The sequence below is a fragment of the Myotis myotis genome, unplaced genomic scaffold, assembly GCF_014108235.1.
Source record: "Myotis myotis isolate mMyoMyo1 unplaced genomic scaffold, mMyoMyo1.p scaffold_m19_p_20, whole genome shotgun sequence".
NCBI lineage: Eukaryota > Metazoa > Chordata > Mammalia > Chiroptera > Vespertilionidae > Myotis > Myotis myotis.
The window spans coordinates 21,969,026-22,092,595 of NW_023416325.1; the positions used below are offsets into that span (position 1 = coordinate 21,969,026).

General features: G+C 44.6%; 1 protein-coding gene and 1 non-coding gene across 13 annotated transcripts; one reads left to right on the forward strand and one right to left on the reverse strand.

Annotated features, from left to right (window-relative positions):
• Nucleotides 1-12,879: 12,879 nt before the first annotated feature.
• On the reverse strand, nucleotides 12,880-121,384 carry SPPL3 (signal peptide peptidase like 3). 12 transcript variants are annotated; one of them, XM_036354190.1, is made up of 14 exons: nucleotides 77,435-77,503; nucleotides 56,777-56,920; nucleotides 55,745-55,861; nucleotides 53,087-53,164; nucleotides 50,389-50,466; nucleotides 42,080-42,168; nucleotides 34,552-34,671; nucleotides 33,750-33,828; nucleotides 32,386-32,498; nucleotides 25,497-25,603; nucleotides 24,761-24,924; nucleotides 23,854-24,053; nucleotides 22,824-22,933; nucleotides 12,880-14,077 (listed from the first exon to the last, which is right to left on the reverse strand). In XM_036354190.1, exons 3-14 carry the CDS (start codon nucleotides 55,753-55,755, stop codon nucleotides 14,006-14,008), a joined length of 1,221 nt encoding a protein of 406 aa, XP_036210083.1. In that variant the 5' UTR covers nucleotides 55,756-55,861; nucleotides 56,777-56,920; nucleotides 77,435-77,503; the 3' UTR covers nucleotides 12,880-14,005. The 12 variants fall into 12 exon arrangements, with proteins under 12 accessions (XP_036210083.1, XP_036210089.1, XP_036210087.1 ...); XM_036354196.1 differs by having other exon boundaries at nucleotides 55,782-55,861; nucleotides 77,435-77,500; XM_036354194.1 differs by having other exon boundaries at nucleotides 50,389-50,532; nucleotides 55,782-55,861; nucleotides 77,435-77,500.
• On the forward strand, nucleotides 21,718-21,821 carry LOC118678670. Its single transcript, XR_004974964.1, has one exon. It is a non-coding gene; the product is annotated as a U6 spliceosomal RNA (small nuclear RNA).
• Nucleotides 121,385-123,570: the final 2,186 nt, after the last annotated feature.

Genomic DNA, 123,570 nt, shown 5'->3' on the forward strand with positions numbered 1-123,570 from the left:
CCTGTTTTCAAACCTGGGTGCGACCAGCTACTGACAGCCTGGCTGTAAGCTTGGGGCAGAGGCAGGAAGACGAGGGTGGGGTGGGGGAGGTTGGGGGAGTAGCGGGGGGGGGGGGGGGGGGGGGGGGGGGGGACAAAAGGCAACCAGGAGACTGTCCTATGAAATGGGTAATAAGACCTGCCCCAGATCAGGAGGTTTTGCTAAGAATCTGAGATGACTGACCCTTTGGCCCACAACAGGAATATACGCTGGATGTGGGAGGACCAGGGCAGAGGCTGTTGCAACCTTTGCTGTTTGCTATGGGCAGAGGGTGCCTTCAAAATGTTTTGGAGCCAATAGGCCAGTAAGCCATCCTGCAGTGAGCAGTGACTTGTCTGTGTTCCCAGGGGGAGGTCTGTGGGTGACTCTGTGATGAGGAGGGAGTGCAGGGGGAGGTGTGTGGGTGACTGTGAGGAGGAGGGAGTGCAGGGGAAGGTCTGTGGGTGACTGTGAGGAGGAGGGAGTGCAGGGGGAAGGTCTTTGGGTGACTGTGATGAGGAGGGGAGTGCAGGGGGAAGGTCTGTGGGTGACTGTGATGAGGAGGGAGTGCAGGGGGAGGTCTGTGGGTGACTGTGAGGAGGAGGGAGTGCAGGGGGAAGGTCTGTGGGTGACTGTGAGGAGGAGGGAGTGCAGGGGGGAGGTCTGTGGGTGACTGTGATGAGGAGGGGAGTGCAGGGGGAAGGTCTGTGGGTGACTGTGAGGAGGAGGGAGTGCAGGGGGAGGTCTGTGGGTGACTGTGAGGAGGAGGGAGTGCAGGGGGAAGGCGTGTGGGTGACTGTGAGGAGGAGGGGAGTGCAGGGGGAAGGTCTGTGGGTGACTGTGAGGAGGAGGGGAGTGCAGGGGGAAGGTCTGTGGGTGACTGTGAGGAGGAGGGGAGTGCAGGGGGAAGGTCTGTGGGTGACTGTGAGGAGGAGGGGAGTGCAGGGGGGAGGTCTGTGGGTGACTGTGAGGAGGAGGGGAGTGCAGGGGGAAGGTCTGTGGGTGACTGTGAGGAGGAGGGGAGTGCAGGGGGAAGGTCTGTGGGTGACTGTGAGGAGGAGGGAGTGCAGGGGGAGGTGTGTGGGTGACTGTGAGGAGGAGGGAGTGCAGGGGGAAGGTGTGTGGGTGACTGTGAGGAGGAGGGAGTGCAGGGGGAGGTCTGTGGGTGACTGTGAGGAGGAGGGAGTGCAGGGGGAAGGCGTGTGGGTGACTGTGAGGAGGGAGTGCAGGGGGAGGTCTGTGGGTGACTGTGAGGAGGAGGGAGTGCAGGGGGAAGGCGTGTGGGTGACTGTGAGGAGGAGGGAGTGCAGGGGGAAGGTGTGTGGGTGACTGTGAGGAGGAGGGAGTGCAGGGGGAGGTCTGTGGGTGACTGTGAGGAGGAGGGAGTGCAGGGGGAAGGCGTGTGGGTGACTGTGATGAGGAGGGAGTGCAGGGGGAAGGCGTGTGGGTGACTGTGAGGAGGAGGGAGTGCAGGGGGAAGGTGTGTGGGTGACTGTGAGGAGGAGGGGAGTGCAGGGGGAAGGTCTGTGGGTGACTCTGTGATGAGGAGGGAGTGCAGGGGGAGGTCTGTGGGTGACTCTGTGATGAGGAGGGAGTGCAGGGGGAGGTCTGTGGGTGACTGTGAGGAGGGAGTGCAGGGGGAGGTCTGTGGGTGACTGTGAGGAGGAGGGAGTACAGGGGGAGGTGTGTGGGTGACTGTGATGAGGAGGGAGTGCAGGGGGAGGTCTGTGGGTGACTGTGAGGAGGAGGGAGTGCAGGGGGAAGGTCTGTGGGTGACTGTGAGGAGGAGGGAGTGCAGGGGGAAGGCGTGTGGGTGACTGTGAGGAGGAGGGAGTGCAGGGGGAAGGCGTGTGGGTGACTGTGAGGAGGAGGGAGTGCAGGGGGAGGTCTGTGGGTGACTGTGAGGAGGAGGGAGTGCAGGGGGAAGGCGTGTGGGTGACTGTGAGGAGGAGGGAGTGCAGGGGGAAGGCGTGTGGGTGACTGTGAGGAGGAGGGAGTGCAGGGGGAAGGTCTGTGGGTGACTGTGAGGAGGAGGGAGTGCAGGGGGAGGTCTGTGGGTGACTGTGAGGAGGAGGGAGTGCAGGGGGAGGTCTGTGGGTGACTGTGAGGAGGAGGGAGGGCAGGGGGAAGGCGTGTGGGTGACTGTGAGGAGGAGGGAGTGCAGGGGGAAGGTCTGTGGGTGACTGTGAGGAGGAGGGAGTGCAGGGGGAGGTCTGTGGGTGACTGTGAGGAGGAGGGAGTACAGGGGGAGGTGTGTGGGTGACTGTGAGGAGGAGGGAGGGCAGGGGGAAGGCGTGTGGGTGACTGTGAGGAGGAGGGAGTGCAGGGGGAAGGTCTGTGGGTGACTGTGAGGAGGAGGGAGTGCAGGGGGAGGTCTGTGGGTGACTGTGAGGAGGAGGGAGTGCAGGGGGGAGATGTGTGGGTGACTGTGAGGAGGCGGGAGTGCGGGCGGGAGGTCTATGGGTGACTGTGAGGAGGAGGGAGTGCAGGGGGAGGTCTGTGGGTGACTGTGAGGAGGAGGGAGTGCAGGGGGAGGTCTGTGGGTGACTGTGAGGAGGGAGTGCAGGGGGAAGGCGTGTGGGTGACTGTGAGGAGGAGGGAGTGCAGGGGGAAGGTCACAGGCCAGTGTTCAGAATCTATTCTGCCGCCTCCCAGTTGATGTCGGGCCTGGGGAGTTGCAGCACCTCCGTGAGGCGTTCTCATGTCTGTCTCTCTCGCTGGGGCTCCCCATCCCTGTCCCCGTTTGAGGTGACCTCCTGGGCCGGTCTGTAGGGTCCTGGCTGCGTGCCTGCTCCTGGCTTCACATTCTCCTCACATTTGCCAAGCCTGACGGTCATGTCCGCAGCCAGATTATCCATTGAAGGTTCGGCAGGGCTGGGCTGCAGACTGAGGAGGCCTCGGACAAGCTGCCCAGTTTCCTTCAGGCCCTTCCTCTGCTCATGGGGTGAGGGGCCACCCGGCAGTGAGGAACCTACTTCCGCAGGGCCCAGGTGCTGTTCCCGCTGGCCCAGGCTCAGAGGAGCTCCGGAGGCTCCAGCCGCTCTTGCCCTTGCTTGCTCAGCCTCTGTCCCTCCCCGTCTTATGGACTGACCTGAGCCCAGGGGCTGGGAAGGACACTGCTCTTTATTTTAAAATAGGCTGGGAGGCTGGCCCACGAGTCCTTTGACCCAAGGGTGTTGGAGAAAAACCTGCAGGCGGAGAACCCGGCAGCTCCACGGTGCAGCATCACCTTTCCCCCAAACAGGCAGCGGCCTCGGAAGGACCGAAGGAAAAGAGGGCAGAGGTGGCGCTTATCATGGGAAACCCAGGAGTATAGGAGAATGCCAGCGTTTATAGAATCAGGTTAGAGGTGATATTGGTGTTAAGCAACCAAACTGTTAAGGACCCATTAGGCGGAACCTCTGCCAACTGGGTCATGACAGGGCGGCAAGGCTTCTGCACCTGCCCTGGGCTCACTCATGCCCAGGAGCCCACGTTGCAAAACAGCTTCCCTTAGCCCCGTGGACCTGTAACACAACAGCCTCCCTTGGCCCCGTGGACCTGTAACACAACAGCGTTCCTGGCCTCACAGACCTGTAACACAACAGCCTCCCTTGGCCCCGTGGACCTGTAACACAGCAGCCTCCCTTGGCCTGATGGACCTGTAACACAACAGCCTCCCTTGGCCTCACGGACCTGTAACACAACAGCCTTCCTGGCCTCACAGACCTGTAACACGACAGCCTCCCTTGGCCCCGTGGACCTGTAACACAACAGCCTCCCTTGGCCCCGTGGACCTGTAACACAACAGCGTTCCTGGCCTCACAGACCTGTAACACAACAGCCTCCCTTGGCCCCGTGGACCTGTAACACAACAGCCTCCCTTGGCCCCGAGGACCTGTAACACAACAGCCTCCCTTGGCCCCGTGGACCTGTAACACAGCAGCCTCCCTTGGCCCCGTGGACCTGTAAAACAACAGCCTCCCTTGGCCTGATGGACCTGTAACACAACAGCCTCCCTTGGCCTCGTGGACCTGTAACACAACAGCCTCCCTTGGCCCCGTGTACCTGTAACACAACAGCCTCCCTTGGCCCCGTGGACCTGTAACACAACAGCCTCCCTTGGCCCCGTGGACCTGTAACACAGCAGCCTCCCTTGGCCTGGCTGACCTGTAACACAACAGCCTCCCTTGGCCCCGTGGACCTGTAACACAGCAGCCTCCCTTGGCCTGATGGACCTGTAACACAACAGCCTCCCTTGGCCTCATGGACCTGAAACACAACAGCCTTCCTGGCCTCACAGACCTGTAACACTACAGCCTCCCTTGGCCTCACAGACCTGTAACACGACAGCCTCCCTTGGCCCCGTGGACCTGTAACACAACAGCCTCCCTTGGCCCCGTGGACCTGTAACACAACAGCGTTCCTGGCCTCACAGACCTGTAACACAACAGCCTCCCTTGGCCCCGTGGACCTGTAACACAACAGCCTCCCTTGGCCCCGAGGACCTGTAACACAACAGCCTCCCTTGGCCCCGTGGACCTGTAACACAGCAGCCTCCCTTGGCCTGGCTGACCTGTAACACAACAGCCTCCCTTGGCCTGATGGACCTGTAACATAACAGCCTCCCTTGGCCTCGGGGACCTGTAACACAACAGCCTCCCTTGGCCCCGTGGACCTGTAACACAACAGCCTCCCTTGGCCCCGTGGACCTGTAACACAACAGCCTCCCTTGGCCCCGTGGACCTGTAACACAGCAGCCTCCCTTGGCCTGGCTGACCTGTAACACAACAGCCTCCCTTGGCCCCCGTGGACCTGTAACACAACAGCCTCCCTTGGCCTCGTGGACCTGTAACACAACAGCCTCCCTTGGCCCCGTGGACCTGTAACACAACAGCCTCCCTTGGCCCCGTGGACCTGTAACACAGCAGCCTCCCTTGGCCTGGCTGACCTGTAACACAACAGCCTCCCTTGGCCCCGTGGACCTGTAACACAGCAGCCTCCCTTGGCCTGATGGACCTGTAACACAACAGCCTCCCTTGGCCTCATGGACCTGTAACACAGCAGCCTCCCTTGGCCTGGCTGACCTGTAACACAACAGCCTCCCTTGGCCCCGTGGACCTGTAACACAGCAGCCTCCCTTGGCCTGATGGACCTGTAACACAACAGCCTCCCTTGGCCTCATGGACCTGTAACACAACAGCCTTCCTGGCCTCACAGACCTGTAACACGACAGCCTCCCTTGGCCTCACAGACCTGTAACACGACAGCCTCCCTTGGCCCCGTGGACCTGTAACACAACAGCCTCCCTTGGCCTGATGGACCTGTAACACAACAGCCTCCCTTGGCCTCACAGACCTGTAACACAACAGCCTCCCTTGGCCCCGTGGACCTGTAACACAACAGCCTCCCTTGGCCCCGAGGACCTGTAACACAACAGCCTCCCTTGGCCCCGTGGACCTGTAACACAGCAGCCTCCCTTGGCCTGGCTGACCTGTAACACATCAGCCTCCCTTGGCCTGATGGACCTGTAACACAACAGCCTCCCTTGGCCTCGGGGACCTGTAACACAACAGCCTCCCTTGGCCCCGTGGACCTGTAACACAACAGCCTCCCTTGGCCCCGTGGACCTGTAACACAACAGCCTCCCTTGGCCCCGTGGACCTGTAACACAGCAGCCTCCCTTGGCCTGGCTGACCTGTAACACAACAGCCTCCCTTGGCCCCCGTGGACCTGTAACACAACAGCCTCCCTTGGCCTCGTGGACCTGTAACACAACAGCCTCCCTTGGCCCCGTGGACCTGTAACACAACAGCCTCCCTTGGCCCCGTGGACCTGTAACACAGCAGCCTCCCTTGGCCTGGCTGACCTGTAACACAACAGCCTCCCTTGGCCCCGTGGACCTGTAACACAACAGCCTCCCTTGGCCCCGTGGACCTGTAACACAGCAGCCTCCCTTGGCCTGGTTGACCTGTAACACAACAGCCTCCCTTGGCCCTGTGGACCTGTAACACAGCAGCCTCCCTTGGCCTGGCTGACCTGTAACACAACAGCCTCCCTTGGCCCCCGTGGACCTGTAACACAACAGCCTCCCTTGGCCTCGTGGACCTGTAACACAACAGCCTCCCTTGGCCCCGTGGACCTGTAACACAACAGCCTCCCTTGGCCCCGTGGACCTGTAACACAGCAGCCTCCCTTGGCCTGGCTGACCTGTAACACAACAGCCTCCCTTGGCCCCGTGGACCTGTAACACAGCAGCCTCCCTTGGCCTGGCTGACCTGTAACACAACAGCCTCCCTTGGCCCCGTGGACCTGTAACACAGCAGCCTCCCTTGGCCTGGCTGACCTGTAACACAACAGCCTCCCTTGGCCCCGAGGACCTGTAACACAACAGCCTCCCTTGGCCTCATGGACCTGTAACACAACAGCCTTCCTGGCCTGGCCAACCTGTAACAGTGGCTCAAGGAAGGCCCTGGGGCTCTGGGAGGTGCTCCCCCACCCCACCCCATGAGGCCCTGGCTGGGTCCTCCCCAAGGGCCGTGGCTCCCAGACGTCATAGGACCCACGGACGTGGGAAACCTTCACAGACTGGCATCGGCCACTTGGCACCCAGGGCCTCAGTGTTTAGGAAAAGGTGAGACCCCGGCTGGGTCTGGCTCTCCCGCCCCCTGGACCGGCCCAGCTCATGGAAAAGCTCCTGCTGTCTCTTTAGATCCACTTGTTTGCAAGCCTGGACGGGTGCAGGGGCCAGCCCCCCTCACCCGAAGCCATGGGGAGCCGTGTCCGCAGCGAGGCCTGGGTCTGGCAGGGCGCGGGACTGTGTCAGGCTGGCTGTGTCACTGCCGCCGCCACGAAGCTGGTGAACGGTGTGTGGAGCCCGGACAGCAGTGCCCGATATGCAGCCAGCAGCCCTCACGTTCGGTGAAGACTTGAAAAGAGGCACCTCATCCCCCTCCTGTGACGTGGCTCCGCGGGGCTGCCACTCGCCGAGGCTGAGCGGCCGCATGAGGGACGGCCGTCCTGAGTCCCACTGGGCCCCCCAAGGCCTCATGCCAGTCCCGGCTGAGGACTCCGTGCTGTGCTGTGTTTTTAGTTTTAGCTGCTCTGCTGGCTCACACAGCCCTTCTCAGCCTTTATCTGTTTGGGCGACTCATGGTTCCGGTTAAAGCCCTGGTGCCGTCTTCATCCCCACCCTCTGCCTCCGGGGACCAGGTCCTGTCACCCTCACCTCCTGGCCCAGGCCTCTCACCTGCAGGGCCCCTCTCACCTACAGGTCCCTTCTCACCTCCTGGCCCCCTCTCACCTCCTGGCCCAGGCCTCTCACCTCCTGGCCCCTCTCACCTCCTGGCCCCTCTCACCTCCTGGCCCCCTCTCACCTCCTGGCCCCCTCTCACCTCCTGGCCCCCCTCACCTCCTGGCCCCCTCTCACCTCCTGGCCCAGGCCTCTCACCTCCTGGCCCCTCTCACCTCCTGGCCCCTCTCACCTCCTGGCCCCCTCTCACCTCCTGGCCCCCCTCACCTCCTGGCCCCCTCTCACCTCCTGGCCCCTCTCACCTCCTGGCCCAGGCCTCTCACCTCCTGGCCCCTCTCACCTCCTGGCCCCTCTCACCTCCTGGCCCCCTCTCACCTCCTGGCCCCCCTCACCTCCTGGCCCCCTCTCACCTCCTGGCCCCTCTCACCTCCTGGACCAGGCCTCTCACCTCCTGGCCCCTCTCACCTCCTGGCCCCCTCTCACCTCCTGGCCCCTCTCACCTCCTGGCCCCCTCTCACCTCCTGGCCCCTCTCACCTTCTGGCCCAGGCCTCTCACCTCCTGGCCCCTCTCACCTCCTGGCCCCTCTCACCTCCTGGCCCCCTCTCACCTCCTGGCCCCCTCTCACCTGCAGGTCCCCTCTCACCTCCTGGCCCCTCTCACCTGCAGGGCCCCTCTCACCTCCTGGCCCCTCTCACCTGCAGGGTCCCCTTTCACCTCCTGGCCCCCTCTCACCTGCAGGGCCCCTCTCACCTCCTGGCCCCTCTCACCTCCTGGCCCCCTCTCACCTCCTGGCCCCCTCTCACCTGCAGGTCCCCTCTCACCTCCTGGCCCCTCTCACCTGCAGGGCCCCTCTCACCTCCTGGCCCCTCTCACCTGCAGGGTCCCCTCTCACCTGCAGGGTCCCCTCTCACCTCCTGGCCCAGGCCCCTCACCTGCAGGTGCTGGCGAGGCCGGGCCTGCTGGGTAAACAGTTGAGGTGGCAGCAGGAGTGTGTGAGTGAGTGTGTGTGAGCGGCCGGGGGGGGGGGGGGGGAAGGAGGGTGAGGGTGTTTCTCCATCCAGAGTCCACCCCCTGTTGGCCACCGCGGGAGGGCAGCACCTCCCCCCTGCAGGGCCAGGACCTGCCCATGGGGCGGGCAGCGGAGCTGGCACCCATCCCGAGGCTGGAATGCTGGCAAGTGGCCACGGTGCTGCCCTCTCTCCGTCTTTGTCCTCCGGACACCCACCTCCTGCCTGCATTCCTCTCCAGGGAAGCCCAGGCCCACGCGCGGCCATTCCCGACCCCCAGGCTCCCGTCCAGTTCCCTCTGCCTGACTCCCTCCTTCGCCTCGGGCCACCCCAGGACCTGGGGCCGGAGCCCGCTCTCCGCTCCTCCGTGTCAGGCCTCTGTCCCCTGCACACAGGCCAGGCTCAGGTTCCCCGACGACGGGAACAGGCCAGGCTCAGGTTCCCCGACGGGAACAGGGCAGGCTCAGGTTCCCCGACGGGAACAGGCCAGGCTCAGGTTCCCCGACGGGAACAGGCCAGGCTCAGGTTCCCCGACGGGAACAGGCCAGGCTCAGGTTCCCCGACGGGAACAGGGCAGGCTCAGGTTCCCCGACGGGAACAGGGCAGGCTCAGGTTCCCCGACGGAACAGCTGGGCTCAGGTTCCCCGACGGGAACAGGCCAGGCTCAGGTTCCCCGACGGAACAGGGCAGGCTCAGGTTCCCCGACGGGAACAGGGCAGGCTCAGGTTCCCCGACGGAACAGCTGGGCTCAGGTTCCCCGACGGAACAGGGCAGGCTCAGGTTCCCCGACGGGAACAGGGCAGGCTCAGGTTCCCCGACGGGAACAGGGCAGGCTCAGGTTCCCCGACGGAACAGGGCAGGCTCAGGTTCCCCGACGACGGGAACAGGCCAGGCTCAGGTTCCCCGACGGAACAGGGCAGGCTCAGGTTCCCCGACGGAACAGGGCAGGCTCAGGTTCCCCGACGGGAACAGGGCAGGCTCAGGTTCCCCGACGGGAACAGGCCAGGCTCAGGTTCCCCGACGGGAACAGGGCATGCTCAGGTTCCCCGACGGGAACAGGGCAGGCTCAGGTTCCCCGACGGAACAGCTGGGCTCAGGTTCCCCGACGGGAACAGGCCAGGCTCAGGTACCCCGACGGAACAGGGCAGGCTCAGGTTCCCCGACGGAACAGGGCAGGCTCAGGTTCCCCGACGGAACAGCTGGGCTCAGGTTCCCCGACGGAACAGGGCAGGCTCAGGTTCCCCGACGGGAACAGGGCAGGCTCAGGTTCCCCGACGGGAACAGGGCAGGCTCAGGTTCCCCGACGGAACAGGGCAGGCTCAGGTTCCCCGACGACGGGAACAGGCCAGGCTCAGGTTCCCCGACGGAACAGGGCAGGCTCAGGTTCCCCGACGGAACAGGGCAGGCTCAGGTTCCCCGACGGGAACAGGGCAGGCTCAGGTTCCCCGACGGGAACAGGCCAGGCTCAGGTTCCCCGACGGGAACAGGGCAGGCTCAGGTTCCCCGACGGGAACAGGGCAGGCTCAGGTTCCCCGACGGGAACAGGGCAGGCTCAGGTTCCCCGACGGGAACAGGGCAGGCTCAGATTCCCCGACGGGAACAGGGCAGGCTCAGGTTCCCCGACGGGAACAGGGCAGGCTCAGGTTCCCCGACGGGAACAGGGCAGGCTCAGGTTCCCCGACGGGAACAGGCTCATTGGAACTGAGAACGGACAGGAAACCCACGTTAAAGGAGCCCTGCGCTAGGCTGAGTCTGCCGCGTGGTGAGACTGGGGCCGTGTTACGTGGAGCAGTGTGCTGGGTCACCTGCCGGCGGCGTCCTTCAGGGCCGGCTCCTCCTGCCCGGTGGCCCCGGACAAGGAGCTCTCCCGCTTCTGTTCTCGGCTCCGGGTCCTGAGAAACGGCATCCCCAGCGCCGCTCTGTGCCCAGGGCCGGACGTGCGATCGAAGCTCTGGGTAGGTCTGTGTTGCGTCGCCCGGCGACCCGGTGTGTGGGGAAGCTGCCACCTCTCCCCGCACGGCCAGCCCTGCAGCCCCGCGTGGGGTCAGGATGGGTGGTTCCGTGGACGAGCACGCGGCGCCCACACAGCTCAGCTGGAACGGCAGGGACTGGCCTCACGTGGGTGGGAAGGGCTTTGAGCTCCAGGGAAAGGTGCGAGGAGGCACGTTATGGCTGTAAAAGCGGGAGAGGTGGTGCTCTGGGAGAGGCCCCCACCCGTGAGCAGTCAAGAGATTAGAGTCTTGCCCGCCAGTGTGGCTCAGTGGTCAAGCGTCAACCTATGAACCAGGAGGTCACGGTTCGATTCCCGGTCGGGGCACATGCCTGGGTTGCAGGTTCGATTCACAGTGGGGGCGTGGAGGGGGCAGCTGATCCATGACTCTCTCATCATTGGTGTTTCTTTCTCCCTCTCTGAAATCAATACAAAAAAATTTAGAGTCTTGCAAATAGAAGACAGCCTATGAGTTACGCAGAAATAAAGATCATGTTAGATTGAGAAGCTCTTAGGAGGCGTGGCCCTCCCGGATGAGGGAGTCACTGCGGACACCGCCAGGGAACCGCCGGGGAACCGCCGGGGAACCGCCGGGGAACCGCCGGGGAACCGCCGGGGAACCGCCGGGGAACCGCCGGGGAACCGCCGGGGAACCGCCCGGGAACCGCCGGGGAACCGCCCGGGAACCGCCGGGGAACCGCCGGGGAACCGCCGGGGAACCGCCCGGAGGCCCGGGCTGCCCCCTCCGCTGCTCGGCTGCCCTCGCACGCCCTGCCCGGTGCGCGCCGTGGACGCACAAACGCTCCGCCCGAGGCTCCGACGCCGTTAGACTCCACAAAACACGTCCACACACCGCCTGGGCCTGGCGGGCAGTCCTGCGAGAGCTGCTATGCAGACACGGCAGATTCTATTTTTCACACTTTTTTGTGAAAACAGACTCTTCCCTCCACCCTTACGGAGCTCGGTCTGTTCTGTGTGGCCCATGTCCTCACCTGTCTGACCTGCGGCCCTCCCCGCGGGCGCGGCTCCCACAGGGCGCTGTGGGCTGTCTTCTCCAGAAGAGGCCCGAGCTTGGTGCCGGCGATGAACACGATGAACACGTGGCTTTGGATCAACTTTGCTGTCTCATCTTCATTCGCGATGAGCTCCCACGGCGGTCACGTGGGAGAACTCGGCGCGGCGAGGAAGGAAGGGGCAGGTGGCGCGGGAACCTTGTGCACACGCCTGCCTCATGCAAGACTTCTTGGATCACCCAGACCCAGAGCATCTGAGAAGCAGGAGACGAGGCCACAGCACCTCAGGCGGGGGAGGGGGCCGACGCACGGAGATGAAAAGCATGTGGCTCCCCCTCCCCCGGGCAAAGGGCGCCGCGTGCAGGACGCGGGGGACTCCAGTGTCCGCTGTGGTCCCTGTGAAACCACAGGAGCCCTGCAGTTCCTCGGCCGTTTTAAGCCCTTGTTCGCCATGAGCGTCTGGGGCCTTCCCCACACGCCACGCGCGTCTATAAAAAAAGTTTCCCTAAGAAGCAGCCCTGACTGACCAACTTTAAAATCATTTTTTAAAATCATTTTTCGTGAGAATTTTCAGCTGAAAATATTCAAGAACGTCCGAATTGTAATATATTTATTTTTATAATATTCATTGCAAGTTGATTTTTTAAATTCAAAATATCGTGGGGTGGGGATGGTTTGTTTGCAGGCGTGGCAGTGTAAGGACTCTGAACTAGCAAATGGAATCCAAATCACATTCAGGGGCCCCGTGTATCCCCGCCCTGAACCTGCACAGAATTTCTTGAGAATAACGAGAAATCACGGGCCATTGCTTGTCTGGAATTTAGTTTTTGTATGAGAAGTTAGAAGTAAAATGACCGGCTGCCAGGATGACATTTCTAACTACTGGCCTTGCCTTCACCTGGAGCCATTCCGGAAGCCACCCCGCCCGCGCTGCTGAGCCACCAGCCTCCTGGAGTCGGGAGAGGAGCGGGCACCTCGCCCGGCTGGCAGCTCCTGGGCAAGAGGCTGCTTCTCAGTCCCGCCTGGAGAGGCCTCCCGTTCGCATTCCGGTGCCGACAGAGCAGGGAGGCGAGGGAGCCTGGTACCAACAACCAAAGTGAAGATGAGGTGGAAAAGTCTAGAAAGGAGTCATTTATTTTTAAAAAACAAACGAAACAGAACACAAGGCGGCCCTCAGCAGGATTTGAAGACACAGAGGGACGCACCGCCCTGATGGCTTCCCGTTCCCAAGGCCACAGGCCCACGGCGCTGTCCACTGGGCCTCCAGGCACAGGACCCACAGCCCGCAGCTCATCACGCAGGTCAGGGGGGGCCAGGAGGGTCCTGCTCGCGGGAGACCAGGACTCCTGCCGCTCCAGCCTCCGCTGTCAGAAACGCAGGCCAGTTCCAGGCTCCTCTCTGCCTCTGGGCACTGGGCACTTCCTTACCAGGCATGGCTGCTAGACGAAGGCGGGCGCACGTCACTCACACTAGTTACCATGGGAACGCTGCTGCCGGCAAACAGGGCCGCTGGCTCAGACCACAATTCCTGGAATGTGGGGGGAGGGGGGCACGTGACATTTGTCCCCAATACCCAGTTGTCACCACAGGTAAACCAAGACTATAATCACAACAGCAAGGAGAGGATTGTGTTGTTTTTTTTCTTTTTTTTTCCTTAAAGGAGTGAGGGCATGGAAAATACAGCACACCAATGAAACAAAATGCCAAAAAAAAAATACAAAAAAATAGAAAATAGAAAAATGTATTTACAAGTTGTCCATTACTATGATCAGAAAGCACAAAGACGCCTGCTGCTACAATACATGCATCAGTCCAGGAAGGAAGGACTAAAACCCTGCAAGGGAGGAGCCTGCAAAAACGAAAAGGGCCAAAAAGGTTTATCTTTTCATCCCTAATTTGCTATACTGACCACAACCAAATGAGACCCCTAACGCCCATGAGTATATCAGTACAAATACTATACTGGTTTTTAACTGCACGCTCAGTCGTGGAGGGAAAGACAGCAGCTTATCCATGTACAAGAAAGCCAGAGAAAACGGCTCTACATGCTAACAATCACAGCGAGCCCATCTGCTACACAGCATGATCTTAGCAGGTTTTAGGTTTTGTTTATTCATACATATCTATGTGCGTGTGTATGTATAAAAACCGTGCCCCCATTCACTGCCGACACATCTGGGTGGACATGAACGCTTTACAACAATCCATATGTGTATGTTGCAAGAAGTCACTCAATGTCTGTGGATTTAATAAGTCATTTCACACCACAGAAAATATTTAATAAATCCAAAAAAGGAAAGAATATAAGGACAGAAGAGCTCTGTCTCAGTTCTCTGAAACTGAGTCCCCACTGGAAGCTGATCCCAACGTTCTTGAGGGTTCACTGAGGAAACTTCACTCTGCTCATGTGTTCATCCTTTTAGTGTTCCAAAGGTACAGAGCGACTCCATGCCGCCGTCAGTTTTAGTCCCACCTCCATCTCCCACGGTGAGTCTATGCAGGTCCATGAAACCGGGAGGAGGAGCGCTGGGGGGGCTGTCACTGCCGAAAGGACTCCACTTCCACCGGCGGGAAGAGGATCCGGCAGCGCCCCAGCACCTCGCTCCTGCAGACAAGCTCCCCGCAAACGCAAAATCCAGCCCACGTCAGGTCCTTAAACAGGTACGTCTCCGAGGACCAGGCCAACTCCAAGAGGAAATGCGTCGACAGAAAAGGCGAGGATGGCCAGCTGGTCACTGCGATCCATCATACTTCCAGGAATCGGGAGCTGCTGGCCTTGGAGTGGAAGGGCTCAGACCACATCCGCCGCAGGTCACCCTGGGAAAAGGAACTTGGCTAAGTTACAGGTTTACATGGGAGGCACACATATCTACAAGTCTTTTCTGACTCTCAGTCTGCTTCCCTGGAGACTCACGGAACAGTAACCCACCATTCTTTGAAGAACTCACTGGAAGAGCTTAGGCCCCTGGGGCAGGGAGGGGCTTTTACCAACTCGATCCTGGTACAAATTCTATCACTTATGAGTCAGATGACCTGAACAAGTTAATTTACCTCTGCCTGTTTCCTCATCTGTACAAGAGTGAAAAACAGAAATCCTGGGAATAAGATAATGCTCTTAGTTGCCGTTTTCTATTTCTAAATGTCATTCAGTTTTAGATTCCACATAAAAGTGACATTATATGGTATTTGTTTTATTTCACTTAACACCCTCTAGGTTTATCTATGTTGTGGCAAATGGCAAGATTTCATTATTACTGCTTAGTAATATTCCATTATTATGCAGATTTATGAATATTGATATACATTTCTTTATCATTCATCTATTGATGGACCTGTAGGTTGCTCCCCCACTTTGGTTACAATTAACAAAGCAGTGCACATCTCTTTCTGAATGAGGGCTTTTGTTTGCAGATAAATGTGTAGAAGTGGAATTGTTAGGCCGTATGGCAGGTCTGTTTGATTTTTTGAGAAATCTGCAGACTGTTTTGCACAGTGGCTGCGCTAACTCACATTCCTACAGACAGTGTCAAGGCTCCTCCTTCTACATCCTCGCCGGCACTTGGTACTGACTGGTGACAGCCATTCTGACAAGTGTGAGGGGCTATGCATTGCGGTTTTGTGTTTCCCTGACGATTAGTGATACTGAGCATCTTTTCAGTATCTGCTGACCATCTATCTGTATGTCCTTTTGGAAGAAATGTGCATTCAAGTCCTCTGTCCATTTTTAAAATCGAATTGTTTTTTGGTGTTAAGTTGTCTGAGTTCTTTATATACTTTGGATATTAACCCCATAATTGAGTATATCATTGAATATCTTCTCCTATTCAGTAGGTTGTTCTTGCGTTTTGTTGGTTTCGTCAAAAACATTTTAGTTTGATGTAGTCCCACTTGTTTTTCTTTTGTTGCCCCTTGTTCAAGGAGCTGCATCAAAAAAGATACTAAGACTAACGTTAAAGGGTTCACTGCCCATGTTTCTTCTAGGTGTTTCATGGTTTCAGATCTAACATTAAGTCTTTAATCCACTTTGGGTTTATTTTTATGTATGGTCTAAGAAAGTGGTCCAATTTCATTTTGTTGCATTTATCTGCCCAGTTTGCCACATACTGAAGAGGCTGTCTTTACCGAGTTATGTATCCTTGCCTCCTTTGTCGCAGATTAATTGGCCATGTAAGTGGGGATTTCTGGGATCTTTATTCTATTCCATTGATCTGTTTTTTAAATGCCAGTACTATACTGCTTTGATTATTGTACCTTTGTGATATAATTTGATATCAGGATGTGTTCTTCTCAATATTTTTTTGGCTATTTGGGGTCTTTTGTGGTTCCATATACATTTTAGGATTAGTTGTTCTAATTCTGAGAAGAATGTCTTTGGTATTTTAATAGGGCTTGCACTGAATCTGTATGCTACATTTTAACACTATTAATTCTTCTAATCTATGAGCAAGGTATATCCTTCCATTTATTTGTGTCCTGTTCAATTTTTTCTTCAGTGTCTTACAGTTTTCAGTCTTCAGGTCTTTTACCTCTTCGGTTAAATTTATTCCTAGGTGTTTTTACACTTTTTGATGCAATTGTAAATTTGCAATTTTACAATTTCTGTCTTCATTTCTTCCGATTGTTCATTACTGACGTATAGAAATGCAACTATTTCTGTACAGTGACTCCGTCCTGCAACTCCATGAAGTCACTAGTTAGTTCAAGTAGTTCACTGGTGAGGTCTTGAGGGTTTTCTATAATAGTATCATGCCATCTGCAAACTGAGAGTTCTGTTTCCGCCTTTCTCATTTGGGTGCCTTTTGTTTTTTGTCTGACTGCTGTGGCGAGGGCTCGTACTACTATGCTGAACAGAAGGAACAATGGGCACCCCTGCCTGTTCCTGATCTTAGAGGAAAGGCTTTCGGCTTCTCACCACTGAGTATATTACCTGCAGGTTCTATGGCCTTCAATGTATTGAGAGAGAGATATACCTTCTCTACCCGCTTTGTTGAGGGTTTTTATCATTTATTTTGTTAATGTGATGCGATGCATTGATTGGTTTATGGATGGTCAACCATCCTTGGGATGAATCCCACTTGGTCATGATGTATAATCCTTTTAATGTACTGCTAAATCTGGCTTGACAATTTTTCTAGGTTTACAGAGAGTACTGACCTGCCATTTTCTTTTTTAGTAATGTCTTTATCTGGTTTTGGTATCAGAGTAATCTGGCCTGTAAAATGAGTTTGTAAGCATCCCTAACTCTTCAATTTTTTTGAAATAGTTTAACAAGGGTAAGTATTTTTTTTTTAATATAATTTATTGATTTTTTTACAGAGAGGAAGGGAGAGGGATAGAGAGTTAGAAACATCAATGAGAGAGAAACATCAATTAGCTGCCCCTTGTACACTCCCCACCGGGGTTGTGTCCGCAACCAAGGTACATGCCCTTGACCGGAATCGAACCTGGGACCCTTGAGTCCGCAGGCCGATGCTCTATCCACTGAGCCAAACCGGTTAGGGCAACAAGGGTAAGTATTAATTTTCTTCTTTGAACACTTGGTAGAATTCACCTGCTCCTGAACTTTTATTTGTTGGGAGTTTTATTATTGCTTCAATTTCATTGCTAGTACTTCACAGCTTGTTTACATTTTGTTCAGTCTTAGAAAGTTACATGCTTCTGGAAATTGACCCATTTCCTTTAGATTATCGTATTTGCTGGCATATTGTTGTTCCTAGTATTCTTTAACGATTCTTTGTGTTTCTGTGGTATCAGTTATAACTTTCTTCATTCATGCGGGCTCTTTTGGCTGATAAGCAGAAACTTAGTTCTGTGAGTTCTGGAGGCTGGAAGTCCGAGGCCTAGGGTGACAGGAGAGTCAAGTTCTGCTGAGAGCCCACATCCCGGCTCTCTTTGCTGTACTGATCTTTTCTACTGTTTTTGTTTCCTTTCACTCTCATCTTAACTATTTCCTTCCTCCTACTTACTTGGGGTTTTGTTTCTTTTTCTGGTTTAAGTGTAGAGTTTAGATGGTTTGAGAGTTCTCTTGTTCCTTGAGGGAGGCCTGTACAGCTATGAACTTCCCTCCTGGAACTACTTTCGGTGCATACCACAAATTTTGAAAAGTTGTGATAAAATATTCTATTAAATCAATCTCATCTAATAATGACATTGAGGTCATTATTTCATTTATTTTCTGTCTGGATAATTATCCATTGATGTGAATGGGGTATTAAAATCCCTACTATTGTTATATTAATTTCTCCCTTTATGTCCATTAATAATTGCTTTATATAGGGTGTCTCAAAATTCATGCAAGATTTGAATTCTGTGTGAGCATTAACAACAACAAAAAATAAAAGCCTAATTTTACTTGGTTTATTGAATCAGATTCTAATATCTGTTGCCCTCTGATTTCAATCCCTTCAATTTGATAAGCATTACCAAGTACCAATTATGGCCCAGGAGCAGGGACAATGAAGACCAATGAAGACCACGGCTTTGTGTATGTTCCAGCAAAGCTGTGGAGGCCATTTACCCGATGTGCTATTCCATACATAACCCTATACTATATACTTTATGAATCAATAAAAAATTTACAATTTTTAATTATAAACCTGTGTTTTCTATCAAAATTACTTCTTGCGTGAATTTTGGGACACCCTACATTCTTTAGATGCACAGATATTTACAATTATTATATCCTCTCCTTGGATTACTCCTTTACAATTATGTAATGTCCTTCTTTCTCTTTTTTTTAATCTATTTAATCTGACATATTGTTTTTTTTTGTTTTGTTTTTTTGAAGAATTTTTTTTTTAATATATTTTTTATTGATTAAGATATTACATATGTGTCCTTGTCCCCACGTTACCCTCTACCCCCCACCCCCCCCACCCCCGCTCATGCCCTCCCCCCCCCGTTGTCCATGTCCATTGGTTAGGCCTATATGCTTGCATATAAGTCCTTTGGTTGATCTTTCCCCCTTACCCCCACCCTCCCCTACCTTCCCTCCAAGTCCCGACAGTCCAATCAATGCCTCTCCGTCTCTGGATCAGTCCTTGTTCATCAGCTTATGTTGTTCATTATATTCCACAAATGAGTGAGATCCTGTGGTATTTATCCGCTCTCAAGTTCCATCCATGCTGTGGCAAATGGTAAGAGTTCCTTTTTCTTCTTCCTCTTCTTAAAGAATACCTTTCAGCATTTCATATAAAGCTGGTTTGGTGGTGATGAACTCCTTTAGCTTTTTCTTATCCGTGAAGCTCTTTATCTGACCTTCTATTCTGAATGATAGCTTTGCTGGATAAAGTAATCTTGGTTGCAGGTTCTTGCTATTCATCACTTTGAATATTTCTTGCCAGTCTCTTCTGGCCTGCATGGTTTCTGTTGAGAAATCAGCTGACAGTCGTATGGGTACTCCCTTGTAGGTAACTGACTGTCTTTCTCTTGCTGCTTTTAAGATTCTCTCTTTATCTTTTGCTCTTGGCATTTTAATTATGATGTGTCTTGGTGTGGTCCTCCTTGGATTCCTTTTGTTTGGGGTTCTCTGCGCTTCCTGGACTTGTAAGTCCATTTCTTTCACCAGGTAGGGGAAGTTTTCTGTCATTATTTCTTCAAAAAGGTTTTCAATATCTTGCCCTCTCTCTCCTTCTGGTACCCCTATAATTCTGATGTTGGTACGCTTGAAGTTGTCCCAGAGGTTCCTTACACTATCTTCATATTTTTGGAATCTCTTTTCTTTTTTCTTTTTCGGTTGGGTATTTTTTGTTTCTTTGTATTTCAAATCTTTGACTTGATTCTTGGGATCCTCTTTTCTGCTGCTGGATCTCTGTAAATTATTCTTTATTTCAGTCAGTGTATGCTTAATTTCTAGTTGGTCCTTTTTCATGTCCTCCATGGTCTCCCTATACTTATTGAGGGATTCATTAAATTTATCGGCGGTTTCCATAAAATTCTTGAAAAACCTTATAACCGTGGCCTTAAACTCTATATCCAATCGTTTGCTTTCCTCCATTTCTGCCATTTGTGACCTGTTTCTTTGTCTCCACATTTTGGCAGCTTCCCTGTGTTGATAGAGTGGCCCTGTGCGCCAGGTGTCCTGTAGGGCCCAGTAGCTCAGCCTCCCCAGTTACCTGGGGTGGACACTCTTGCTGCACTCTTGGTGCCTTGGTTGTTGTAGAATCACTGGGAGGAATTGACCTCCAGGCCAATTGGCTGTGAGAATCAGCTGTGTCTAAAGTGGGAGAACTTCTGTGCTGAAGACACCCTTCTGGGGCAAGACTTGCTTCAGTGGGGCTTTGGTGCTCACTGAGTCTGCTCCCTGAGTGCGTCCCTTATGGATCTGAGGAGTTGCAGTCTGGATGGACCCCCTCTGACCACTGGGTACAGTGGCTCCTGGATCTAAGGAGGTGCTAATTCAGCCTCTGCCTGAGGCCACACAGCAGGAGCCACGAAGAGGCTCAGCTGTGAAGCAATGCAAGCCGCTGCGGGGCCTTGGGCCTTCTCTTGGAAGTTCCAGGTCTGCCTGGTTCGGCTGCAGTTAGGTACATTCACATGCAAAAGCCTCTGCCGCAGCCTGGGTGGGACGGGGTCTCAGGGAGTCAGAGGGCGGAGTCGCGCGTCTCAGTGTTCCGGTCTCAGTGTTCCGGTAACGGCTGCAAGCACCTCTGAGGGAAAGCCGCCCTCAAGTTCGCTCGCTGCCGGACAGACCAGCTTCTCCCCGTATGAGACCTGGGTCCCCAGAGACTTCCCGGAACCGGAGTTCAGAGCCGTCGGGAGTTTGTGATTCAAAAAGACAGCCGCGTCCTCAGGCGCCACCCCCTTTCCTCGCGCGCGCGAGCCGCCGTACCTCTGCACTTCACCTCCGCAGCGCCTCTGGCTCTCAGCGTGCTTTTCTTTCCTTCTAGTTGTGGAATTTACACTCAGCCAGCCTTCCTGTTGTTCTGGATGATGTTTGCTCAGTCCTTTGCGGTAATTTTCAATTGTTGTGTGAGGCGACAATTTCCCGGTGTTTACCTATGCCGCCATCTTAGTTGCTCTCAATCTGACATATTGTTACTTCAGCTTTCTTTTCATTTTTGTTTACATGGGATATCTTTTTCCATCCCTTTACATTCAGTCTATGTCTTTGAAATTGAAGTAAGCAGCATTCAGCCACCCTATGTCTTTTTATTGGAGCATTTAGTCCATTTACATCCTATATAATAAAGAGCTAATATGCTAATTAGACCGGACGGCGGAACGACCTTTCGGAATGACCAGTGGGCAGGGCTGTGGGGCTGAGAGGCAGCCGGGGCCGCGAGGGCCGAGCCCCTTGCACGAATTTTGTGCATCGGGCCTGTAGTTTAAAATAACTACTGATAAGCATGTACTTAGGCCATTTTGTCCAGTTTTGTACTTGTCCTCTATTCCTTTCTTCTCTTGATCTCTTTCCTTGTGCTTTACTGGTTTGTTTAGTTTAGGTTTCTTTCTTTCTTTCTTTTTTAAATTTATTTTATTGATTTTTTACAGAGAGGAGGGGAGAGGGATAGAGAGTTAGAAACATCGATGAGAGAGAAACAGCGATCAGCTGCCTCTTGCACGCCCCCTACTGGGGATGTGCCTGCAACCAAGGTACATGCCCTTGACCGGAATCGAACCGGGACCCTTGAGTCTGCAGGCCGACGCTCTATCCACTGAGCCAAACCGGTTAGGGCTAGGTTTCTTTTTGTATGTATCTTTTGTAGGTTTTCATTAACCATGACATTATGTATAGCAGTCTATTTTAAACTGATAGGTGTTAAAGTACAGAGGGTGAGGCAAAAGTAGGTTTACAATTGTGGGTATGTGAAAGAGTTTATTCTTGTATTATTATGTATTAAAATAGAGGCCTGGTGCACAAAATTCATGCATGGGAGGGGGAGAGGGTGTCCCTCAGCCCAGCCTGCACCCTCTCCAATCTGGGACCCCTCAGGGGATGTCCGACTGCCAGTATAGGCCTGATCGTGCAGGGACTCCTGGCTTCTAACCACTTGCCTGCCTGCCTGATTACCCCTAACCACTCTGCCTACTCACCTGATTGACATCTGCTCCCCTGCCAGCATGATCATCCCCAACTATCCCCAACTGACTTCCCCTGTGGGGCTGAGGGGACTGGGTGAGGTGGGACTGAGGCTGGATGAGGCAGGGCTGAGGGGACTGGGTGCTGCCATCTTGTGAGGGTGTGGCAATCAATTCGCATATTCCCTCTTTATCAGATAGGATATTTTATTTTTATACTAGAGGCCCGGTGCACAGATTCATGTACCGGTGGGGTCCCTCGGCCTGGCCTGTGGGGATCGGGCTGAAACTGGCTCTTTGACATCCCCTAAGGAGTCCCAGATTGTGAGAGGGTGCAGGCTGGGCTTAATTAATTGTATGCGTCTTTTGGGCTCATCTTGTTTGGAACTCTCTGTGCTTCCTAAGCCTGGATATCCGTTTCCTTTCCCAGGTTAGAAAAGTTTTCAGCCACTGCTTTTTAAAATTTGGAACGATACAGAGAAGATTAGCATGGCCCCTGTGCAAGGATGACACGCAAATATGTGACGCATTCCATATTAAAATAAAGTTTCTGTTCCTTTCTCTCTCTAGAATTCCTATAATGCAAACACTTGAGCACCTGATGTTTTCAGAGGTTCCTTAAACTATCCTTGTTTAGTTAATTATCTCCTTTGTTGTCTTGACTTTCTATGTTGGCTTCTATGTTAGAGAAAACTGCCACCTCCTGCAGCCTTCGGGAAGGGCTCTGTGCAGCAGTGTGCTGAGTGTGGACTGTGCCTGCAGGGTGGTTTCAGCAGGTGGGCAGGAGCTGAGTGGCTGCTTAAGGTCTGGGGCAGTGGCCTGCTGAGCTGAGCACCGCCAGAGGGGGAGGCCAGGTGTGTGCAATAATGGCCTGTTGATCCTCCCTGCTCCTTTGTTCAGGCAGAAATAGCTCCAGCCATGTGTCCAGGAACACAGTGCAGAGACCTTGCAGGCAGGACAGAGCCCTACCCACCGTACGGAGGTGGAGAGAGGAAACGTCAGTGATGGTGCTCACCGGCCCTCTGACCCCGGGGAACTCCTCGGCTCCCTACTCTTTATCTGGTTTGCTGTACTGAGTGGTCCCCTGTAGGAGAGGCCTCTGTGCAGGCGTTAAGTGCCTGGTAGTTTTGGAAAGCCATGTGTAGCCAAGCAGGCCCTACAGCACCTGGGGCACTAGGCCTGCCTGCAGAGCAGCTCGCTGGAGAAGGGCCAGGTGGGTGTGTTGGCCCTGCTGCTTGCTCCTACTTCAAACCTGAATGCAGAGCATTAAAAGAGCTGCTGGTGGCAACAGGGCGCTGCTTTTAAGAGAAGTCTCTGAAGCTGTAGGACGCCCGTTAATAACCCAGGAGCAGGGGGCGCAGTGGTCTGACTCAGTGCTGCCAGAATCTGGAAGATGCTAATATCAGGTTAATAAATGAAAGAACAAGACCCCACTGTCAAGATCAGGGGCTTATGAAGAACCACCTCCAGCAAGGAGCATACATACCCAAATCCAGGACCAATGCCAAGCTATTGCTCTCACAGGTTTGTAACTGCTTCTCACCTTTAAGTAGGCCATTGTGAGGAGTGGCAATAAGGTAAATGGCACCAAATAGAGGAGGGCAGGCTGCGCTGCTCGGTGAATGCGAGATGCCACGGTGGCAGTGAGCAGACCTATGAGGAGAGAGAAGCATTCGAGAGTAAGGGCAAGGGCCAGCCCCGAGAGGACACTCACATTAGATATATACAACCTCTAGTGCCAAGACACATCCAGGTAGCAGGCATATCCATCCAATGGGGAGGTTATAAAATGTCTAGTTCGAGCAGTTTAAAGAAACATGGACAGCACAGTTTAAGAAGAAATCCTTCAATTCCAAGGACCTGTGACCAACTCCCACTGCAGCCCTCAGTGTGCCTGGCCTCCCTTTGTCTGCTGTGGTATGTGATGTCAGACTTGGAGGCAAAAGACTTGGAAGGAGCAGAGTTCAAGTTTCAACTCTGCTACTTCCAAACCTTTGTAACCTTGGTTAAGACCTTTCACCTCATGGAGCCTCCCCCAATTTGTCTGATGGGGTAACCCCTCTGCTCTGTCCCCCTTAGAGTTTGAGACGGAAATGAACCATGTATATGAAAGTGCAGTGGAATTAGTGAAGTCCTGCTGTAGGAGGTACTGCAGTGGCAGACGGGTTACCACTATTCCTACCTGCCGGTAGGTGAGCTGCTGGAGAAAAGCTAGCCAGGGAGAGTCTGATGTGACAGAACAAATGAAGGGAAATAGACACGACTTCAATAAACTTGAGGTTTTTAATGAACCATGTAGACTGACCCATGATCATTGTGTGGTAGGTGTTCTTGGCTTTGAGGCCAAACCGTACTCTTACTACGATGTTCTTCAGACAGCGAACTGGGCTGGCCAGTAGTCAGCACCTATCATCTCATGGGCTTGAGGGGTATTTTCCTGGGTGGTTAGCTATTAACAGCAAGCAGTTGCTGCTCTCCTTCTATCCCGGGTCTGCAGCTAGAAGACCTGGTTTAATTACGGGGGGAGGACAGCCAGAGAGGGGATCCAAATGCAGTGTCTGATTCTCTCTTACCTACAAAGTATCCGATGAGGGTGCAGTGAAAGTAGGAGACCTTCTGCATGCGTCCAGAGATGTTGGCGGGTCCAGAGGCACCGCAGGAGTCACCGTTGGCTTGTTTTTTGTAGTTGTCATAACGAAGGACAAAGCACAGCAGGAGTCCGGGCATCACAATGTCTCCAATGCCCAACATGGAGAAGTGGCTGCCAGTGGAGCTGGAAGGCAGAGTCACAGGTCAGGGATGCCACGCTGTAAAACCCCCCTCTCCTCCTCGGGGCAGTGTCAGCTTTTTAAGAAGTCAGAGAACTTATCTGAATGGCAGATGGGAATCTCTACTGGTTGCATGCAAGGTTTTAAGAGTTTAGAGATTAAAAGCCACAAGAGCACTAGCAATAGAAGTCTTCCCCCCGCCCCTCAGTGCTTCGGGGAGCACCTTGTAGATGACGGCATAAGCACTGCCAACTCTAGAAATGCCAAGCAATTCACTCTTTGTCACACCTTCACTGCTGAGACATCAAATAAGCACCCAACTACTACCAGACACAGGAGATTAAAGCAACACATTAATTTTTTCAGGATTCTATTACCAGGAACTGTGTAATTTAAGCATTAGGCCATATTTTTACAAATGTCTTAGAAGTAAAAAGATCCAGAATCTCCTGTTAATATATTTTGAAGTTGGCTGGAGAGAATTAATAGTAGTAACCTATGGTTACTTGACAACATTAATCAATAATAAAAAGCAGCACCTGTATCCCTTAGTGATAAACCTTTGCAAGTCAACATTCTCTTCCTTTTGTAAGATGGAGATGCTGACTCACCCTTTCTAGTCTAGGATTAGACTGTGGATGACAAAGACCGACTAATCAAGGCACCGGAAGGCCGTGTGCTGGCTGTCTTGAGCCTGGCGTGTCAGTCCTACCTCGGGAAAACCAGTTTTCCAGGCAGAGACAGGCGAGGAACGTCACGCCCAACATTGGGCCCCAAGTGCAGCTTCCGGGAAAGCACATCGAGGGGATTGTCAGCCGGCTGGGTGGCCACCTTCACCATGACGTTGCTATTGAAGATGTAGGCGGAGAAAAACACCTGGCAAGGAGAGAGTCTCCTTTAAGAGAGGGAGCTAGAGCAACCTGTCCTTTTTGTTCGTAAGAGCAGAGCTGCACAAAACTGTGACAGCAAGCCTTTGTTTTTGTTAATCCTCACCCGGGGATATTTTTCCAATGATTTTTAGGAAGAGACAGAGAGAGAGAGAAACAATGATGTGAGAGAGACATTGACTGGTTGCCTCCTGCACATCCCCAACATCAGGGCTGGCGATGGAGCCTGCAACCAAGGTGCCTGCCCTTGACCGGAATTGAACCGGGACTCTTCACTTCTCGGGCTGATGCTCTATCCACTGAGCCGAATCGGCGAGGGCCATCAAGCTTTTGTGACTGCATGCTTTGAGGCAGAGAACTCTGCCTACTCTTTCTTCCACCATAACTATCATGTATTGTCTTCTGTAACACATGTCAATCAGCTGCCGGCTCACCTTGTAACACAGACAGCTCAGGACTGGAGGGAGTGGCTGTAGACAGGAAGTACCCTGGCCAGCCAGACTTTAGATGCTTGACCCCAATTAAACAAAAAGGAGAGCAGTGGCTTCAATAGACACTTACCCAAAAGACATCATAGATTAGGAGCCCTGAGAGAAGCAGGCAGGAGACCTTGAGGCTGGGCAGGCGGACGAAGGCGATCATGGCGACACAGAGACCCATGGCCAGGGCTGGGGAGGAGACAGCAGTCAGAGTGCAGCACGGCCCAGCCCCTTCCCACACGCTATTCGCTTGTAAACCCAATGAAGTTGTAAGTCCCCTCAAAAACCAGGCAGCCTTCAGCTCTGGTCTAAGAATGTACACCCTACAGTGCAGAAGTGCCCACATCAGCCCGTTGTGACCTGCTGGTATTCGGGGAAATCCCTTCTCTCACACTATAGGACCCAGGAGGTTCTGTTTTGATGAAGCTCCAAGACAGGCTCAGCCTGCGCTTTCTGGCCTCTGCCTCCCCCATCGCTGCAGATTCATCATCCTTGCTCCTTGCTTTCAAGTTAACTCACCCTCTATGGCATCCCCTTTCATTTACTCAGGGACACTGTTCCAGCAGTTCATTCCTCTATCCTTGCACCTCTCAAAATCTGGTACATGATGTATCTTTTTAAAATTCTCTCTCCTCACAACTAAAATGTAAGGTCCTCGAGGGCAAGGCTCCCATCCGATCCCTGGAGTCTAGGACGGCCTGACAGATGAATGGTCTCTCCTTGCCTCCAGTTCTCTCCCTCCGGTCTTCTGAGAACCCAGGCCTGATTCCTACAGAGTCCTGTGGGCTCTCCCCGAAGCAGATGCCAGGAGAACTGCTTGGCCAGGCCCTGCAGCAAGGAACGGGAGGGCACTCTCCACTGAGCAGCCCTTGCCCTCAGTGTGCACTTCCTGCTGCTCTGAGGCCACTCGAATGTGATGCACTGTTCAACTCACACCATGTTCCTTCATGCTCTGCCCACAGGGCCCTGACCTGGGCTTTTTCCCTAGAAAATTCATCCTCGTTCTTAAGAGGCCAGGACCGAAAGCCTCCTGACCTGGCCAGATGAAGTTGCTGTTTTCTTTGCGTCCATTTACAATAGTATCATTATTTATACATACATAGTTTATTTCCTAAGCTGTGTGCTCCTAGTAAACAGAAACCATGGCTTATCTGTTCCTGTGGATCCCCAGCAACTGACAGAGTAGACATTCGACAAATATTTGCTGAATAAATGAAAAATTATGTTCTATCAGCTTCAAATTCCAAATTAGTCTAAGAAAAGTGAGTAAAGCCATATTACAGGTGTGTATCATTTTAAAAAATTTGGTAAATTGTCAATGTATGTAACAAAGTGAGCAGATACAGGCATAGCTGAGAGGCATTATGGGTGTGGTCGCAGACTAGACTACCACAATAAAGTGAGTATCACAATAAAGGGTCATATTCTTTTTGCTAGCGGAGGGTCCGCCTTCAGTTTGTGAAAAATGCAGTATCTGTGAAGCCCAATAAAGTGAAACATAATAAAACGAGGCATCATGTATAACAGTTGGGCATACCCAGGATATAGCACTTCAACTAATATTTAGTGAGTTCCTACTTCAGGCATGGTGCTGCCGAAACAGAAAAGTAATTCCCATCCCGACAACAGAGAAGGGTTGGAAAAACAGTAAAATTAGGAAGAAAAACCATCTCTATTCTTGTCATTTTTATTATCAGGCATTCACTGGGCTCCAGTGTGTATTTTGGAGAGATGTAATGAAGACCTAATGCCTGACTTTATAATAATCTAGATGCCATTTTAGTAGGGTCTCCTTCAGAACCAAACTGGTAAAATATATGCCAATTCATGCCATTTCAAAGGAATATAACGGACTGTACTAGTCAATTAGGCTTTGCAAAGATTGAAACTTTTCAAGTTGCAAGCTGAAATATGTTCAAGGCGTGAAGAAATGTACTTAAGAGCCCCTTATAATCAACCCCCGCTAATTTTTTAATAACGAGGTTTGGCTGTGCTGTCAATAAATAATCTGGCAGCATAAGCTCTGCTGGCCCAAGGAGCAGGAGTGGTCAGTGAGGAAGGGAGCCCCTGGGACAGAGGCTGGGAACTAATGACCAGAGACCAGACCAAACTAGGAATGCTGGCTGCAGTGATGTTGATCTTTTCAGGAACTTACAAGTGAGTACATGGAGTGGAAAGCATCAAGGGAACAAAGGAAGAAATGAAGACCTGCAGTGGGCAGTGAGGGTCAGAAGACCATCTGCTGATAACTGACAGAGGGCACGGGAACCCACTGGGCAGACAAGCAAAAGGGCAGGCTCCCAAGGTTCAATGTATCTGCCTCTAACACACGCAGGTGACTGGTCCATTCAGAACTTTCCTATTCAATTGACCATTCAATCACTTAATCCTAAACCAGCAGGAACCTTGACAGGTCTCTAAGCATCACTCCATGCCTAATCACTCATCTTATGCTAAACCTACTTACCTAGGCCAAACCAAGCATTGACAAGACAACTGCTCAGTGACAGAATTTTCCATGACTCTAGACCAGCGATTTTCCAACATTTCATCTCATGGCACCCATAAACTAATCACTAAAATTCTGCAGCACACCAAAAAATATATTTTTTGCCAATCTGACAAGAAAAATAGGTATAATTTTGATTACTTCACACTGGATGGCTATTGTTGTGTTGGCTGTTGCCATTTTTTAATTTGACAATCTAAGGGAAAAGAGGTCCGTGCCCCTAACAGTCAGGTATTGCGTGTTTTAAAAATTCTCGCAAAAATTGCTGCTCTAGACAATGTCATTCTATCTCTAAGCTTCCAAACAAGAAACTCTGAGTTCATTTTCAGTTTATCACGTCTTCATTTAGGTACCTCACTTGGGAGCCATTGTGTGGTGTGAGTCCTTATTGTTACTGCAAACCTTGGTCGAGCTTCCCCACACTTCCTCTCCCATGTCCTCTGTAAAAATCAGTTCACATCATGTCCTGCCCTAAGGCCCCCAGGCTCCCTCCTCTGAGGGGATCAAGTCTATGACACAGCCATGCACCCTCAGGCACAGCTCACACAGAAGAGTGCTGTGCACACAGGCTTGGCCACAGGATCCATCTCCCTGTATCTCTATTCTTTTCTTTCTTTCTTTCCTTTTTTTTTTAAAAATTGATTTGAGAGAAGGGAAGGAGAGGGAGAAACAGAAACATCAATGATGAGAGAGAATCATTGATTGGCTGCCTCCTGCATGGCACCTACGGGGGATCGAGCTCACAACCCGGGCCTGTGCCCTGACCAGGAATCGAACCGTGACCTCCTGTTTCATGGGTTGACGCTCAACCAGAGCCACACCAGCAGGGCTATTCCTATTCTTCAACCTCTCCTCCTCTCCAGTGAGCAATAACCTCTTTCCGTGCCAACCAAGTCTCCCCGCTGTCCTTGAAGTTCCATGTTTGAAGAGGCAGAAACCATTCCTTTTGAGCACTTTCAGAGAAGGTTCTTAATATAAGTCTTTTGAATGAGTATCACTCCTACACCCAAATGAATATTGCTACCAGCTATGTCTTACCACTGAAACAACTATTCATCTAGTTTGCCTCTCTTTTTCTTCATTCTTTCATTCATGTAACTCTGAACAATCTTCCTTTCTCCTAAGGCAGTGGTTCTCAACCTTCTGGCCCTTTAAATACAGTTCCTCATGTTGTGACCCAACCATAAAATTATTTTTGTTGCTACTTCATAACTGTAATGTTGTTACTGTTATGAATCATAATGTAAATATCTGATATGGAGGATGGTCTTAGGCAACCCCTGTGAAAGGGTCGTTCGACCGCCAAAGGGGTCTCGACCCACCGGTTGAGAACCGCTGTCCTAAGGGCTTTTCCCAGCCCAAATGAAGAGAGATGATGCCTCCCCTTGCTCCATGCTGCTTGAGAAGCTCCAAGACTCCCTGATGGCTTCACCAACAAACTTACCTTCTGCTTAAATGTAAATGAAGCAGCAGTGTTAGGAAGTAAATTATTAATCTTAGCTACTTCGCTATAATTACTTTCAATTTATTATTGATATAATCTCTGCTATTACCTTGTCTTCTACAACCAGCAGGCGAAGGACAAAGACAATGACACCAAACTGAGCTTAACTGTTCTTAAAAAGGATCATGTGACTTGTAAGGTCTTAAGCAGTCTTGCTTCTAAGATCTCTAGATACTAGACTCTGAGACTCTGGCACTTAGAGTCTAGTATCTTAAAACAAAACAACTAATTTCTAGATTTCTGACACTAAACATTTTCCGATCACAGCTTAGAGGCAAGTGCTGTAGAGTGAAGGGCTGGCTAGACATCTGTGAAGCCTCTTCCAGTCTCTGAACTGGTCAGGGGATGAAGACTGTGACCCTGGTTAAGCGGTCCTTGAACACTACGTATGTGGGCACAGATTCATCAGCTTTTCGCTAACACACCACACCGCCTACTGGCCAACCCTTCAAGCTTCCCCAAATTTAAAAGGTTCATTTACCAGATGAAACAGAGTAGATTTTAAAAAGCTCTAGATTTAGTTCAAGAAATCTGTGAAGTTTCTTCTTAATATTAATGCTTCTTAGTATAACCCTGAAAATATACATCATGCCTAGCCCTAAAACAACCACATTTACCATTCTGTTTTCACTCTAAATTAACTTCAAAGAACAGGCTTTAATTAAGAAACACTCATTTAAAAAAACTACCACCAAATCACTGCCTACCAGATGATTTCTGATGCTGCAGAGAAGTCTGGAAAGATAATTTCTCCATCAGAGAAAAACATATTTGAGAACGTTAAAGACCATGGCTAGAAAGCTACATTTCCTATAATAGGAGAAAACACACACTAATCATTAATCTGAAAAACAATTAAAAAACTCAAAGGCTCCCCCCACCGCTTTTTTTTTTTTTTTTTTTTTTTTTTTTTTTTTTTGAGGGAAAACTCTATACTTGCTCACAAGGGTAGTTTAACCAATGCAACCTGATAGAAGAAGACATTTTTGGACAAGTATTGGGAAATAGCAATAACGACAGAAAATGATGTCAAAATCTCCCATTCGTCCTGGGGGGGTGATTACTGCTTTAAGTTTATTCTAGTTGAAAAAGTGGCACCTGGAGCTTCACTGTCTCATTTCACATAACGCTTGTGCAGGTGGAGTACAATAAGTGCTCAGTTTATACCTGTGCTATCAGTTCACCCATCCTACTACAGAAATCGAGTTAATCTCAGGAAAAGTCAAACACACCAGCCACGGCGTCACTCTCAACACCTAGTATACTAGTATATAAAACAGGCATCACCCTCCTCCCACAAGCTGGGCGAGCAGCGAGTGTGAGTCCTGGATGTAATGTCTGCTTCTCAACTTACTCTTATCAACCTCCAGAAGCACGGAAGTACCAAACACCAACTGCTAAGAATACCGACAGCACGGATACTCCATTTGGAAAATGTAGCAGTTCTGACAAGCACCTGAACATCTGAAACACTGTGCTTCAGAACGCTTATATGCACAATGGGCACTGAAGTTCTGAAGCAAATGATCACAGTGAATATTTTTTATATGGCAATGTCTGATGCTAAAATAAGACCAAAGTTGTCAGAAATCAGCCAAGGTGAATCACAGCAGGGAGAAGGCACTGGTGATTTTGACCCGGTCTTCCCATTCTGCGTCATTAAAGACTGAATGTAAGTCTAAAGGTTAATCTGACCTGTAACCTCAGGGAACCACTTTTGACTTTGAATATTTGGTATATGGTAGGCACTCAAAAAAAAATTTTTTTTAATAACTATGACAACAAATATATACAAACAAATGATGTATTTATATAGTTAGAAATATATATGTTTAAAATTTTTAACGTTATCAAACAGTAAAATTGAGAGTTGTTCTTTAGATGTATGATTCTGTGAATTCTACCAGATTTATAGAACTACCACCACACCGTGTTTGGAACAGCTGTACCACCCCAATAAAATCCCTGTGCTATTTCTTTATATTCAAACTCTTCTCTCCACATAATCACTTATCTATTCTCCATCACTATAATTTTATCTTCTTAAGCAAAAAACATACTTAAAAATAAGTAAAGTAAGTATATCATATATTTTGTATGTTAAAAAGTACTTTTTCTGTAATTATCACCTTTGATTAAAATAACATATGCCGTTCAAATATAATTTTACAGAGCTTACAATCCACTCTATAGTTTCTTCCCTGTTAATATGCAGCTTCTTAGAGTTTTTCACTAGTTAATTTGGTACATATAAATTTCAAATCCTTCCACTGGTTAAAATAAGTTATGAGAGAAAAAAATCTCTTAAAATAGAAGAGTAAGATTTTAGTTTCCCTTAGGTTTAAAATTTCTTCTCTATTAAGACGATGTTATTGATTCTGGACTACAGGGGGGAAAAATAGAGTTTAAAATCCTTTTTGTTAAATTCTATCCAGTTTGACCATGAGCAGAAGGACATCCTTGGTTCTGCACTGTCCAGAAGAGGCAAATTCAGAGACACAAGGCAGACCAGTGGGTGACGGCCTGGGTGGGGGCAGGGAAAGTAACTGCTGCTGGGGATGTGTTTAGAGCAGCAGTCGCCAACTTCCAGACCGCACGGACCACCAGCTGGCGACCTCTGTTTTAGAGGGTGGGTGATAAAAATGCACTAAAATCGACTGTAGTGATGGTTGTACAACTCTGTGATTATACTAAAAACCACTGAATTATACACTTTAAATAGGTAAGTTATATGTAGTATGTATGTGAATTATACCTCAAAAAAGCTCTTCTTAAAAAATCTTTAAAATGTGGGTAAAAATAGTAAAAAAAACTCAGTAACACTACCTTTGGATACCTTATATCCATGGTAATCAAAAGTAGTATGACTAATATACAGACAGCAGATGAAGGGGGGACCCAATGTAACTACCTATAAACTAAATTGGAATTTTAACTTCTCACATGTTAGTTACTCACCATCCATGAGAAGCCAATGGCCAGTGAGAACCCAGATGAGGACAAGCATGACAGACAGAGAGAATGACAGCAGCTCAGCAGCAGTGAAACGTCCACAGCAGCCAAAGGAAATCCTGGAAACACATGACATTTACTGGACTAATGGGCAATAAATGTTATTCACTAACCAAGCTCTCTTCATGATCAGGGTTCATTAGGGCCATATTAGAGTAGGAGGCAAGTAACGAGATCCCTGATATAAAAATACCCAAACCTCTTTGGAGTAAACCAGAGTCTGAACCCATCTGATAATGTACTTTTAAAAATATATATTTTTATTGATTTCAGAGAGGAAGGGAGAGGGAGAGAGAAACATCGATGAGAGAGAATCATTGATGGGCTGCCTCCTGCGTGCCCCCTACGGGGGATTGAGCCCGCAGCCCAGACGTGTGCCCTTGACCGGAATCAAACCGGGGACCCTTCAGTCGGCAGCCCAACACTCACTATCCACTGAGACAAACTGGCCAGGGCTGATAATGTACTTTTTATCCCAAATTATCAACATGGGTTTTTAGAAAGTTAAAATGACAACATCAATCTTTGAAGATTCTAAGCACAGGGGGAATTCTATTGTATGAGGAAAATATTTAGGAACGTTACTAATTCAAGTCATTTAGCAAAGATGAATTAATACTATAAGATAATAAAGCTATCTGATTATCACTAATTCCTGGGAATATCAGCTGCCTCAAGTGATAGTTTCCCAAGTGCATACAGCATCTCCGTCAACAAGAGACTTCGGTTTCCATGGAGCAGCTGTAGGGGTTAAGGTGTGAACAATGGGATTACCCTAAGTGACTGTAGGTCACCAGAGATAAAAGGCAAAGAATGTCAGTCAACCACTATTTTCAGATCCCACTCACTCACTAGTAAAAGAATGAAAGTGGTGCTTTAAAAGGAAAATTCTCATCTTTCAATAAGCTAAGCAGGAAGCATATTACGCCGACTCTGACTTCCTAGGATTTGTTTATATTTCCTCTGCTACAAGAAGGTGCAAAAGGAAGTGTTACTATCTTCCAATTTTAAAAATCAAACATCTCACTTCCCAGTTTTCTAGCATGTGTGAGCTCCAGTCAATACAAGACCAAGAAATTTAGACCTGGCCCTGGCCAGGTAGCTCAGTCAGTATTGTCCAAAGGTTGTGGGTTCCAACCACGGTCAGGGCACATACAAGAAGCAACCAATGAATGAACAAATAAGTGGAACAAATTTCTCTCTCTCTCATCAATCAATAAAATTAAAAAAAAAAAAGTTAGGCTCCTAATAATGCTAGCAAGTGTGAAAAAAACCACAAGTTTATAACTTAGGGGAAATTCCCAACTTACTTGTTCTGAGGTGAACAAGGTCTTGTTAAATACTGGCACATCGGGAGAAGAAGAAAAGCAAAAGCTATCGTTGCAAGAACTACAGAGAGAAAATGTATAGTTAAATTTTGTTGTGTATGATTTATTTTTCCATTATAAAAAATGGCATGACTTATGGAAACTTAATCATTTCCCAGAATACTTTTCTTGGCACATAGATACAATCAAATTAACCAGAGAATAAAAGTATTTCCCTTTAGCATCGCACAGATGAGCTCTTTTTTTTTTTTTTTTTAAGTGCCTGATTTGAAGAAAGTAGGGGAAGCACAGGTAGATTTTCTCATTCTCTTCTATCTCAATAAGAAAAGATAAATATCGGGCGAGGGGGTTAACTCCTAGCAAATCTAGCATTCTGTTCATATATTATACATTTCCATCGCTGCTGAGCGTAAAAACTGATCAGAGAGCCGACAGTCGAATTGCCTTGATTTTCTATCTGTGGAAACATCAGTCAGGGGTGCCGATGACACTCAGCCAAATGGCTTCTAGTGAGCTACCAGACAAGGAGCCACAGCCCAAGCAATCTGCTCTGGTGTCATAAAGCTCGCGAGGTTTCAACCCCTGGCCTTCTGTTCAGACATGTTGGCAGGTTTGAAATATGTGTCTCAAGTGGCTCAAGGAGGGGTGAGAGGAGGAAAAGCCAGACTTATGAAGAAAAACTTGATGAATGGCATAGTGTATAAATCTTAACTTTTGAATGATAAAAAATGGTGAACACATTTCCTTTTAGGTTAATGTTAAGAATAGACAGAAATTAATTTACCTGCTGTACATATTGTAAAAACTACTTGAACTGAGTCAAAGAAGAAGAACATAACTAGGAGAGAGACAGATGCTCCAATTGGAAGGAACAGGGCCTGGGTAGAGTCAATAGTTTGGATACCTAAAAGAGAGAAAAGGGAACATATTAATGTACAGCATGCCATGTACTTTAGATACATTAACTTATTAGAATGCAGACAGTTCTAGGGACTAGTATATAAGATACAGATTCTGTAGGCCGCCTAAATCTTTCTTGCCCGAGGAGACTATAACTACCTGCTCTCCTCAGAATGCCTTCATTACAGTAGCTGCTCAAAAAATACTTGAACTAAGGTGCTAGCCATCCAGGTGACAGGGTGCCAAGAACAAAAACAGAAACGGAATCAAGAACATTCGAAGGTAGTAAACATTCAGAGTTGTCAATTTGAGTGCATTTGGGGTTTTGTGTACAGGCTTGGTAAAAGGGAGTTTAAACCCACTGACTGGAATTATTTCCCATCATCCGTGGGTTTAATGTGCCGATGTTAATAACTCTCCCTCACTGTTGCTATAGTTGAGGGCTGACTTTGGGGGTGGGGAAAGGGAGAGAACAAAACATCTGAAAACAGCAGATCAGAAAAATTATCTTGTGGGAACATTTTAAGGAACAAATAGTATTTAGCACAGTGGTTCTCTGTTCTTGGATGATCATCAGAATCACCTTGGGGAGCTTAGAAAAAATTACAATGCCCAGGCCCAAGCCCAGGATGAACATAACTAGACACAAAGGGTTGCAATTAGCAACCAACATTTAAAAATTGTTCTTTGGGCCGAAACCGGTTTGGCTCAGTGGATAGAGCGATGGCCTGCGGACTGAAAGGTCCCAGGTTCGATTTCGGTCAAGGGCATGTACCTGGGTTGCGGGCACATCCCCAGTAGGGGGTGTGCAGGAGGCAGCTGATCGATGTTTCTCCCTCATCGATGTTTCTAACTCTCTATCTCTCTCCCTTCCTCTCTGAAAAAAAATCAATAAAATATATTTTAAAAAAAAATTGTTCTTCAATAAACTTACCCGTCCCTAAGAACATTATTTAGGGATTTTGGTGAAATAAAATATTAAATATTTCTACAAAACAAAACTGCTTATTAGCTGGGTAGATGAGTCAAATAATTCACTTAGGAATAGAGTAATTCAATTTAGGAAGAGTGATCTATATGTCAAGACAAACAGAAGCCCTAGCCGGTTTGGCTTAGTGGCTTGAGCTCAGACTGAAGGTCCTGGGTTCGATTCCAGTCAAGGGCACATGCCAGGGTTGCGGGCTCCATCCCCAGTAGGGGGTGTGCAAGAGGCAGCCAATCAATGACTCTCTCTCATCACTGATGTTTCTATCTCTCTCTCCCTCTTCCTTCCTCTCTGAAATCAATAAAATAAATAAATAAATAGATAATTATCCCCAGCCAGTTTTGCTCAGTGGGTAGAGCGTCGGCCTGTGGACTGAAGGGTCCTGGGTCCAATTCCCAGTCAGGGCACATGTCCAGTTTGTGGGCTCAATCCCCAGTAAGTGGTGTACAGGAGGCAGCCCATCAATGATTCTTTCTCATCATTGATTTTCTATCTCTCTTTCCCTTCCTCTCTGAAATCAATTTAAAAAAATTAAAAAAAAAAAAAGACATACAGAAATGATCTGGAGAAGAGGTGGATGCTGTATCTCACTATAGTCCACGGATCATTTGGTGGGGTTGGGGGAGGGGGTAGCTTATGGACATTTATAAGACAAAACTCTATGAAATCTCTAACTATATTTCACTTAATTTTGTGGGGTTTTCTTAGTGTTCTACAATAGTTCAAAGAACTAGAGTAGGCAAATTTCAGGTGCCTTTCACAACAGAAAATAATGGTTTCTCAAATGAATGATTTTTATTATAAGGTAAAAACAAGTCTTTTAAGAAATCTATAAATCTTAAAATACATCCCCTTTTCTGTAAAATGAAGCATCATATAGTCTACAGATTAATTGTATTCGTTTAAAATATGAACAGAAAAACTGAATGGCTGGCTAGAACAAATACTGTTTAGTAAGTCAGGCATGAGAAGTATTTGTTTATAATAAATCTAAATTTTAGAAATTCATTCTGCAATTAAAACGCAAAACTGAATACAAAGAACCTTTCTTGAATTAGACTGAATGCAGTTTTTTCTTTTTTGAAAGCAGAGATTTTTAACTGGGGTGTTAGACACTGCTCCCACCGTTAGTGTTAAGGAAGGGTGCCCAAGAGAGCTTACCAAACAGCAGTGTCACACGACAAGTTAAGCCCCTTTAGTTGCCAACCATATGCTGCCTAATACAGTGTACACAACTTTAATACCGCACTTTTAAAGGGCTGTAGAAAATGGTCCTGAAGGGAAAGGAGCTAGTAATTAACAATTTTAGCCAAAATCCAGGGACATCAAAACAAAACAGCAAAGCAAACAGAGCAGCCATAATTGGGAGGACTTAAGTGCAGCTGCATTATATTTAAAGCCAACATCAACAAAAGAAAAATGCCTGGTGTTAGAATTACAAATTATGTACAGAGACATGTTTAGCATTCAGTGAACATGGCTATAGGCTAATTATATGTCTGGTCATATAATTAGCAGACATCAAGCAACACACCAGTGTACTGCTGATAACTGCTAAGAAAGTTATTGATTTGGTACCTCCATGAGAGAAGCATGCTTTTAACCAAGTATTTACTGAACACCTATTATCTAGTAGGCAACATGAGGAATTTTAAAAAGTCATTTCCAGATCTTACAAAGTTTAGAGTGTAGATGGGGAGATAAAGATGTATGTCCTTCTTAATGAAGAGAATTCCAACTGTATGTTTCCATCAATCCTCGTAGTTAAAATAAATTACATGAAAAACCTAGGAAAGGACTTCAATTTATTAGATAATGGGAAGGGAGGGGCACTTTAAAAAACCCCACTTAATACTAATTAAATGAAGGCCTGATGTGCCCGGGGTAAAAATCTTTATAGAGACTTCTTGGGGCAGGCGTAGTGACGAGGAAGAGCAAGAGGAGGGAAAATTAGAGAGGACCCTGAGGGGCTGCTCCCTCTCCTTTCTAACTCTTTTTACTGTAAAACACAGCACACGTACAGAGAAGAGTATGAAACAAATGTGAGGAGCACAGTGAATCATCACATAGCTAATTTCTTCCAGGCCAAGAAACAGAACCTTGCCAACCTCAGAAGTCTTTCTTGTGCCCTCCTCGTCACTAATCTCTCTCTCTTACCTCCAAAGGGTTAGCTGCCTTTCATGAGTCTTTCTTCTTTGCTCTACTTTATATGTTTTCTACCCAAGCATGCACCTTAAAATACTACTATATATTTATTTTGCCTTTTAAAACTTATTACATACATGGAATTACGTAATATGTATTTTTTTGTGTCTGGCTTCTTCCACTCAACATTGTGAGAAATAGCCATGCTGTTATGCCTAGCTGTCGTCCACTCATTTTGATGTCTTGATTCTTATTTATTTTGGGAGTAGGCAACTACAACCTTTAAGAAACCTCTTTCTACCATTCACTTTCTCCTTCAAACGGTTCAGAACATTCTTGCCAAAATCTTTCTTTTTCTAAAGATTTTTAAATTGATTTTTAGAGAGAGAGGAAGGGAGAGCGAAACATCGAGCTTGACTGCCTCCTGCACGCCCCCTACTGGAGATGGAGCCCTAAACCAGGGCATGTGCCCTGACCGGGAATCAAACTAGCAATCTTTCATTGCATGGGACAATGTCCCACCAACTGAGGGCACTGGCCAGGGCTCTTGACAAAATTTCAACACTCAGTCCTTTTCTTATAAGCTTCCCCCCAGTTCCACACTGCTGCTCATTTGTGACTTCAATCTGTTTAGCACCTACCCAATCTCTTCTATTTCTCTGTTCATCTTTCAGGCTATCATTTCTTTGATTTTTGATAAATGCATGCTATCCCTTCAGTCTGGAATGGTGTCATGCTCCATAATCAAGTACTGGCCTTCTCTACAATGGTCATTTCTTTCATTATGTGGAGTGTGGACTGCATTCTAGCTTAATCTGTGCTTATCTTTTTGGTATCCATGGCCCAGATTAGGCACTGAAGAAACATATTTGTTGAGGATAATTCAGCATAACATAGGAGGTAGACTTCAGAAAATGACCATTTAAACAACCATTTCCTGTTTTTTACATGCTGATTAATGAGAAATTAAAAACTGATGTTGCAGATATCTTCTTTCCACTGTATGGACTAACTTAACCACTTATTTATTTGAGGATAAAATTGTACTTAATTTTATTTCTCTTAGATTTCTGTGATGCAATGTAGAACAGATTTATAATCTGGTGTAAGTACTCATTTGCATATATGCTATATAATACAGGATTTTTAAAAGAGTTTCAAGAGTACTAGTATAGCCCTAACCGGTTTGGCTCAGTGGATAGAGCGTCAGCCTGCAGACTCAAGGGTCCCAGGTTCGATTCCGGTCAAGGGCATGTACCTTGGTTGCGGGCACATCCACAGTGGGGAGTGTGCAGGAGGCAGCTGATTGGTGTTTCTCTCTCATCAATGTTTCTAACTCTCTATCCCTCTCCCTTCCTCTCTGTAAAAAATCAATAAAATATATATTTTTTAAAAAAGAGTACTAGTATAAAGTGATTTGGCTTACAATGTTGATAGATAGCAAGCTGCTAATAATTTAACCTGAAAATCAGATCTTGACACTGGGTTTTACCTGGCTCCTGGTAATTTACTGGTATGGCATTCTATCTCCTACAAGGATCTATGTTATAAGTTTAAGAAAAGACTCATACTTAAATGATCCTACTCACTGCATTTATCATGCACACTTTATACTCCTGGGGACAACATTTAACTGGGTGAAAACTGGGCAAGTACAATTTCATTGGTGGGATATGACAATAACTAGAGAAACTGAAGTAGCTATTAAGTGATCTCCAATGTAACCTCTAAGACCCTCCATATTTCTATCTAACTTTATATTCGATCCCTAGTATTTCCTCCTTACTCAATGGTGATGTTAACCTGTAGGTCATACTCGCTCTCTGTGCCTGCTGTTATGTCCTTCCCACCTGGAACGACTTCTCCACCAATCCAAGTTCACTGTTTCAAGTCAAACTCACCTTTTCTAGGAAAAAGAGTCCCTCACTAATCTGATTCACTGTTGCTCACCCTGACTTGCCTTTCTCTTTACACTTTCTTTAAAAAAATATATTCTTATTGATTTCAGAGAGGAAGAAGGAGAGACAGAAACCTCAATGATGAGAGAGAATCATCGACTGGCTGCCCCCAGCATGCCCCACACCGGGGACTGAGCCCACAACCCATGGGAATAGAACCGGGACCTCTTGGTTCATGGGTCTACACTCACACCACTGAGCAATACCAGCTGGGCTCTCTTTACTCTCTTTGTATATATATGTCAAAATGACTTCACCTCTAGTATTTCCTCTGATCTGCTGCTGGTAAGTGCTTGTTCAGAAGGATTCTGAGGCTATGTTAAGGGTCAGAAGTATCTACTGTAGGTATCAGATGGGAAGCGGTGTTTGCTATGTCTGTCTTAGCATTTATCACCCTTTCGAAATGATTTTGCCCACACTGCCCCTGGGACAGCTTGGGAACCAGCTCTTACACTTTTGCATCTTTCAATATACTTCAGAGAATGCCGAATGCATAGTAGATATCCAATACCAATCTCTTAATATTATCAAACCAAATCTCCTTATTGCTAATTCATTTTCTTTTTATAATAAACACTAGAGGCCCAGTACACGAAATTATTGCACAGGGGGAGAGGGGTGTCCTTCAGCCCAGCCTGCACCCTCTCCAATCTGAGACCCCTCGAGGAAGCACTGCTGGCTCCCAACTGCTCGCCTGCCTGCCTGCCTGATTGCCCCTAACCGCTTCTGCCTGCCAGCCTGATCACCCTCACCCCCTAACCACTCCCCTGCCAGCCTGATCACCCTCACCCCCTAACCACTCCCCTGCCGGCCTGATCACCCTCACCCCCTAACCACTCCCCTGCCGGCCTGATCACCCTCACCCCCTAACCACTCCCCTGCCGGCCTGATCACCCTCACCCCCTAACCACTCCCCTGCCGGCCTGATCACCCTCACCCCCTAACCACTCCCCTGCCAGCCTGATCACCCTCACCCCCTAACCACTCCCCTGCCGGCCTGATCACCCTCACCCCCTAACCACTCCCCTGCCAGCCTGATCAATGCCTAACTACTCCCCTGCCGGCCCGATAGCCCCTAACTGCCCTCCCCTGCCGGTCTGGTCACCCCTAACTGTCCTCCCCTGCAGGCCTGGTCCCCCACAACTGCCCTCCCCTGCAGGCCTGGGTCCCCCCAACTGCCCTCCCCTGCCAGCCCGGTCCCCCCCAACTGCCTGCCCTCCCTTGCAGGCCTGGTCCCTCCCAACGGCCCTCCCCTGCTAGCCTGGTCCCCCCCAACTGCCCTCCCCTGCAGGCCTGGTCCCTCCCAACTGCTCTCTCCTGCTGGCCTGATCGCCCACAACTGCCCTCCCCTGCTAGCCTTCTTGTTTGTTGGAGTGATGGTCAATTTGCATATTACATCTTTATTAGATAGGATTACCAATTTTCTATCACTATATTGAGGTACAATTTATAAAATTCACTCGTTTAAGTGTATAATTCATTTTTTGTGGTAAGTTTACCAAAGTGTGAAACCATCCCCATAAAATAATTTTAGTACACTTTCATCAACTCAAGAAGATTTCCTCATGCCAGGTTAGTTAATTATTCCCATCCCTAGGCCCAGGCAACCACTAATCTACCTTCTGTCTCTATGTATTTGCCTTTTTGGAAATTTCATATAAATGACTCATACAATATGTATTCTTTTCTGTCTGGCTTCTTTTACTTAACAGTGTTTTGAGTTCCATCCATAGTACAGCCTGTACTTCAATCTTTTCAATGCTGAACAGCATTTCATGTATATTATACATAAATAGGCCATATTTTGTTAATCCATTCACTATCTTATGGATCTTTGAGTTGTTTCTACTTTTTGGCTATTATGAATAATGAATATGAGCATTTGCCATATACCACACCTTCTGTGTATTTTTTTAAACAAGTATTCTTATAGGATTTTAAATTCAGAAGAGATACAGTACTTAGTTTTTACAAGTACTTCAAGTAGCTATCTTTAAGAGTCACGGAATGAATTTATGATTTACTAACAAAATTATCAGCCTCAACAAAATACTGAAATAAAGTCATAAATGGGCAGATAGTCAACTACCTTGCTTATCTTTGGGAGGATAAAGAACCCCAGCAGCCAGCTTTTGGGCATGAGTTAGAAGCAGCACACAGGAAATCAGCTCAGATTCAAAACATAATAACTTAACAAATTATACCATACAGATTAGATCTTGTTACAGCAAACGTACATCTTGAACCCAGTGGATGAACTGGGTTACAGAAATAATCAAGAAGCGACGACAGGCAGGAAAGTTAACTGACATAAAGCGCCTTACTATTATTGCTGCTGTTGCCACCGAAAGACCCCGAAGAACTGTTACTGTCTTTCTCTTTATCTTGATTTTCAAAGTCCATATTAAGGGACCTGTGGAAAAATTGAATAGGTCACTTTTAGTTTTGCTTTAGGAAGAAGTAAGTTTAAAAAGTCAGTAACAAAACAGTATTTTTAAAAGCTAAGGTAACAGGAGAGAAAGGAAGGTCTCTTTTGACCAATTCTGCAAAATAGTTCTTGCCACATTTCAAAAACAATCTACATTCCTTCCAATATGTCAGAGTTCAAGAGTTTTAAAAGCGTTCCACTGTGGCTGAATCTTCTAGCACACCCTTAACTACTTCCGTATGTGATAAATACCTACAGGGAGAAATGTCGAGTCAAAGGGCAAGCACAATTTTGAGACTTTCACATACTACACAACTACTTCCAGAATGGACCATTTACTCAGTAGCAGGCTATGAAAGTACTTGTTTCTCTATACCTTGTCAGCTTTCTCAACAACAAATATCAGTTTCTATTGTACCTGGGACTGTTCCAGATACTGGAAGGACAATAAATAGTGAGTAAAACAGGCTTTCCGTGGAAAAAGGGAGGGACTGACAATAAACAAGAAAAGTTATGTTAAGCACGTGGCCTATTGATGGTAAGAGCTAAGGAAAAAGGGCAGGAAATGGAGAGATTAGGCTTGAAGTTTTAATAGGGCGGGCAGGGAAGGCTTCATTGGTGTAACTGCTCAGTCAAGACCTTAAGGAAGTATGTCAGTATGGGGGACTAAAAATGCCACTCTGTTTCTTTTTTTTTTAAATTGTTTTATTGCTTAAAGTATTATAAAGAGTATTACATATGTCTCCTTTTTTTCCCCGCCCTTGACAATCCCCTGACCTCCCCTGACCCCAGTGTCTTATGTCCATTGGTTATGCTTATATGCATGCATACAAGTCCTTTAGTTGATCTCTTTACCCCCCACTCCTGCCCCTCAACCCTCCCCAGCCTTCCTGCTGTAGTTTGACAGTTTGTTTGAGGCAGCTCTGCCTCTGTATCTATTTTTGTTCATAAGTTTATAATGGTCTTTATTATCCATAAATGAGTGAGATCATGTGGTATTTTTCCTTCATTGACTGGCTTATTTCACTTAGCGTAATGCTCTCCAGTTCCATCCATGACGTTGCAAATGGTAAGAGTTCCTTCCTTTTTACAGCAGCATAGTATTCCATCGTGTAGATGCACCACAGTTTTCTAATCCATTCATCTACTGATGGGCACTTAGGCTGTTTCCAGATCTTAGCTATGGTGAATTGTGCTGCTATGAACATAGGGGTGCATATATCCTTTCTGACTGGTTTCTTGGGATATATTCCTAGAAGTGGGATCACAGGGTCAAATGGGGGTTCCATTTTTAGTTTTTTGAGGAAACTCCATACTGTCTTCCATAGTGGCTGCACCAGTCTACATTCCCACCAGCAGTGCACAAGTGTTCCTTTTTCTCCACATCCTCTCCAGCACTTGTCTTTGATTTGTTGATGATAGCCATTCTGACAGGTGTGAGATGGTACCTCATTGTTGTTTTGATTTGCATCTCTCAGATGATTAGTGACTTTGAGCATGTTTTCATATGTCTCTTGGCTTTCTGAATGTCCTCTTTTGAAAGGTGTCTATTTAGGTCTTTTGCCCATTTTAATTGGATTGTTTATCTTCCTTTTGTTAAGTTGTATGAGTTCCCTATAAATGTTGGAGATTAAACCCTTATCGGTGATAACATTGGCAAATATGTTCTCCCATGCAGTGGGCTTTCTTGTTGTTTTGTTGATGGTTTCTTTTGCTGTGCAGAAGCTTTTTATTTTGATGTAGTCCCATTTGTTTATTTTCTCTTTAGTTTCCAATGCCCTAGGAGCTGTATCAATGAAGAAACTGCTTTGGCATACGTCTGAGGTTTTGCCACCTTTGGATTCTTCTAGTATTTTTATGGTTTCCCGTTGTATATTTAAGTCTTTATCCATTTTGAGTTTATTTTTGTGTATGGTGTAAGTTGGTGGTCTAGTTTCATTTTTTTGCATGTATCTGTCCAATTTTCCCAACACCATTTATTGAAGAGATTATCTTGACTCATTGTATGTTCTTGCCTCCTTTGTCAAATATTAATTGAGCATATTGGTTCGGGCTGATTTCTGTGCTCTCTATTCTATTCCATTGATCTATATGTCTGTTCTTGTGCCAGTACCAGGCAGTTTTGAGAAAAGTGGCTTTGTAAGACAGCTTGATATCTGGTATTGAGATCCCACCTACTTTGTTCTTTCTCAGGATCGCTGCAGCTATTCGGACCACCTCTGTTTCAATTCAGACTTCTTTAACTCTGAACAATTTTATGTATATGAGCTTGCCCACTTATTTCTTTGTGAACTATCTGTTCAAGTGCTTAGTTCATTTTCTATGTTCTTTTAAAGGGATTTGAGGGTGTTTGTGTGTCCAAAAGAACTTCCTGTGTTGGTGGAAATATTCTGCATCTATACTGACCAATGTGGTAACATTAGCCACATGAGCACCTGAAATGTGGGAGTGCACTGAGGTACTGAATTCTACATGTTATTTAATTTTAACTAATTAAATTTAAAGAATTTGAGAGCTAAAACTATAAAACTCTTAGACGAAAACATGGGGGTAAATCTTTGTGACCTTGGATTTGTTCAAGCCATTATAGCATCGCTGATTTTCTGACCATTTGTTCTATTCATTATTGGTGGGGTGGGGGAGTGTTGAAATCTTCAGCTACATTTATGGATTTATTTCTCTTTGCGGTTCTATTAGCTTTTGCTTCATGTATTTAAGGTATTTTAATAGATGTATAAACATTTAGGATTATTGTATCTTGGTGCATAATTGATCCCTTTATCATTAAACAACCTTCTTTGTAGTAATATGTCTTGCTTGCTGTGGAAGTTGCTTTATCTGATATTAATATAGGCACTCCAGCTTCCTTTTGATGAGTATAAGCAAGGTTATCTTTTCTCAATCTTTCACTCTAAGTATTTTTTCTGGCTTTATATCTATAGCAGTGATTGGATCTTGCTTTTTAATTCAATCTGATAATTCCTACCTTTTAATTGGGGGGTGTTTAGGCCAGTTTCATTTAATGTAATTATTGCTATGATTATATTATCATGTTATTATTTGTTTTCTATTTGTCCTTTTTTTTTTTTTGGTTCCCTTTTTTACCTGCCTTCTTTTGGATTAATACAGTATTTTTTTTTTTTTATGATTCTGTTTTATCTTCTTTGTTGTCTTATTAGCTATAACTCTTTGTTCTTTTATTTTAGTGGTTGCTAAAGTTTATAGTATACATTTCTAACCCACAGTTATAGTATACTACTTCATAGACAGTGTAAAATCTTACAGTGGTTACATTTATTTTTCCCCTTTCCAACCTTTGTACTATTATTGCCAGGCATTTTACATGTTAAGCTATAAACTCCATGATATATTTTTATTTATACAATTATCTTTTAAACAATTTTAGGTAAAAAAAAACACAAAAACCCTTTTATGTTTATCAATGTAATTACCATTTCTTGATCTTCATTTTTTGTGTGTGTAGCTCCAGATTTCCAACTGATACTATTTTTAATCTACTTGAAGTCCATCCTTTAACATTTCCTGTAGTGAAAGTTGGTAATGAATTCTTCCAGGTTTTGTATACCTGAAAATATCTTACCTTGTCTTCATTTTTAGAAGATACTTTTGCTATAGGATTCTATGTTGACAATTTTTCTTTCTGTACTTTAAATGTGTTGTTCCACTGTCTTCTCACTTGTACTTGAATTCAATGAGGAATTGGATGTCCATTCTTATTTTTATTCCTATGTACAGAACATATCTGCCCCCAGCCGTGCTGGCTGCTTTTTGGTTTTCAATTTTATCACTGGTTTTGAGCAATTTCTTCCTGTTTCTCATGCCTGGAGTAGGGCTTCTTAGATCTGTGGGTTATAGTTTTCTTCAAGTGTGAAAAAATTTTAGCCATTCTTTCTTTTTTAAAATTGATCTTAGAGAGAGAGGAAGGGAGAGGGAAAGAGAACCATCAATGTGAGAGCAAAACATCAACTGGATGCCTTCTGACTCATCCTGACCAGGGATGAAACCCGCAACCCAGGCATGTGCCTGACCAGAAACCAAACCCACAGCCAAATGGTTCCATACTCCAACCAACTGAGCCACCAGCCAGGGCGTGGCCATTCCTCCTTCAAGCTCGTTCCTGTTCCTCCCTTCCCTTTCCTCTCAAAGACTCCAGTTACTCATACATTACGCTGCTGGAGGTTGCTGTTGGATGTTCTTTTCATTAACGATTTTTTTCACTTTTTCTCTATTTCATTTTGTAGTTTTTGTTGTATCTTCAACTTCATGATTCTTTTCTTCTGTAATGACTAATTGATGTTAATCCCATCCAATGTATTTATCTGAGATATTATTTTCATTTCCAGACGTTTGATTTGGGTAGTTTAGAGTATCTAGCTAACTTTTTATACATATGTAATAATCATACTACCTGTTCTGATGTACTTCTCTGTTAATTCTAACATCTGCGCCAGCTCTGGGTTGGGTTTGATTGATTATTCTCATTATTGGTTATGTTTTCCTTTCTCTTTGCTCCCTGGCAATCTTTGCTTGTCTGCCAGACTTGGTGAATTTTACCTCATCTCAGTATTTTTATATTCCTATTGGCTGCCTGATAATTTTATAGGACTATAAATCTTCTTAAGCTTTGTTCTGGGATGCTGTCAGTTACCTGGAAATAGTTGAATCTGTTCAGGCCCTGCTTTATGATTCATTAGGCAGGTCTGGAGCAGGGTAATATCTCCTACACTGAGGCAGGACCTTTCTGAATTCCTACCCGATGCCACATCAGGCCTCAGTTGTTTCCAATCTTGCCGGAGGGAACAGGTACTTTTCCTTTTAGTTCTTCCACATGGTTCCTTCCTCAGTCTGAGCTCATTTCCTCGCATGTAGCACCAATCCACACTGATCAATGCTCAAAGGGTCCCTCTGCAGATCTCGGAGTTTCTCTCTTTGTAAGCTTTCTTCTTTTTTGTATTCTGACTTACTAGCTCTAGCTGCCTCAGCTCCGCCTCCTCACCTAGGGAATCTTTCTCCCTGTACCACAACCTGGAAACTATCTTTAACTTTTGTTTAAAGATTATTTTTGACAAAAAATTGTGTACAGATGGTTTCCAACTTTATGGTGGTTCAACATGACAATTTTCAACTTCACAACGTGCAAAAGTGAAACACATTCAGTAGAAAGCAGCTCTTCTCCAGCCTCATCAGAAGAGAAAGACAGGGATGACCCTGGTGCTGTCACCCCCCATCACCCAGCAACGCTTCAGCCATCCTGGCCCAGCGCATTTTCAACTATGTGTATTAATGGCAAATACCCATCCAACCACTCTGTTTTCTTTCAGTACAGTATTTAATTACATGAGATATTTAACGCTTTATTACAAAACAGGCTTTGTGTTAGATGATTCTGCCTAACTGCAGGCTAATGTGTAAGTGTTCTGAGCACATTGAAGGTAGGCTAGGTGAGGTGTATTCGATTCATTTTTGATATACGATATTTTCAACTTACGATGGGTTTGTAAGGATGTAACCCCATCGTAAGTCAAGGAGTATCTGTATATTGAAGGTACACAACATAATGTCTTTATATATGTATACAATGTGAAATAATTACCACAATCAAATGAATTAACACATCCACTACCTCCCTTAGTTGCCTTTTGTTTGCGGTCAGAATACTTATTAGTAAGATCTACTTTCTTAGCAGATTTCAAGTATATAACACATTATTATTAACTATAGTCACCGGGATATATATCCAGTTATTTTTCTCTGCCTCTCCCTCTCGCAATGCTCTCCTGTAGGTCTGTCAAACTCTTTGGGAACTTACTAATAAAATGAGTAATTATGCTATTTTGTTTCTGAACAGCTGGAAGGTTAAAGAGAGATGGGTGTCAGCTTTAAGTAATACAGGAAATCTAGTAAAGCTCAGTAAAGGGATGGTAAACATAAGGACTCCTAAATCCAGGATGTGCTTTGGCTTTTAGAATCTAGTGTTATTTGGTATCATTTCCCCTCTGTACTCAGAGATGTGAAAGCCTGGTGGGACATAGCAGTCCACTTCACAAATGTTTTATCCAATATTTTATTTTATTTTATTTTATTTTATTTTATTTTAATTTTTATTTTTTAAAAATATATTTCATTGATTCTCTAGAGAGAGGAAGGGAGAGAGATAGAGAGTCAGAAACATTGATGAGAGAGAAACATCGATCAGCTGCCTCCTGCACATCTCCCACTGGGGATGTGCCTGCAACCCAGGTACATGCCCCTGACCAGAATCGAACCGGGGACCCTTCAGTCCGCAGGCCGACGCTCCATCCACTGATCCAAACTGGTTTCGGCTATCCAATAATTTATTATCTGCTTTTCTTATGGAGTTTTCCAGCTCAAAAATGGCACCATCTTTGGATCCAGGTGTTTAGGCCATAAACTTTGGGAGTCATTCCTGACTTCTCTCTCATACCAACTATATCCATCCTCTCAGCAATCTCATCCCTAACCTACTGACACCTCATCCGCCACTATTATTCTAGTTAAAGCCATCGTCATTTGTCGCCTGTACTAGGGCAACAGTCTCTCCCAGGTTTCCTGTGACACAACAGTCTATTTCCCACACACAACCCAGACAACCTTTCTAAAACACAAACCGGACGATGTCATCCACTGCATTCAACTCTGTCGAAGGCTGATTTTTCCAACTGCACATGAACAGCCTCCTGGATGGATTGTATGCTAAAACAAGCCTCAACAAATTTAAAAGGATTGAAATCATTAAAGGTATGTCTCTTACCACAACGAAATTGAATTAGGTGGTTGAAATTCCTTTCAACAGCAGAGAGAATTCTGAAATATCCTTAAATATTTGGAAAGTAATTTAAAAAACCATAGGTCAAAAGAAAAAAAAATCACCAGGAAAGTTAGAAAACATCTTGACTTGAATGAAATTAAAATATAACATTTAGAGGATGCGGTTAAAGCAGTGCTTAGGGGGAAATTTGCTGCTTTAAACACCTATGTTAAAAAAGAAGACAGGCAAATCTTGAGAGACAAAGCTAAAGATTAGTGGTTACCTAGAGTAGGGGGAGAGGGGAGGGGAATGACTACTAATGGGTACAAGATTTCTTTTGGGATGATGAAAATGTCCTAAAATTGGATTATGGTGATGTTTACACAATTTAGTAATATTCTGAAACCACTGAATTGTACACTTTATATGGAAGAACTTAATGGTAGGCACATTATACCTCATTAAACCTGTGCTGCTGTTGTTTTTTAAAAAACACACCTTATCAATACTTTGGGGGAGGGGGGATAAAAGGTGAAACAAACTGGAAAAATCATGTGGCCAATAAGCACGTGAAAAGATGCTTAATAGCTTTTCAGCATCCTAATCCCGGTTATTAGAGAAATGCAATCGAAGCCACAGACTTCGAAATCATTCCACACCCTAGTATCAGAATGGTTATAATAAAGAGAGAGACAATAACGTGTTTTTAAAACCTTGTACCTGCTACTGAACTTTATTCTTAAAAACGAATAAAATGGTAAATTTCATTTTATATTTATTTTACCACAAAAAGAAAAACATCCTTACCAGTACTTTTAAAAAATATATTTTTATTGATTTCAGAGAGGAAGGGAGAGGGAGACAGAGAGAGAGAGAGAAACATCAATGATGAGAAAGAATCATTGATGGGCTGCCTCCTGCACACCCCTACTGGGGACTGAGCCGGCAACCCAGAGAGGAGCCTGCAACTGAGGTACGTGCCCATGACAGGAACTGAACCCAGGACCCTTCAGTACACAGGCCGACGCTCTATCCACTGAGCCAAACTGGCTAGGGCTCCTTGCCAGTACTTAATAATAATAAGAAAAAAAAAAGTGAACAAAGCATGAAAAAAACAATGAAGAATTTTTCCACAAAAAGCCAGACTTCAGATGGCTTCACTGGTGAGTTCTATCATATATTTAAAGAAGAAATACAAGTTTATATAATCTTTTTCAGAAAACAGGAGAAAACACTTCTAAACTTATTCAATGAGGGCAATTTAAATGTATAATTAAAGGCATCACAATTTACTTTTTTGCAGAAATATATTACTAAAGTATAAAAGACATAATGTAGTGGGACCAACACCCTAACAACTGGGTCCCAAACCAGACTCTGTCACCAAATGAGTTGTGTAATCTTTATCAAGTTACCTCATCTTGTTGAGCTTCAGTTTCCTCATTTGTAAGACAAAGAAGTTCACCAGAGAAATCTTTTCCATTGATATAATTCTGTGGTGCATTTATAAGCATAAATTTTGTTTAAAACATGCATGATCCTAAATTGGTATAACCTGCCTGTAAAACAATACAGCACTATATACTAAAAGCCAGTTTATACTCTCTGCCGAAGTATTTCAAGTTTTGAATATTTAACTTGTATAATTCAACCAAAGCAAAAGAACATAAAAAGATGGTTACCTTAACAACCCACATGTCAAACAAGAGTGGAATAAGACAGTACCACAAAGAAATACCAAATTACTAGTACTAAAAATTAGTATGAAGATGATTGTGGAAAATATTTTTGTTAGGTGAAAATAATCAGAATATAAATGATTTAAACTATAAAAATGTACCCAGTATATAAAATAGGCCAAACGAAAGGTCACATATACTAATGAAAGAACAAATAATGCACCTATATACTAAAAGCCTAAGAGATCGTCACATCCGAAACAACCGAATGGACGACCGAACAGGCTGAGTGGGGCAACAAGGCCCGCAGGGGGATTAGTGAGGAATGACCAAACGACTGAACAGCAGGCTGTGTGGGGTGACCAGGCCGGCAGGGGGGGCAGTGAGGGGTGACCAGGCTGGCAGAGGGCAGCAGTGAGGGGCGACCAGGACAGAGGGGGGGAGGGCAGTTGGGGGTGACCAGGCCGGCAGGGGGGGTCGTGAGGGGCAACCAACTCAGCAGCGGGGGGTAGTTGGGGGTGACCATGCCAGCAGGGGGAACAGTTGGAGGCAACCAGGCCAGCAGGGGGGGACAGTTGGGGGCGACCAGACTGGCAGGGAGGGGCAGTGAGGGGCAACCAGGCCGGCAGAAGAGGGCAGTGAGGAGCAACCAGGCCGGCGGGGGGTGGAGGGACAGTTGGGGTGATCAGGCCAGCCAGGGAGGGCAGTTGGGGGCCATGAGGCTGGCAGGGGAGGGCAGTTGGGGGTGAGCAGGCCAGCGGGTGGTGGGGCGATCAGGCTGGCAAGGGGGGTCAGTATGGGGAGAGAAGGCCGACATGGGGGGGCAGGGGGCAGTTGGGGAGAGCAGGCTGGCAGGCAGAGTGGTTAGGGGCAATCAGGCAGGCAGGTGAGCAATTAGGAGCCAGTGGTCCCAGATTGCGAGAGGGATGTCTGACGGCCGGTTTAGGCCTGAGGGGTCCCAGATTGGAGAGGGTGCAGGCCAGGCTGAGGGACACCCCGCCCCCATGCACAAATTTCGTGCACCGGGCCACTAGTTTAGTTATACCGTTGATAAGATGCTATAAGAACTTAACCCTTGTTTACATCAATCAGCCTATGGTAAAACTGGCGTCATTATACGGCATTTCACTTAAAGTCACAGAACTTACTGACATTAAATAAAGACTTAAAAAAAAAAAGACTTACTGTAGTACTAGGGTTGTAGGTCTAAAGATTTTTTTAAAAATTACCTTCTTCGAAAATGCTGACATATACACAAAGAGAAAAAATAAGAAACTTCTACAAAGGATAGCAATATAAAAATATCAAGATTATGTGATAAGGTCCTAAGTTACTCTGGCTTAACTAATGCTTCCTAAGACTCATTATGAATGTAGGATTCTCAATAGAAGTCTCAATGATTAAAACATGTATCAGTTGATACTGGAATTACCAACAGTATTGTACTTGTTCTACGCAGTGTTGAGATAAAGCCTGTGATTTTGCTAAGTTCTATTAAAATCCAGATATAATAGTTCAAAATTCTTATGCCTATTTCATTTATCACCATCACTCCCTTTCAAGTTTTCAATTTAAAATTTCTTATGTGACCTTTATTGTTAAGAGTGTCAGCCACAAAACTATTTGAGTTATATTAAGTTCCTTTCAAGAAAGGATAGTGGCCGAAACCGGTTTGGCTCAGTGGATAGAGCGTCGGCCTGCGGACTGAGGGGTCCCAGGTTCGATTCTGGTCAAGGGCATGTACCTGGGTTGCAGGCACATCCCCAGTGGGAGATGTGCAGGAGGCGGCTGATCGATGTTTCTCTCCCATCGATGTTTCTATCTCTCTATCTCTCTATCTCTCTCCCTTCCTCTCTGTAAAAAATCAATAAAATATATTTAAAAAAAAAAAAAGAAAGGATAGTGATAAAGAAGAGTAAATGTCTAACTTCCTATTCCTGTGGCTGCCTTCTAGAATAGGAATTTCAAGAGGATCCAGTCTCAGCATTCCCAAAGTCAACAGAGAAAATACTTGGTAAATACTAATGTCCATAATTACGCTGAACCATAAATTATTTGTGTAGGTCAAAAAAGTTGACTATAGGCAATTTCACATGGCTCACCCTCTGTCAACCTATATTAAGAAAAACTTTGTTCCCTTTGAGACTCTAAAATCACTGTCAAGGATTTTCTCCTTAACCTTCTCAATAAGTGTGTTTATGGGAGTCATTATTCTCAGAACCAGAATTTAAGCAATTCATGTTTCCATTAAAATTCCAAAATCATATAAGTAAAACCAAGAAGTCTTTTAACAGCAGCCAAATTAAAGAAGAAATATCAGAATTATCCCGTTCTAACTCAATTCCTGTCAGTCATATTTCTCTTCACAGAGCAGTAAGTTTTGGTGCTAATCTCCCCTCCCACTGAGGTTAGTCTCACTGTGAGAGCACCTTACCTGAAACTACCGTAGACTATCAGGAGAATGGAGATCAGAAATGTAGACACTTGACTGGAATCCACCAGGGAATAGGCCCTAGAAAAACGAGAAAAAAATTAAATCACATGGCAGCAAGTTCTCACACAACTGACAGTCTACAAACCTCACTAAGCTGTTATTTCATCTTTAATATAAAAAGGTATAAATTAGCATGAACAAAATAACATCATTAAAATGAGATATGCTAGTTTTCACAGCTATTAGTTAATATTCTCAAGATATTGAAGATTAATGTAAAAATTCCATTTCTGTATGACATACAGTAGATCTTATCCACACCTAATTTAAAAATTACCATAATATCTACCTATTCTGTACCAACGATGAAGTCTCAGTGAGTAAACTTTTATCAGTTTACACTTGAATTACCAATAGTATTTTACTGGTGATGAAGTAAGGCCTGTATCTCTCTCCTAAATTCTATTTCCATTTTTTTAAAAATAATTTTTATTTCTTACAGTATTACAAAGAGTATTACATATGTCTCCTTTTTCCCCCCTTGACATTCCCCCGGCCTCCCCTACCCCCCAGTGTCTTGTGTCCATTGGTTATTCTTATATGCATGCATATAAGTCCTTCGGTTGATCTCTTAACCCCCCCGCCCCAAACCCTCCCCAGGCTTCCCACTGTAGTTTGACAGTGTTCAGTGCTGCTCTGCCTCTGCATCTATTTTTGTTCATCAGTTTATATTGGTCTTTATTGTCTGTTTCAATCTCACCAGGGCCTTCCCAACCTCACTGGGGCCATCCCAACCTCACCGGGGCCGTCTTGGCCTCACCAGGGCCATCTCGACCTCACCGGGGCCGTTTCAACCTCACTGGGGCCGTCCCGACCTCACTAGGGCTGTTTCAGCCTTACTGGGGCCATTTCAGCCTCACTGGGGCCATTTCAGCCTCACTGGGGCCATCCCGACCTCACCGGGGCGTTTCGACCTCACCGGGGCCATCCCGACCTCACCTGTGCCGTACCTCACCGGGCCGTCGCGGCCCCGGGGCCGTCGCGACCTCACCGGGGCCGTCGCGACCTCACCGGGGCCGTCTCGGTCTCACCGGGGCTGTCTCGACCTCACCGGGGCCGTCCCAGCCTCACTGGGGTCTATTTCCATTTTTATAACTGCCTACTGGTTCTCTCCATTTCGGAGTCCCACGGGAAGTTCTTCAAAGTCAACAGGTCCAAAACTAAAGTCATTCTTCCTATTTTCATACCTGGTCCCCTCAAGGAATGGTAACATGATCCCCTCAGCTGTCAAAGCTGGAAATCTGTTGCATTCTTTTTTTAATCCTCACCCAAGGATATTTTTCCATTGATTTTTAGAAAGAGTGGAAGAGAAAGGGAAAGACAGAGAGAAATATCGGTGTGAGAGAAACACATTGACTGGTTGCCTCCTCCACACGCCCTGACCAGGGCGAAGCCTACAATTGAAGTACGTGCCCCAGACTGGATTTGAACCCAGGACCTTTTGGTCCATAGGCCTATGTTCTATCCACTGAGCCAAACCGGTTAGGGCAGTTTGTTGCATTGTTGCCACCCCTGATCTTACCTCCCACATGTAATGACAGTTTGGGTCCTGCAATTCCACACCCCCAACTCCCCTACTTCTCTCAATCCTACGGCCAATTCCTTAGCTCCCTTCCATGGCTTGACTCTCAGAAACCTTGTTTGTAAGTCTGTCTCTAGGAGTTCACCCTCCCACTACCCATTCTTGTTTTGTTAGGGGTTTTCCTAAATAAATTTCTGTTTCTTTTTCATTTAAGCAAATATTTAATGATGCCTCTGTGCCAAACAGACACTCTGCTAGCCACTGGGGATATAGTAACAAATAAGACTGTCTTGGTTTCTCCCTGAATGTCTTTTCTAAAGGAATAAAAAATAAATTTCAGGCTGAGGAATTAAAAAACCAAACGTTCACAAAGCAAGTGAATATAATCATGGGAAATGTTGTGAAAGGGAGAAGACAGTGCAGGACACGACGAGAAAGTGTGAGTAGAACTGCGGAGGCTGCTCTCCTTAGGGAAGATGACAGAGACACACACACAGGACTTGGTGATGGTTAACGGGACGAGGAAGGTTCCCAGGTTTCTGCTGAGCCGCGGGTGGACGGCTTGTACCATTTAGCAAAAAAAGGCAGCATAGGAGGAGCAGGTTAAAAATTAGGTTTTAGATGGTTGCGATGGTTGGATATCTGGGTCTACAGACCAGAAGCTGCTCTAAGCTATAAAATATATATTGGGAGCTCCTCACCTTTTATGTGGTAACTGAAGCCATGGTGTGGAAAGACTGCCTAGCAGCAGTGAGAAGAGGATCCAAGATAAAACCCTAAGAAACCTCCAAAACCTGAAGACCAGGCACAAGAAGGAGCTGCAAAGAAATCCAAAGAGAAACAGAGAAAGAGGAAGAAAACCCAGGATCACAGGATGAGAGAGTTTCAAAGAGGCAGCAGGATTGGATGGTGTCTGAATTTAAACCCTTGATCTACCCCCTACTAAGATGGAACTAGTTACTTAACCTCTCTAAGGTCCAGCTTCATCTGTACAATGGGATGACAACAACCTATTTTAAAGAGCTGTTAAAGAATTAAATGAATAATTCATATGGAGAGCTGAATACTGTACGTACTCAGCATTCATTGTTTGTAGTAGGAAGGAGAGGTCACCTGTGACAAAGACTGCTGAGAGGTCAAGATGAAAACTGCAGTGTCCACTGGATTTATTTAATGTGTATGTCACTGGTGACCTTAGCAAAAATAAAAATAGTCTTAGTGAAGTGATGAGGGTCAGACTGGATTATCTCTAGATAATCACTTTAAAAAAAGTTTTTATTGATTTCAGAGAAGAAGGGAGTGAGAGAGAAACATCAATGATGAGAGAGAATCATCAATTGGCTGCCTCCTATATGCCCCCTCCGGGGGCCTGAGCCCAAAACCCAGGCATGTGCCCTGACTGGGAATCAAACCATGACCTCCTGCTTCATGGGATGATGCTCAACCACTGAGCCACACTGGCTGGGCAATAATCACTTTTATTAGTTTCTTTAGAGCATTCTCACCATGTCTTATACAAATAGCAAAATATTAAATACACAGCTCTGGCCCTGGCCAGTGTGGCTCAGTTGGTTGTGCACTGTCCCATGCACCAAAAGGTTGCAAATTCGATTCCTGGTCAGGGCACATGCTCAGGTTGTGGGTTCAGTCCCCAGTTGGAGTGCATATGGAAGGCAACTGATAGATGTTTCTCCTTTCCTCTCTCTCTAAAAAATAAAAAACCCCACACACATATTTAAATACACAGCTTTGTACTCCCCCACCCGTCTTTTACAGTATAGCCTAGAGACCTTCCTGTATCAATGTGTGGAGAACTTTTTCTTATTTTTCTTTATACATCCCCATTATATTCCGCTGTGTGGATACACTACGCTTTCCTTTTAAAACAAATCCCTTTTAAATGGGCATTGTGGTATCCAAGAATTCCTTTACAAACAATTCTTTATTAATAGAGACTTGTAAATTTACCTGCACTGCACACACAATGAAATGACATATCTGTGTAGAATAAAGTTCCTAAAACTGAGATCTGGATTGAAAAGGAAATGCACTTTGACAGATGTTACCCAACTGCCCTCCAGAGAAGTTAAATCATTTTGCACTCTCACCAGTAATGGATAAGAGTCTTTTCTCTTTTCTTTTCTTTTTTCTTTTCTTCTTTTCTACTTTTCTTCTCTTCTCTTTTCTCTTCTTTTCTTTCTTCATTGTCTTCTCAACAGTAAGCATTGTCTAACTTTTGAATTTTTACCAACCTGACAGATGAAAATTGGTATCTCAATATGGTTTTCATTTGCAATATTTAATCTTCTGATGTAATTAAAAATTAATTTAAGACTGAGCAGCTATTCTTATGATTAAGGGCTAGTAGGCATTTTGAAAAGCAATTAAAATTTTTTTCCAGACTCCAGAGCTATAGAAATATAAGCAGCTTTTTTCCCCCTGAGGAACTTTGCTGGTGTTTTACTTGAATGACTTGGCTTTTTGGTACCCTTTGTATTCTGAAGCAGTGTCTTAAGGTCTGATACTAGTGTTTATTGCGTATGCAACATCTCTCAAATCAGTGGAGACCCTGGACACTCGTCGCTTAAGACTTCTGAAAGTCTGAGCTGAATTTTTTGAAACCAGCTCCTTCTACTTCACAGTCCTGTGCTGTGTTCTAGTCTGTGACTGACCATCTTAGAGTCACTGACTTTCTTCAGTCTGTTTTTCAAGGTGAGGGCTGCCCATGTACAAACACCTTACGAAGAGTCTGCTTAAGGGCCACCAGGTCAGGTCTCTATATCCTGGCTGGCGGTAAGCATGGTGCCCACTGCAAAACTAAACGCATGTTTCAGAAAAAAAAAAAAACACTCTCATGTTTAATGGCTGTTTCTAGACGAAACAGTTTTTTGGTTTTGTTTTCTTTTTCAAATAAATCTACACAAGAAAATCTGGTCAAAATTGACTCCTAATGTAAACTGTGCCAACTAGCACATAATTAGAAGTTACAACTTATTTCATGGTATTATTTGAAATTTCATATGTTTTCAATTCTAACTACCCTTACAGAAGTTTTATAAAAAGCTTTTTTAGCCCTAACCGGTTTGGCTCAGTGGATAGAGCGTCGGCCTGCGGACTCAAGGGTCCCAGGTTCAATTCCAGTCAAGGGCATGTACCTTGGTTGAGGGCACATCCCCAAATGGAGGAGGCAGCTGATTGATGTTTCTCTCTCATCGATGTTTCTAACTCTTTATCCCTCTCCCTTCCTCACTGTAAAAACATCAATAAAACATTTTTTTAAAAAAGCTTTTGTATAAAAAAAGTTACTTCTTAGAAAATACAGAACATGAATTAAAATTAATTTTGATTTTAAAATACTATCAATTTTCCTTTTAAAAAAATTCCAAAAATAATTGTTCATTGTAAAAAAAAAAAATTCAAATATCAGTAAATATACAAAGCGGAAGTACAAGGGCCTCCTCCCTCCTCTCTCTGCACGCCCATTCCCTGGTTGTAGACACTGTTTACAATTGGTATATGCATCCTTCCATATAAACTGTGTGTACAGAATGCATGCACACTACAAAAACAAAGCACACCTGTTCTTCTATAACTTGCACTTTTTTAAGCTCAACGTGTATCAGGAGCTATTCTTTTCTACTGCTTTACGTTGCTGGCCTTTTGCTATAAAATTAAGACATGAAAAACTTAACAATATAGAATACACTCTTTTTTCTTTTTAATAAAGAGAAATATTCTAGGTTCAATGAACACAACTTTTAACCACATCAACAATGTCTAGCAATTCTCAAGTCTGTATTAATAGCCTATCTTCCAATGTTTCTCACTTTTTCATCTAACTCACCCTTCTGAATTAGGAGGGTAGACTGTGGTTCCTAAACTCAATAGAAACAAATGGATGCCTTTGTTCATGCCTCTCTTTTTAGTCAATTTAAGACTTAGGTCCTACCTGATTTGGCTCAGTGGATAGAGTGTCGGCCCTTGGACTGAAGGGTCCCAGGTTCAATTCTGGTCAAGGGCGCGTACCTAGGTTGCAGGCTCAATCCCAGGCCCTGGTCAGGGCACATGCGGGAGGCAACCAATTATGTGTCTCTCTCACACCAATGTCTCTCTCTGTGTCACTCCCTCTCCCTTCCACTCTCTCTAAAAATCAATGGGAAAACATCTTTGGGTGAGGATTCACAACAACAAAAGATTTAGTGAAGATAGGAACATTTCTAGTGCCCTTTTACTTGTAGCCCCCCCTAATTCCTTCCCAAGTAGCTAATGGGCTGTGGGAGGTGCAGCAAGTGTTGCCAAAACAAGAACATTTGTATACATGTTCATCTACCCTTGTTTTAATCAGACTATAAAATAAAGCATCGGCCTGCAGGCTGGGTCTTCTGTGTCCTCATCCAGGCACGGGCGATCCACCAAGCCCCAGCTGTATTCTCTCGTCTGTCTTTTCTTCAATCCTCCGCCCCTCTTCAGGTTCACCCTTGGCTGTGCTGGCATGGCACATAGATGTTTCAGAATTTTTTGGATTTTACAAAGAAAATACCCCTATTGTGGCCTGGAGTGGTACTTTATAATCAAATAATAGTATTTCTGCAGTGAAACATATGAATAGTCCCACTAAGGAAGATAAACAAAGATTATAAATAGCCTCATATCAGTTTATGTCACATTTGCTTCCAAATGAATGACAGGAACACTGAGTTTGCAGAGTTGTTGGTTTGGGGATTTGTGGACTGTGTGATTATCACCATTTTTGAGATGAGGAGCGAGGTACAGTTCTGAACATAGAAAGCCTAATTCCAGAGTCTCCCAAAATGACTTCATCATCTGCCCCAACCTGGATGATAAATGGAGTTAGGAGGCTCTGATTCTTATCTTTTCTTATTTCTCTTTTCAATATTTTTTATTCATTTTTAGAGAGAAAGAGCTTCAAGGCAAGAGGAAGAGGAAAACGAGCCCAAAACTTGGGCTTGTGCCCTGACCAGGAATTGAACCCACAACCTTTCAGTGCACTAGTTAATGCCCAACCAACTGAGCCACAACAGCCAGGGCTTTGGTTCTATCTTTAATTATACTATAACTAGAGGCCTGGTGCACAAAAATTTGTGCACTCGGGGGGAGGGGGGTCCCTCAGCCCGGCCTGTGCCCTCTCGTAGTCTGGGACCCCTCGGGAGATAACGACCTGCTGGCTTAGGCCTGCTCCCGGGTGGCAGAGGGCAGGCCCAATCCCTAGGTGCAGCCCCTGGTCGGGCTCAGAGCAGGGCCGATTGGGGAGTTGGGGTGCCGCCCCCTGTCATGAACAGAGCAGGGCGGATTGGGAGGTTGCGATGCCACCCTCAGTCACGCTCAAGGTAGGGCCGATTGGGGGGTTGGGGCACCGCCCCGTCACACTCAAGGCAGGGTCGATGGGGAGGTTGCGGCGCCACCCCCTGTCACACACAGAGCAGGGCCAATCAGGGGGTTGGGGAGCTCCCCCCTGTCACGCACAGAGCAGGGCCCATCAGGAGGTTGAGGAGCTCCCCCCTATCATGCACAGAGCAGGGCCCATCAGGCGGTTGGGGAGCTCCCCCCTGTCACGCACAGAGCAGGGCGGATCAGGGGGTTGGGGCGCCGCCCTCTATCACCCACAGAGCAGGGCCGATCAGGGGGTTGGGGTGCTGCCACTGTCACACTCAGGGCAGGGCCGATGGGGAGATTATGGCTCTAACTCGTCACACACAGAGCAGGGCCCATGGGGTGGGGGGGTTGGGGCGCCGCACCCTGTCACACACAGAGCCGCAGGGCGATCAGGAGGTTGGGGAGCTCCCTCCTGTCAGGCACAGAGCAGGGCCGATCAGGGGGTTGGGGGGCCTTCCCCTGTCAGGAACAGAGCAGGGCGGATAGGGAGGTTGTGGCCCCGCCCCCTGTCACACACAGAGCCACAGGGCAATCAGGGGGTTTGGGCGCTGCCCCCTGTCATGCTGATCCCGGTGCCAGGAGAACTCGGGGCTCCGCTGATCCCGGTGCTGGGAGGCATATTACCCTTTTACTATATAGAATAGAGGCCTGTTGCATGGGTGGGGGCCGGCTGGTTTGCCCTGAAGGGTGTCCCGGATCAGGGTGGGGTCCCCACTGGGGTGCCTGGCCAGCCTGGATGAGGGGATGATGGCTGTTTGCAGCTGGTCACACACCCTTCAGAATGGGGGTCCCCACTGGGGTGCCTGGCCAGTCTGGGTGAGGGGCTGATGGCTGTTTTCAGGCTGGGACTGAAGCTCCCAACTGCTCCTTTTTTTCTTTTTTCTTTTTTATTCTGAGCCAGCTTTAGCTCTGAGGCTCCAGCTCTTAGGCCTCCACTCCTGAAAGCAGGTATCTGGTTTGTTTAGGTTCTACAATTGAAACTCTGTATCAACTCCAGGTCTGAGATCCGGCTAGCTGAAAGCTGGTTTTTGGGGTTTTGTTTAGCTTCTATTTTTGTAACTATGTTTCAAACTGCCAGCTCAGAGGCCTGCAGCGGCAGGCGGGGAACTGGAGTCCTCCGTCACTGAAGCAAACAAGCCTCATGTTAGTTTCAAGCTGCCTGGCTGCCGGCCGCCATCTTGGCTGGCAATTAATTTGCATATCACCCTGATTAGCCAATGGGAAGGGTAGCGGTCGTACGCCAATTACCATGTTTCTCTTTTATTAGATAGGACTAGGCAGTTGATCTTCCCAGGGCAAGTCTTGCTATCTTTCTAGTCTCTAGAAAATCCTCTGTTGGCCTAGATCAGTGATGGCGAACCTATGACACGCGTGTCAGAGGTAACATGTGAACTCATTTTTTTGGTTGATTTTTCTTTGTTAAATGGCATTTAAATATATAAAATAAATATCAAAAATATAAGTCTTTGTTTTACTATGGTTGCAAATATCAAAAAATTTCTATATGTGGCACGGCACCAGAGTTAAGTTAGGGTTTTTCAAAATGCTGACACACCGAGCTCAAAAGGTTCCCCATCACTGGCCTAAAAGAACATGGACGCCCAACTAGCTTTTATCTTCAAGATTCTAGTTTTTTGCATTGTGTTTTTCTTCCAAAAATAAAGATATTGCCAGAAATATCCTTTCACAGATAACTGTCTTTCATTTGGCTGATCACTGGCATGTCATTAGCACTGACAAAGACGATACTGTTCCCAGGCTACTGAAAACAGTAATTAATTTTCTTCTTTTAATCACCCAATATTTACAGACTTAAAAGTGACTTATGTAAAACCTACATTATACCAGCAGAGACAGATAAAGCTAAGCCATTATATGGTTAGAGTCTCTGGTTGGTTTAATCAACCCCGAGAAAATTTTTCTCTTGGGTAACTTTTTTTGAAATGTGGCCAGTCTTAGGGTCCAACCCATTAGCTCTTTTTTTCTTTACCAAATAAACTGGTTTGTCCTATATTTGTTTATACCCTTGGTCTCCTGAAGTAGGCTCACTTTTTAACTACTCCACAAGCCCATAAAAACAAGCATACAGCTATTTTAAAAATGTCTAAAGGTTTTCATTGCTAATGATGATAGTGAGGAAGAGGTCCTTGCCTCTACCTCTCTCTCTTCTTCTCTTTGCCCAGACAAAAAAATTGAAGATTCATCAGCACTTCAGAAGTAAACAGAGATCCTAGCATTTTACTACAGGAAATAGGTCTGGGCTCTAGGGTAACACTAGAAGAAGGTAAGCAGGAAGGGAAAGGTATTCCCACAAAAAAGGGTGGATAGTCTGGCCAATTTTAGAAAATCAAAGCCCAGCAATCTTTATTTCACAGCCTCTCCCTACCTACACAAAGCATCAACAACAGTATGTCTTCTCTCAGGCTCTCCTACTGAGGTTTGTTTCCAGACACTCCAAATGCACAACAAAAACAGGAACGACACTACACTCTGAAATAAAGGAATTCTTACTAAAATGCAAGAAGAAACTAAAGACATGCATTTAGACATGCCAAAATCAGGTTAGCCAAATGTACTAACACAGACATGAACACTTTGCTAAGTGATGTATTAGTACAGGTCAGCTGTTCAGCTGGAAAGTTTTATGTGGTCATTACAAAAACCACTAAGTCTTTACATTCCCCCAACCCTTAATAGAACAGACACAAAGAGCTACCAGAAATTTCTCACATATATAAAATTATATTCTACACCCGAAGACTTTTAGAACCATGCTGGATTTTAGTAAATGCTCTAAAACTAAGTATCTATTTCTAGCTGCTATACCAGCAACACATATCCTGTTAAAAATCATGCCAAACTGAAACAGAGAGAGTACTGTTCTGTAACGTTCTATGTGTCAGCCTTCCAGCTATACAATGAAAGCATTCTTGTCCACCCCACAGGCCAAGCAACTACTATTCCAACTCTGCACAGATACTGCCCTAGACCAGCACTTTGCAAAATGTTTGGTCTTGAGACCATTTACACCCTTAAAATAGAAGACCCCCTAAAAGCTTTTGTTCTTTTGGGTTAGAAATATATTTATTACATCCTATATAATAAAAGGCTAACATGCAAATCAACTGAACAGCAGAACAACCAGTCACTATGACATGCACTGACCACCAGGGGCTGCTTCCTGGTGGTCAGTGCGCTCCCACAGGGGGTGCGCCATTCAGCCAGAAGCCCTGAGCTGGGTTCACGGCTGGCAAGCGCAGTAGCGCTCCCACCTCCGGGATATCCCCCGAGGGCTCCTGGACTGCGAGAGGGTGCAGGCCAGGCTGAGGGGGAACCCCCCCCCCCACCACCGCCCTCAATGCACAAATTTCGTGCACCGGGCCTCTAGTTTGAAATAAAAGTATTCACAAATTCATTAGAACATAATAAAACCATTGCCTGTGAACATAAAAAAAAATTTTAAAGGAAAGTAACTATTTTCCAAAGAAATAACAGAAATACTCTGAGATAAGGAGTGTTCCTTTACATTTTTTGCAAACATCTCTAACATCTGTCTTAAATAGAAGATAGTCTGATTCTCACATCTGCTTCTGCATCCAATCTGTTGCCATATGTTGTTTTGGCTGAACTCTGGTTGGGACAGGGGTGGGGAATCAGCCTTACACGAATGGGCAGTTGGAAAAGGGAGGGGCATTTTAGTAACCATTTCAGATAACTGAGGATATTCTTTGATACTCCACTAAAATTCAACAAGTGGTTAATTTTTTAAAGGTTAAATTGTATTATGGAATCTGAAACCATATCAGTGATTTTAAAAAACTGTATTACATTTAAATTCAATACGCTGTGCTGTACTTGGAATGGGTACCTATGGATGATTTTGTGAACTCACACACTGTTCAATTGGAAGATACTAGTTCACTGAGTTATGCAGCTATTCCAGATGTTGTCATATTTCATTATACAATATCTGAAAAAACCCCACTTAATATCATTTCTGATGCTTATAATAAATCCAAATGTTCCCAAAATCTAATTTTCACTTAAAAGCTCAAAGTTTATCATTGGCAAAAACAGTTTTTTTGCATTGAAGTGATGGGCTCACTTTATTCATTTCTGAGAAACTGTCAAGTGTGAATAACTCTATAGTTTCTCCACTAGTTATTCTTCAAGTAAAAATGGTATTCCAAGAAAAAAGTAGCTAGTGCAACTAGCATCTCAAATGACTGCACAAGTGATTTTCTCAAGAAAACCAATGGTACTTTAGCAGGAGAAAGCTTTAAAGAGAACTTTCCGTTTTACCATAAAAAACTGTGCTCAAAGGTTGAGATTTAATAAACGTGCTAGTATTTTCACTGCTTTGCCCTAAGTGAAACCACCTTCAAACACACACACACACAGAAAACTGTGTGTGGATGGTGGTAAAGAATACAATGATTACTAGTACAGTCTGGTGCCACTGCCTTGATTCATGGTACAGCATAGTATGGTTTTACTCAACACTGCTTTTCACCTTAAGAAGAAAGTGTCAAAATGAAAAAGACAAATAACTTCAGTAGCATTATGAAAATAATTTGACCATGACCCACTGAAAGAATATGAGGAACCCCCAGGAATCCACAGGCCACACTTTTGAGAACTGCTGTCTTTTATACTTTTACCTATAAGCCCTGGCTATACAAATGGCTAGCATTTTCTCACATGCAGTTCTATCCCATCACAAACACCAAGAGGTAGTTATAACTTTTTTGCTATGCAAGACTTTGAGCCTCAAATATAATATACAGGAAATGACGTATTCCAGGTCTAAGAAATGCTACAATTTTTCCCTTCATGGTGAAATACGTTGAAATAGGAATTTTTATTTAAAATATGTGCTATTATATAATGTCCACAATATTTCTCTTTCATAATTTAAGGGGAAAAAACAAATGTGTAAGCTTAGAAATGGAATGTTATTAAGTAAAATTTTAACAATAAACTAAATTTCATCTTTATGTGCAAGATACAAAAAGTGAATGAGACAGTCACTTAAGATTATAATCTAAGAAAGACACATCATACAAGGTGGCAGAATGTAATGTCTTAATAAAGAAATAAAGTGCTATGGAAGTGTTACGTGTTGCTGCATACCAGGAGTGGGCAAACTATGGCCTGCTGGATTCCAATGAACACAGCCAAGCTCATTCATTCAGGTACTGTCTATGGCTGCTGTAGTGCTTCAATGGCAGAGGTGAGTAGCTGTCACAGAGACCACATATGGCTCACAGAGGCCAAAATATTTACTATGTGGCCCTATGCAGAAAAGGTTTGTATCCTAGTGAGTGGATGCATCCACCTGGTGGGAGGACATCTTTTTCTTTCACAAAGGTGATTTATGAGCCTGAGCCCACCTGGCCAGGGAGACACAATTTCTTATTTTGCACAAAGGGGTTTGTGTGTGTGTACAGACTAGCCATAGTCATGAATCATGAGCATCTCTGAGTCACACCATGAAGATGAAGTAGATTTCAATATCAAAATATGTTTGGATTAGAAAGGAAGAATCTTCATTCTTCATATCCCTCCATTAACAACAAATGCTTTACGGAAAGAACATATATGAGATGCACCATATGTTAATATTTTACATTGGACTTCCATCAGAGATACTAAATCCGATGATTAAGCAAATTCCTATGAAAGGAGGTATTAGTCTCCAAGGCAGCAAAGGGGATATAAGGAGTCACTTTGTTTTCAGACACGTTACTGCCTAGGGCAGTAGCCGGCAAACTGCAGCTCGCAAGCCACATGCGGCTCTTTGGCCCCTTGAGTGTGGCTCTTCCACAAAATACCAGCTCTTCCACAAAATACCGACTTCTGTGCATGGGCCACGAAGTTTCAATTGCACTGTACGTGCGTGCCCGCACGTGGTATTTTGTGGAAGAGCCACACTCAAGGGGCCAAAGAGCCGCATGTGGCTCGCGAGCTGCGGTTTGCCGCCCATGGGCCTAGGGTAGACAAGAAAGAATTGAAAGGAGCTTTGGTAAAACAGAAAGGAAACACCACAGTACAGGCTTCCATGGCAATATGCTTCAACTCTTCCCTATGAATGACTCTCGCACGTAAGTCCTCATACTGCAATGTCAAAAGCACGTGCATTGCCTGGTTGGTGATGCTCAGTGGTTGAGGGTCGACATATGAACCAGGTGGTCACATATGCCCAGGTTGCAGGTTCGATACCCGGGAGGAAGGAAGGGGTGGTAGGGGTATGTGTGTGTGTGCAAGCTCGCGCGCGCAGGAGGCGGCCAATCAATGATTCTCTCTCATCACTGATGTCTCTTTCTCTCTCTCTCTCACCCCCCTTCCTCTCTGAAATCAATAAAATATATATATATATTATTATTAACTAGAGGCCCGGTGCACAAAAATTTGTGCACTCGGGGGAAGGGGGGGTCCCTCAGCCCAGCCTGTGCCCTCCCGCAGTGTGGGACCCCTTGGGAGATAACGACCTGCTGGCTTAGGCCTGTTCCCAGGTGGCAGAGGGCAGGCCCAATCCCTAGGTGCAGCCCCTGGTTGGGCTCAGAGCAGGGCCAATTGGGGAGTTGGGGCGCCGCCCCCTGTCATGCACAGAGCAGGGCGGATTGGGAGGTTGCGATGCCACCCTCAGTCACACTCAGGGTAGGGCCGATTGGGGGGTTGGGGCACCGCCCCCTGTCACACTCAAGGCAGGGTCGATGGGGAGGTTGTGGCACCACCCCCTGTCACACACAGAGCAGGGCCGATCTGGGGGTTGGGGAGCCCCCCCCCCCCCCTGCACGCACAGAGCAGGGCCCATCAGGGGGTTGAGGAGCTCCCCCCTGTCACTCACAGAGTAGGGCCAATAGGGGAGTTGGCACACCGCCCCGTCACACACAGAGCAGGGCAGATCAGGGGGTTAGGGCGCCGCCCTCTATCACCCACAGAGCAGGGCTGATCAGGGGGTTGGGGTGCCTTCACCTGTCATGAACAGAGCAGGGCCGATGGGGAGGTTGTGGCCCTGCCCCCTGTCACACACAGAGCCGCAGGGCAATCAGGGGGTTTGGGCGCTGCCCCGTCACACTGATCCCGGTGCCGGGAGGCCTCTCAGCTCCGCTGATCCCAGTACTGGGAGGCATATTACCCTTTTACTATATAGAATAGAGGCCTGTTGCATGGGTGGGGGCCAGCTGGTTTGCCCTGAAGGCTGTCCCGGATCAGGGTGGGGGTCCCCACTGGGGTGCCTGGCCAGCCTGGGTGAGGGGATGATGGCTGTTTGCAGCTGGTCACACACCCTTCAGAATGGGGGTCCCCACTGGGGTGCCTGGCCAGTCTGGGTGAGGGGCTGAGGGCTGTTTTCAAGCTGGGACTGAAGCTCCCAACTGCTCCTTTTTTTCTTTTCTTTTTTTATTCTGGGCCAGCTTTAGCTCTGAGGCTCCAGCTCTTAGACCTCTGCTCCTGAAAGCAGGTATCTGGTTTGTTTCGGTTCTCGAAACTCTGTATCAACTCCAGCTCTGAGATCCCAGCCGGCTGAAAGCTGGTTTTTGGGGTTTTGTTTAGCTTCTATATTTGTTACAATGTTTGAAACTGCAGGCTCAGAGGCCCACAGCGGCCGGCGGGGAACGTTGGAGTCCTCCGTCACTGAGGCAAGCAAGCCTCATGTTAGTTTCAAGCTGCCTGGCTGTCGGCCGCCATCTTGGCTGACAGTTAATTTGCATATTGCCCTGATTAGCCAATGGGAAGGGTAGCGGTCGTACGCCAATTACCAGGTTTCTCTTTTATTAGTGTAGATGAGACTTAGTCCTGGCCAGCATGGCTCAGTGGTTAGAATGTCAGCCTGTACCTGGGTTGCAGGTTTGATCCTCAACCCGAGTCAGGAGCAAACAAATGATGTGTCTCTCACATCCACGTTCGTTCGTTCTCTCTCTCTCTCTCTCTCTCTCCCCCCCTCCCTCCCTGCCACTCTCTAATAAAACAATTGGGAGGGGGGGGATTCTCGGGTAAGGATTAACAAAACAAAACGAATTTCTGTGAGTAGCACAAATACTGACCTGACCATCGAGCCTGGTAACATGGCGGGCACCTAAGAGCACAGAACCCCAGTTCAGGGCCCTCGTGTACGCAGCAGAGCCAGCTGAAAGTCTCATTCCCCGGCAGAACCTCAGGGCCCAGGCCACCTCCACATAGCCCGATGCTTACCCAATCAACAAGCCCCAGAGCACCAGCCATCAGCCACATCGACACGCACCTTCCGAAAAATGAACTGAGATGCTCTACTGACTTGACTTTAAAAACCCTATCCCACTTCCCCTTCCTCCAAATCTCACCTCCCAGCACCAAGCCTCTATGCTGGACTGACTTCACTCTTTTGACAGTAAAAAAAAAAAGGTTTCCACACTCAGCTTTCAATCTTGAGTTTCATTTTTCCTGAACAGTTGGAACATTGGAAATTGGAGTTACTACAGGGAGAGCTTAGCGCTGAGGGAAAAAGGTCATTTGGGGATGCAACAAAGAAGTGTTAAATGCCGAGTACATATGCTTCTAATGCTTCTAACCATTATACCGTATTACCTCTCAACATAAGCAGAAGAGTATGAGGATTGAGAGCAGGCCATTTGGTCAGGAGAGATTACTGTGATTCCTAGAGCAGTTTCAGTAGAATGGTGAGTAGAGGGAAAGTGGAAGTAGAGAGTTCCCATCACTGCCTAAGGAAGTCTAGCACTAGAAGACAGAAACGAAACTGAATAGCAATGCAGAAAATAAACAGGTGACTATATTTCGATTTTTTAAAGTTAGAGAAAACCTATGCCACTTGTAATACAAGAAAAATAGAAGTTGTTAGAAGATTAAGGATAACCAGAGGAGGGAAATGATTATGTGGGCATAATTTTAGAGAAAACAAGAAAGAAGGGGAAATAACACCTTTTCTACTGAGCCCAGAAAGGTCAGATAAAACATAATGGGCTGAAGTAGAGATGAGGTTTGATAAACGTACTCGTGCAGCTAGAAAGTCTCAATCTCATCCATAAAACAGCAGGCACGCTGAGGTAGCTATTCAAGTGAAGTGAAGAAGGTACAACAGGTTCAAAGAAAAGAGTGAGTTTATAAGTATCTCAAGCTGAAATTTCCGTAAATTCAAAGCTTGGTTTCGTAAGATAAATTAATTACCTACTTTTATAAAATGTATGTTAGAGTTTCTTTATATTGAGTGAATATATAAAAAGGGACACTTGAATTCCCTTCAAAGAATAATGAGTGTCTAAGTGCTATGGAAATCAGCCAGGTCAAGATGCCAAAGAAAGGTATCAAGAGTTGGGTGAGGTGAGCTGTGGAAGGTTTCCCAGAAGACTGGCTGAAGAAAGGGCGATTTTTAAGCAGAAGAGATGGCATATATACTGGTAATTGAAAGGGTTAAAGAGAATAAAATGGGGCAGAGAAAGACTTGTTGTGCTTAGCAGATATCTTGCAGAAAGCTTGTAGCCTTGAGCACAGCACAGCTCAGATAACCAGAAGACACCTGGCATGGGAGGAACCAAGGACAGACCGGACCCTTACGCTTACGTCAGCAGACTGGCTTGCAGACAACAAAAGTTAATAAAAACCTCTCTTTCCCTGCTCTCTTCGCTGATGCCTTTCTTGGTCTCAGCCCACCTGCACCCAGGTGCCTGGAATAAAATCTCTTTTGATACATTATGGCCTCATGTCATAGGTGCGCGACCCAGGCACACTCCAAACCTTTCAGTAATAAGATGAAAATGCACCAAATTAGCTTGACTTAAGGAGGATAAACACCTAATAAAATAAAGAGAACCAGGTTAATGAAACATGTGGAGTGCCTTGAGAGGTGGTATAGTACAGTTAAGAAGACAAGTTCTGCAGTCAGATGTACTGGGTTCAAAACCCGATTCTCTTTGCCAACTGTGACCTGGTGTAAGTCACTTAACCTTTCTAGTCTTCTATTTGTAAAATGAGGGTGATAATACCATCTTTTCACAGAGTTAAGCTCTCAATGAAGTTATCTGGTAAATAGAGTGTTAATAACATAAGTTTACTGTTATAAATTCTTCAGCTAGGGAACGATGAAATGAGAAGAATAAGGAAAATTATTTTAATAGCTCTATAGGGGTAATAACATTTACTAAAGATTTGGCTTATTCTGATAATTTTGTTATTTTAACTTCATTACTACCAGGAAGTAGTTAACTTTTATTATCCCTAATTTATATGTAAGAAAACCACGGGATAGGGAGGTGAAATACCTTGTTTAACTTGACAAAGTTAGTGAGTGATAGAGCCTGGATTTAAATCCAGACAGTCTGGATAAGAAGCTCTGAAGTTCTTCGTTTGCTCTCAATAGCTGCCACTTTGGATCTTCCAAGTAAAGGTTTCCCTCTATTAGTGAAAATGATCGAGGGCTGGCTGCAGACATTTGTCATTTTCCAGCAGACAAACCACGGTCAGCCCCAGGGCCCCATTCCCCACAGAGACCCAAAGCTATGCGGAGTGACTGCAGTGGCTTAGGGCTGCCTGCAGCCGGAGGTGGGAGGAGAAATGCTAACTCCTGCTGAGGTTAAACTCTTCTGTGCCTTCCACTGGGCTATGTGCTCCCACTGGGCTACTTCATCCTCCAACTTCCTTCACTGGGACACTTCCAAGCTCATGTTCTGTTTCACTTTATTGCCCCCACTGATTCAAATGGACTTTACCTGAATGAGACGCTACAAGAACATGAGGGAACGGCACACCTACTCTCCATACACATTGGCAAACTTCAATGTCACTCAAAACAAACAAACAAAAAAACCCAGAAACAAAAACCACCTCTTAGTGTTTCCCAAAATAGATTCTATGGGACAAAAATTTCTTAGGCAATTTATTTTATTTGCATGACTAAAAGCAGCGATGGACAAACAGATCTGGTAAATGCCGAGCTAAACAAAATTAACTTGACTGCTTTGTTTTGTTTTGTTTTTGTAAAGAACTTCCTAAAGCTCGGAATATATTTTGCCACAAAACTTCTCCTCCTCCCTTTTTTCTTAGCACACCTAACGGTTTTATGGCCCATAGCACACTCTTTAGGAAGCTTTGCTCTAAAAGAAGGAATCTTTAAAAAAAAAGGGGGGGGGGGAATATTTTTAAATCGTTTTTCCAATACAAACTGGGTAAAGCATGATCGCTAACTCTTGATGCAGAAACTAAATATAAACAGTAACAACCATAATAGTAGCAAACAATATTTGTTAAGCATTTATTATGTGCCAAGTATTCATTATACGGTACTTTAATTTCATTATTTAATTCTCATTACACCCTTTTATCATCTCTAAAATGATGAAATTGATGAGCAGAGGTGTTCAATGACTTGTTCAATGTCACAAAGCTAGGAGGTGACAGAGTGGATCGTATCCAGACAGTTTGAGCCCAGAGCTCTGAAGCATTCGGTGCTAGATATCTCCAAAAGCAGACACTTATCTGTCTAGAGAGGACTCTTCTGTCCTTAGTAATTATGAGTATTTAATATCCTTGTGGTTGTTTTTTTTCCAGAGATATACACAAAGAATCAATGACTGAAGTCTTTCGTTTCACTCCTCTAAAAAATTCAGATGAAATAATTACAGTCCAGGACTTCAGGAGGGGAAAAGAAAACCCAATACAAATATACAGAAACTGAAACAAGAATGAGAAGGCATGAGTAATTTTACTTACAAATTTTCTAATTAATCTCGACAAAAAGTGAGACATTCATAAGATTAATGTCAAAAATTTTAAGTCACACTAAAAAAAAGACAATTTTTCCTTGGTGGCTACAAAGCAGTGGTTCTCAACCTTCCTAACGCCGCAACCCTTTAATACAGTTCCTCATGTTGTGGTGACCCTCAACCATAAAATTATTTTCGTTGCTACTTCATAACTGTCGTTTAGCTACTGTTATGAATCGTAATGTAAATATCTGATATGCAGGATGTATTTTCATTGTTTGCGACCCACAGGTTGAGAACCGCTGCTATAAGGGGTGCTGGATTCTATTCTATAATTGGAAATTTCTGCAACCTGTGAGAATATTTTCAGAGGAAACTTGATTTAGAAAGAATCAAATTCTTGACCAGAGTTTAAGTTACAGTGTTTTAAAGCTTATACAGATTTTCCAAATTCTCAGTTTTCCCTCTACACGTGGGTTCAACGAACACTCAAACAAATGTTATCTGGCCTTCCATAAATAATACACATAAAAAAAAACCTTTAAAGGGGCAGTAATTCTTTAAAAAACATGCAAGCAACCAAACTATCCAAAAGGCCTAAGAGACCAAGACATAAAACCGCTGTAATAATAACAATAATAGTAATAGCTAATACTGTGAGCGCTCTTACTCAAAGTATTAGCTGGTCTTATGTATTAGACCAGCAATTTTCAACCATAAAAAATTTTAAACATGCCACACCTTACTGTTTAGTCAGAGGCACTGACCTCTTTTCCCTTAGATTGTTAAATTAAAAATGACAACAGCCAACACAATAGCCATTTGGTGTGAATCAAAATTGTTTGTTTGCTTTCTTGCTTTCTTTTCTTTTTTTTTTTTTTGGTCTCATCAGCAAAAATATATTTTTTGGTGTGTCACAAAATTTTAACAATTAGTTTATGTGTGCCATGATATGAAAAAAGGTTGAAAATCACTGTATTAGACATTGTACTAACTGTTTACAGTTACTCATTTCATCTTCACAACATCCCTTTGAGGAAAGCTCTATTATTAGCAATTCTAGAGATGAAGATACTGAAGCACAGAGAGATGAACTAATTTGCCCAAGGAGAAAGCAGAGCTAGCATTCCAACCCAGACAGTCTGGCTCCAGATCCGGAGATCATGCTCTAAACCAGCCGTGGGCAAACTACGGCCCGCGGGCCAGATCCGGCCCGTTTGAAATGAATAAAACTAAAAAAAAGACCGTACCCTTTTATGTAATGATGTTTACTTTGAATTTATATTAGTTCACACAAACACTCCATCCATGCTTTTGTTCCGGCCCTCCGGTCCAGTTTAAGAACCCATTGTGGCCCTTGAGTCAAAAAGTTTGCCCACCCCTGGTCTAAACCATTTCACAATACTTCTCCCTCCTCAACTTTGCTTGTCCCTCCAACCTCAGCCCAGATCCTTGTTATATCATGGATTAAAACGCACTTTCTAACAGCTAACAATGAACAAAGCACACATGGACCATCTTCCAAAATAGGCCATAAAAACAATTAAAGACCAAAAAAAATTACACAAAATATGTGCTGCAACTACAATGAAATTAAATTAGAAATCACTCATACACAAATATCTGTGTAATCCTGAAATATTTGGGACAATATAAGAGATCACATGAGATATTCAAAATACCTTGAACTGAATGAAGATAACATAACAAAATATGTAAAATGCAGCTAAAGCAGTGTTTAGACTGCAGTGGTTCTCAACCTTCCTAATGCCGCGACCCTCTAACACAGCTCCTCATGTTGTGGTGACCCCCAGCCATAAAATTATTTTCGTGGCTACTTCATAACTGTAATGTTGCTACTGTTATGAATCGTAATGTAAATATCTGCTATGCAGGATGTATTTTCATTGTTACAAATTGAACATAATTAAAGCATAGTGATTAATCACAAAAACAATATGTAATTATATATGTGTTTTCCAATGATCTTAGGCGACCCCTGTGAAAGGGTCGTTCGACCCCCAAAGGGGTTGTGACCCACAGGTTGAGAACCATTGATTTAGCGGAAAATATACAGCATTAAACATTATACTGGAAAAGAAGTAAAATCAATTATCTAAGCTTCCATTATAAGAAACTAGAAAAAGAAGAGCAAATTAAACTAAAAGCAAGTAGAAGAAAGGAAATAATATAGAGGAGAAATCAATGAAACAGAAAACTATAAAATTTATTTCTGTAGAAATCACCAAGCTAGTCTTAAAATTTTTATGGCAGCAAAGGAATTGGAATAACCAAACCAATTGCGGCCAGGGGGCAGGGGGTGGGGGTGGGGGGTCGGGCAGGAGTTGGAGGATTCACATGAACTGACTTTAGGCTTTCTATAAAACTACATTATTCACAGTGTGCTATTGGTGAAGAATATGCATGCTGTTCTATGGAACGGAATAGAGATTCCAGAAATCCACAAAGTTATGATCAGTTGATATTTGACACAGATGCCACGTGGAATGGAATTGTTTTTACAATGGTGTTGGAACAATTCAACGTCCTTATGCAAGACATACCTCATAATGTATATAAAAATTAACTCAAAATGGATCACAAATATCAATTTGTAACTGAAATCCATAAAGCTTCCAGGAGAAAATGGGAGAAACATCTATGTGACACTGGGCTAGGTAAAGATTTAAGACAAACACACAAATCATAAAAGAAAAATGGTAAATTGAACTTCAAAATAAAAACTTCTGCTCTTTGAAAGACATTGTCAAGAAAATAAAAAGATAAGCCATGGGCCTGGTGAAAATTCTGCAAATATGTATCAGATAAAGGAACGTTACCCAGAATATACGTGATTATCCCAACTCAGTAAGAAAACAGACGACCACTATGAAAGAGAAAACAGATGACCCACTATTAAAAAATAAGCAAAAGATCTGAACAGACACTTCACCAAAGAAGAGGTGTAGATGGTAAATACATACACAGAGATGCTTACATCATTAGTCCTTAAGAAAATGAAAAATTAAAACTTACACAGAGATACAGCTATCTACCTATTAGGATGTTCAAATTAAAAAACTAAAGGTGACTGTAACAAGTGCTTATGAAGAAGCTAAGCTACTAGGAATTTCCAACATTGTCAACGAGAATGAAAAATGGTATAATCACTTTAGCAATAGTTTGGCAGTTACATATAAAGTTAAACAAGTTACCATAAGACCTAAGAGAAATGAAAATGTATGTACACACAAAATCCTGAGTGTGAATGTGAATGTTTATATCAGCTGTATCCAGAACTGCTAAAAACTGGAAATAATCCAAAAGTCCGTCAACTAGTGAATAAACTGCAGTACCTTTACACAGTGGAGTACTTACTCCGCAATAAAAAGATACAAACTACTGACTGACGCAGTGTAGATGAATCTTAAATACAGTATGCGAGTCTCCGGACTACCAACCCGAATGCGCCCAATCTCGGAACTTAAATAATTATGCTACATGAAAGAATTCATTTATATGACATCCTTGAAAAGGTAAACTAAAGGGAGGCACCAGTGTCACCCCAATAAATCTGAAAAAGGTAAAGACCCTTTGCAGACGCTAGGAGTAGGAGGGGCCTTGTTGAATACAAAGGGCATGAGGTAACTTTCTGGGGCAATGGAAATGTTTTATTTCTTGATGATGGTGGTTGATACAAGACTATGTGTGTTATCAAAATTCATAGACCTGTGTGCCTAAAGAGTGAATTTTACTGTTTGCAAATTATACCTTTTTTAAAAGTAGGGGGGAAAGGGGTGACTCTCTGCTGATGAATCAAGAACAGATTATAGTGGGGTAAGGCAGAAGCAGAGAACGGAGACTACTGCAGTCATCCAGGCCAAGGACGATTGATGGTGGCTGGCACTAGGGTAAAAGTCCTGCTAGTGGTGAGAAGTGACCTGATTCTAGTTATATTTTGAAGATAAGGTCGACAGGATTTTCTGACAGACTGAACATGGACCATGACAGAAAGAGGAGCCAAGGATGACTACGATGGTTTTGGTCCAAGCAACTGGAAAGATGGGGCCACCACCCTGAGATGGGAAGCTACATACAGGGGAACATGTGTGCGTGCGTGTACTGGGGATAGAAGGGGAAGTCAGGAATTCAGTTCTAAGCTCCAATCTACTATAAAATGAAGATGTTGCCAATATTTATGTCAGTTTGTTTTGTTTTGTACGCATCACTGCATTCCTCCGTTTCAGCTGCAAGTCCTGTTATATGCAGACTTTGTTGTGGCCCTGAGCATTGGTCGGCAAACTCATTAGTCAACAGAGCCAAATATCAACAGTACGATTGAAATTTCTTTTGGGAGCCAAATTTTTTAAACTTAAACTATATAGGTAGGTACACTGTTATTAACTTAATTAAGATACTCCTAAGGCTTAGGAAGAGCCACACTCAAGGGGCCAAAGAGCCGCATGTGGCTCGCGAGCCGCAGTTTGCCGACCACGGCCCTAGAGGAAAGCCCAGCCCTCATATAGTTCTGCTCCCTGTGGCTCGATGGGTCTATCAGTCCTCACCCCCAAGTTAGCTTGCTCCTTCTTTACAAAAGGGGAAATGTATCCACTGCTGATGGCTCCTTAAATCGGGTCCCACTCACACCCCTGGAGAACAAATCCCTCCACGTCACCACGCCTCTATTTCACTCATTATGTCTCCCGTTTGCCCGTTTATGTGAGGGAGAGGTTAGATACTTTGGGAATTCGTGTCTCGGCCACCTACATCTGATATAGCTTTCCCTCCCTATTGTGGTGTTTATCGTTTCTACTAAGTGTGTGCTTAACACACAAAAACAAAACAAAACTTTTCATCTCTCCAGGCAGTCAGTTCCCTGAAGCTCTGCTGAGCCTTTCTGCAGAGGCTCTCTATCCTCTCCTTTACACTATCACTAATTTTTTTTTATCCTCATCCAAGGATATGTTTATTGATTTTAGAGAGAGAGGACAGGGGACACACACAACAATGTGAGAAAGAAGCATTGATTGGTTGCCTCCCATATGCATCCTGATGGGGGACTGAACTCGCAACCTAGGTATGTGCCCTGACTGGGAATCAAACTCGCAACCTTTTGGTGCACGGGGACGATGCTCCAACCAACTGAGCCTGAGCCACCCGGCCAGGGCTGAACTGTCATTTTCATCTGAGCGCTGGGAAGAAAGAATCTGGTAACAAAACAAAAAGGCTACTATGGATTCCCACAGAAAGCTTTTTCCTCTGAAGGGAGAGCCAGTTCTGTTTCCTGCTGCAATACTGTCACCTAGAAACCAAAATTCTCGGCTGACATAACATTTCAGGGCTAGTTTAATTCCTAGGAAACTATTCAGCACAGTTCAAAACATAAAAATCAGCAGCAGCAGCACTTGCCTTCATACCACCAACAATCTGAAATCTCAAATTGTAAATTTCTAAAAGTAATGACAGCTGCTTAGTTTATTGACCATTTAATATATGTAGGGTGCTATGTTAAGTGCTTTGAGTAAATGAGCCCAGTCAATACCCAAAATAGCCATTAGACAAAGTTATTATTGTTACTCTTATCTTATACATGTAAAGTTACTAATTTCCCAAAAAATTAAAAATAAAGTTAGTATTTAAGAAAACATTCATAAAAACAGGAAGTAGTGTACCTACCTTAGAAGCACCAACTACCTACAATCTGGTTTGAATGACAAATATCTGTCGCACCGCAATTTAATGTCAGATCTGACCTGCACAGGAAGATGTTTTTTTTAAAAAAATTTTTTATTGATTTCCGAGAGGAAGTGGGGAGGGGGAGAGAGAGAGAAACATCAGTGATGAGAGAGAATCATTGATCAGCTGCCTCCTGCACTGGGGATTGAGCCCGCAACCCGGGCACGTGCCCTTGACCAGAAGCATACCTGGGACCCTTAAGTCTACAGGCAATGCTCTATCCACTGAGCCAATCAGCCAGGGCCAGGAAGACTCTTTAAATCGATGTTTTACTGAGCCCTTCCAAAGCATAAGGGACGACTTTGGCACTGCATCAGCACTGCAGGGACATAGTAAAAACTTACAGCTCCTGACTTCAAGATTAGAATCTAAGTGGGAGATAAAATGCACATAAATGACTCTAAATGAACCAGAAAGAGATCTAACATTCAATAAAAGGACAGACAACTACAGGAGAGGAGGAAGAGACTACTTCCAATTGCTGAGGTTACTGACATTAGCTTCTCCTGAAGAGTTAATATTTGAATTGTGCTCAAAGGATAAGGAGATCTGGCCTGGCCGGTGTTGCTCAGTGGTTAAGTGTCAACCTATGAACCAGATCACAGTTCGATTCCCGGTCAGAGCAAGAGAGTTCATGGGGTGGAAGGATGGAGGCTTTTTTCAGGCCCTCTTCTGAGTATTTCTATTGTGACAGCAGACTCTGTGATTAACCTTGTGCAGTAATTAAGTAGTGTGTTTATAACCTGAATCTCAATGGACTTTTCTAAGATTTCTCCTCAGGCTCAGGAAGAAGTAAAATAAGATTATGGCTTATAAACCAAATAAATGAAGTTTTATGTTAGTGAATATCTGTACCAATAGCCTCAAGCTTCACTATGCATAGAACCAAACATAAAGAAAAAGTAGAAAAGGAGATTCAAGTGAACAAAATAAACCAAAATAATAATAAAAGATGTAACATTGATTTCAATGCTAAGTAGAGAGAAATAAAAAAAAAAAAAAGAGGAAAAAGGAAAATATGAATTTAGTCTCTCTAGAGGCTGAATATACAGATTAGGTTTATTTTTAAGGTAGCCATTTAAACTGGCTTTTAGTCTAATGGGGAAAAAAAACACAATGCCAGAAGCATCGAACAGACCATCCAATCTAAGAGGGAAGGCAGGGGAGAGTAAGAGATCAACCAAAGGACTTCTATGCATGCATATAAGCATAACCAATGGTGGACACAGTAGGGGGGTGAGGGCATGAGCTGGGGGGGTGGGAGCGGCTGAGGAGAGGTCAATGGGAGAAAAAGGAGACATATGTAATACTTTAAACAATGAAGAATTTAAATTAAAAAAACAAAAACAATGCCAATATTCATAATGTTCCATAGCAGAGCACTGGTCTTCTTGTCCTCCTATCCTTACATACCATAACCACCCTGAGTATGTACCCTTGCTTTTAGCCACAGTGAATATGAACTGTGTTTGTCTTAACTGCTGAGATAAATGGGGATAATCTCTGGTTTGGGTAGAGAGTGATTTTGTAAGCAGTTGAATGTCTGGTGATAGAAAAGGAAAAGTAGGGCAGTATGCAAACAAGACAAAATAAAACTAGCCCTGTTTCTGTTCATCAACACTGAGTGGGATGAGAAGGTGGTCCATGTGTACAAGAAAGAATGAATTCTGACCTAGACTCCAGCTCCGATGAACTGAGCAGCTAGAATCTATTAAAGGGAAAGAAGATTCACTAGTATTGACTTAACAGAGAATCTCAAGGCTGTGCCAGTTGGCACTGTAAGCAAAATTGTACTTGCATATCTAATCTCATTTTTTTTCCAATGGCCATTTTCTAATATACCAGGATCAGGATATAAATCTCAAGGAAAGAGTCTGAGAAAACAAGCCAAACCACAGCCACTGGATCCTGGAGCCCTGGAGTGAGCTGAAGACTACAGGGGATGCCTACGGGTTCAGAATAATTCTCATACTCACAGAACTAAGAACTCAACATAGGAGGGGGGCCAGGAGATGGGTGGGTGAGCACTGCTAATTCTTGTCTGGTCTGAATGACTGAGAAGTTTACCCTAAAGTGAGCTAGCTTAACAAGTATTATTTGAGAATTGCTATGCTATTTCAATCATCTGCATTTTTTACAAGGACTTATGAATTAATCTATATATTTACAATTTTAAAAAGCCAAAATTATACTTGTCTCGTTTCCAAAAATCACACAAACCCAGTAGGTTACAAAGGGAAAAGGCTAGGTTTCTCACAGGTGCTTTACATTGCTGCTCTTTTAGTGGGTAAGTGAATAGTAAAGGAAGTAAGCACATTGTAAGGAAAAAAAATTCTTCAAAAAATTGTGCATAGACAATTCTTTATCACCTCTCTGTGTAAAAACACTAATGACGAAAAAGTGAGCAAACTAGAGATGATTTGTATAACATTGTTTTTCTTTTAAAAAATATTTCAGGGCCCAGGATGTAATGCAAACTTATTATGTAAATGCTTTTACATTAATAAAAGTAAAACTAAAGCTAAACTTACATATATCCCTGATAGTCTCCTCTCTAACAATATTACTAGATGGGTTGATCAACTCTAAAAGGCTTCACTGTATATCAAACCATCTAAGTGAGTCTTCTAAAGGTAAAAAAATTCTGGGAGAAACCAAGATGGCGACATAGGTAAACACCGGAGTTTGCTGCCTCGAACAACCACTTCAAAAATACAACTAAAAGGCGGAACAGACATCATCCAGAACCACAGGAAGGCTGGCTGAGTGGAAATTCTACAACTAAAAGGAAAGAGAAAAGCATACCGAGACTCAGAGGAGGCGCAGTGCAGAAGTAAAATACTAAGGTACAGAGGCGCACACGGAGCGGGCTGGCGGCGGAGGGCGCGGTTGTCATTTTCAATTGGGAGGGAGTCTCAGGCTCTGAGCTCCAGTTCCGGGCGAGTCTCTGGGGACCCAGACTCATACGGGAGAAGCGGGACTGTCTGGCATCGGTCGGAACTCGAGGGCAGCTTTCTCTTGGAGGGGCTTGCAGCGATTGCCGAGACACTCAGAAGCGGAGCCTCTGAGGGCAGCCATAACTGCTAGCCCCGCCCTGTTGGTCCCGTGGGACCCTCCCCGGCCAAGCCCTGCAGGGAGGCTTTTGCTGGATAGCCTAAGGCAGAGGCTAGATTAGCACCTCCCTAGAGATCCAGGAGCCAGTGTACCCAGAGGTCAGTGTGGGACGATCCAGATTGCAGCTCCGTGGAACCATAAAGGACACACTCAGAGGGCAGACTCAGTGAGCATCAAAGCCCCACTGAAGCAAGTCTTGCCCCAGAGGGGTGTCTCCAGCACAGAAGTCCTCCCACTGCAGACACAGCTGATTCTCACAGCCAATTGGCCTGGAGGTCACTTCCTCCCAGTGATACCTACAACAATCAAGGCTTAACTACAACAAGACTGTGCACAAAGACCACAAGGGGGTGCACCAACAGTGTCCTCCTCAGGTAATTGGGGAGGCTGAACCACTGGGCCCTAGAGGACACTTAGCACAGAAAACCACTTTATCAACACAGGGAAGCATAAAAAATGCAGAGACAAAGGAAAAGGACACAAATGACAGAAATGGAGGAAAGCAAACTACTGGATATAGAGTTCAAAACCACACTTTTAAGGTTTTTCAAGAATTTTCTAGAAACTGCCGATAAACTTAATGAGATCTACAAGAAATCTAATGAGACCCTCGAGGTTGTGATAAAGGACCAACTAGAAATTAAGCATACACTGACTGAAATAAAGAATATTATTTCTTATTTCAGACAAAATCGTGCACTTATCAATGAGGACAGTGGGTGGGGAGTGAGGGAGGAGGGTGGGGTGGGAACTGGGAGTTATGGGGGGAAAAAGAGGAACAACTCCCAACAGCAGACTAGAGGATCGCAAGAATCAAGTCAACGATTTGAAATACGAAGAAGCAAAAAACACCCAACTGGAAAAGCAAAATGAAAAAAGACTCCCAACAGCAGACTAGAGGATCGCAAGAATCAAGTCAACGATTTGAAATACAAAGAAGCAAAAAACACCCAACCGGAAAAGCAAAATGAAAAAAGAATCCAAAAATACGAAGATAGGGTAAAGAGCCTCTGGGACAGCTTCAAGCGTACCAACATCCGAATTATAGGGGTGCCAGAAGAAGAGAGAGAGCAAGATATTGAAAACCTATTTGAAGAAATCATGACAGAAAACTTCCCCTACCTGGTGAAAGAAAGAGACTTACAAGTCCAGGAAGCACAGAGAACCCCAAACAAAAGGAATCCAAAGAAGACCACACCAAGACACATCATAATTAAAATGCCAAGAGCAAAAGACAAAGAGAGAATCTTAAAAGCAGCAAGAGAAAAACAGTCAGTTACCTACAAGGGAGTACCCATACGACTGTCAGCTGATTTCTCAACAGAAACTATGCAGGCCAGAAGGGAGTGGCAAGAAATATTCAAAGTGATGAATGCCAAGAACCTACAACCAAGATTACTTTATCCAGCAAAGCTATCATTCAGAATTGAAGGTCAGATAAAGAGCTTCACAGATAAGGAAAAGCTAAAGGAGTTCATCACCACCAAACCAGTATTAAATGAAATGCTGAAAGGTATCCTTTAAGAAGAGGAAGAAGAAGAAAAAGGTAAAGATACAAATTATGAACAACAAATACACATCTATCAACAAGTGAATCTGAAAATCAAGTGAATAATCTGATGAACAGAATGAACTGGTGATTATAATAGAACCAGGGGCATAGAAAGGGGGTGGACTGACTATTCTTGGGGGTGGGGGGAAGGGGTGTGGGGGATGTGGGAAGAGACTGGACAAAAATCGTGCACTTATCAATGAGGACAGTGGGTGGGGAGTGAGGGAGGAGGGTGGGGTGGGAACTGGGAGTTATGGGGGGGGAAAGAGGAACAACTGTAATAATCTGAACAACAAAGATTTAATTAATCAAAAAAAAAATAAAAGATATGTGATTGTACACAGAAAAAAAAATTCTGTGTAATTATTACCCACTGCTACAAAATTTAGCCAACTGGCAGAACACTTTCCCAAGCTATTGGTTAAGCAGCTGAAATAGGTGATCTGTTCACCCAGCAACTGCTTAAAAGATTTGGGCCCAGTCCTAGCCGGTTTGGCTCAGCATTATGAGCATCAGCCTGAGGATCAATTCTGATCAAGGGCATATGCCTGGGTTGCAGGCTCGATCCCCAGTAGGGGGCGTGCAGGAGGCAGCCAATCAATGATTCTCATCATTGATGTTTCTATCTCTCTCCTTCTCTGTTACTCTCCGAAATCAATAAAAACATTAAAAAAAAAAAAAAAAAGATTTTGGTCCAGCCAGTGTGGCTCAGTTGGTTAAGAATCATCCCATGCACCAGAAGGTTGTTGGTTCGATTCCCAGTCAGGGCACATGCCCCAGTTATGGGCTTTATTCCCAGTAGGCTACATCATTGATGTTTCTATCTCTCTCCCTCTCCCTTCCTCTCTCTGAAATCAATAACAACATCATAAATAAAAGATTTGGAAGTTAGATTTGGAATATATAGCAAACAGAGGTAAAATGAATTTTACTTAGAAAATCCAAATTGCCCTAAAAAACAGAGCCCAACGTATTCTGTATGATATATGCATGTGGGATCTGAGAATATGTCCAAAAATAATGTCTGGATTATGCCAGGCATCCTAGTTAGCTTTGAACTAGTCTAATCAGTGAATAATACATGTGGTCTATACCTTTTGGGACTAGAAAGATCCAGTTTCGCTGAGATTCTTGAAAACAACTCTGGGTTACAGGCTCTAAATCTTCCCACACATACTTTCCCCTGAAAGTTTTCATATCCTCCAGCCTTATCACTTTTTTATGACAGCTACTTTATAACTCCAGCTTCTAGTATGAAATGTCTTTTTGTTCTTTTGTGTGTGTGTGGTTTTTGTTGTTGTTAATCCTCACCTGAGGGTATTTTTCCATTGATTTTTAGAGAGTGGAAAGGACTGTGGGAGGAGGAGGAGAGAGAGAGAGAGAGAGACCATGTGAGAGACACACTGATCAGTTGCCTCCTGCACACACCCCAACTGGGGCCAGGGATCAAACCCGCAACCCAGGTACATGCCCCTGATTGGGAATCAAAGCCACAACCCTTCCAGCACTCTAACCACTGAGCCATACCAGCCAAGGCAAGCATGAAACGTTTTTATTTGAAAATCTAGAATTGAAAGGATGTTGACAAGGATTCCGTAAAAATAACCATTCCTAACAACGTAAACAGATATGCACTGTAAACCTAATTTTGCCCACCCCTGGTATACAGGCAAACTGGTCAGATGCTTCCTCTGGCTGAATCACCCAGCCACGGAAAACCACAAGTTTACATTTCAGATTGGTTCTGAAATATTACCCTTTGGCGTGCAAATTTAAATTCATAAGGCTTGAAGAAACTGTTGTAAAGTCACTTGCTAGACCACACTAGGTTTAGAAACATGATGGATGATCAGTCAAGGACAGCTCCAGGGCCTACCAAGGGAACTCGGTTCCTGGAACACTCTTATCTTATGCAGGGGTTTATGAGTCCTCCCCACAGCTCATTCTCTAGAGCAGCGGTTCTCAACCTGTGGGTCGCGACCCCTTTGGGAGTCGAACGACCCTTTCACAGGGGTCGCCTAAGACCATCGGAAAACACATATATAATTACATCTTGTTTTTGTGATTAATCACTATGCTTTAATTATGTTCAATTTGTAACAATGAAATTGGGGGTCACCACAACATGAGGAACTGTATTAAAGGGTCGCAGCATTAGGAAGGTTGAGAACCACTGCTCTAGAGCCATCTGCATGTTAAGGTCAAAGGAAATCTCAACATATCCACACCATGAAAGTTTATGACACAGTGTAGAAAGTCTAAAAAGCCAATTACTGCTATTCCAGACTCCACACTATGAAAAAGAACTCTGAGTCTCTGACAATGGACTAATGCTTGTTTTTTTAAATCCTCACCCGAGGGTATGTTTAGTGACTTTAGAGAGAGAGGAAGGGAGACAGTAAAAGGGAGAGCCAGCCAAGTGTGGCTCAGTAGTTGCAGGTCAACAGATGAACCAGGAGGCCATGGTTTAATTCCTAGTCAGGGCACATGCCCAGGTTGTGGGTTCGATCCACAGTAAGGGGCTTGCAGGAGGCAGCCAATCAATGATTCTCTCTCATCACTGATATTTCTCTCTCTCTCTCTCTCTCTCTCTCTCTCTCTCTCTCTCTCTCAATTTAAAAAAAAAACAAAAAACCATAAAAACATTTTTTAAAGAAAGAGGGAGAGAAACATCTATATGAGAAACATTGATCGGTTGCCTCCCATACACACCCAGACAGGGAATCAAACCTACAACCTAGATATATATGTTATATATGTGCCCTGATTGGGAATCAAACCCACAATCTTTTTGGTATACAGGACAATGCTCCAACCAACTGAGCCACCCAGCAGGGCTGGACTAATGGCTTCTTTTCTTTCTTTTTTTTTAAATCCTCACCTGAAGATATTTTTTCCATTGATTTTCAGAGTGGAAGGGAGGAAGAAGGGGGGGGGAGGAGAGAAGTAGAGAGGTAGAGAGAGAGAGAGAGAGAGAGAGAGAGAGAGAGAGAGAGAGATTGACATGAGGGAGACACATTGACTGGTTGCCTCCTGCATGGGATTGAACCCGAAACTGAAGTATGTACCCTTGACAGGGAATCGAACCCAAGATCCTTTGGTCCACAGGCTGACACTAACCACTGAGCAACTGACCAGGGCTGGACTAATGGTTTCTTAAAGAAACTTTCTCCCTTTTAACTCGAGTAACATCCTAAGTTAGTTTTCTATTGCTACTGTAACAAATTACTACAAACTTAGGGACTTAAAACAACACCGATCTACTCTCTCATCATTCTGGAGGTCATAAATCTGCAATGAGTCTTATGGACCAAAAACCAACGTGTTGGCAGGGCTGGCTCCTTCGGGGGGTCTGAGGGGAAAATTAGTTCCCTTGCCATTTCCAACTTCCAAAGGCAGCTTGTCTATACGCTGGCTCCCATTCCCTTTTTATATCACATCACTCCAACCTCTTACTCCCATCATCGAATCTCCTACTACTCACTCTGATCTCTATATAAGGACCTTTATGATTATAATGAACCCACCTTCATTACCCAAGATAATTTCCCATTTCAAGATCCTTAACTAGATCACATCTGCAGCATCTCTTAGCATTCTCACAGCAGCAGGAATTAGGATGTGATAACTCTCACAGCTCCTAGTCAGCCCATCACACACCTGTATAAAATTTTTTTTTAATTCTGTAAAGCACACTTACCTACAATATCTCAGTTAACCCTTATGAGGTGTTATCATTCTTATATTTATGAATAAAGCAGGTTTAGAAAAGTTAATTCCTCAGCCAGTCATATAGTTAGGCAAAGAACTAGGACTCAAAACCAAAGCATATGGCCCTAGGTCCACATACCATTACCACATACTTCCTTCTCCTCCTGTACTGTTTATAATTCCCTGGCCTTTCTCCTCTTATTTTCTTGAACAACTTTTTACCATACCTAAATAAGTCCAAAATAAAATTTACCAAAAACAAAAAACATTTAGCCCAAACCAGAAGTTCCCAAGAGAAATTCCTAACACTTTTGTTAGATCCACACTTCGTAAGAGTGTTTATGTCCTGACAACTTAATTTAGCACCTTATGAGTATTTCACAACTTCTCAATTTGATTCTTAGAATCAAGTTTGATACTGCCACCCTTCCTGTTTCACACTAACTTTTATAAAGTGCTTACTTTATTCATGACAATGGCCAAAATTCCAGCTTTGCAAAAATATGACATCAGATCAAAAGGAATGTGACTGAATGCTGAATTGTGAACTTTTGTAAGCTAGCAGTTTGTGATGTCTGACAGATGTCACTGTGTTTCCTTGGAAAATTAAAAATATCGTGTGATGCCCATGTGAGTCTGCTGGGGCACCCACAGGGCCTGGGCCACTGTTTGGAGCTGGGGGCCTATGCATTTCGGTATGCAAAGTGCACAGCTGTATCTCCAGATAATGAGCTAAAACATGCAATGGAGGGAACTCCGGTTTATCACATATACAGTATTTTGCATACCAACTTGAAATTTTCTATTAAAAATATATTCTTTATCACAACTGCATCAGTTCATCCAGTTTTCTCCTGAGAAAGGCGAGCAGATGAAGGAAAATGTCTGTATATAATAAGGATTTCTATTTATAACTCTCCAGGAATATAATATACCTAAAGGCAGAGAACTCCTGTGTTAGACAAATAAAATACATTGACATTTTCATCTGTCCAAAGGAATTAATTTACTCATTCAAATGTCACAAAACAACCACCTGACACCAAACATCAAAAAAAATAGTTATTTTCATCCTAAGAAACCAGAAAGAATGTATGCACCCCTATGTTCACAGCAGCACAATTTATAAGAGCAAAGATCTGGAACTGCCCAAGTGCCCATCAGTAGATAAGTGGATAAAAAAACTGTGGTACATTTACACCATGAAATACTGTGCAACAGTAAAAAAGAAGGATCTCTTACCCTTTGAGAAAGCATGGAGGAACCGGGAGAGTATTATGTTGAGCAAAATAAGCCAGTCAGAGAAAGACAAGTATCACAGGATCCCACTCATATGTGGAATCTAAGTAACAAAATAAACTGATGAACGGAATGGACCCAGAGACATGAAAGCATGGAACAGAGTGTGGGATCTCAGAGGGAAGATGGGGGAGGGTGGGTGGGTGGTAATCAACCAACGACCTTGAATGCATAACCCATGGACACAGATTAAGAAGGTGCTGAAGGCTGGGCGGAAACAAGGGGTGGGGCCTGGAGGGAGTCAATGGGCGAAAAGGGGGGACATATGTAATATTTTCAACAATAAAGATTTTTAAAAATAGTCATTTTCACTAACATTAAAAATGTACACAATTTAGCAAAATAAAAAACTGTAATACAAATTGTCATCCTGGTTCTTTTTATATATTTTTTTAATTGATTTCAGAGAGAAAGGGAGAGACAGAAACATCAATGATGAGAATCATTGATCGGCTGCCTCCTGCACGCCTCACACTGGGGATCAAGCCTGCAACCCAGGCACATACCCTGAATGGGGATGGAACCGTGACCACCTGGTTCATAAGTTGACGCTCAACCACTGAGCCATGCCTGATTCTTTTGATATTGTTTTAAGAGTGATTAAAGAGAGAAGATATGATACAAATCAAAGCACGTGGAGAGACAGTTTCAGAATTTGTCCAAAATGCTGCAAATTCATGGATCTAGATGAGTTATTCTCCAAGTCAAGGGTGCAGCAGAATCACCTGAAGCGTTTGTTAAAATAGAGATGGCTGAGTCCACCCCAAAGTTTCTGATTCAGAAGATCTGTGGCAGAGCCAAGAATCTACATTTCTGGAAAGTTCTCAAGTGGTGCAGATGCCGATAGTACAGGGACCTCACTTTTAAAACCACTGGTTTTAACCCCAGCAGGGTGGTTCAGTTGGCTGGAGTTGTCCCAATGCACCAGGTTTTTGAGTTCAATCCCCGAAGGGCATACAGGAGTCAACCAGTGGGTGCATGGCTGGGAGGAATAGCAGATCGATCTATCTATCTATCTAGCTCTAATATCAGTGGAAATCCTCAAGTGAGGATTAATAAAAAATAAAAATAAAGACAAAAAAAATAAATAAAATTAATCAACAAATTAATTTTTAAAAACTTTTAAATCACCGTTTTTAGATAAAATTCACCTTTTCGTGGCATTCAGAAAAGCTACAGAGTGCATTATGAAAGCTGGTGAGGGAATAAATTTGCATGTGAAACAACACAACACCAACAACAAAACAGAAAAAGAAAATAAAACAGCGACAGTTCAATTCTTCCTCAAACAGAAGAAAACTGAGCTACTCAAATTGAGCTCCTTGAGGTTTGTGCAAGTTACCAATTCGCCCTTCACTGACAGCTCTGCTAGGATTACATGTGGTAGTATTTGTAACAGCCTCCTGTGAGGAAACTACAGCTGGAAAAGCCCACACGTTCACCATCAAGTGCCAGGTTAATTGTCAACATTCAGTGGGAAAATATTAAATTAATTTTGTAAAAAACATGGCCCATCCACCGAGCTTTTGACTACTGAATAAACCAGTAAGTTTGGGTAGTACATGTCAAATTACACACTTAACAGTTAGATAACTAAATCTAGTCCTGCTGACATAAAATAGAAGTACGCAAGCACAGTAAAAAAAAAAAAAAAAAAAAATCAGGGGTGATGTGCTATGTGGTCATCTCTTATAGCAACTACATCTATAAATCAGTAAGAGTAACTGACAGGCAAGAGTTTGAAGTCCTACCACAGCCTTAACAGTCAAATAAATATTAAACTATATCAGTATGTTTTATTAAGGCACAAAAGTATACAATTATTACCAAAAAAAAAAATTCTAGAAGACTCAAAAATGGCTGCTATCTGAGTCAATCTAAATATTAGTTAGCCTGAATACCCCAAAGTCTAAGCCTCATTAAATTACAGAGCTTTGCAAAGGTTATGAACAATGAAAAGCTCAACTTCCTGTTTTTCCTATTCCTTTTAAATAATAGCCATTGTCAAATGTTTCCAAAGCAAGGCTTTAAAAAAAATTTTTTTGGTATAACCAAAACATGCTCAATTGAGAGAAACAGTGCAATAAAAATAACATTCTTATACTGACAATATTCATGCTACTTATCTGGACCAAGTATCAAGTCAGGACTTTCAGTACAAGTATGTAACTGGTGATGACACCCCCACCCCCGGCAAGGGGAAGTAAGACAGAGGGAAGAATGCAGAGCTTCTCTGGCCCTACCTTTAATATGCAGGAAAGGGGAGAGGAAATCAGGATCCTTCCAGCTACTGTTCTTCTCTTTGAATGGAGTGATCACAAGACCCCAGAAGTACAAGAATGACTAGAAATTCAAGGAGACTATCAATGATTATAGCCTTTTCCTGCCACCATGATGAGCAACAGCAGAGTAAACGATACTTAGGTGATGGAAAAGCACTAAAATAGTTCAATCCAAATTCATAGTTGTAATAACTTATAAAGTAGAGCCTCAATATCATCTGGACAGCACAAAAAATAAACATAAATAACATAGTTTATTGGCATTTTTCAACTACCCAACTAGAAACTGACAAATATATAAACTAATTTTGCCAAGTAAATCATAGGTCCCTGAAATCAATAAAAAATATATAAACCAGCCCTGGCCGGTTTGGCTCAGTGGATAGAGCGTCGGAATGCGAACTGAAGGGTCCCAGGTTCAATTCCGGCCAAAGGCATGTACCTTGGTTGCAGGCACATCCCCAGTGGGGGTGTGCAGGAGGCAGCTGATCGATGTTTCTCTCTCATCTATATTTCTAACTCTCTATCCTTCTCCCTCCTCTCTGTAAAAAATCAATAAAATATATTTTAAAAAATTAGGCCATATTTAATTGTATATATATATATTAACCAATTAACTGCCATGTGTCCAAAATGGAAACCATCCCCACACACCACAATATTTTGACTTTAATTTAAAAAATCAATTTGCAATGAATATTATAAAAATAAATATATTAGTCACAATCTGGGTCTTCTTGAATATTTTCAGCTGAAAATTCTCACGAAAAATTATTTTAAAGGTGGTCAGGCCTGCATTTAGGGAAAACCTTTCTTTTTTATAGACGCATGTGGCATGTGGGAAAGGTCCGCTGCTTGCGTCTACAGACACGGCATACAATGGGTTAAAAAAAGAAAGAATAACAATTAGCCCCTACGCAGAAGCAATTGTCCCACCCTCTTGAAAAAAATCTTGACACACCTGTGGACACTTGCCTAAGGGCAATTCAAGATGGAATCCTATCAGTCTGTAGGCAGAGGCGGTCTCTAGAGGCTTTGAGTCTTTACCTGAGCTAATTAGTCAGAAACGTCATTTGTCACTGTCCTGCACTAGAGATTGAGAGTTGTAGCAGATCTGTCTAACCCAAACAGGAAGCCAAAATGAGGAGACAAAGTCACAAACCCAAAGAGGAAGCCAAAATGAGGAGACAAAGAAACAACTTCCAAATGAAAGAACAAGAGAATTATCCAGCAGAAGAGATAAATGAAATGGAGATAAGAAATTTTTCCGATATAGAGTTCAGAATAATGATGGTAAAGATGTTCAACACATGACAAAAGATACAGTAACTATGAAAACAGAAATAAAGCATGACATAGCACAGCCCTAGCTGGTTTGGCTCAGTGGATAAAGCATCAGCCTATGGACTGAAGGGTACTGGTTTCAATTCCAATCAAGGGCACATGCCCAGGGTGCGGGCTCGATCCCCAGTAGGGGGCATGCAGGAGGCAGCTCATCAATGATTCTCTCATCATTAATGTTTCTATCTCTCTCTCCCTATTCCTTCCTCTCTGAAATTAATAAAAATATATTTAAAAACAAAACAAAAAAAATGACATAGCACAAATAAAGAACACATTGGAAGGAATACACAGCAGATTATGGAAAGGTGAGGATCGAATCAGTGAATTAGAAGACAGGGTTGAAAAAAATCACTCAATCAGAGAACCTAAAAGAAAACACTATTAAAAAACAAGAGGACAGCTTAAGGGAGCTGTGGGACAACGTGAAATGTAACAATATTTGAATAGCAGGTGTGCCGGAAGAGGCAGAAAGGGAGAAAGGTATAGAGAACATGTCTGAAGAAATAATGGCAGAAAACTGCCCTAACCTGGTAAAAGAAAAAGTCACACAAGTTCAGGAGGCAGAGAACCCCAAACAAGAAGAACCCAAATAGGCCTGCGCCCAGACACATCATAATTAAAGTGCCAAAAATTAAAGACAAAGAGACAATCTTAAAGGCAGTAAGAGAAAAGAAAACTCTTACGTACAAAGGAGCTCCCATAAGGCTGACACCTGATTTCTCATCAGAAACTCTACAGTCCAGAAGGGAATGGTATGAAGTACTCAAGGTAATGGAAAGCAAGGATCTGAAACCAAGATTACTCTATCCAGCAAGGCTATCATTCAAAATAGATAGTCAAATAAAGAGTTTTCTGGACAAAAAAAAAAAAAGGCTAAAGGAGTATATCACCACCAAGCCTGCATTACAAGAAATGGTAAAGGGACTGCTGTAATAAGAAATACAAAAACTTAACAAGGAAACAGTGACTCTAAAGAACACACTGGATCAGATGGATTTAATTGACATTTATAGAGCATTACACCCAAAGCAGCAGAATATACATTCTTCTCAAGTGTACATGAATCATTCACAAATATAGACCACATGTTAGGAGACAAAACAAGTCTCTACAAATTCAAGAAGATTGAAATCATATCAAGCATCTTCTCAAATCACAGTGGAATGAAATCAGAAATCAACTACAGTAAAAACATTCAAAAAGATTCATACACATGGAAGCTAAATAGCATGTTATTAAACACCTAGAGGCCCGATGCACAAAATTCTTGCAAGGGGCTCAACCCTCACAGCTGCGGAGGTGTGCCTCCACCCTCGCAGGCACGGCAGCTTGCCTCGACCCTTGCAGCCCCAGCTTCCTCCAGAAGGACGTCCAGAAGGTTGTTCGGCTGTCCGGTCTAATTAGCATATTATGCTTTTATTATTATAGATGAATGGGTTACCAACAAGATCAGGAAAAAAATATGAAAACTTCCTGGAAACAAATGAAAATGAACACACAACAACCCAAAAATCTCTGAGACACAGCAAAAGCAGTCCTGAGAGGGAAGTTCACAGCACTATAGGCATACCTCAAAAAAACAAGAAAAATCAGCAATACACTAACCCTACAACTTAAAGAACTAGAAAGAGAACAACAAGAAAAGCCTAGAGTAAATACAAGGAAGGAAATAATAAAGATTAGAGCAGAAATAAGTAACACAGAGACTAAGAAAATACTATGAACAACTACATGCCAACAAGCTGGACAATGTGGAAGAAATGGACAAGTTCCTAGAAAAATATAATCTCCCAAAACTGAATCAGGAGGAATCAGAAAATCTGCATAGGCCAATAACAACTGATGAAATAGAAGCAATAATTTTTAAAAACTCACAGCAAACAAAAGCCCAGGTCCGGACCTCTTCACAGGGGAGTTTTACCAAACATTCAAAGACGAACTAACACCTCTACTCCTCAAACTATTTCAGAAAATCCAAGAGGAAGGAACACTTTCAAACTCTTTATGAGGCCAGCATTATCCTAATTCTAAAACCAGATAAAGATTCTACAAAGAAAGAGAAGTACAGGCCAATATCCCTGATAAACATAGATGCTAAAATCATCAACAAAATATTAGCAAATCGCATCCAGCAATATATTAAAAAGATCATACACCATGAAAAAAAAAATCATACATCATGACTAAGTGGAATTTATTCCAGGGATGCAAGGCTGGTACAAAAAAACTACTAGATTTAATAAATGAATTTGGCAATGTAGCAGGATACAAAATCAATACCCCAAAATCTATGGCTTTTTTATACACCAATAATGAATTCTAAGAAAGAGAAACTAAACCAGCAATCCCATTTACCATTACAACAAAAAAATTTAAGATACTTAGGAATAAACTTAACCAAGGAGGCAAAAGACCTGTACTTGGAAAACTACAGGACATTGAAAAAAGAGATAGAAAATATAAACAAGTGGAAGAATACACCATGTTCATGGATTTGTAGAATCAGCATCATTAATGTCCATACTACTCAAGGCAATCTGCAGATTCAATGCAGTCCCTATTAAAATACCAATGGCATATTTCACAGAGCTGGAACAAAAATTTATATGGAATAAAAATTTATATGGAATCAAAAAAGACCCCAAATAGCTGCAACAATTTTGAAAAAGAAAAATAAAGTTGGAGGAATCACAATACCAGATTTCAAGTTATACTACAAAGCCACCATAATCAAAACAGCCTGATACTGGCACAAGAGCGGGCATAGAGATCAATGCAACAGAATAGAAAACCCAGAAATCCACCCAAGCCATTACGCTCAATTAATATTTGACAAAGGAGGCAAGAGCATACAATGGAGTCAAGAGAGTTTCTTCAGTAAACGGTGTTGGGAAAGTTGGACAGATACATGCAAAAAAAATGAAACTAGACCAACAACTTACAGCAGACTCAAGAATAAACTCAAAATGGATGAAGAACTTAAATGTGAGAAGGGAACCCATAAACATCTCATAAGAATCCATAGGCAGCAAAATCTCAGACATGTCTTGTAGCAATATATTTACAGATACCCCTCCTAAGGCAAAGGAAACTAAGAAAAAAATAAACAAATGGGACTACATCAAAATAAAAAGCTTCTGCACATCAAAAGAACCCATGAATAAAACAAAAAGAGAGCCCACTCTATGGCAGAACAGATTTAGCAATGATACAACATCTGATAAAGGGTTAATATCCAAAATATGTAAGGAACTCATACAACTTAACAAAAGGAAGACAAACAATCCAATTTAAAAATGGGCAAAGGACCTAAATAGACACTTCTCCAAAGAGGACATACAGATGCCCAAGAGACATATGAAAAAATGCTCAAAGTCACTAATCATCTGAGAGATGCAAATCCAAACGACAATGAGGTACCATCTCACACCTGTTTGAATGGCTACCATCAACAAATCAACACCTGACAAGTGCTGGTGAGGATGTGGAGAAAAGGAAACCCTAGTGCACTGCTGGTGGGAAGGCAGACTGGTGTAGCTGTTATGGAAAACAGTATGGAGTTTCCTCAAAAAATTAAATATGGAACTGCCATTTGACTCAGTGATCCCACTTCTAGGAATATCCTATGAAACCAGAAGCACCAATTAGAAAAAATGTATGCCCCCCTATTTTCATAAAAGCACAATTTACAATAGCTAAGATCTGGAAACAGCCCAAGTGTCCATCAGCAGATGAGTGGATAAAAAAGCTGTGGTACATTTACACCATGGAATACTGTGCAGCTATAAAAAAGAATCTCTTTCCCTTTGAGAGTGCCCAGAGGGTGAATCATGATTACTTTAAGACAGCACTGTCCAAGAGAACTTTCTGTAATGAAGATGCTCTGTATCTGCACTGTGCAATGAAGTAGCACTTGAAATGTGGTGAGTACAACTAAGGAAATGAAATCTATAATTTTATCTAGTTTTAATGAATTTAAATTTAAATAGCCACATGTAGCGGATGGCTACCTTAATGGACAGCACAGATCTAGGCAAATCCTGGAAATTTGTCCACTTGGCAGTGAACTGGCTTAGGCTTATGATGCAATTCTGGCCAAAGAGGTAGCAGGAAAAGGTTTCCTTTAATTTATAACAACAACAACAAAAACAGGAAGAGAAGGTTCATTTTTCTGCCTCTGGGTATAGTCTTGATGACGTGATTTCGTGAACTTTCTGTATTCTGGTACATTAAAATCCACTCGTCTGTATCTTGCACTTTGGCTCTTTACTTAGCAAATATTAGTTTACTGATTTATGTGGCTCTTCAAAATGTTGATATATTTCATTATTCAATATCAGGTATTCGGATTTGTTAATATTACCCCTGACCTCATCAGAGAAGTCTTTAAATACTGGGAAGTTGTCAACCTCAAATTTTATAACTGGCAACAAATAATATCGGTTCTTTCATTTTTGATAAAATGTCCGCCAAATACCCGAATCTGAATAACCATAGGTTTTCTGTCAATCACTCTTTCAAGTAAAAATAGTGTTCCACAGCCCAGCCGGTGTAGCTCAGTGGTTGAGCTGCGGACCCGTGAACCAGGAGGTCATGGATCGATTCCCGGTCAGGGCACATCCCAGGTTGTGGGCTCAACCCCCAGTAGGGAGGCATGCAGGAGGCAGCTGGTTTTCTCTCATCGTTGTTCTTTCTCTCTCTCACCCTCACCCTTCCTCTCTCTGAAATCAATTAAAAAATTTAAAAAACACACTAACCAGATAAACACTAACAAAATATTTTATACAACTTAAGAACTTGCATCATTAATGGGCAAAAACATTTTAAAAATCGGCATTCTGTAAAGACAAAGATAGGATTAACCCTGCAGAATACTAAAAGCAATACCTAACCAAGGGCTTGGATCTCAAACTGATAAATGACTTCCTCTTACAAAATAAAAGCAAATAGGCTGCTGATTCATTCATTTGCTGACCATCTCTGTTCAGTTTTTAAATGGCACATATGAGAGAGAGAAAGTCTTTCAGTTCCTAAATCATAGTTTATGTTATCTCTGGTACAGTTAAAATGAACACTTCATGACTAAGAACCTATAACTGCAAGCTCATCCTAATATATAAAAAGCCAGGGGCCATCACAACCGAAACAACCAGACGGACGACCGAACAGCAGGCTGCATGGGGCAACAAGGCCGGCAGGGGGGTTAGTGAGGAACGACCACGTGACCGAACAGCAGGCTGAGTGGGGCGACCAGGCCGGCAGGGGGGTTAATGAGGGATGACCACATGACCGAACAGCAGGCTGCGTGGGGTGACCAGGCCGGCAGGAGGTTAGTGAGGGACGACCACATGACCGAACAGCAGGCTGCGTGGGGTGACCAGGCCGGCAGGAGGTTAGTGAGGGACGACCAAACAACTGAACAGCAGGCTGTGTGGGGCGACCAGGCCGGCAGGGGGGACAATTGGGGGTGACCAGGCTGGCAGGGGGGCAGTTGGGGGCAACTAGGCCGACAGGGGAGGGGGGGCGTGCAGTTGGGGGCAACCAGGCCAGCAGGGAGGGGAGTGAAGGGGGCAACCAGGCCAGCAGGGGGGACAGTTAGGGGCGACCAGGCTGGCAGAGGGGGGAGTTAGGGGCGACCAGGCCGGCGGGGGGCAGTTGGGGGCTATTAGGCCAGCAGGCAGAAGCGGTTAGGGGTGATCAGGCTGGCGGGGGGAGGTTAGGGGCAATCAGCAGACAGGCAGGTGAGCAGTTAAGAGCCAACAGTCCCAGATTGTGAGAGGGATGTCCGACTGCCGGGATCAGGCCTAAAGTGGCAGTCAGACATCCCCCAAGGGGTCCCGGATTGGAGAGGGTGCAGGCTGGGCTGAGGGGACACCTCCCCCCACCCCCACCCCCGCACGAATTTCGTGCACTGGCCCTCTAGTATATAAGAAGTATTGCGGTTTAAATATTCTTTCTTAAGTATCTCTTAATGAATGTCTTAAATCTTTCTGTTATATGTATAATTTTACATCATACACACTAAAATAAAGCTATTTACTTGTCCTGTGAACAAAGTGTATATGCAATTCACCTCCAGAAAAGCACCTACCTGTCCTTTAGAATTTACTTGCAGTAAGATGACCCTCACTTTCCAAAAAGCTACACGGCTAGTCTGTTAGGTAATTCTACAGGCTGTGTCTTTACTTCACCAAGTTAGGATTTCATTTCCTGATTAGCATTGCTTGAGATTTGACACAAGAAAAAACACAACCTTGAGTGGCATTTCCCAAAATAGTGTTAAGAGAGAAATGTTCCAGGTATTAAGATGCCAAGCAAACTCTTCCCTTTAGCAAGCGAGTGTCTTAACATTTAAAGAAAATTATACAAGTTTCTTTTTTACTGCCCGATTTCTCAAAGTTCATAATATGCTAACTGTCTATGAATTTCCAAGACAGGAATTTAATATGCAGCCTTTCTCAAGCTTACTTGATTCAAGGTTCCCTTTATTCTTGGAAAACCAGTAATGGCAAAGAGCCCTGGTTTTGGAGTCAAAAATACCTGTGTTCAACCTCTAATGCTGCCACTCATTAACTATATAATTTTGGATAAGTAATCAGTTTTTCAACTGTAATGTGGGGGAAATATTATTACCCACATTTCAGAGGACTGACTGAAGGATAAATTATAAACAAAGTGTTAACTACGTGCCTGATAAACTTTAAACAAAATAGCAATTCGTCCTCCTGAGAGCAAAAATTGATGATATTTATTCCTATACACTCCATCTTCTTTTCCCTTCTTTTTGCTTTTTCCTTTCAGTTTTCATTCCTTGGATTAATACTCCTATTTGGTTGTCCTTTAACTGTTAGTTAAGGTAGCCAGTCAAAAGCTTTCCTACACATTGGGGAGGCAGGTGGCCAATGGAGAAAAAATGAGACATATGTAATACTTTAAAGCAGCGGTTCTCAACCTGTGGGTCGCGACCCCTTTGGGGGTCGAACGACCCTTTCACAGGGGTCGCCTAAGACCATTGGAAAACACATATATAATTACATATTGTTTTCGTGATTAATCACTATGCTTTAATTATGTTCAATTTCTAACAATGAAATTGGGGGTCACCACAACATGAGGAACTATATTAAAGGGTCGCGGCATTAGGAAGGTTGAGAACCACTGCTTTAAACAATAAAGAATTAAAAAAATAAAAAATAAAAAAAAAAAAAGCTCTCCTACACACTGGCTCACATCTTTCAACTGAATACTGGGACAGAATGAAAAGAAAATAAGTTAGTGGGGTCAAGATACATTAAGTGACAAAAAGCAAGATATACGATCATAGTATGTATAGTGAACTATCATTCTTTTTTTTTTTAATCCTCACCCAGGGATAATTTTTCCATTGATTTCTAGAGAGTGGAAGAGAGGGGGGAGAGAGGATTAGGATTAAGATTAGGGGTGAGGAACCTGCAACTGAAGTCCGTGCCCTTAACTGGGAATAGAACCCATGACCCTTCAGTCCACGGGCCAACACTCTAGTGAGCCAAACCGAGTAGGACTTGTCATTCTATTCAAAAGGGATTACACAAAAGAATGAAGTTGATGCTTATTATATACAAAAATTGACTCAAAATAGATCAGAGTCATAAACGTAAGAGTTAAAACTATATGCCCTGGTCAGGGTGGCTCATTTGGTTAGCATCATCCTATGCACCAAAAAGTTGCTGGTTTGATTTCCAATCAGGGCATATGCCCAGGTTGCGAGCTGGATCCCCAATAGGGAGCATGCAGGAGGCAGCTGATAGATATTTCTCTCTCATCAATGTTTCTCTCTCTCCCCCTTTCCTCTCTCTCTCTCTCTCTCTCTCTCTCTCTCTCTCTCTCTCTCTCTCTCAAGTCAATAAAAACATATTAAAAAAAAAACCAGCCCTAGCTGGTTTGGCTCAGTGGACAGAGCGTCGGCCTGGGAACTGAAGAGTCCTGGGTTCGATTCCGGTCAAGGGCACATGCCCGGGTTGTGGGCTTGATCTCACCACGACCAGAGAAGAGGTAAAGCTTCCAATTCTGTCCCCACTGGTCCAACCAACTTGGAGCTTAGTCACTGCAGACTGTGCTCTCAGGCGAGAACAGGTAAAATAGCCCTTAAAAATTAATAGTTTATAATACCAAAAATTCAAAGCATTTCAAACTCAACAACTAAAAGACAATGTTTTACTTAGTAAGGTTAAGGCTTTCAAGCATATTTCAAAACTGAAGAAGTTAATAAACAAGTGTCAAAATATAATATATTTGGGAATTATAAAAATCATAATGGCCGAAACCGGTTTGGCTCAATGGATAGAGCGTCGGCTTGCGGACTGAAGGGTCCCAGGTTCGATTCCGGTCAAGGGCATGTACCTGGGTTGCGGGCACGTCCCCAGTAGGAGATGTGCAGGAGGCAGCTGATCGATGTTTCTAACTCTCTATCTCTCTCCCTTCCTCTCTGTAAAAAATCAATAAAATATATTTAAAAAAAAAATCATAATGTATATCAAAAACTCAACATAGCCCTAGCTGGTCTTGCTCGGTGGTTAGAGTGTTGGCCTGTGAACTGAAAGGTACCGGGTTCGATTCTGGCCAAGAGCACATGCCCAGATTGCAGGCTTGATCTCCAGTAGCAGGCCGTGCAGAAGGCAGCCAATCAATGATTCTCTCTCATCACTGATGTTTCTATCTCTTCCTCCCTCTCCCTTCCTCTCTTTTTTTTTTTTTTGTTAACATATATTTTATTGATTTTTTACAGAGAGGAAGGGAGAGAGATAGAGAGTTAGAAACATCAATGAGAGAGAAACATCGATCAGCTGCCTCCTGCACATCTCCTACTGGGGATATGCCCGCAACCCAGGTACATGCCCTTGACCGGAATCGAACCTGGGACCTTTCAGTCCGCAGGCCGACGCTCTATCCACTGAGCCAAACCGGTTTTGGCCCTTCCTCTCTTAAATCAATAAAGAAATATATATTTTTTAAAAAAACCTCAACAGCCAACAAACAAGTTGTTTACCTAAAATATAGTACTACTCATTGTATTCTTTAATTCCATATTTGTGTACTGAGGACCTATAACACATAAGGATTTCACGTGGCCTTCAAATTCAAATCCCTGAACTCACAAATGGGCCCTGGGTCTACACTATCATAAATGCCGAGAATTCAAAGATGAATGCTGGAGGACATGTCATATAAATTAAGTAGAGACCCTTGTCCTCTTGGTCAGAGAATTTCATGTGTAACACCCTCCTCCGAATCTAACAGCACATGAATTCCATTTATAATAACTGCATGTCAGTGCTCAGAAAACCAGAGCAATAGCTGATGAAACATCCAATAGTCAGTGATGCTTAATGCAATGGTCAAATCTGGTGAAAGTATTTGTGTCTAAATATGCAGCTGTCCATATCCAGTGTCACTGGAGTACTGATCAGGATTCTCCTTATCCCTAGCCCAACCTTGAGGCAATGACCTAGAACTGATCTTAGACACCAAGAGGTGACAATTCCATTGCCTTCAGGGGCTAGGTAAATAATATAAACTGGTGATGTAGAGATTTGTTATACAGCAAAAGTAAGTGGTGGGGACTTAGACAAATTACAAAATGTAAGTTATGAGTAAAGGCACTCAAATATTAAGATGCTTTTAACCAAATTCAGTCTCTCTAATAATTGAATGATTGATTGGGACATATAGTCTATACAATGGCTCACTGAAATCTTTATCTCTTTTATTTTTAATTTTATTTATTGACTAGAGGCCTGGTGCATGAAATTAGTGCACTGGGGGAGAAAAGGGAGGTCCTTCAGCCTGGCCTGCGCCCTCTCGCTCCTTACCGCCTACCTGCAGCAGAGGTGGATATGGCAGCAGCTAGTCACATGTCACTACTGAGCTCTTCAAATGTGGCTATTCTAACTGAGAAGACTTTGCACTGAAAAAATAATGTAAAATATTGTGGCCCAGACAGTGTTGCTCAGTGGTTGAGCATTAACCTATGAACCAGTAAGTCATGGGCTCAATAACCAGTCAGGGCACATGCCTGGGTTGATCCCCAGTAGGGGATATGTAGGAGGCAGCCAATCAATGATTCTCTCTCATCATTGATGTTTCTCTCTCCCTCTCCCTTCCTCTCTGAAATCAATAAAGATATATTTTTTAAAATGAAAGAAAATATTAACAATTTTTTGTATAGATTACATGCAATCAATGGCAATAAGTATTTTTTATACACTGGGCTAAACTATATTATTAAAATTAATTTTGTTTCTTTTTAAAAATATATATTTTTATTGATTTCAGATAGGAAGGGAGAGGGAGAGAGAGAGAGAAACATCAGTGATATAGAGCAATTCCTCCACTGCCCCCGGCCCCACAAAAACAAACAAAAACTTCAGTCATTACACCAGTCCCAGTCCCAAGACTCAGGATGATGCAGCAAGTTCACTTACCCAAAGAGCAGGAACTAGTTTAACAATCACTGAGGCTAATTTCTTCCTAATAAGTCTAGCAGGTAAAAGAAATGACTAGCCTCAAGAAAAATCTGTGAGCCAAAAGATTACTTTTCCCTTAATGTTAGATTTTTAAAATTTTTATATTGATTTTAGAGAGACATCAATTTGTTGTTCCATTTATTTATGCATTCATTGGTTGATTCTTTTTTTAAATAATGGTATTGTTTATTTCTTATGGTTGTTATTTTTTTATTTATTTATTTTATTGTCTAAAGTTTTACATATGTCTCCTTTTCCATTGGTTGATTCTTGTATATGTCCTGACCCTGGTAAAACCTGCAACCTTGGTGTATTGGACGATGCTCTAACCAATTAAGCTACCTGGCCAGGGTCAGTGCTAAAATTTTTTTTTTAAAGAAAAGTTAACTGATTTTCAGAGAGGAAGGGAGAGGGAGAGAGAAGGATCAATGTGAAAGGAAAACATCAATCTCGGCTGCCTCCTGCACGCCCCCTGCAAGGGATCCAGCCACAGCCTGGTTATGGACACCACCCGACAGAGCCACACTGGCCAGGGCAAGGTCAGATTTTTAGGTAACTAAAACTGAGGTTCCACTTTGGTACGACACCATTACGAAGAAACCGATCTATCATTTTAAGCCAATGCTTTTTTTCTCTATAAACCCTTAAGTATAAACACTACACAAATAAAAAACACTTCACACACATTAGGATGGCTTTAATAAAAAAAAATGCACAATGGCAAGTGTTGGTAAGGATGTGGAAAAATGAGAACTCTCATACATTGCTGGTGGGGAGATAAAATGGTACAGCTGTTTTGAAAACAGTTTGGCTCTTCTTCAAAATGTTAAGCACAGATAAATCCTATGAGCCAGTAATTCCACTCCAAGAGAAATGAAAACACACATCTGCACAAAAACTTGTACATGTATGTTCACAGTAGCATTAGTCATAATAGCCAAAAAATAAAAACAACCCAAACATCCATCAATGTTTGGTGAGTGGAAAAATAGAATGTGTTCTATCCATACAGTGGAATATTATCCTATATAATAAAAGGCTAATATGCAAATAGACTGAACGGCAGAACAACCAAACAACCGGTTGCTCTGATGTGCACTGACCACTGGGGATGTGTGCAGAACATGGAGGGCGTTGGCCGTGGCAGGATGGTGGAGCAGGTGAGTGGGGTCTCCAGACCAAGGCGGGGCACCGGTCACTGTCATCGGGGCGAGCCTCTGGCAGTTACTGAAAATTCTTTGCTCCAGCACGCCGCAGTCCCGCCCAGCACTTGCACCCGCTGCTGGTGCCAGAGCCACCACTCAGGCCCACTGCCAGCACCTGGTGCTGGCCCCAATCACTCGGCGCAGTCAGCAGGTGTGAGCGGCAGTTGCCAGCCCCAATTGCCCTTCAGGGCTTCTCCACCTCCCCCTGCTCCTGAGGGGAGAGATTGGGGCCAGCAGCCACTGCTTGCAGCCACTGCTTGCACCCACTGCCGGCGACAGCCCTGCTCGCACCCACTGCCAGTGCCGGAGCCACCGCTCACACCCACTGTCAGTGCCGGCCCTGCTCACACCCACTGCCAGCGCCGGCCCTGCTCACACCTGCAGCTGACGCCGCTGCTCACACCCACTGCCGGTCCTGATTGCTCCTGAGGGCTTCTCCACCTCCCCCTTCTCCTGAGGGGTCATCAGGGCAGCAGCTGCCGCTCGCATCCGCTGAAAGCATCGGCCCTGCTTGCACCCACTGCTGGCGCCGGCCCCAACTGCGCCTTCAACAGGTGTGAGTGGGGCCAGTACTGTCAGCGCATGGGAGTGGCAGTGGCAGGAGCAGGGCTGCCCGTGGTGGGAGGGGCTGGGCGGAGGCACAGAGGATGGGCCGAGACCTGCCCCTGCGCCCAGAGTTCCTTTCAAGGTGCACGAATTCATGCACTGGGCCCCTAGTTCAGCAATAAAAAGCCAGGAGGCACTAGTACATGCTCCAATAGGGGGAAGCTTGAAGACATTAACCCAAGTGAAAAGTCAGAAGACCACAAATTGTTATTCCATTATATGAAATAGGCAAAGAAACCAAAAGTACATCAGTGGCTGCCAAGGGTTGGAGAAAAGGGGGAAAGGGAATAATTACTAATGGGTACAGAATTTTTTTGGGGATGGAAAAAAAAATGTTCTCAACTTGATGTGGTGATGGTTGCACAACTCTGTGAATGTAAAAACCACACTGAACTGTATACTTTAAGTAGGTGAATTGTATAAAGTATATGAATTATATCTCAAAAAAGCTATTTAAAAATATAAAACATTAGAATGAAAACCAGAATGCTATAGAAAGGGGCCTGACTATACTTCATTTTAGAATACACTGAAAAAGTGAAAACTAGCCCGGCCAGTGTGGCTTAGTGGTTGGGTGCCAGCCCATGCACCAAGAGGTCGCCAATTCTCGGTCAGGGCATTTGCCCAGGTTGCAGGCTCCATCCCCAGCGGGAGGCATGCAGGAGGCAGCCAATCGATGTTAATGCAATGATGTTTCTATCTCTCTCTCCCTCTCTCTTTCTCTCTAAAATCAATAAAAACACACCTTTTTAAAAAGTTCTTTTGTAAAAAAAAAAAAAAGTGGAAACTAGCCATCTGAAAGGGAAGAGGAAACTTCAACTGTGATAGATTGCATTACTGGTCAATCCATGTTCCTTACCCCCCCCGAGTCTACTCCTCAGCCATAGAAATTTGCAGCTCCTCCCACTAAAGGGGCAAGGTTTAATTTTGTGGTTATCTTTGATTTCTACCATGATCTGCTTCACCTGAAAGAATGGTAGTGTGCCAGTCTGAGCCTGAACCCAAGAAGTCTTACACGTTTCCACTTGCCCTCTTGTGCCCCAGCTACTGCCATGAGGTGAGCTTACCCTGAGCAGTTGCTGCCCATTCAGCCTAGGCCCCACCAGCCAGCTGACTTCTAGATCGAAAGAAAGAAGCAAAGCTGCCCCAGGCATCCTGCAGATCTGTGAAAATACTTGATTACTGTTTTAAAACACTCAGTTTTTAGAGTAATTTGTTATGCAGTATTTTAACAATAGCTATCCAATACAATAACCAATTCTCCCACTGTATTTTTTAAAGAGGCTTCATAAATCAATGATTATCAAGGTAGGTCAAGCCCAACATATTGAATAGTAGAGTAATATATGCTCAGTGTAAGAGAGTAATCTATGGAGTATATGGATTATGCCCCAAAAGTTGTTTGTTACCTGTCCCTTTAAGCTCTTACACTGAGGGTTGATAGCAACTTAAGATATCACATACTCTCCCATCTTACTAATTTTACTTTTCTTAGGGTTATTTGAATAACACCTATTGATATGAATAACACCTATTTTTAATAAACTATGTGCCAAACCACTGAGGATAAAGACATGAACAAGTCCAGGTGATGTGACTCAGTGGTTGTATCAACTTATAAACCAGGAGGTCACGGTTCGATTCCCGATCAGGGCATATGCCCGGGGTGTGAGCTCGATTCCCAGTGTGGGGAGAGCAGGAGGCAGCCCATCAATGATTCTCTCTCATCATGGATGTGTTTCTCTCTCTCTCTCTCTCTCTCTCTCTCCCTCCCTTCCTCTCTGAAATCAATAAATATATATTTTTAAAAGAAATAAATTAAAAGTCTTTAAGAAATAGGAAAAATATGAAGGCAAAAAATTATTTTTAAGTGTTTTAGCTTTTTAAACAAAAGTTTAAATACAAAGAATATGAATTTCTGAAATAGTAGCAAGAGAAAGCATTACATTGATCAGAAACTAGTTTCCATATAGCTTACAGCTCATGCCTCAAAGGACGTTTTCCACAAAATATTTTCAGTTGAGCGTGTTAATAAAACGTTTCCCCTAAAACTGTTTTGCTATCGGGGAAAAAGAAAGGCAGAGCTTCTCCACTTTAAAAAAAAATAATATACTTCACATACTTAACATGTGCCTATTTGGGAGACAAAGTGTAAGTAAATTGGTAGCAGTCAGGCTGTGGTCAAGTTGGAGAAGGAGACTGCAGATAAATGAAGACTACTCTAAAGGGCCCCTGGGCCTTTGTAAATGTTACCTTAGGCCAGTGATGGCGAACCTATGACATGTGTGTCAGAGGTGACACGCGAACTCATTTTTTTGGTTGATTTTTCTTTGTTAAATGGCATTTAAATATATAAAATAAATATCAAAAATATAAGTCTTTGTTTTACTATGGTTGCAAATATCAAAAAATTACTATATGTGACACGGCACCAGAGTTTAGTTAGGGTTTTTCAAAATGCTGACACGCCGAGCTCAAAAGGTTTGCCATCACTGCCTTAGGCCAAGCATGTCAAATTCAAAGGCTAACACGGGCCAAATAAACAAGGTGTAAGTGTATGTGGCCGCAAAAAAACAAAAGCTTCAATTTTCATAGAAACGTAGGTTTATTTCGATAGAAACATGCTGAATACAAAGGGCTGAAATAAATGAGTCATTGTTAACATAAAATAATAGGACATTTTAATAAAAATTAGTATCTTTTCTTGAACATTAACTTATCAGACACTGAATAATGGTACAAATTAGTAAGTGTAACGCAAATAAACCTATTTTTCTTGTTCTCCAAAAGCGAAATACTCCCTGTTGCACACACAAACAAGTCAGTCCAAAACTAATGACGTGGCCATCGGCTGCTAAAATATTCGCTCCTAGTATTAGTGGAAATGGTGCGCCTGTGCGTAAGGCACGTAAGGGAAATGAATGCAACACGACGACAGTAATCCGTCATTAGGGAACATTGTCGTTTGTTATTAATGATTATGTATAACAGGATACTGTAGAAATTAAGTTACAAAATTTTATCAAAACGTTTCTTACATACCTTTATATTGGCTGGGCCACAAAAATATTAGTTATGGGCCGTGAGTCTGATATGCTAGTTGTAGGCATTCAGTTACAGGATGAACCACTTTCTTTTCTTTTTTTAAAAAATACTTTTATTGATTTTGAGAGAGAGAGAGAGACTGATGTGAGAGTGGAACATCTATCAACTGCCTCCTGCACACTCCTTACTGGGGACTAGGAATCGAGACCCCAACCCGGGCATGTGTCCTGACCGGGAATTGAACCGGCAACCTTTTGATGCACGGGACAATGCCCAACCAACTGAGCCACATCGGCCAGGGCCAAGCTGACCCACTTTAAATTCTGTATAACTTGCTGTGTTAGACAAATCGGACCATAACACTTGGTCCAACTTAACAGTAACAATTTTACTTCGTATTTTCTTTTCTTTCTTTTTTATTTTATTTTATTTTTTTAAAATATATTTTATTGATTTTTTACAGAGAGGAAGGGAGAGAGATAGAGAGTTAGAAACATCGATGAGAGAGAAACATCGATCAGCTGCCTCCTGCACATCTCCTACTGGGGATGTGCCCGCAACCCAGGTACATGCCCTTGACCGGAATCGAACCTGGGACCTTTCAGTCCGCAGGCTGACGCTCTATCCACTGAGCCAAACCGGTTTTGGCTCTTTTCTTTCTTTTTTAAAAAAAAATACATTTTATTGATTGTTTACAGAGAGGAAGAGAGAGGGATAGAGAGTTAGAAACATCGAGGAGAGAGAAACATCGATCAGCTGCCTCCTGCACACCTCCTCCTGGGGATGTGCCCGCAACCAAGGTACATGCCCTTGGCCGGAATCAAACCCGGGACCTTTCAATCCGCAGGCCGACACTCTATCCACTAAGGCAAGCCAGTTAGGGCACTTCATATTTTCTTGAAAGAACAAAGAGATGTTAGGTAAGTATTCTCTCCTCTCTTCTATGTGCCCTGGCATATTTTTAGGGAGATAATCTATTCTAAAATCCAGCACATTTCTCCTCTAAAATATTCATTCTTTAAAAAAAAAAAAAAAAGCTGAGCATCTACCATGTGTAGGTCCTTGCACCATGAAATTGATGACTTGGATTCTATCCTTGCAAAGTTCAAGGTCGGAAGACAGCCACATAAATAACTCAACACAAAGTCAGAAAATCTTAAGTGCTGCCATGTGACAGGGTCAGATAAAGAACTATCAACATCAGAAGAATATATCCCTTGGGCCAATCAGAATGCTCTGTTACAAAAGGTCAGAATTTCAACTGAACCTTGAAAGATGGGTAGGACTCAACATATTTAGAGACTTGGAAGAAAGGCTAACCAGGTACATGAGTCAGCTTAAATAAAACAGGAAACAGTGAGTAACCAACTCTGGCTGAAATAACAGAATTTTAAAGGAAATGGGGGGGTTGTAGAACAAAAAAAGGGGAAATATGGAGGGGGCAGGCTGGAAGAGGTTAATGGAGAGAAAAGGAGGACCTATGTAATAGTTTCAGCGATAAAGTTTTTTTAAAAAAGAAAATATAGGCAAATAGGATTATAATGCCAGATTTTTTTAAAAGTCAGATTTTAGAGGTTGGATTTTATTCTGTAGGCAATTTTTTAAAAGCCTAAAACAGTGATGGCGAACCTACGACACGGGTGTCAGAGGTGACACACGAACTCATTTTTTTGGTTGATTTTTCTTTGTTAAATGGCATTTAAATATATAAAATAAATATCAAAAATATAAGTCTTTGTTTTACTATGGTTGCAAATATCAAAAAATTACTATATGTGACACGGCACCAGAGTTAAGTCAGGGTTTTTCAAAATGCTGACACGCTGAGCTCAAAAGGTTCGCCATCACTGACCTAGAACACCCAAATGCAATACAATCCGAACTAGTAACAATGTAAAGACCAAAAGAAACAGACTAAATATACTGTATACATATCAAACATTCATTCCCTATGAAGTTCTCGTTACAACTCATGAAAAATCCATCATTTAAAAAAAGAAAGAAATCTCTAAACAAACTCCAGTTTAAAAATATCTCTTTCCAAGATTAATGTCTCCTCTCTGGCTTCAAATACACAATTCCCTCCCTCACTGGGAAAGAAAACAAAGGACCCTTATGACCCTGTTGTCTCTAACAACCACCCTTTCCTTTTGTCTTCCTACCTTACTTCTCAAACAAATGGCCAATACCCAAAGGAGGCCTTTATTCTTCATTACCCATTCCTAATTTGGCTTTCACCCTCACAACAATGGCTTCCTTTTTAAGTTCAATCGCCTGTTTTTCCTTTTATTTGAACCCGCAGCTTTTTACACTCCTGTCCCTAAAAATTCGCGGTGGCTTTTCTCTCATCACCAGGGCACTTGCCTGATTATCCTGCCTCTGGTGGAGCTTCTTTTGACTCTTCCTCCCGTTTCTCAATTGTTCGTTTCCCACGCCTCAACTTCTGGTCTCCATTCCCTCCGCTCTATGCACTCCCTCTTGGTGAACTGACATACCTCAAATCCTGAACTGCTTCAGCTACTCTAGCTGTGGCCCCACGTGGCATTTCTGTAATAAGACTAGACTGAGCACCTATGAAAAAGCTATGTATGAAATATTTTAAGGTATCAGTGCTTGTAATAATCAATGGCTTTGATAAGAGACTTTGTTCTCTAAAATTAACTTTTACTTCTAACAGTACTCTTTTGCAAGCATTTTTGAGAAATGAATGTAAATTTCTAGAAGTTTATAAAGTCAAAGCATATAATCAAAGGTTTAAAAGTTAAGGCTGTCAGGCAAATCCTGAAGATTTAGTCAAATCTAGAAGGTCAAACTAGACAACTCTGGGCAAAAATTAAGACAAGGAAACTACAATATAAGTTAAGCAATTACTTAGGTCAAAAGGTCTAGATAACCAGGTGCAAATCCACGCCTGAAGCTCTGAGATGAAGGGAAGCGGGTGTGCCGGGCAGATTTGGCGTGGAGGAAGAAAACAGATAAGAAACTGCCAACAGCTCCTCCTCAGGCCTCTGAGGGAGGAAAATTTCCTGTACATGCCAAAGAAAACCAAGAGAAAGATCAGGATTATACACACCAATGCTCTTTCCTCATTTGAATAAATTTTGAGGGGAATTGCCTTCAAAAGATCAAAAGTATATTCTGAAAAAAATTAGCCTTTATTTAATTCACAATATTTCATTTTACGGAATGTAGCAATGGACAATGAAACTTGTGACTAAAAGATGACTTAAACACATTTCACAAAGTACACTATAACTCAATGACAATTTGCAAAAATACTTGTATTTCTTTTACATGTCATTATTTGAACATGTTAATAGAATTCTCACTAGAATGGATAAGTCAGGTTTAAATGCTGGTTAAATTGTGAAACAAGAAATATCATTGCTGTAGTAAGGCACTCTATCTAGGACCTATCTGGATAACAATGTAGAGAACAAATAACTTGCTTTTATATTGCACTTAGCAATTTACAAAACATTTTCCATACGTTATCCACTGAGTCCTCACAACAACCCTGTGGAACAGTGGTTCTCAACCTTCCTAACACCGCGACCCTTTAATACAGCTCCTCATGTTGTGTGACCCCCAACCATAACATTATTTTCGTGGCTACTTCGTAACTGTAATTTTGCTACTGTTATGAATCGTAATGTAAATATCTGATATGCAGGATGTATTTTCATTGTTTGCGACCCACAGGTTGAGAACCGCTGCGTAAGGCAGGCATAACCACTGTACAAAAGACAACACCAGGACTAAGACAAGACTAGGTCACAATCAGAGATGACAATCACCCTAAAAGTAAAGATATCCCAAGAAACCAGAACAGAATTAGAGCCTCATATCTTAGAATTTCAAATAAAAATTTAATAGTTTTTGAGTGATCACTTATAATCCACAGAATTCATAAATGTGTAAAAAACAACCAGAGCACACCTTTTTCTTCACTACCAATACCAGAACTCCAAGAAAGAGAGTATCAGGTTTTCCTACCAGGTTAGGATGAACCCCACAAACCAAGAAATGGGATTTTCTACTAGGTCTCTATTAGGCTAACACATATTCATTGGTCTAATACCTTCAAAATATTTTCAAACCTAACTTTTTCATAGCAACTCAATCTAGTCTTACCACAGCAAATAATGGGTCTGTGTTATTTTTAAGCTATGGCCTTAGTGAGACCTATTAACAAAATCTGAGAAGTAACAATTCATTGCAAGGATCACAGGAACTAATTGTATAGATTTCCCCTATAACATTGAATTTGGTCACCCAGAGCCCCTCTAGACAACTAAAAGGTTAAAGAGCAAATGAGCTCCTGGGAGCCCCGCACACCCCTCCCCCAACCCACCCCGTCATTACCTTTGTCCTTTCTCTCCTAAGCTTCAAGCCGCCCCCCCTAATGTTTCTATTGATTTTTTTAGAGAGAGAGGAAGGGAGAGGGACAGAGAGAAAGAGACATCAATGAGAAGAGAAACATTGATCGGCTGCCTCCTGCATGCCCCCCACAGGGGATTGAGCCTGCAACCCAGGCATGTGCCCTGACAGGGAATCGAATTGGTGGCCTCTCGGTTCCTGGGTTAATGCTCAACTGCTGAGCTACACCAGCCAGGCTCCAAGGGTCCTTTATTAAAAAAATCCTCACCTAGGATATGTTTATTGGTTTTTGAGAGAGAGACAGACAGAGACAGAGACATCAATGTGAGAGAGAAATACCTGAAAGAGAAACATGGATCGGTTGCCTCCCGTGCTCCCCCTGAAAGAACCAGCAGCCTAAGTCATGTGCCCTACCAGGAATCCAACCTGTAACCTTTTTTGGTGTCCAGGATGACAGTCCAATCAACTGAGCCCATAAATAAACTTTCTCTTATTTAAAAAAAAAAAAGAGTCCAGAAGAGCAGCAGTTTGCCTCTAACTCTTTAAGTGAGGATTAGAATATATGCTACAACTCAAAGTTGCAAAAGTTTCTTGATTTATACATACAACAAATAAAACCAATATTATCCTTTAACTCCTAAGAAGAGACCATGAACCTTCTTCAGACACTAATTACATTATCTTAAAAAAAAAAATCAGATTATCCTGATGGCTCTACTGCTGGGGACATATCAATCACATAAAGTTTCAGATGCCAGCCTGACCGGCGTGGCTCAGTGGTTGAGTGTCCACCTATGGACCAGGAGGTCATGTTTCCATTCCCAGTCTGGGTTTCGAGCTCGATACCCAGTATGAGGCGAGCCGATCAATGATTTTCTCTCATCATTGATGTTTCTACTAGAGGCCTGTTGCACAAAGAGATTTGTGCAATAGGCCTTCCTTTCCCCTGGCTGCTGGCACCGGTTTGCCTCCGGCACCCGGGGCCCAGGCCTTCGCTCTGGCAGAGTTCTGGCCAGAGCCGGCCCCAGAAACGTCAGGCTTCCTTGCTCCGCCGGCCCCGGAGCCGTGAGGCCTCGCTGCTCCACTGGCCCTGGGGCCGTGAGGCCTCACTGCTCCACTGGCCCTAAGCCGTCAGGCTTCGCTTCACTGCTTAGAGCCTATGTATGCAAATTAACGGCCATCTTTGTTGGCAGTTAATTTGCATATCATGCTGATTAGCCAATGGGAGGCGTAGCGAAGGTACGGTCTATTACCATGTTTGTCTATTATTAGATAGGATCTCTCTCTCTCCCTCTCCCTTCCTCTCTGAAATCAATAAAATGTATTAAAAAAATTAAAAATAAATAACATAAAATCAACAAACATATCCTCAAGTGAGGAGTTTACAAACAAATAATGTAAAAACGCACGAGCACTGGCATTTTCATTCGTAGTACTACCTGATAAATGACAGGCTGACATGGTTACAAGCACTCCACTATTTCCCCCCAAAGGCTTTATAAGAAACATTGAGGGAAATTATTTCAATACAAATTCATGCTCTTAGCTTTGGCTAATTTTAGTTGGAATCACACATCACCAAAACATTATCATAGCATTTTAACTACAGGCAAAACATGTTTTTTTTTTAAATGAGCATTTTTCACTAGACACACATTTTCCACTAGTTTTTCTCTGAAAAACTTTGATCAGATGCAATGATCATACAATCAGATATGATTATAACAGACAGAGTGCAATGATATACTACAACAATCTGAGAGTAGAAGTGACTTCCTTTAGTTCTAGAAATATGTGTTATTTTTATTTCAGGTTTAGCACTATTTGCAAATACCTGACAGGACAGTATCAGTTATCACAACATATCGCCTCCATATAACGCAATCCTTAGGTTAGATCTTATGTAGGTCTGGAGGAAGCATTCTCGTTCATCTGTTTTTCTATCCCAGGAAATGGAAAGAGTTCTAAAATATAAAGAATCTTATTCTTGTGTAACTTTTAGTTTGTTTACTGTCTGTCATCCCCTCAGATACACAGAGATCAGACCACGAAGAGCCTTACCAAGGATTTTGGATTTTACTCTAAAGAGTAGCCAAAGGCCACTGAAGAGTTTTAAGCAGAGAACTGACATGATCTGACTTAGGTTGTGAGGAGGCCACAGAGGAGAATGGCCGCTGTGTGGAGAATGGCGGGAGCCCAATGACGAGGTTAATAGGGAACTCAAGTAAAAGAAGGCAAAGTAGTGATTGTGGAAATGGAAGGAGACGGATTCAATGCCAGAATTTTATTGTCAAACAGTCTTGACTCTGCACCCTTTTACCATTTACATCCTTGGATAAGTTACTTAAACTTTTTGAGCCTCAGTTTCCTTACTTAGCAATGTTTGCAAAGCCTTAGCACACAGAAAACACAATAAACTATTATTCTACTTTGGTAACAAAATTCATTTGCAGGAGATTCACATGTCCTAACTTCCTTTATCCTCCTAAACCTGTGATGGCAAACCTTTTGAGCTCAGCGTGTCAGCATTTTGAAAAACCCTAACTTAACTCTGGTGCCGTGTCACATATAGAAGTTTTTTGATATTTGCAACCATAGTAAAACAAAGACTTATATTTATATATTTATTTTATATATTTAAATGCCATTTAACAAAGAAAAATCAACCAAAAAAATGAGTTCATAGGTTCGCCATCACTGTCCTAAACCAAGCCTAACATCAGTAATTTTTACCAAAGTTCAAGTTCAGTTATCTATAAGTATTACACTGACTCCATCAAGAGGCAAACTCCTGTTTCTCACAGAAATTACACTAACACAACCGGTCATAAGTTTACATTGAGCAAGGTGTTTTTCTCAAATTAATAAAAGTCTAGCCGAAACCGGTTTGGCTCAGTGGATAGAGCGTCGGCCTGCGGACTGAAAGGTCCCAGGTTCGATTCCAATCAAGGGCATGTACCTGGGTTGCGGGCACATCCCCAGTAGATGTGCAGGAAGCAGCTGATCAATGTTTCTCTCTCATCGATGTTTCTCTCTATCTCTCTCCCTTCCTCGCTGTAAAAAATCAATAAAATATATATTAAAAAAAAGTCTAGTTTGCACCTTCAATTTGTGTTTTCACGTGCCTTCTTTCATTTCCTCAGTATTTAAAAGTAAAAAGAACACAAGCAGAATATTGTGGTTAAATCATGATAAAGCTTGTGGTGTTACTACCAATTATTTTCATTTCTTCTGTTAATAGCTTTTATGTAAAACTTTATTAAGGGCATTTCTTATTCTTACAGTACTGAGGACACCAGAAAACTAAGTTACCAAAAGCTCTCTTCTATAAGTATATGGGCTGTAAACATCTACCTGGAGCTTCCTTATGCTTAATTATTCATTCAATAAACGATGAACCACCCTAAAGTCTCCTGTCGTGTTCAGTGACTCAGTATGTGCTAAGCAGGAGCGATGGGCAAGACAATGTGCTGGGCACTATGGAAGACAAAGATCAGTGTGATAACATCCTTATCCTCAACGAGTTTACGAACCAGTGAGGAGATGAGGTACTCACAGGTGAAAAGGAAGAAGTGATGCAGACAGAACTACAAGTAATAAAAACAGAGACATCACTTTCTGTTGGGTGGTCAGAAAATGCTTCACAGCTAGGTGGACTTTGAGCCAGACCCTTAGGTAACAGGACTTTGACAGAATTTGCTAGGAAGGAAGCAAGCACAAAAACAAGAAAACAGGGAGAAACCAAGATGGCGGCATAGGTAAACACCGGAGATTGCTGCCTCGAACAACCACTTCAAAAATACAACTAAAAGACGGAACGGACATCATCCAGAACCACAGGAAGGCTGGCTGAGTGGAAATTCTACAACTAGAAGGAAAGAGAAAAGCATACCGAGACTCAGAGGAGGCGCAGTGTGGAAGTGAAATACTAAGGTGCGGAGGTGCATGTGGAGAGGGCTAGAGGCTGAGGGCACAGTTGTCGTTTTCAATCGGGAGGGAGTCTCAGGCTCTGAGCTCCAGTTCTGGGCTAGTCCCTGGAGACCCAGACTCATACGGGAGAAGCGGGACTGTCTGGCATCGGTCAGAACTCGAGGGCAGCTTTCTCTCAGAGGGGCTTGCAGCGATTGCCGAGACACTGAGAAGCTGGGCCTCTGAGAGCAGCCATAACTGCTAGCCCCGCCCTGTTGATCCCGTGGGACCCGCCCCACCCAAGCCCTGCAGGGAGGCTTTTGCTGGATAGCCTCAGGCAATGGCTAGATTAGCACCTCCCTAGAGATCCAGGAGCCAGGAAACCCAGAGGTCAGAGTGGGACCATCCAGTTTGCAGCTCCGTGAAACCATAAAGGACACACTCAGGGGGCAGACTCAGTGAACACCAAAGCCCCATTGAAGCAAGTCTTGCCCTGGAGGGGTGTCTCCAGCACAGAAGTCCTCCCACTGCAGACACAGCTGATTCTCACAGCCAATTGGCCTGGAGGTCACTTCCTCCCAGTGATACCTACAACAATCAAGGCTTAACTACAAGACTGTGCACAAAGACCACAAGGGGATGCACCAAGAGTATCCTCCTCAGGTAATTGGGGAGGCTGAACCACTGGGGCCTAGAGGACACTTAGAACAGAAAACCACTTTATCAACACAGGGAAGCATAAAAAATGCAGAGACAAAGGAAAAGGACACAAATGACAGAAATGGAGGAAAGCAAACTACTGGATTTAGAGTTCAAAACCACACTTCTAAGGTTTTTCAAGAATTTGCTAGAAACTGCCGATAAACTTAATGAGATCTACAAGAAATCTAATGAGACCCTCGAGGTTGTGATAAAGGACCAACTAGAAATTAAGCAAACACTGACTGAAATAATGAATATTATACAGAATCCCAACAGCAGACTAGAGGATCGCAAGAATCAAGTCAACGATTTGAAATACGAAGAAGCAAAAAACACCCAACCGGAAAAGCAAAATGAAAAAAGAATCCAAAAATACGAAGATAGTGTAAGGATCCTCTGGGACAGCTTCAGGAGTACCAACATCCGAATTATAGGGGTGCCAGAAGAAGAGAGAGAGCAAGATACTGAAAACCTATTTGAAGAAATAATGACAGAAAACCTCCTCTACCTCGTGAAAGAAAGAGACTTACAAGTCCAGGAAGCACAGAGAACCCCAAACAAAAGGAATCCAAAGAGGACCACACCAAGACACATCATAATTAAAATGCCAAGAGCAAAAGACAAAGAGAGAATCTTAAAAGCAGCAAGAGAAAAACAGTTAGTTACCTACAAGGGAGTACCCATAAGATTGTCAGCAGATTTCTCAACAGAAACTTTGCAGGCCAGAAGGAAGTGGCAAGAAATATTCAAAGTGATGAATGTCAAGAACCTACAACCAAAATTACTTTATCCAGTAAAGCTATCATTCAGAATTGAAGGTCAGATAAAGAGCTTCACAGATAAGGAAAAGCTAAAGGAGTTCATCACCACTAAACCAGTATTATATGAAATGCTGAAAGGTATCCTTTAAGAAGAAGAAGAAAAAGGTAAAGATACAAATTATGAACAACAAATACACATCTATCAACAAGTGAACCTGAAAATCAAGTGAATAATCTGATGAACAGAATGAACTGGTGATTATAATAGAATCAGGGGCATAGAAAGGGAGTGGACTGGCTATTGTTGGTGAGGGGGATGCGGGAAGAGACTGGACAAAAATCGTGCACCTATGAATGAGGACAGTGGGTGGGGAGTGAGCGAGGAGGGTGGGGTGGGAACTGGGTGGAGGGGAGTTATGGGGGGAAAAAGAAGAACAAATGTAATAATCTGAACAATAAAGATTTAATAAAAAAAAACAGCATGAATTTATGTATAGAGGCTTTTTTTAAATGAAAAATTTAAACCTGTAAAATTATAATAATAAAAGGGCAATATGCTAATTAGAGCGGACATCCTTCTGGACAAAGCCAGAGCTGTGAGGGAAGCACAGGTCCCGGGTGCCAGCGGGAAGCCGGTGCCGGCAGCCAGGGGAAGGAAGGCCTACTCTTGCACAAATTTTGTGCATTGGGCCTCTAGTATAGAATCTATATATATAAAAGAGTAATATGCAAATCTACCAAACAGCAGAACGACCAGAACAACCACTCGGCCAGTAGCTATGAGGCACACTGAGCACCTCTTGGTCCCTCCCCCGGGCTGGCAGGCTCCGATCGCCCGATGGTGAACAGGGAACCTGGAGTGGGTAGCAGCAAGAGGCGGGGCTGGCTGCCGGCAACGGAGGAAGATGGCCCTGATCACAGGCCAGCGCACAAATTTCAGGCGCCGAGCCTCTAGTAAAATCATAAACCTACATGTACTCATCCTGAGCTTCAATAATTATCAACTCATGGCCAATCTTGTTTTATAATTTGCATGTCTTATTACACAAAAATCCTAAAGAAGCATTTTCATATGCTTCTACATTCTTCACTGACTCCATCTCAGATAAATCTATACTGCCAAACTACTCTCAAAAAGGTTGCTTTTCCTGCCCTAGCCAGTGTGCTCAATGGTTAGAACATTGGCCCACAGATTGAAGGATGGGCCAATCTGTTTTGGGATGCATGTGGGAGACAACCAATCAATATGTGTCTCTCATATCAATGTTTTTCTCTCTGTGTGTCTCCCTCCCTCCTTTTCACTCTCTAAAAAAACCAATGGTGAAGATTAACCAAAAGAAAAAAGCTGCCTTTACTAAAGGCCATAAAACAAATAAGGTGGGAGTCTATTTTTAAACAAAACAATCAACTCTTGATTACTTGCAAAAACCAAGGGAACAGTAACAAAGATATTGCAAAATGATAGATAATCCAAAACTCAGTTTACATGTAATTTTGAAATACCTTTTCCATACTTATATTTCAGTAAGAATAAATAAAATGGGAGAATTCATGTCAAACAAAGTAAATCATCACAGGTGCAATATCTTGGACAAATCACTTGGTCTCCTGAGCCTAAGTTTCCTCATCTATAAAACAGAAAAAGATCACCTACCTCAGGGACTTGTAAGAACTGAGTGAGTCTACAGTAAGTCCTTACGTAACACTGTACACAGGTTCTACACCTTTGAGCTAAATGATGTACACCAAACCTATTGTACCATAGGCTAACGGGTACAAATGAGAGCTAAGTTCCTATGGCATGGCAGGTTATACCAAAACGACACTGAGTACAAGGACGTTACCTGAGGACCTGGGATACACTGCATGCCACACGGTAGTTCCCTTGGGGATTACCCAGATGACAGAAAGAGCCACAAAGCAGGCTGGTTTCCTCACACCACCTTCTCAACATGATTCAAGAACTTTTATCCCAAAGCATGCTAAACCTGAGGGGCTAAGCATTACGGTTTCAAGGAACTTTGTGAAACAAATAAAGCGAGCTGAGACTGAAGAAAGTATTTTAGTAGGGCAATTCTTGTAAACTGCCAAACTTCACAAAATAACCCCCTAACTACTGGAGCCGTCCAGCATCACACAGAGGTAGCTTGTGGCCAACCCACCCAGTAAAACATTCTCATTTTCCCCATTTCTTTGATTACTCTCTCAATCACCCACGCCTCTGCCCAGCAGTGAACACAGGAGGGCAGCCACACCACCGTCAGCGTGCCCAGTGCTAAGGAGCTCAGAATGACTTACCAGTTCTTTCTCTGTCCACAAGAAAGCTCGAACTATAGGCACCCTGTCCTTGGAGCACGCCTGGACCCCTTTTCTTGGGCCTGTATCTCTGCTCTCTTTCTCCTAAACTCTAAGGGTCCCCACAAGACTTGCAGCCAGGGGAGTAGTGGGCAGTGGCAGCTCCTCCCGGGCTAACCCCGAACCAGCCTCCAAGCCTCGCTTGCTCTGACTTTTCAGTGAGCCAACAGCAGCCCTGCCTTGGCCCACTCTGGCACTGTGACGTTTCCATCTCGGGGAGTCCACCCAGCCCCGCAGGGCTCGCTTCCCTCCTATAACATTTCTAGACGGTCAAAGCAGCACCACCTAGGCCAGTGATGGCGAACCTATGACACGCGTGTCAGAGGTGACACGCGAACTCATTTTTTGGTTGATTTTTCTTTGTTAAACGGCATTTAAATATATAAAATAAATATCAAAAATATAAGTCTTTGTTTTACTATGGTTGCAAATATCAAAAAATTTCTATATGTGACACAGCACCAGAGTTAAGTTAGGGTTTTTCAAAATGCTGACACGCCGAGCTCAAAAGGTTCACCATCACTGACCTAGGCTCTCTCCTGTTGCTTCTCCTATCCTAAGCCCTTCCTTTGTGTCACTGTCCCCAGCTTTTTAATAAACAAACATACTCTTAAAATATAAAAAAAGCTGGAATTGTAATCTTGTGTTCCATATCACCTGAGAGGCAGTTCACTATTGCTCACAACTATCAAATTAATTTACACACTTTTAAAAAACATGTTTTTATTGATTTCAGAGAGGAAGGGAGAGGGAGAGACAGAAACATCAATGATGTGAGAGAATCATGGATGTGCTGCCTCCGGCATCAAGCCCACAAACAGGGCATATGCCAGGACTGGGGATCGAACCTTGACCTCCTGGTTTATAGGTGGACGCTCAACCACTAAGCCATGCCAGCAGGACTTATTTTACACGTTTTTTTAAAAATACATATGCAGTCACAACTGTTCACCAAGATTTTAATTCTACTTTTAGGATTACTTTCTTCCAATCTCTCAGCTATCTTCTTGAGATTTGTATACACATTGCTGAAGTTCCCTTCAATCACCAATCCTCTTTCCCTGTGTGAAGACAGGAGTTCTTAACTTATCACTAACCCCCCCCTCCCCCAAATCATCCACTCAATGAAAACCTTCTACCCCAAACCATTCTTTTTTTAATATAATTTTATTAATTTCAGAGATGAAGGGAGAGGGAGAAGGAGAGAGAGAAACATCCATGATGAAAGAGAATCATGGATGGGCTGCCTCCTGCACGCCCCCTACTGGGGATCGAGCCCACAACCTGGGCATGTGACCTCCTGGTTCCTAGGTCGACGCTCAACCACGGAGCTTCGCCAGGCGGGCTCAAACCATTCTTCGTTTTCAGATAGGGCCCATTTCTCTGCTGTTTCCCTAAGATAATTATAATGTAATAAAATACAGCACTGAACAGTCTGTGTGTGCTTTGTATTCATTTAATCCTTAAGCCTATGATAAAGGGAATTCCCTATTTTATCCATAATGAAAAAGAAACGGGGAACTTTAGTTGTAAAGCAAGGGAGTGGTGAGCAGACCTCCAGCCCAAGTCTTCCCGGCCCCCGCGCCAGGCACTCGGACCCACGATGCTCTTCCCGAAGGAAGCGGGCCTGCGGGTCCCACACCACATCTGCTTCCGAGCCACACCTGCCGACCAGCTCTCAGGCTGCAACCCCATCCACAGCCCTGTCACCCCTCCTCCTGCGGCCTCGCCTCCAGCGATCACCGGCAACGCGCACTCCTCTCGGATCCTCCCCCCGCCATCCCCAGCCCGGAGCACGGGCCGCCGCCGCACAGCCGGGCCTCCCGCTCCCGAACCTCGGCGCGCTGCCGGGGCAGGTCGCTCCGCTCCGAGGCCACCGACGCCTCCGTCCCCGCCAGCTGCTCAGGAACTTCAAAGCCCCATAAAGACTCGCAGCGCCTCCATCTCCGCCCCGACCGGGAGCAGGCCGCTCCGAGTTCTGAAGAGCAGCCCGCGGGGAGGCCCCCGTCGCCGACTTCCTTCCCAGAAGTTGGCTCTGCCAGGGGCTCCCTCCGCGGTTCTCCTCGCCGCGCACCGGGCCGCTCCGCCCCCCGACCCCCTCACCCGGCCCAGCCTCAGCAGCAGCCCCGGGGGGGCGGCTCCGCGCCCACAACTTCCAAGTTCGGCCCCTGATCGCCTGTCCTCACCCAGCCCGGGGCCACCTCCGGCCCGGCCCGGCCCGGCCCGCTCCACCCGCCGCTGCTCCGGCCCAGGAGCCGTGCCCTCCAGCTGGTTCCGGGCGCCCGCGGGCTCCCCACCCCGGGGGGCAGGCGTCCCACCCCGGGGGGCAGGCTCCCCACCCCTGGGGGCAGGCGCCCCTTCTCCATCACCTGCTCCGCCCGGGACCAGAAGACTCCGCCGCGCCCCCGCCGCCGCCTCCATCCCCCTTCTCGGACTCCGGGTCCCGGCCGGCCCGCCCTCCCCGGGCACGACCCACCCCCTCCGGTGGGAACAAGGGGGGCGTGCACCCCAACACGCACCTGTTCCTCCTCCTCTCCCCGCCCCCCCCCTCCGCCGGCCGCGCCGGCGCCCCGACCCACCACCCCCCCGCCGGCCGCGCCCGGCCTCCCCGGACCCCGCACTCACCACGAGTAGGTCTGCTCCGCCATGGCGCTGGCTCCCGGGGCTCCGCTGCAGGCTGCGGCCGGGCCGGCGGCGGGGGACGAACGGGCGGCGGGCTCGCTCGGGCCGCGAGCGGAAGGCGCGGCCCGGCGCTGGCTCCCCGCTCGCACGGCGGGCGGCGGGCCGGGAAGGCGGCGGGCGCGGAGGCCGGGCTCCGAGGCGCCCGCTCCCTGGGCCCGGGGCGGGGCGGGCTCCGCTCTCGGGGGGCCTCCCTCACCGGCGGCGGCGGCGGCGGCTCCGCTGCGGCTCTAAACTCAACATGGCGGCGGCGGCGCTGAGAACAAGGGCCCGGGCGGGCGGACCAGTGGGCCCGCGCTCACTGCGCGCTGGGCCGCGGGAGCGCCGTGCTCGGGCGGCGGCGGCGGCGGCCGGGGGACATGGCGGGCGCGGAGGCGGCGGCGGCGGCGGCGGCGGCGGGGGCGCCGGGCGGTGAGGCGAGGCCGCTCGGCTCGCACCGCGGAGGAGAGGAGAGGAGAGGAGAGGAGGGCGGGGGCCAGCCTGGCTCCGCGTGGGTCACGTGCCCAAAACACGCTCACGTGACGCGCGCGCCCCGCCCCTCGCGCCGGGCCCCTGCGCGAAGACGTCGGTTCCTCGGTTCCAGGCGACTGTTGCTCGCACGGCTCCGGGAGGTGGGGCGGCCTCTCCACGCGGAGCCGTCGCCTCCGGCCCTCCCTCCCCTCCCCTTCCTTCCCGAGGGGCTGCCGCAGCCAGCCAATCAGGAGCCCCGATGCGCGTCGGTCGGCTGCCACTCAGCTGTCAGCTGTCAATCAACAACCTGCGAGCGGCGGGTCCTCAACTGTCAGTCAAGCTGTCAGTCCGCAGGCAAAGCGCCGCAGCCCGCATCCCGTATTTCGTCTGTTCCTTGGTCCCATTCATGCGTTTAGCAAATGTTCTAAGCAACCAACCTTTATTGCGGCCGGGTTCTGCGCCACATCGTCTAGGGGCCAACTTGAATACCCCATACTTGCCTTCGTGTAATCCATCAACAGATATGTATTGAGAGCCAACTATCAACTCATTCGGCTAGATCTCTGCCCTCTGAACGCTTACGTTCTGGAGGAAAAGACACGGACAGTCTAAGCTGACAAACAAAACTAGTGAAGATCGTTTCAGATGCTGCTAAGTTTTATGAAGATGATAAGAACGGGTAATAGGACAGAGGATGTGTCGGGGTGAGGGCTACTTTTGATCGGTTGGTCAAGAAAGGCCTCTCGCTGCGGAGGTGACATTTGAGCTGTCACCCGAAGAATGAGCTAGACCTCAGACCAGCAGAGTGAATCTGGAGCTTAGGGGGAGAGGAGGGAGGGATGAATTGCACCCCAGGGCATTGGGGAGTGAGTGGTTCTCCAGGAATGGATGAGGCCAAGGCTTGCCGGGAGAGAAGGCATTCTAGGAAGAGAATGAATGAAAATGATCAGTGCAGCTCCAGGTTTCAGAAGTACACTTGGCAACAGACACGCTAGCCCCCTAGACCTCAGGCTCCAGGGGGAGCGGAGCCCCACGCCTGAAAGCAGCATGCCCCGCTCCTCTGCAGCTCGCCCCATGTCACGCCAGCACCCAGCTCTGCTCCACGTTCCCGGGGCCTGCCCAGCTCCCGGGGAGCACCACACCCTGAATCTATCTCCAAATGGATCAGCTGGCCATTGCCCATACAGCTGCTGCTTGCCGGTTCCCCTAGGGGAGCCCTTTGATGAGAGAGCCAAGCACACTTTTCCTTCAGAAGCAACCTCTCCTTCCTCCTTCCCCCACTGCCAGGTGCCAGGGCCAGTCAGGTTCTCCATTTTCCTGCAGCTCCACCGGAGAGCCCTGGGAGGCACCAGCTGATACAATCAAGGTCCCGGAGAGGGTTGAAGTAGGGCCCCCCAAATCGCCAAAGCACCAGAGACCTTCCTCTGACCATTAACAGGAAGACACCAGCCTGCAAATATCTGCCCAGCACACACGGCACTGGGTGTGGGGCTGTCGTGAGGAAGCGGGAAGGCAAGGAGCTTACATTCTTTTTCTTAATGCTAACACTTTTTAAAATTGATTTTAGAGAGAGAGGGAGGGAGGGAGGGCAAGAGAGAGAGAGACACTAACCTGTTGTTCCACCTATTTATGTATTTATTGGTGGATTCTTCTCTATACCCTGACCGGGGATCAAACCTGCACCCTTGGCGTATTGGATGATGCTCCTACCCGGCCAGTGCAAGGAGCCTACATTTTTGACATTAACTTAGTTCTTACAACTTTGCCAGGTGCTCTTACAGAATCCCAGCTGTACCTTGAACATGAGACACAGTCATTCTGAGTCTCAAAGGGGCCTGAGTAAGGCTTCCGGCCCCATGGGAAAAGCCATAAGCCATTGGCACCCGTGGCTTGGGAGATGCTGAAGCGAGTCTCTGAAGAGCTAAGAACAAACATCAGACAGGGCGCTAATGAAACCAAAAGGCACACTGAGCCCCTGGGCGATTCACCTGGGCCTCACTTCCCAGTGGGTCACGGAAGGCAAACCAAGTGAGAAGCTGGTATTAGGTGATGGAACGGGAGATGCCGAGGGAAGTCGAGGCCCTCCCAGGAGCAAAGGAGCCACTCTTTGCACTGAAAAAACCAGCTGGTGAAAGAAGGAGGGAGAAGCGTCTGGGAGAAGGGATGGAGTCAGAAATGAG

Excerpts from the sequence above, each read along its gene's own strand:
- SPPL3 (XM_036354188.1), bottom strand. The coding sequence starts at position 54,359 with ATGTTACCATTCCTTGAGGGGACCAG. Across the intron at positions 32,499-33,749 it reads CCTTGTTCACCTCAGAACAA|GATTTCCTTTGGCTGCTGTG; the intron begins GTAAGTTGGGAA and ends ATGTGTTTCCAG. Across the intron at positions 25,604-32,385 it reads CCATTGGCTTCTCATGGATG|CCCTGGCCATGGGTCTCTGT; the intron begins GTGAGTAACTAA and ends TCTCCTCCCCAG.